Source organism: Acipenser ruthenus, chromosome 5 (assembly GCF_902713425.1).
Source record: "Acipenser ruthenus chromosome 5, fAciRut3.2 maternal haplotype, whole genome shotgun sequence".
Lineage (NCBI taxonomy): Eukaryota > Metazoa > Chordata > Actinopteri > Acipenseriformes > Acipenseridae > Acipenser > Acipenser ruthenus.
This window is the reverse complement of record NC_081193.1, coordinates 50,128,600-50,272,778: the sequence shown is the minus strand read 5'-3', so window position 1 is coordinate 50,272,778 and position 144,179 is coordinate 50,128,600. Positions and strand designations below refer to the sequence as shown.

The window sequence follows — 144,179 nt, the reverse complement described above, 5'->3', positions numbered from 1 at the left end:
CAATTCTGACACCAAATGTGGCAGGATAGCACTATGGCCCAAGATGTTACTGGCAGGAATGAATGACTCAGAGACAGAAGCTGCAATTGAAAGCACAAAGCACACATTTATTAAACACACAACACAAATAAACAGGGAACAAGGGTCACACTTGTGATTATTGGCAGGGACAGATTTAACCCCATCCCTGCCAAACAGCCCAATTTACACTGGCAGGGCTTCCACCCTGCCACAAGTACATTATAACCATTATCTATTATTAATCTTCCAAAATGGCAAATGTTTATCTACTTGGGGTACTAGATTAATTTGTAGACTGGAGCCACTACCTCAAGCAGTGTAAATCCCTTGGCAGAATTTTGGCACCAATTTTATTAAGTATAACATAAATCATGAAACTAGAAATATGTAATTGCTTCCTGTGCATTCAGTAAACTCTGTAGGGGTAATCACAATGTGGCTACATTTCAGAAAAAAAAGCTTTTTTCCGCTTATAAATTATTCTCGGTTTATGCTAGGGACAGTCTAATATATTACAAAATAGCTTAAAGGTAAACGAGGTACTACAAGGGGTTTCTATATCTCCTAAATGATGCATTCATTTTAAAGATGAGGCCAAGCAGTTTATATTTTGGTAACTTGTGGTATTCATTGTGAAGTCATTTTAGAGAATGTGTTATGTAAGTAATACTGCAGTATCAGAGAATAGAATCAGATATGTCACTAAAGCAGCATTGCATTTAAAGAACCAAAACCCTAAATGTTTATTTCTTGTTATGAGTATAATAAGCTATGAAGGAGTTTCCATCGTAATTGCATGCAACTACAGTTTTTAAGCTAAGCTATTATAAGAGAATCTCTTACAGCGAAATTTTATAGAAGTTGCTTTGACCACTTACTCAAATGTTATTATTGTTATTTCATTGATAAATTGCTGTCTAATGTCTTGTTTGTCGTAATGTTGTTTAATGTAATATTGCCTGTGCCATTGTTTTAATGCATGTATTGCCTGCTTCATTATTTACTTTGAGATTCGGCATTGCTTGTTTTAGATTTTAGTGCAAGTTTAATAAATGCCCTTGTTTTTAAATAGATTCCTGGTACATCATTTGCCCATGTAACAACCTTGATTTATGAACTTTAAAATAAATAGAGTGTGGTATATTTTTAGTTTGTTGTAACATGTGCATCTGCTATTCTTTTCAGAGAGCGATATTGAGAACCGGTTTATACATTTACAATAAGGAAAAAGTCACGTACCCCAAAATGTCTTAAATTAGCATAATAATTGCTGCGGATTAGCATAATGAGAAATTTCTTGAACTTCTATGGACTACTGGTATACCAGATCCTCATTACTTTAATTAATCATTATTCATTACTCATTCAATATCTCATGTACACTTCGGTTTCCCAAAAGGACACCATCTACATAAATCTTGTCAGTCATGTTTATTGTGATAAATTCCAATATGTCTACCTTTTTCCCCCCAAAAATTCTAGTGGCGTATGGATATCTACCATTGAAAAGTGCCGACCCATGGCGATATGCTGTAATATCAACACCCCCGTGTGACCTGGTTCAACCAATCAGGATAGAGTATTTAAAATACCCGTGTATATATATATATATATATATATATATATATATATATATATATATATATATATATATATATATATATATACAGTGCCGTGAAAAAGTATTTGCCCCCTGTCTGATTTTCTGCATTTTTGCATATTTTTGACACTGAATGTTATGAGATCTTCAACCAAAACCTAATATTAGATTAAAGGGACCCTGCGTGAACAAATAACACAAACATTTGAAACATATTTCATTTATTTATTAAAGAAAGTTATGCAACACCCAATGCCCCTGTGTGAAAAAGTAATCGCTCCATAAGACTCAATAACTGGTTACACCACCTTTAGCAGCAATAACTGCAACCAAACGCTTCCTGTAGTTATTGATTAGTCTCTCACAGTGCCGTGGAGGAATTTTGGCTCACTCCTCCTTGCAGAACTGCTTCAACTCAGTGACATTTGTGGGTTTTCGAGCATGAATTGCTCATTTCAGGTCCTGCCACAACATCTCAATGGGGTTTAGGTCTGGACTTTGACTATGCCATTCCAAAATTTTAAATTTCTTGTTCTTCAACCATTCTGATGTAGACTTGCTTATGTGTTTCGGATCATTGTCTTGCTGCATGACCCAGCTGCGCTTCAGCTTCAGCTCACGGACGGATGGCCTGACATTCTCCTGTAGAATTCTCTGATACAGAGCAGAATTCATGGTTCCTTCACTGATGGCAAGGCATCCAGGTCCTGATGAAGCAAAGTATCCCCAAACCATGACACTACCACCACCATGCTTGACCATTGGTATGAGGTTCTTATTGTGGAATGCAGTGTTTGGTTTTCGCCAGACATAACGGGGCCCATGTCAGCCAAAAAGTTCCACTTTTGACTTATCTGTCCATAGAACATTGTTCCAGAACTCTTGAGGATCATCCAGGTGCTTTTTGGCAAACTTGAGACGAGCATTCATGTTCTTCTTAGTGAGCAATGGTTTCCACTTTGCTACTCTGCCATGAATCCCATTTTTGCCCAGTGTCTTTCTGATGGTGGAGTCATGAACACTGACCTTAGCCGAGGCGAGAGAGGCCTGCAGATCCCTGGATGTTGTTCTAGGGTTCTTTGTGACTTCCTGGGCGATTTTACACCTTGCTCTTGGAGAGATTTTGGCAGGACGGCCACTCCTGGGAAGATTCACTACTGTCCCAAACTTTCTCCATTTGGACAATATGGCTCTGACTGTGGTTCGGTGGAGCCCCAGAGCCTTAGAAATGGCTTTGTTACCCTTTCCAGACTGATAGGCATCAACAACTTTTTTCCGGAGGTCTTCAGGAATTTCTTTTGTTCGTGGCATGATGTGCCTCTAGAACCTGTGTGCTGACAACTTCACTCTGATGGTAAGGGCCAAAGTTAGTCAGATTTATATTGGGCAATGCTGGCCCAAATCAGGCCTGGTTGTTAACCAAAGTACTCAAACAGCTGACCCTAATTATTCCTTTAATTGGGTTGAGTTAACTTAGGGGGGCAATAACTTTTTCACACCTGAAGATGCATGTTTGATTACCTTGCACACCAAACAAATGAGAGAAGCACCAAACTTTGGTGTCATTTTTTCTGTCAGACTCCCACTATAACTACTACAACCCACAAAAAAATCTGAACAAATACAATGTGAAAAATGTGCAAAAATGCATAAAATCAGACAGGAGGCAAATACTTTTTCACGGCACTGTATATATATATATATATAGTTGTCGTCAAAAGTTTACATACCCCAATGGAAATGTATAATTTATAGAAATGTCTTGAAAACAAAGAATTATAGGAAAAAAATATGGATGAGGGAAAAAGTTACAAGAAATATATGTCTACAATTATTTATTTCAAATAGGATATTTGCCAATGAGCTTTTGGCATGATTCTTTAGATCATGATTCGGGACTTTGACTAGGTCATCCCAGAACCTTGATTTTATTCTTCTTTAACCATTCTGAAGTAGATTTTGATGTGTGCTTTGGATCATTGTCATGTTGGAACGACCAGTTGCACTTCAAACCAAGTTTTGTAGCGGAGGATTTCAAATGATTGGCCAATATCTTTTGGTAAGCTATGGAATTAATTTTACCATGTATTGGAACTACATTTCCTGTGCCATTAGAGGGAAAACAGCCCCACAGAAAGATATTACCAATACACATTGCTGTGTATTGCCAGCTCATTATTGTTTTCTGGCTGGTCATCAGACAGTTGGATTTATAATCATTAAAACCCTCATTTCACCCGTACTTTGTTGTCTGTTTGTTATTGGAATTACTGCATCCGCACTGCACCTGATATACACCTGCTACTAATCTACCACTTTTCGACAAACCCTTTCCAGCACGAGTAGGAATTGTATTTTAATTTTTCTCTTCTCCTCTTTCCTGTGACTCTTTTAAAGCAGCTGTGCGGGACTTGATTGCTCATCATTCAATCTGGCCCTGGCACAGTCTGCATGTGAAGTGATTGTGACTTCCCCGTGCCCACATACCAACATACATTTTAAGTCACCCGTGCTACATAACCCAAACTGTCCCAACTAAACCAAAGACTCCCAGGGGCGGGGGTTACCCCATCTGTGACAGGCTGGCTCCCAGTGGTGAGGTGTGATGACGTCACGGACCAGGAAGTAACTGAAACCAAAACAATGGATGGGCGGGTGAAGCTGAATGCAACTGCATTCAGCGTATTTAATAAATAAACAAACTAATGATTTAAACAAAACAGAAAACAGAAACCAAAGGGCACGAGGGCCAAACAAATAAACAGACAAACAAGTAAGTGTCGTGCTGGCTAATCCAGCACGTTTTAGCAATTGTATTGTCTCCTTGCTCTCTCCTCTCTCCATACTCTGCTCTGTACACTCAACCCAACACGGACAGCTGCAGGTTCTTATACTGTGGCCGAGGGGTTAACTAGTTGTTAATTATGTTATTACCCCTCGGCCACAGTCTGTACGCGTTTGGTAAGGATGCATGACTGTCAGCTAGTTAAATAATCAGTAGCTGATCAGTCATGCATCCTCACAAGGTTTTTAAATATAAATAAGAAATACGTGGCGCTGTTATCCTTTGAGACCTGAGGATATATGCAGACTTGTGACTGTCATACTCAAACTTGTAGCAAGAAATACAGCTGCATGCTTTGGAAGAATATATTGTCAATTCTACCAAGTAGTGGTTCATCATTTTGCTTCATTAGCACCCCATACATTTTCTGGTAATATATAACTCCATCAATTTTTACAAATTGGCACCGATGAAGAGGTTCAATACCAGATGCTCAACTTGAACTAACAAGTTCTAGCTGCATTCTGTTTTACTGTGTCCCCAAATCTCTCAGCTATTTTCACAGGTTTGTCAAGATTATCAAGGAGATATGGATATGAATGCTTTTAGCACTAGTGCCATTTCATATGGGACAACACCTTTCAATAAATCATGCATGATATCAGGAGGCAAACCATTCACCACATGAAAACTCCCTGAGTTGCAAGGGGAATTGAAGTGGATTCCATATGTTGACTGGGATGGATCTTGCTCTACTACAGCTGCACTGTGATTGTACCCATCTTTAGTCCTTATGTGTAGCTCATCTGCATCAAAAACAGTTTGCTTTTCTTCTCTGGTGGAGGAACAAGACCTGCATGGCCCAAGTACATTAGGACCAAAAGATGAATTGAAACCACCAATCTGATGGCTGTTCAGATTGTCACCACATATGTAAACTAAAGCACCTTTTCTGGAAAAAGAGGAATATTTATGCCCTCAGATTGAAGTACTGCCAAATCTGCATTAATCACTTCAGCAATCCACTAAAAGCCAAATTCCCTAACATCTTCTGATTTGCAAAGGCAAGAAGTTGTATTACTGGCTTCCTAGCTCTGCTTTTTCGATGCAGGTTTCCCAAAATGTACTATAAGTCTAACATTTTATGTTTTGTTTTTTTTGTGAGGGCCCAGAGGGTTGACAACCTAACATTCACATGAGTATGCAACAATCTGAATGGAGTATTCATGCTTGAAAAGACAGGGTGATCTTGAAAAAGTTGGAAATCGGACAAGATACCTTCCACATGATTTGGAGGATTTAAAAGCTGAGTTTGCACATCTACATTCTGCAGTATGCCTTTGAGTGTGCCGAGTATTGGAACATATTGGAATGTCCTCTGTTTACCACCATAACTTTCTCCAAATGTACATTCAACAGGATGGACAAAAAGGAAGTTTGTTTGATAATACTTCTTTCATTTCCAAGGTATGACATGCTTTGTCTGAACAAATTATGCTTAAGGGTATAACAAATCTCTTCAGAAACAACATCATTTAGCTCATATTTCTTACAAATCTTCTGGACTTCATTCAAGGCGTGTTTCTCAGACACTTCAACAGAATTGGTGAAATATTCTGTTGTTGCTTGGACTGTGGATGAAAGTAGCATATATATTTCTTGCAATTTCAGAAATGTCATTGCCAGGTTTCTTGTTAAAATGTTACTGGTATTTTCATCTGTCACGCAAAGAGCTTAAAGTGGATTCTAATTGGATTTTTAAAAGCAATTGTAGTAAAAAGCATTAAGCATTAATCAAACTAACAATCTTCAATAAAAAAAGTATTGAGTTCAATAACAGAAAGATCAACAATTGAGAGTTCATCATCAAAAGATAGAGGGTACGTTTATTCTTTTACATGTTTTACAAACAGTCCACAAACCATTTTCACTTTTGTGTATGAGGTATTATTTAGGCTATTGGAAATACGCACAAACAGTCCTCTACAGGAATAATGAAGCCTGAAGGCTACCAGGCCATGGATGGAATTCTGAGCAAACAGCATTACTCATGGAATATTGAGGAAAATGTTTGTATTCATTAGTAGCAAAAACTAGTGCTGCTGAAGAAGGGCTTTTATCCGAAACATACTGAAATAAAATATTTTTTAATCATTTAAACTTTTTGTGTACATGCAAATAAAAAAAAAGACATTTAACTTTAATTTTTCTTTTTCATTCTTGTACACTGCAATTATACATTCTTTCAATCAGTGGAGGCTCCTTAGAGGAGGCAAGAAAGGCACACTGCCTCCTTAAAATGTCAAGGTGATATATTTTAATCTAAACCCTAGAGTTAACATTTCTGCAATTCTAGAGAGTTTTTTTCTTCAAGGAGGCATGACCATTATAAACTCCTTTCTGCTCTAAACCACAGTACTAGAAATAGCAGATGACGAAGTCTGATCCCTGGTTTTAATTGGAGGAGCCCTCCCGCCCCCTGCTAAGTGAAGTGTTGAATAATGTAAATTGCATCATTCGGTTTCACATCCAATTTTCTGAAGGAAATTTAAAAAAGTGACCAGATAAAAAAAGAAATCCATCATAACGGAAGGAACATTTTAAAAACACAATATATTTAGATGCAGCTGTTTTATCATTTTATCAGCCCATGGGGCTTATCTTGTGCAGGCATTTTTAAAGCTTGAATGGATGATTGCATTGTTGATTGGCTGATGAACTCTCCGTTTGCCATGCTAGACTTCTTATGAAATGGAAAATCTTAACAAGAACAGGTCATATCTAGCTCAGCAGGAACTAGCATTCTGTGGTCACCATGACACGCCAGATTCACTTAATAGGAGATACTGCAGGGAACTTACAGCAATAATTGCTCAAATTACTTCTCTCATTGAACAAGCAACCATATTTACTAGGATGTCAAAAACCATAAAGAATGACTTGATTACATCCATTCCATTTACTGTGCTGGAAGAGATCAAGAAAGAAATTAATAAAGCTCCTTTTTTTGCATGGCAGATTGATGAAACAATGGGGTTTGTAGTTGTGCCTCTTCTGGTACAGAATGGTATATAATTATCTTGTTGGTCATGTATTTAAGTTTAGCAAAAAGTCGATAGGATGTGCTTGATTTTTGTCTACCTTTCTCCTGCTTAACAACGTTCTTTAGAAAATATTTTATGTAAAGTACATTAGTGATGTGGTCTTGAAATCTAAATGCTGTATTATGTTGCCTACAGTGCATTTGTAAATGCTGGCAGTGTGTAACAGGTAAATGTATTTAATAAACTATGATGGGCTACTGTTTTCTTTTCTCTGTTGGCTTGTGGAGAAAATGCGTTTAACAGCCAATTTGGGGTAAAGCGTTAAGAAGTGATGAAAAGTGTCAGAATACAATAATAAGATTCTACTTCTGCTGGGGGCTTAAGTGGACCCCAGGCTCTATGCCTTTTATCTGCTTCCCCATTTCTTTTGGCCACCAGCCGCCACTCAATCTTATATATATATATATATATATAGGATACTGACTGATCGTTCATGGTATACAGTTGTTATTCACCACAGGAGGATGTCCCAGTAAATCACGAGCCCTGAACGATCATTCAGTATTCTGTTTATACCACAAGTATATATTTAAAATAAATAGCAATACAATGTGTACAAATCAATTGATTCAAGGATTATTTTACCTGCCGGATCTTTCCTTTCATTGTCAACAGACTATGGGCCGGACCAAATCAAAGTTAGCACTTAGCAAACGAGGACATGAAAGCATTTGCGGTAATAAAACACAGGAAAAATTCCAAATGAAATCTCGCTGAACCAAAACAAGCCCTTTTTGCCATTCAAAAAGCAACTATCGCTTGTTGACTGCAAGTGGGTTGAGAAGGGGGAGTGGTTTGCTATTGCCCGACCAAATCTACTCAATTCCAGCTATGAATCACATCGCAAGACTTTCACAGGACCGGATTTTATAGTCAACTTTGAAGATGTCTAAAGCTATCGCGTTTTAAGCAAATAGTAAAAAAATAACACTAAGCATCCTGATATTTGAAAAAAAAACAGTACATGCCTCAAGACGCTCCACTGACCTCAAATATCGAACACTTGCACACAACACTAAATAATTTAAAATTAATAATTTACAGTATCAAATGTATTATATGTATTATTCCTAATTATTATCATAATATATGTTGTGTTGGTTGCACCCTGAAATGAAACACGCACAAGACCGTTTTCTACTTTTTTTTTGTTGACACCGTTAAATGTTCCAGTTTAAATGTTTAATAAAGCATTATATGTATTATTTCTTTAATGCATACAAACAATAAACTCTTTTCTACTCAAGGAGAGCTTTGCGTGGAGCAGTGTCGCTTTCAGTGATGGTAAAGCTTTCCAGATATATTTTCTTTTATTTCTTATCTTTGCAGTAAGCTACGACTACGGTACGTTTTTATTTTTAAGTCCATGGACATACTTGCATGTCATCTGTGACGTCACCTACCTCTGTTCAAATTATTCATTTCTTAAAGGCACAGTGCTCCATTACATTGAACTTTGATCAAACTCAAGGCTAGAAAATGTAAACAAACTAGAATACTAATAAAGAATGTATGAATGTTATAACCACTTTAAATGTATTAACTTTTAGTTTTTAACATTTGGTTACTCTCGTAAAGTACTTCAACATGTAGGACTACACAGAAACATTACATGAAGCCCAAATTCTCGGCATGTAAGAAAAAGCCCACTGTTCTAGTACAAGGGAGCACAAATTTTATTTTGGCTATAACATGTCAGCATGCCAAGCAGTCCCCTCGAAACCTATAAATCCGTGTAGATAACAACATTTTTTTTAATCAGCATTTTAATTTTATAATACTCGCATGGAGTTTCTTTGTTAACCGACATTTTATTTTTTTTAATCTTCGTTGTTGTGCAGTTATAGACTACTATACAGCACAACAGGGCTCTGGGCAGCACCGTGCCAGTTGGGTATGAGAATGCTGGCATTGCATGGTGCTGACTCAAGCCAGGGCACAGTATGGATTTTTACAAAAATCCTGAAAACAGTGTGGCACGCTTTCATAACAGTGACAGAACAATGCAGCACGATGCTGCAGACATCATGGAAACGAGTGTGTGTGTGTGTGTGACAGGGTAGCCAATGTGTGGTGACGTCAGGCCAGATGCAAGAACAAAAACAAACTCAGTACTGCAGGGTAAAAGACACTGCGGCGCCATTTATTTTTTAAAAATAACAAAAAAAGATTTAAACAAAAATAAACACACGGTTCTTCGCCGTCACATTTAATAAAACAATACGGCTACGCTGTCATATATACAAATAATAAATCACCACAATAATTTCCACAGTATTTCTTGCTGCAATGCAAGACTGGCAGCAACCCCATGCGAAGCAGAGCCGGCAGCGACCCCAGGTGAAGCAGAGCCGGCAGCGACCCCAGGCAAAGCAGAGCCGACAGCGACCCCAGGCAAAGCAGAGCCAGCAGCGACCCCAGGCAAAGCAGAGCCGGCAGTGACCCCAGGCAAAGCAGAGCCAGCAGCGACCCGAGGAAACATAAAAGAAACAGCTCTCCCAGGTGAAGCGGCACAGCAGGCAGCCTCAGGCAGCAGGCAACCCCAGGCGATGCGGACGTGGCATCCCTGAGCGGAGCAGGCATGGCTTCCATGGGCGGTGCAAGGCAGGCATCCCTGGGAGGCGACGCCCCGGCGTCCCCAGGTGAAGCAGAACCAGCGACCTTAGGCGACGGCGGCAGCGGACCCTCGGGAGGCGACAGCGGGAGGGGAACCCCTAGCGATGAAGCTCCACTTCTCCCTGTGATGGAGCCAGGACTATCGCTGGTGCTGGGGTTAGCCGTCTTCGTGCCCACTGCGGCCAGGCGACTTTCCCATATGCAGTGGCTGCTGAGTACCGCCAGCATCCTGTCCTGGTCCTTCTGGAGGTGGAGACAGAGGCAGCTCCTGCTCCTCTCCTTCAGGTGGTGAAGGCGGCAGGGGCTCCTCCCCTTCTGGCGACTAAGGCGGCAGGGGTTCCTCCCATTCTGGCGGCAAAGGTGGCAGGGGCTCCTCCCCCTCCGGCGGCGAATGCGGTAGGGACTCCTCCCTCTTGGGTGCTGGAGCCACTCTGCAGCATCCCCAACCAGACCTTGGTTCCACGCCTCTTCGTACTGGGGGTCCCCGTAAGGGCAGTCCTCCCGGACGTGCCCAAACTCTCCCAGGCGTCGCACATGGGGGCCCCTTCAGCCCTCCACCATCCCTGCTCGGCTGCCTAGTCCAGGAGCTCTTCCTCCCCATCCTCTTTTCTCTTTCTCTCTTAAATAAAAAAGTCACCTGCAGTACCCTTTCTGGCCTGAGTCCAGGAGGCACTGGTGATCCCACCCTGGACACCACGTGTGACAGGGTAGCCAATGTGTGGTGACGTCAGGCCAGATGCAGGAAGAAAAACAAACTCAGTACTGCAGGGCAAAAGATGCTGCGGCGCTGTTTATTTTTCAAAAATAACAAAAAAAAGGTTTAAACAAAAATAAACACACAAAGTAAAAATAAATAATCAAACAAAACAAAATCACGAACACTAAGGAATATACAGTAAGTCAGGCTGGGCAGTAGTCTTCACTGATCCTTGATTTCTTAGTTTGTTTTGTTTTCAGACGCCTTCTCTTTCTCTCGTTCTCTCCACTACTCTCCAACCCCAACTGAGAGCACTGCAGGATTATATACCGTGGCCGAGGGGTTTAACTAGCTAGTAATTATTCTATTACCCCTCGGCCACAATCTGCACGAATTTATTAATTACGTGTGGCTGCTGGCTAGTTTATCAACGCACTAGCCGACAGCCACACATTACCACAAGGTTTTAAAATTGTGGATGGGGCTTACCATCCACACTGCCAAACAAAACCTACGGCTCTTCGCCGTCACATTTAATAAAACAATACTGAGTGTAGTGTTGATATGCAGTGCCTTTTAAACCTGTTTTACTGTGAAAAACCCTTTGCGGTCCATTTATTCAGCACGTCTCAGGCGCGTCAGGTCCAATTTATTTTCACATGCGCAGTTTATTTTAGACAAAGTATTTTTTCACAGTAAAACAGGTTTAAAAGGCACTGCATATCAACAGGACACTCAGTACTGCATCTCCAGCCCCGCCCCACCCCTTGTTCGCTGTATATTTCACATACCTCTTCATAGTCGTACATACTGATAAATCATCTCCTGATCACTCGTTTTATCACCAAACTCCTCAATAATGCGATCCCAGTTATTATTTTATTACTGAAACATCTCAAAAAGCTCTTCAAATATCCATGATATTCTTTGAGCGCTGGATGCGGAAGCAGCTATCTTGTTTTTTTATGGCCATGTTACCTCTGTAGTGCCGGGGCTATGTGTATTGTTCAGATCCGCCCCTTTTTTTTCTCACTGGGCCATTGAATAGTTTTCTCTGCTTTTTCCGGAGAAAAAACGACTAGAGACCTGTGCTTTACGTCTTTTTGATGACGTCGGAAGGGAAAATTGTAATGTGCCCATTTTAAAGTTGATATAAAACACACATAGGTGGCACTTTTGTTTGAACTACAGCACACCACTGGATTGGAATGTAAGCAAAGACACATTCGAAACTAGTCCCGGTAAGCATGTTATCCCACTCATGTTATCCACTCCTGTTCACTTTCAATTCGAAGACGACAACCAAAGACATTACGTATGGGATATCTCTGCCCATTGGGTAGGTATCGCTGAGCTCTCTATACCAGAGCTGCCGATAGGCCCCTTCCTTGGATGAAGCACTCGGTCCCGCCCACCGAGGGTATAAAACTACTATCCAAAGGAAGCCATTTCTCTTTTTCCTTCTCAGGATGGTACAGTAAGGCCTCTGTGTTGAGCTGAACGTATTGATAGAAAAGAGCTTCTCGAGTGGAATCGAGTTGATTGTATTTCCCTGGCATTCGTGCTGAAAGCTGGCTTGCCGCTTTCCCGGAATCAACGACTTGAAAAAGACTAAGCCTTTTTTGCCTTTCTGTCTTTCAGTGGCCTCCTCGCTTGTGTGGTAGGCTGCTTTTTGTATCTGTCTGTCGTGTGAGTCATCCGCGAATGGTTGTCTACTCTTCCACACACACCCACACTCACACCACTCCTCCCACACAAAAACACACGTTTGCCTTAACAACAAATTTACGCCACCAGAATCCAGTAAATATATATATATATATATATATATTGCGACAAAGCTCTTGCTGGGTAAGCGAACTTCTACACAAATCGGTAGGTGAGACACACACAAGATGGTACAGTCACAAATAAAGTTCGTTCCAACAAGACGGTGCTTGTATGTTTAATACCTTGTGCCGTGTTGGACAAGGCCCACAGGGTCAGGGATATCAAGGGTCAGTTCACAAATCTGGTTCTCCGTACAAATCAAGTTCACAGCCAGTAGGGTTCTCAGTCGATCCAGTTCATACAGAGTAAATCAATTCAAAAATCCATAAAACAGTAATAGCACACTCCCCAATGCCTCACCACCTTCTACTCCTCTCTCTCCTCATTTCCTGGTCTGTGTTGACCCTTTTTATATTGGCCGGCCACACCTCATGACTGTTGTGGGTGTGGCTGCCACGCCTCGGCACATTGCTCTGGTTGTTGGGGCTTGTAGTCTTTTTGGGGCGGCCATTTTGCGAATTGTAGTCCCCCCTCTGGTCGCAATCCAGTGAGAGGACAGAGCCCTGTTAGCAGTTCCGCCCTCACATACTTGCCATTTATAACACTGCCCCTTGGTTTGTCACTATATATATATATATATATATATATATATATATATATATATATATATATATATATATATATACATACACTGTATATATATATATATATATATATATATATATATATATATATATATATATATATATATATATATATATACAGTGCCTTGCAAAAGTATTCAGACCCCTGACCAATTCTCTCATTTATTTTAAAACACTGAAACTCAAAATCAATTATTGTAAGGTGACATCGGTTTTATGTTGGAAAATATTTTTAAGAAAAATAAAAAACTGAAATATCTTGCTTGCATAAGTATTCTACCCCCACACATTAATATTTGGTAGAGCCACCTTTCGCTGCAATAACAGCTTTAAGTCTTTTGGGTAAGTATGTACCAGCTTTGCACACAGTGTCGGAGTGATTTTGGTCCATTCTTCTTGGCAGATTTGCTCCAGGTTGTTCAGGTTGGTTGGACGGCGCTTGTGGACCGCAATTTTCAAATAGTGCCACAGATTCTCGATGGGATTGAGATCAGGACTTTGACTGGGCCACTGTAGGACATTCACCTTTTTGTTCTTGAGCCACTCCAGTGTTGCTTTGGCCTTGTGTTTGGGATCATTGTCCTGCTGAAAGGTGAATTTCCTCCCAAGCTTCAGTTTTTTAGCGGACTGAAGCAAGTTCTCTTGCAGTATTTCCCTGTATTTTGCTCCATCCATTCTTCCTTCAATTTTAACAAGATGCCCAGTCCCTGCTGATGAGAAGCATCCCCACAGCATGATGCTGCCACCACCATACTTCACTGTAGGGATGGTGTATCTTGAGGCATGGGCAGTGTTAGGTTTGCGCCACACATAGCGCTTTGAGTTTTGGCCAAAAAGCTCTATCTTGGTCTCATCTGACCACAAAACCTTTTCCCACATCGCAGCTGGGTCACTCTCATGCTTTCTGGCAAACTCCAGACGTGCTTTCAGATGGTACTTTTTGAATAACGGCTTCTTTCTTGCCACCCTCCCATACAGGCCAGTGTTATGCAGAGCTCTTGATATGGTTGACTGGTGCACCATTACTCCACTCCCAGCCACTGAACTCTGTAGCTCCTTCAAAGTGATTGTTGGCCTCTCTGTGGCTTCTCAAACAAGTCTCCTTCTTGTTTGAGCGCTGAGTTTTGAGGGACGGCCTTTTCTTGGCAGTGCCTGGGTGGTGTGATATAGCTTCCACTTCCTGATTATTGATCCAACTGTGCTCACTGGGATATCCAAACACTTGGACATTATTTTGTACCCTTTCCCTAATCTATGCATTTGTATTACTTTATCTCTAACTTCTGTAGAATGCTCTTTGGTCTTCATTTTCCTTCAGATTCACAGCCTGACCAATGATCCTTCAACAGTGGGGTTTTTATCCAGAAAATGTGACAGCAACTTCAATGGTTCACAGGTGGAGGCCAATGGTAAGGTAATTGTGTCCTCGTTAGGGCAATTTCTTTCATCGGTGTAAACTGGGAGCTTCCACAGCGCAGGGGTTGAATACTTATGCAAGCAAGCTATTTCAGTTTTTTATTTTTCTTAAAAATATTTCCCAACATAAAACCAATGTCACCTTACAATAATTGATTTTGAGTTTCAGTGTTTTAAAATAAAATATCAAACAGAATGAAATTTCAATGTACCATTTGTAATTCAGAAATATGAGAGAATTGGTCAGGGGTCTGAATACTTTTGCAAGGCACTGTGTATACTCTATATATATCTATATCTATATCTATATATATATATATATATACGTCACACATGTTGGCTTTGATTGATTAAAAAAGAATTGATCGATCACTCTTTTCTACCTGAGTGTGGAATCAACAAACAGCAAGGAAAAAAGACCTTGGCAAAAGGGCAGCTGGAATATATCACAATATCTCAAAATGAAGAAAAAAGACTGCAACTTGCAACTTTTGCTCATCGCAGTACTACAAGTGTATCACACCATCTTAGTCTCAAGAAAGCTGATTTTCTTTTTATTCAACATATTTCTTTCAGACGGTATCAGAAAATTAACAGCTATATCACACTTTTTCTTCAGCTATCTAAAATAAAATAGCACTTAAAAAATTACATTTCTAGTAAGCTAACCTAAATAAAATAGCACTCAGTAAGTTACCTTTTTTTTTACTGAAACTTGAAAACTCACGGTATACCAAAAACAAATCTTTTGTATACAGTATTCTAGGTTGTAGTGTAACCGGTAATTTACAGTAATATATACGCTCTTGATGTATTTTATTTATTTATTTTATTTTTTTATTTATTTCTTAGCAGACGCCCTTATCCAGGGCGACTTACAGTCGTAAACAAAAATACATTTCAAGAATCACAGTACAAGTAATAATACAATTAAGAGCAAGATAAATACAATGACTTTGGTTCTAGCAAGTACAAGTATGACAAAATACGATTCAATAACAGAGCAGATAACAGTGTTAGTGATAGTTACATCAGGATATAATTAAATACAAAGTACTACAGATTAAATAACACTTGACAGATTACAGTACTCTAAAGTACAGGATTAAATGCAGTAAAATATGGGGCAGATAAGAGCAAGTAAAGTGCATTTAAGGAAGAAAAATCTTTTTCTTTTAGACATGGTATTTGGCTAAAGGAAATGCAAATGGACAGTACAGCTCAAAAGAAAATGGCAGATTACGTCACTAAAATTGTATTTGTCTTTCAATACAATTTAATATCACTAGCAAAAAGGTGTGATTAATCGATTATAATTTGAGTGTAATATATAAGTGCTAATATGACCTTTTGTGAAACATCTGGCTTGATTTATTTCAGTGTGTGCATGTATATCCAGGTTCTTTACAATCTGTAAGGACAATTGGAAGTCATAAAGCAGTTAAATATTCCTTGGCAGCGACTATTGACTTCGCAAATGTGCTGTAATGAGAAATCCAGAGTTACTAGTATCATTTGTAATGTGAGTGCCCAGCACTTAATCTGGTGCCATGTGTTTTTGTATTGAATAGCAATGCCTTTGCAGCAGTCGTTAGTAGTGGCTTTTAACTGAACCAATTGCTGTTATGCTTTGGGAACACTGCTTTTACATTTATATAAAGCATTAGCAAACCATTTATATTTTATTGTACACAACTATTGCTACTATGAAATGTATTATTTGTGAACTTCATTGCGTAAACAGAATAGCACCTCTCAAAAACAAAAATGGTTTACTTTGTAAACATGAAGCTCTATTCATAAAACTGTAAGGATTGTTTTTCATTGTCATACAGAAAGCATGGTCAACCAACTAAAGCTAGTTAAAACAAAGGTAAGTGTGGTAGCATACTGTAAGAACCATTATTATTGTGGTGTGTTTTTTGGAATGTGTGCATATGTTTCAAACCTGACACAAAAGGAAAGATTATTTAAAAAAAGACATGATCGGGAATACATTATTTCTCACAGGTATGACGTATTAGCTTTATATTATTTAGTGATACTGTTAAAAGTTAAACAAGCTAACCAGCTGAAACAAAGTAGTCTTTGGAATTAGCCCTTGGTCACAAGAACACAAAAATGGAACACACAAAAAATACAAAATAAACAACACAAAAACAGTACTATACCTATGCTATAGGCTTTTCCTTATGAAGTCAGCAAGTTTGGCAAACATGCCAGCATAGTATGACAAAATTAACAAAATTGACCAATTTTGGTCAGATGTGTTCTACCAAATTTCTAATATAGTTGGTCTTTCCATTCCCAAAACCTTAGAATTAGCTCTGTTAGGAAACACAAATAATGGTAATTGGACAAAAAAGAAAAACAAAATGATTTTTGTCATTGCTGCTTGTGGCAAAAAGAGCTAGAATGACTGTATGGAAATGTACAGATCCACCACATACAGCGTTATGGAAGAACCTTGTATTAGAGGTGATAACTTTAGAAAAGTACAGCTTTCCACAGTTTAAAAAAGACTATTATATACACCTTTGGCAAAGAACAATTGATTATCTTAACAATTTGTAAATACAGTAGAACCAAGGGATTGCTTTATTATTTATGAATTTACATTTGTCCAGCAATAATACTTTCTCATGAATAATTTACAGGGTTACTTTTTTAAATATATTAATTTATGGGGTAGACATCTAATTGTGTATTTATTGATGAACTTATTGAATATTTTATTGTTTTTATGTGTATTATTTATTGTTAACAATGATTATTTTATTTGAGGATTGTATGTTCTGTAAATAATTGCATACAATACTGTCATTAATATCTTTGGTTTTGTTTTGTTGAAAATTAATAAAATGTTGTTTCAGGGAAGGGCTTTAAGTGGACTGCCAACTTAACAGCTCAGCCCACCTGCCAGTGTGCCAGTCAGATAGTCTTGAGTGTGACCCGGTCAGGAGAAGGTCAGGCCATGCCCTTCTCTCCACAGACCACTCAACGACTCACAGCACCACCACCTCCCCTACCTGTATGGCTGTCAATTCACCATCCGCACGACCACTCTTCAGCACGGTGGTTCCTCTGTTGCAAAGAAATCCACAGCTCCATTGAGCGGGTAAGTTTGGCCACTGTCAGTTCAAGGACCTTGTCTGAGGTACTGAAGCGGTACTTCGCCCAGAAGCAAGTTGCTGATGCAGAGTTGGAGTTGGTGACCACCCAGCTCACGGGGGGGTCACCTCCACCCTGGAACAAGATATCAGCACTCTCTCTGGCCGATGGGAGGGGCCTTGCGAGGTCCTTCTCAAACTATCGGACGTCATCTACCAGATCAAGTTGCGGACCCGGAGACTGAAAGTTTTTCTCCACTGTGACCGACTTGCCCCCTACCACCAGGGGGTTTACATGAACAGGACAGCTAATACCGAGGGTGAGGGGCCTACTGGTGTGGGCAACTCGGGCGCTCACCCAGCGCATATTCCATACCATTGTGAAGTAATTTAATTCAAATCATTCAATTTTTTCAAGTTCACCTTTTGTTTTGTGTGTGGTTTAAAACATATACGGCAATATTCAGAACAACAGCAAAATAATAAGTGCATATTAAAACTTAAAACATTTTTAACTACATTTCTTCCAAAAATTATTAAGTATGAAGTGTATGCCTATATATTTTTTTAAAATATATTTCACAGCTCCCATATAAATTGTAACGAAGCTCTATATTGCAAAGGCTGGAATATAACAAAACACTGCAATTACATCTGCAAAAACTGTTCAATGAATGAAAGTATTTAATACTGCAACAGAAAAAAAACATGTTTGGCCATCTACAAAATGACAGAAAATTGTTAAAATAAATACTGAAAAACAGAAATCCTATTTATTGTCTATTTTAGGTATATTGTATCTGTATTGTTCAGTGATTTGTAATTTGTAGCCCAATTTCTCTTGTAATTTTACTATTAAGCCTCTCATCTTTTTAGTTCTTTCTGTTTTTAAGTGTAATCTACTTAACAAATACCTCTTTCCTTATTATTTTACAGATACAGTGCCTTGCATAAGTATTCACCCCCCTTGGACTTCACCCCCCTTGGACTTTTCCACATTTTGTAGTGTTACAACCTGGAATTAAAATGGATTTAATTAGGATTTTTTGTCAGTGATCTACACAAAATAGTCCATCATGTCGAAGTGGGGAAAAAAATCTACATATTTTTCAATTTTTCAATTTTTCACAAATAAAAAACTGAAAAGTCTTGATTGCATAAGTATTCACCCCTTTTGCTGTGACACCCCTAAATAAGCTCTGGTGCAACCAATTGCCTTCAGAAGTCACATAATTAGTTGAATGGAGTACACCTGTGTGCTATTAAAGTGTCACATGATCTCAGATTAAATACACCTGTTTCTGGAAGGCCCCAGAGTTTGTTAGAGAGCATATCTAAACAAACAGCATCATGAAGACCAAGGAGCTATCAAAACAAGTCTGGGATAAAGTTCTGGAGAAGCACCAATCAGGGTTGGGTTACAAAAAAATATCCCAAACTTTGAACATTCCCCGGAGCACCGTTAAATCCATTATTAAAAAATGGAAAGAATATGGCACAACCGCGACTCTGCCTAGAGAAGGCCGTCCACCAAAACTCAGTGACCAGGTAAGGAGGGCATTAGTCAGAGAAGCAACCAAGAGGCCAATGGTAACTCTGAAGGAGCTGGAGAGATCCACAGCTGAGATGGGAGAAACCGTCCATGGGACAACTATAACCCAGACGCTCCACAAAGCTGGGCTTTATGGAAGAGTTGCGAGAAGAAAGCCATTGCTGAAAAAAAACCCACATCAAATCCCGTTTGGATTTTGCCAAAAGGCATGTGGGAGACACAGCAAACATGTGGAAAAAGGTTCTCTGGTCTGATGAGACCAAAATTGAACTTTTTGGCCTTAGCGCAAAATGCTATATGTGGCGCAAAGACAACACTGTTCATCACCCTGAGAACACAATCCCCACGGTGAAGCATGTTGGTGGCAGCATCATGTTATGGGGATGCTTTTCATCGGCAGGGACTGGGAAACTGGTCAGGATTGAGGGCAAGATGTATGGAGCCAAGTACAGGGAAATTCTAGAGGAAAACCTGTTTCAGTCAGCAAGAGACCTGGGACTGGGGCGGAGGTTCACCTTCCAGCAGGACAATGACCCTAAACACACAGCCAAAAGCTACACAGGAGTGGTTTAAAAACAAGAACCTGAATGTCTTAGAATGGCCCAGTCAAAGCCCACACTTCAATCCGATTGAGAGTCTGTGGCAAGACTAGAAAATTGCTCTTCACCAACGGTCCCCATCCAACTTGACAGAGCTTGAGCAATTTTGCCAAGAAGAATGGGCAAAAATTGCAGGATCCAGATGTGCAAAGCTGGTAGAGACTTACCCAAAAAGACTCATAGCTGTAATTGCTGCCAAAGGTGCCTCTACCAAGTATTGACTCGGGGGTGAATACTTATGCAACCAACAAATGTCTTTTTTGTTTAATTAACTTTTGTGTTACAATAAAAAAATATTTTGCATCTTCAAAGTGTTAAGTATGTTGTGTAAATCAAATGGTAAAAATCCCAATTAAATCCATTTTAATTCCAGGTTGTAACACTTGTGAATACTTATGCAAGGCACTGTATGATACACTTGTCAGCTTCATCCTGTCAGCAAACTTAATTCAAGAAAATTGCCACGTTTAGTCTTCAAGGTTCAAGGTCATGGTTCCATACTTACATTTGTTGGGGTATTTATACTTTCCAACAAATTTTAATGGCCTGTTTACTCAAATCAGAATACTGTGTTTACACCTTAATATATACAGTAACATATTTTGTAAACCACTGTTCAAACAGAATACCATTTCAAAGCCAGTGTCTCCTGTGAAAGGTTGCAACAGTTTGCCCCTTACATATTACCTGGTGGTACTTGATGGGGTGCTGTAGCAATGGAAGATAAATGTGAAAAAAACAGGTTATTACAGTAACTGGTATAAATATTAGCTTGGCCAGAATCTTGTGAGTTCAAACACTGATCCCTTGTACATGGGAGCAGTAAAGCTTAAGCCGTTGGACCTTGAAGACCAGCTCTGGTTTAAGTATGTGAAGATGAGTTAATTTGCACTGCTCTTTATCTTAGCAGTAAGGTGCATCCATGAAAATAGATAATATACATACCTTGGCTAGTACTGCAGAAACTGAAGCAGGTACTAGGTATCCATCTCTCCAACCCCAGCCACTCTGCTGGATTCCTCTCTCTCCTTCACTCCTTTGACTTATGTCTCTCTCCATCCCCCCTACCCACAAAGCTGGCTGTCAACTGGACCTCACCTTCTCCAGGGCCTGCTGCCCATCCACCCTCTCTGTCACCCCCCTGGACCTCTCTGATCACTATTTCATCTCTTTTTCTCTCCCTTCTCCTGTCACTGTCACCACTGTCACCTCTTGCCATAACCTCCGCTCTCTCTCCCCCTCTGTCCTTGCCTCCACCGCTCTCTCTCACCTCCCTCCTATCGACTTCTTCTCCCAACTCTCTGTAGACTCTGCTACCTCCACCCTCTTCTCCTCCCTCACCTCCTCCCTCGACCCTCTGTCCCCTCCCAACCTGCTCGCCCTTCCCCTCCACAACCCTGACTCTCCTCTGTGCTCCACTCAGCAAGAACCACACTGCGATCTGCTGAAAAGAAATGGAAGCGAACCAAACTCCCTGCTGCCCTAGACCTCTACCGCTCTCTCCTCTCCTCCTTCTCCTCTACTCTCTTCTCTGCTAAATGTTCTTATTTCCAATCTATAATCTAAGCCTCCACTCACAACCCACGTAAACTATTCTCTACCTTCTCCTCCCTCCTAACCCCCCCTCCTCCTCCCTCCTCTATCTCCTCTGATGACTTTGCCTCTTTCTTCTCTTCTAAAATCTCAGATATCTGCAAACTCTTTAGCAACCTCCACACCTTGCCCTCTCTCAACAGGAGTCCCCCAAGGGTCAGTCTTGGGTCCTCTCCTGTTCTCTCTCTACACCTGCTCCCTGTGCCCCCTCATCACATCCTTTGGTTTCTCATACCATTTCTATGCTGATGATGCTCAGATTTTCCTCTCCTTCCCCACCTCTGACTCCACCATCCCCTCCCATATCTCTACCTGTCTGTCTGCTATCTCCTCCTGGATGCACTTGCATCACCTCAAACTCAACCTCTCTAAATCTGACCTCCTTTTCTTTCCCTCCTCCCCCTCCTCTGATCTCCATTCCTCTGGAATCTACCACACTCTCTCCCTCCTCCTCAGCTAAGAACTTCGGAGTCACCCTGGACCCCTGCCTCTCTTATTCCCAGCACATCTCCACTCTGGCATGCACTTGCCGATTCTTCCTGAGCAACATATGAAGAATCCAACCCTTCCTCACCAACTACGCCACCCAGCTCATGGTCCAGGCCCTGGTACTCTCCCGTCTAGACTACTGCAACTCCCTCCTGGCTGGCCTCCCTGCGTCCGCCACCCGTCCGCTCCAGCTCATCCAGAACTCTGCTGCTCGCCTGGTGTTCTCTCTGACTCGCTTCTCCCACGCAACTCCACTGCTCTGCTCACTCCACTGGCTCCCGATCACCGCTCGCATCCAGTTCAAGACTCTTGTACTCGCCTACAGATGCCTTGACCAGACTGCACCCAGCTACCTCCAGATCCTCATCTCTCCCTATACCCCCATTCGACCTCTCCGCTCCTCCTGCACTAGAAGACTGGCTGTACCTCCTCTACGCTCCCCTGCCTCCAGAGCCCGATCCTTCTCCAACCTCGCCCCGCAGTGGTGGAATGACCTTCCTACAGATGTCAGGACTGCCCAGTCCCTGACCACCTTCCGGCGCCTCCTCAAGACTCACCTCTTCAGACAGCACCTGCAGAACTCCTCTTTTCCCTCTGGACATTTTATCACTCTTCCTTAATGCGCTTTACTTGCTGTTATCTGCTCACTATTTTACTGCATTTAATCTTGTACTTTAGAGTACTGTAATCTGTTACAAGTATTATTTAATCTATAGTATTTTGTATTTAATTATATCCCGATGTAACTATCACTGACACTGTTATCTGCTCTGTTATTGAATCGTGTGTTGTCATATACTTGTACTTGCTAGAACCAAAGTCATTGTATTTTATCTTACTCTTAACTGTATTAATACTTATACTGTGATTCTTGAAATGTATTTTTGTTTACGACTATAAGTCACCCTGGATAAGGGCGTCTGCTAAGAAATAAATAATAATAATAATAATAATAATAATAATAATAATAATAATAATAATAATAAATGTTTGTCTATTTGAGTGTCTCACTTGAGTGTTTTACCTCAGAATATTAATGTAACTGCATATCTAATGCAAACACCATCTCTTCATTTTAAAAATAACTAATCAGTTCTACATTCAGTCTTACAAGTCCTATTTTCTCAGGGGATTACTATTCCATACATATCACACACACACCAGCAGCTGAAACATTCCATCTATTGTAACTTTGTTTGGAAATTATAAATCTGTCATTCTATCCAGATTTTAAAAATATGTCCTAAATACCAACTTACTGCTGGGTCTCTTGGTTATTTTTTATTCTTTTTGTTGCTGTTTTTTTTTTTCTTTCTTTTAAAGCAAGCTTGATTTAACATGTTGTTCAACCTTCACATAATCCTCAAGGACATCAATGTATTTATAGGTGGCCCTGGAAATGTGAATCTGGGCTTTATCTATCACATATATCATTCTTATGATTGTCTGTGCCTCATTGTTAATACAGAGGTATGCATTTCACCTCCAGTATGGAGGTTGTTTTATAAATACTGAAGTTATGTAATGGAATGCTATAAATCCAAAGACTGTTCTTCTATATGTGCAAAACAAAATGGTTTACAGTTAAATACATTTTTATTTAATTTAACTTTCGGGAGCCTATGTTCACTCTTCTTTTATGTAGAATGTACAACTACACAAAATATTGTAACCACATCCCCATAATTGTAATTCGGTAGAAGGAATAGGGAAAAGAGTAAGCCTGAAGGTATAGCATTCTTTATTGCTTGATGTGTTTTGGAATGAGAAATTTGTAGTTGAACTTTGGCCCCCAAAATATGTTATTTTCTTCACTCTGTGAATAGAATGGATATCTTAGGCAAAAAAAAAAAATTGCATGAAAGACGTTAACATGATGGCTTATGGCAACCTGGAACTGTACTCTTTTTTTTTTAAATGCTGGCAATGAAATATAGACATTCCTTAATTGATAGTCTTTCTCTTAATTATCTGTTACTTGAGTCTAGTTCTTTTCTGCATTAACACTGCAGTTACTAATCCAGTTCACAAAAGAGTCAGAGCTGGCTTGATAATCATGCCAGTATATATATATATATATATATATATATATATATATATATATATATATATATATATATATATATATATATATACTTAAAAGCAGCTCTGACTCTGATTCTGTTAAAAGCAGGCATGACAGGCTACAGTATTATGTTCCCTACTTTATCACCATAGTGCCATAATTTCTTTTCATCCATGCATTTTCAGATATGTCATCTGAACTGCCCTTGGGTCAGGACTGTGTAGAAACAGTGAGCTGCATGCCTGGGGCACCTTGAAACTGACTTGGTGAAACAAATCGATTCAATGTACATTAAAGCTATAACCCTACTTTTACTTCTTTAGATCAAAATCACTGTCATTATTATTATACATGGTGAAAAATCATTTTTTCTATAAACTTCAAAGTTTTACAATTTTATTATACATGGTGGTTGTGCGAGACCGGTGTATATTAAGATATAATACTGTTAACCTCAATTTTAAAAAACAAATTCTACCACCAGTACAAAACATTGTAAATACCAAAACAAACAACAATAGCCTGCAGATTTAACTTTTATCCGCAGAAGACACAGAGAAATTTGGGAAAGAGCAGAATAACACAGATACTCTTGGAAAAACAATAAGTGACATACCTTTAGTAAGAAATGACCTCAGCCACATGCACTCTGTGGGATGTTAGGCAGTCTAGACTGATGGCCCTCAGAAAGCAGGCTCTTGAATGATGAAGAAATCATCCAACTCCATCCTCCAAAAAAGTCAAGTGAATTCTCTACTCTAATTCTCAGTAATAATGCATGTAGTTTTCCCACCCCAAAAATACCCCGAAAGAATGACAGCCTCATTATGACCAGTTGTGTGTACATTATTCCTTGTATTATTATTATTAGTCGTAGTCGTAGTAGTCTTAGTTGTAGCAGTCATAGTACATAAACTGTGTTAATTTAACTTGTTTTATCTGAGTTGTTTCAAGTGCTCTACAAATCGGAGTGCTGGCAGTTGTGGAAAAAAAATTGTACTCTTGTAAAAACTGTTTTATATTTCACGGCTGCATCCCTGTACATTTTCCTGTGTGGCTGCAGATTTTTTTTCCCAGACCTAAACAAACGAATGCAAGGTACAGTGGCACTTCAGATTGCCACAGTGAGAAGCCAGCTGCCAGGTGCAAAGACTAGATCAGGTGCCTTTTACACATTTAAGATGAGAGAGACCAGGGTTGATAAAAGGCTACAATAATAAATCAATTTGTTTCAGTTTTCATTAATTTCCCATTGTGTATTTTAGGGTGAATGTGCATATACCTGTTAATGAAATAACACTCCTGAACAGAGCATATTTGTTCCTCTGTAGATGCAATTACATTGCATGTATTTTAATCATATTAAAACATACTGATCACACATGGAAGACTGTTGATGTCGATTTAAATAGCAAAACAAAGGTCATTTCAACAAACCTGAAATAAACCTGGTTAACAACGTACATGTTTTAAACATACATTACTATTATTTTATATAATGTTTGTCTATGTGTGTGTATGTGTAAAGAGAGGTAACTTAGTGAGTTCTGCTATTTTTATTAGTAAAATATCAAAAAAGGAATCATGCAGCCTAATTGTTTTGGAGAAACTAATCACATTGAAAACGGGAACCTCAGCCAGCTACTTTAGACTTGTGGGTGGCCAAGTCTACTCTTACAGGACTTAGAGATCTGGACTGGATAAGGAATTGGAATGGCTTCAAAAATATGTTTAAAGTTAGACTGATCCAAATAAGACTTAAACAGAACTTTGAGAATTGCTCCCTTTGTATTAAATTTAAAAATAAAATGTAGTTGTCATTATATTTACAGTATATTTTATAAATAATATTTGATTACTTGAATTATACTTTTGGAACCAATATTGCTAATATATCATAAACAATTAGTGATCTTTTCCCCTCCATATCTGTATCCTCGTCTTACTCTAAGAATTTGCTCAGGCTGTGTTCCAAATGGCAAACGTCCTGTACACAAGGCTTTTTCAAGATATGCTTGTAAAGATGAACTACCAAAAGCAACTCAATTATCGTACAAATGAAAGATTATGTCGTAAATAGGACTAGAGTATATCCTGGATACACTTATTGCAACGGTTAAAGCCGATTCCAAGATGGGTTGTTGTTAATTATCCTTGAATTGCCATTTTTATGTTGAAATATGTTCAAAATGTTGTTTTTACCACTCTTAAAAAATCCAAGCTCTTTCTCTCCAGAATTTGCCCCATACAAAAAATATATAGAATCATATTATTTTCACCAGCGTCTATATGTGAGGGTTTCAAACTAAAATGTCAAAAACTGAGACACATATATTGTATGTGTAAATTAAAAGGGTCAGACATGTCTAGCTGTTTCACAAGTAATCACTGTCTCCTAGAAATTCATGAGTGTTTGTAAAGTGAATGTAGGTTTCCTGTACCCCGACACAAAAAGGCTATGAGGATATTCAGCCTTGACTCACACTCATCTGACTTGTTCATACATCACAGCTATAACTTCCTGCAATATAAATGTATCATTGCTGAACAAACAGAATCCAACCCTTCTATGCTTGCGGGCTGGTTTTAGGCCACACTGTTAAAATGAACAACATTGTATGTCTTGCATCGCAGTAATAAGGTTGGAGAGCCCACTTACTTTGGGGATTGAATTCTGTCTGGATTAAGAGTTCCATATCTGACAACACCCAAGTTCACACACAGCCCTGCTGGACTTTCGAAGGTGCCATTCTTCAGATCAGGGCTCTCAAACTTGACAGCCTTTGGGAGGGCCAGTTAAATACATAGCAGTGGCTGATGATTTTAAAATAAATAAAAGATAAGACTATGGGGCCGATGTAAGGATACATGCAAAGGTATTTGTGGCTGCAAAACACTGATATTTCTGCCAAAAACCGTGTTTAGCTGACGTAAAGTGGGACTTTGGCGGTCACTAAAAATGCAGCATATGTAAAGAATGAGCTGCATTTCGTCCCAAAAAGTTGACGGGGTAGAATACCCTATCAGTTATTTGAGCAAAGAAATGGCTCCTAGGGAGAAGTAACTACTCCATCATTGAGAAGGAGTGTTTAGCCATCAAATGGGCTACTCACGTTCTTCGCTATTACTTGTTGGGACGCTTTTTCTCTCTTGTCACTGATCGTACTCCTTTAAGGTGGTTACACATGGTGAAGGACAACAACGCCCAGATAACTCAGTGGTACCTGGCGTGGCAACCCTTCCACTACACTGTGAAACATCATCGGGTCGACTCGGCAATGGGTGGAAACCGGAAGTCGGCCATCTTGGGGAAGTACGTAACTGCAAGTACTCTAAACAACTCCATTTCGATTAGATACGGGTCAGGCAACGATTGGATAAACTATGGCAACCAGCTGGTTGCAGGGAGGAGTTTGGTGGTACAAAGGGGATGCTGTTGCGTGAGTACAGTCCTTACGTTGAAACAAGCTATATGGCTGGAGCCTGTATTTGTTGTTTTTGATTTGTTTGTTGTTGCAGAGGAGTGAGAACGGGAGCTGCAGCACGGAGCCAGCTCACAACCGCACTTCAACACATCACTGCACAGCACTGCACAGAACAGCAGAGCACGGACACTTGGACCAGATCCAGCATGACCACAGAGCACAATTTTGTGCACAGAGTGTTATTGTTTGGGACTGCAACTCGCCGTGTTGTGCTTCCCCTATACCATTGCTGGTATAGGGGCAAACTGCTTTAGTTTGATAATAATTACTTTAATTGTTTTTGTGAGTAAACCCTTGTTGTTAGTGTTCATTTCACCACACCCCACTCACCATCCTTGTCACACACTGGTACAGAATGTTAATTAACTATTTTGTTGGTCATTTATTTAAGTTTAGCAAATTAAGGATGTGGTTGATTTTTGTCTGCCTTTCTCCAGCTTTAACAACTTTGCTTAGAAAATATTTTATGCAAAGTATGTTAGTGACATGGTCTTGAAATCTTAATGCTATATTAATGTTGTATACAGTGCATTTTTAAACATGCTGGCAATGTGTAACAGTTAAGTTTATTAGAATAAACTATGGTGGGCTACTGTTTTCTCTGATGGCTAGTGGAGAAAATGCAATTAACAACCTTGAATTGGGGTAAAACTTAAAAAAGATATGAAAAGTGGTGTCAGCCAGAATACAATAATAAGATTCTACTGCTGCTGGGGACTTAAGGGGACCCTAAGCCATCTACCTTTTTTCTGCCTCCCCATTTTTTTTTCCACCAGTCACCACTGGTATATTCCTAAATCATTCCTAAATCTGCATGTTTCAAAAGTACCTCTCATTTTTGTTTTAGCTACACTAGGACCTTAGTTTTCGCGTATCATCTGAAAGACTGAGCACGAGCAGGAAAGCAAGTGTCTGTCAGGATTTGAACAAGGAACATCCTGGGTGCAGCCCTTTTCTTAACCACTGGACCACACAGTCTCATTGTTTATCATTTTAAAAATGCACTAGTATGGCACTGTCAATCTCAGCACTAGATGTTATATGTTTAAATTAATTCTATAAAAACATAAGGAATTATTAACCCTTTGTGGTCCATAGAATAATGCGCCTGTCAGGCTTCTCAGGTCCAATTGATTTTACGTGCGATGTTTACTTTACTCACGCTGTTTAAAAGTAATTTTATTCAAAGTAAAACAGGTTTAAAATGCACTGCATATCAACATGGCACTCAGTACTGCCATCTCCAGCCCTGCCGCACCACGTGTTCGCTGTATTTATCACATACCTCTTCTGAGTCGTACGGTACATATTGATAAATCATCTCCTGATCACTCGATGTATCACCAAACTCCTTAATAATGCAATTCAAGTCATTATTTTATTAATAAGACATCTTTGCAAATGTCCGCAATTTTCTTTTCAAGTGCTGGATGCGGAAGCAGCCATCTTGGTTGTTTTTGTCTGTGGTGAAGGGACGATGCGTTTTGCTCAGATCTGCCTCCTTTCCCCGACTTCTCTCAGCTGCTCATGCTTTTCTCTGCTTTTTTCGGAGAAAAATGACTAGGGACCTATGAATGATGCCATTTTGATGATGTCGGACAGGGTCCAACATTGGACAGGAACATGAACATGATAATGTTCACACAAAATTGAAATCTGTTGTTTTTGAAACACTGATTCTGTACATCCGACTTTATAAATACTGACCATATTATAAATAATTGGGATGATATAAATACTATATTTGCCACCAGCGACATGCAAGCTTACTACTGTAGTATTAAAGGATCGGACACATTCCGACTCTGAGTCTAATTTGATTTTAAAAGCGCAGCCCCTCCTCGTAATATAATGACTAGACAAAATAAATAAATACAGAACATAAATCCACAACATTGCAATCAATCTATAGCATCGGCAGCACAGCACAACAGGCATATGAAACAGACAATTACCTTTACTTTTTACATGAGCAGCAGCATTTATAAAAAAAAAACGAGTTGGATGCAGTTGCCTTTAACTGGAGCTCGGCATTTTTTAAATATTTTAAATGGTGGACATAAAATAAATTGTACTGTATACTGTATACATTATAAGCTAAACGTGTGTGTGTGTGGCTTAATGAACACACAATGTTATTAGAAAGTGAGCACACATGAGTGTTTTCCAAAGGTCAGATGTTGTTTGCTTACAGTACCTCCTCAAAATTACACTAGGAGATTTGAAAACTCTGCTTACTGTTCGCCACCCTTGGACTACTTCCCAACCCGAACGTGAAAATATTGCATAATCCTGAATGAGAGAGGGGAGAGGGGGATTTTTATCCCACAGAATTGCACTTTGGCCATAACCTCTTCCCACATTGTACAATTTGTTATTTGAGTGTGAATCTGACACCGCTGGCTTACAGAGTGTTAGACAATCTGCAAACATGAGATCATCGCTCTGCGTGTAAGGAAAAAGGATGATGCAAAAAACGCTGCAATGCACATGTGGGCCAAGTCATTTAAAATCCAAAGCAAAGTGATTCTTCAACTCCTTCAACCTCTAGGAATGATTGATGCAAATTATTCGGCTCATAAATGTTCCATGCAAGAGTTTTGTGTGCCAAAGCATATTCTCTTCATTTCCTTGTTATCATAATTATCTAACTACTTATTGCAGCTTCTATTTATATAAGCCAGCATTATAATTGAGAAACATGGAGCAAGCTAACCAGAACACCCCATGACGGGCCCTGGGCCATTATTCAACTACGTGACTGCCCCAAATTGTAATTTACCCAGTCAATCTTTCCCCTTCCTGTACTTATCTCATCATTGGTTTGATCCAGTTACTTAGGAACATAAGAAAATTTACGAATGAGAGAAGGCCATTCAGCCCATCAATGTTTGTACAATTCCTAGTATCTGATTGATCTCAAAACTGTCAAGTTGGATTTTAAAAGATCCTAATGATTCAGCATCAACAACATTACTCTGTTTAAATAAGCAACTCTTACACTGTGTCCTAATTCTATCTCCACTATATTTGGAACTGTACCCTCTGGTCCTGGTTTCTGTTATGCGCTTAAAATATTGGTTAAGGTTGATGTGACTGGTGTGGAAATGTACATCCGTTCCTTTGTATGACACCCCGGTCCTTAGGGAGACCATTAAAAAGGTACATCCCTGATTACAGAGACAATAAAGAAAAGCAGTTGTGTTAGTCATCTGTTTGGGAATCCTGCGTGTGCTCTCCTCAGCCTTTTACTGAGCTAGCTTTACTGGGCTAGCACAGCTCCCTATATACTCCAGGTTCAGCCAATCGTTTATTTGATTAACCTATTGTTAAATGGTGGAGCTGATGGAGAGGAACCTGAAACACCTGTGCAGCCTTCCTCATTAGGATGTCTGCCACAACCCGGCTATAAACCTAATGTCCAAGGCAGGAAAGCTAGCTTCAATAGCACCTCCGTCTGTTGGGAGGCCAAACCACCATTTCTAAATCCCCTCACCCTGCCACAGTTGACTTTGTCGATTTTTAAGACTTGAAATCAAGCTCCCCTCTAATTATTCTTTGTTCTAGGCTATATAATTCAGTTCCTTTAACCTATCGTTATAGCTTATTAAGACCTGGGATTAGTCTGTTTTTTTTTGTTATTTTTTGGACTATGTCCGGGGGCCACAATGTCCTCTTGGTAAGATTGAATACTTAAAGAGGTTGTAGTTAACACAGTCGTTCCATAAGTCTTACCAGCTGTTCACTTCCATTCATTATACACGTCTTCAGTGTGCAGTTTTGAAAGAAACACATGATATCCCCTACAGTCACTGTGTGCACAATTGTACAATGTAAAGTTCCCTATAATACATTTATGTTTTTGTTTTTTTTTCAAAGTTCTGGCAAGGCAACTTCTCGATGTTTATGGAGTTCACACAAACTTTTAAAATTCCTAAAAATGTAATAAAAAGATTGCGAAGAAAGGGATATAGTAAACACACTATCTGTTACTAGACCAGGTCTGTTAGCAAACCGTGCTTCAAATAATGTTGCACTTGGTTATTTTAAACAGAGGGTGAAATTGTCACCACCCATTCAATAGCTTCTTTCCTGTCATTATCCAACAACAGCTCCCCCTGTTAGCTGACATGCTTTCAGCCACTAACATAATGCAGTGAAATAACCACAGAAGTGCAAGTGTAACAGATTTCCTGAGAGCAAGGCAAGAAAACTGAGAAATGAACCTAACCTAATGTACCAGGTATCATGATTTAAAATAAAAATGTTTGCTCTAACATGTCTCTTTCAAAAAACAGTTGAGCCCTCTGTGCAAAACAGGTACGATTTTAATTTTTTTTATTAGCTACAATCACTTTAAATACAAGCTTAACTTGTCTTGAAGTGTCGTTGTTCTCCACAGCCCAACTGCTTCCTTGGTCAGTGGTTTCCACCACTTTTCAGAAATCTTGCCTCAATTGAGGATGGCTCCTATCAGACAAAAGAGCAATAGGAAACTGAAACATTTTATAATAGTTTCTGATTAGTAATTGTTTCTGTGGAAGGACGAAAGCCCTGCATGTGTAAATAGTGTATGGGGAATGTAAGGTTGGCAGGAATGGGGTTAAATCCGTCCTTGCCAACAATCACAGGTGGAATGTGGCCATTCCCTATTTAGATAATTAGGTGCTGGTTGGGGAATGGCCACATGTATATAAGGGAGAGAAAATCATTTGTTTGGTGGAGGGAGTTTAGGTGTGTGTGTGTGTGTGCGTGCGTGCGTGTGTGGGTGTGTGCTGTTTAGTGAAGGCAAAGGTCCAGCCTAAACAGTAGTGTTTTTGTCCAGTTATTTTGTTTGAACTGTTTATTTTGGCCCTTGTGCCTTGTTTCTTTGTTCTTGTTTTTGTATTTAATAAACATGCACAACCAGCAATTTCACTGCAGCTTTCCAGACTCTGTGGCTCATTACTGACATTATCTTGCTACAGTCTCTAACAGTCTACAGTGCATTAGTACCTCTTCAGCAATGGCAGAATTGACAATGCTGCATCCCCAGTAAAATTATATTTTTGGCATTGACAACTATGTAGGTTATAAATGTAACAAATACAATCCAAGTCTTGTAACACATACCAGTTAAATATAAAATAGAGAGTGTATTTTATTGGCACTACTAGCAATGGGTAAGGTGCCTGTTGACAGGAGAAATATTGGTTTTTATCAAAGGGGAGAGCAACAAAGTCGGTCCCAGTGTCTGTAAGGCACTGTAGTGAAGATTGCTGTTATTTGTTTATACATTTGAGTTTTTGTAGACAGATGGTTATTTTTTTTAACTTTCGTTGCCTGCCCAGTCTAAACTCTGTGGCCTTTTGAGCACACTGGAAGAAGACAAGACAGTTTAGTCTTTCACACAACCTACTCAGACAGGCAGACTTACAGCCTTTTCCAGTGGTATTCATCCACTGCTATTGACCAATCAAGGAAGCAGGTGAAATTCGTTAAATTTTGGTTAAATTAAATCTTTGTGCTCACTTCCTGAGGCTGGGACCCAGTGTGTTGCGCCGAGTCATATCCCTGTGTCAGCACCTGTTCTTTGGCTAGCCGGATCTGGCACACATAATTAAACCCATTTAAATATCTATGACCAAGCTGTGGCCAAAAAAATGGTCCAGTGTAGGCTGGCGTTCCAGTCGAGGGTTTTGGAGAATAGAGGCATACTTCATTATACCCACAAAAATAGTCTTTTTGATCAGGGGAAGCTGAGTCATTCATCACATGAGTCCTGCTACTTTTATTAGTGCAAGGGGTGAATGTTGATGCCTGACCTTTACCAACCTTTTTCTTTAGTGGAAACCCTGCTCCAATTGTTTAGTTTTCAAACTGGCCCACAGACGCGTGCATTCATACAGCCTTCCTCCCTGACCTTTATGCTGTTGAGTTTAATCTTCGTGTACTTCCAACAATAACAGCCTTACTTTCAGAAGATACCCCACATTTAAGTGAGTGCAAACATAATGCTAATAAAGCAGTCATTCAGCAAGTGCAAACAATAACAAATAAGACCTAATTGAATTCTATAGTTAGTAGGGTTTTATTTGTCTTAATGAGGTGTACTCTTCACTCTTCACTACAGCTGAGTTGAATTAAACATAAATGGCTGGTTTCTTAGTTAGCACTAATCTTGGACTACCTAATGTTACTTTAGGTATGATAGTTCAAGACAAGTGTTGTTCTCTGTTGCAATGTAAGTGAACACATATATTTATTCTTCTAATATTCTTCTAATATTGCCTCTAGTTGGCACGACTCCTAAATAATACTGCTCATTTTGGTACCATTGTATGTCTGTGTGGCAAAGTGGCTGCTGAGTAGAAACAGGTGTAGCGGTGATGCAGTGCAGAAATAATCACACAGAGAAAACGGTAATCCGGTTTGAAAAGGGGTTTGTTTTATTTTTAAACTCCCGGTCTGGCGACCAAACAATAACCCCCCGGCAATACACACCAATGTGTAGTGCACAGCAGGAACCAATAATAACTGGTTTTGCAAACCAAATAATAGTACACGTTATCCGCCCCACAATACAATACACGGTCACCAGTCCGGGTGCGTGCAGTAGTGTTGGTGGTGGGTGATAACAATTTAAACAATGACTGTAGTGCAGTGTTGCTCTGGAGACGTGTTAGCCATCTAATGAATTTACAAACAAAAGACAATTACTAACAGCGACAAAAACAAACAAAACACTCACAAACACTTTTCACAATAATTCAACGGGGATCTCTCCTGGTCCTTCCAGTTCTGAATCTGGCTCTGAAACCACAGGTTGGGAGGGAGATTTACAACCAAAACTCATGATATTTCTGTCACAGTCTGCCTTTCCTTGTTCAGTTTTATTGCAGGCTGTTTTTACCTTATGTCATACTTACCTTCCTTACAGTCCTTTTTATCTCTTCATAATGTATAACATTTTGACAGGTCACACATTTTTGTGTTGGTCACTGATCACTGTTTTTCTCCACCTAGGTTAGACCACATTCAGTTGTTTATTACCCCAAGGATATGCTCATGTTCAACTTATTTGTATGTGACTATTGTGTATTAGTTTAAAAGGAGTTCATTGGCTGGAGAGACTCTCTACCCCATACAGGGAAAAAATCAGGGCTAGTAATCTTTGAATAGTTGAGCTAAGCACACCTTTTAAAACAGGCCTTGACAGGCAATGTTGGTGCTTTGGCTACCACTTAAGCTGGATTTAAAGGACTGTATATGACAAAAAAGTAATTAAAAATAGATTTGTTGGCTTTTTGTACAAATTGCCTGTGATGTCACCTGTCTAACATTTCTCAATGTCAAATAGCGTTCTTTGGTGACATTTTTAATCTCCATAAGCCTTTCTTTAAAAGAATGCTTTTTCGCATTTACCCTAATTAAACAGTTTAACTGAGTTCAGAATGCACACATTATAGGTTTATCATCCCAAAATGTAGTTTGTGGGAGTCTTGTTGGCGTAAGAGGCTAATTTACTAGCCTCTTATACCATTTGCCTTTGAATTAAAAACTCTGGTCAAAAGCAAAATTTAATGAAGAGGGGGTGTTGTCATGGTGTCTGTAGCCAATGTCATTGTTCAAATGTTGTCTAAATTCACATGCACCAAAAACTTAAAAGGAAAAAAAATGTCTACATCATAGTTGTGCAGATTATCTCAACTGTTTCTTTAAAAAAATGTAGGCCCCTTTCTGGATACTTTTTGTAACACAAAATCCCTCTTCCCCTAATTAAGTTGTGGGTTGCCATCAGCAATTCCTTTTGGAAAGCCAAGATATGCATTGAAAAGGAGATAGTTTCCAAGAAAGAAACATTAAGCCACATTGCATTTTCCTTTTTCTCACTATTATAAATGTTTGATAAACTGCCAACTTGAAGGCTCAAATAAGGGCTGAAGGCCTCTTTAATGTATTCATTTTGCAGTCGACCAAATTAGAAAGGCTTATGTTTGGCACAAACATTCACCAGTGGATATTTCTTTCCTGTAGAGATTAATTTCTTCCAGGGGTTCACAAATCATCTTATCCACACAGGACCAAAGTCTTTGTTTCCTCATGCTCTAAAGAGAATTTGGAGCCATCAATAAATTTAACAGCTTCCGGTAGTTCCAAAAACAGAGTGTTCCAGTTGAGCTCCAAATTAAATTAGTAAATATTGTAATGTGAACTACTCTGCTTGAGTAAGACTTAGAAATATTGCCCTAATCCAAATCAAAGAAAACAAAATGAACAATTAACTTAATCAAACAGAACATAAAATGGATGTAAAAAAAATCATGTTTGATTTGGTGTCAACCTTTACCCTTATTGTATAATACACAATGCAGAATTTAAATAAATCAAGGACTGGCAGTCTTCTTAGTTCATTTATTTAATGGCTTGTAAAAAGTTGTGTATGTGCTTTCATCAAAATCTATAATTAATGTTAGTATTAGGATTAAGTATGAATTGTTATTTAATTCACTTTTTATAAAGTGTTACCCATTTTTGTAAGTTAACCATAAGGACTGGATGGTACACTTCATAACTGCTACGTTTATTTGTTTGACTATTTAATCGGCATGCTTGTGGGTGAACAGCAACTCCTAAATGCTCCAGACAATCTTGATAATAAATCTGCAGGTGTGTTGAATGCACTGATGATCTAGCCGTGTTATTTCAGGTCACAGGCATGCTTGCATTTTTGTATGGTTACTGGTATCTTTAAGGAATGGCACATTCCCCAGAATAGGCTTCAGTCTGATGACAGCAGAAAGGCAAGGTATGTAAGATTTTGTTGTGTGTACAATATATGTAAAGCAATCAGAATAAAAAACAAAGTTTTATAAAGTAATGTTAACCCTTCGTTAGCAGCATATAATTAAGCCCACAAGAAAGGTGGAAAAGGGTTCAACATTACTTTGAAGTTATGAGTACTTTCAACAATTACTGTACAATAACTTATAGGGTATTGTGGCAAAGTGGCTTGCTGTGCGCAGGTGTAGTTGGTGCAGTGCTCAGGAATAACACACACAAGACAGTGAAAGTTGAATAAAACAGCTGTCAACAAGCTGTTGCGTGTCAACAACACTTAAATAATAGGCACGGGCTCTACACAGCCATGTGTATCGCTCCGTGCAAAACAAGGGTTTCAGTTCCGAAATAATACAACACTTTATAACAACACCAAACACAGGCACGGTCACTTCTCCAGACAGTGAGTGCTCATGTGCAGGTGGGGTGAAAGACAACCGTTCATGAAACAGTGGTGCAGTGTAGTCTGGGTTTTGGTGCTGGCTAGTAGCGACAGCTCCTGGTTTGTGTTAGCCGTTTAACAGTGACAAAAGATAAACAATTAGCACAAACAAAACAAAAAACACTCACGATAATTAATTACTTCCGTTTCCTAAACGGGTCCTTTCAGTAACCACAACGAAGGAACAGATAGCTCAGCCACTTCCCCTAAATACCCTCATTCACATCCTCTTTCGGTGGCACGGCCAATCACGTATCCTCCAATCCGTGACTGACACATCGCCTACTGTATTAAGGCGATGACTTCTGGTATTGTGGCTCCACCCCCTTCCTGGATGGCCAGCTTCCAACTGGCCCAGGAATGAACTGTCAAACCATCCAGTACAGGGCACACTGTTCCTGTTATAGCCTGCCCTCACAGGTCGGGAGGGAGATTGTTGACTCGGTTTCATTTGCTCTCTGTCACAGGGATGCATTAACTACAGTCTTACATTTTAACTATAATGTTACTTTGAACTACTGTGTAAAAACTTGGTCTTAAAATAAAAAACAAAAACAATAGTTATTCTTATTTGCTTTATTGATATAAAAAATATGTCTGTGAAGCAAATAAACAGAGAAACAGAACATAAATATTTTTTTAATTCCAACGCTTCAGATGGAATATACGAAAGGCCTGCATGCATATACTTTACCAGTACTGCACTAATGCAAACAAAGAAACGATAATATTATATGCTTTATTGATTGCCTTGCCATAGCAATATAAAGAATCCCAAACACTGAATATTGTTATTTATTATATAGATTTACATTACAAAAATTCGGTTGACAGAAAGGTAAATTGGTAGGTCTGGTTCGAAGTGGACTAAGACGGGCCGAAAAATCCTAAGGATTAATGAATCCAGTTGCTCATTCACCAGTCACAAACAAGCATTGCAAGTGAGTGGATTCAACCAAAGGTTGTTTTTTTTTTTTAATTAACAACCCAGACTTATTAGTCGCATGTTTCTGGCAATTCCAAGGCAGGCTGCAATTAGCTGTCCCGACATTTGTGTGATCCATTCTCTACAGTAACTACCGCATGCAGTATATTCACAATTGACCATTGAGATGTTGGGAACCAACGAAGTACAAGAAGCTTGATAACATGTGAACTCAAGCTGTGCAGCAGAATTTCTATGCATATTCATTACGCTTTAAAGTTAAATATCATATGTTATTCATATGTTTTCAAGGCATAAAACACCCAGTATGCAGCTTAGTATTTGCAATATGTCTTTTGCAACTAGTGGAATAAAATCATTTTTTTTCAATATACTATAGGATGGAATATGCAGTAATCAAATACACACAAAGACACTTATTCTAAGATAGGCTTCTAGACTTATTATAAGAAATTGACTCTGTAGGGCTAAATCAATGATTTTAGAAACAGTACATATTTTCTACATCTATCCCAGCTCCCCAGCAACTCTCAGCAGGAACTGTGTGTGGTAGCATATGAAAGTATATGAAAGACATGGGTTTTTTGCTCCCTAAAGACAGAAAAAATGATAAAATCATATTTTTTCAATACAATACTGCATCAGGTAATAATCAGAGTACTGTAAGGAATGCAGTTATCAAATACAGTCCTGGAATCTAATGTATTATACACACATAGACACACAGTTTAATGAAAATGACTATTGGCTAACAAATAAATATTTAGCGTTAAACCAATCATTTTAAAAACGATACAAAATAAAGGTAAGCAAATCAAGTTTAATCACGTGTAGGACAGCCTGCGATCTTCAAAGAGTTATGAAATATGTTCATTTTAAACATGCTGTGGTGCATTTGTACCATTGTCCCTGACAAACAGTTAATTATATATAAAAACAAGTAAATTTGTACATATGTAAAATTATACGTGCTGAGAGTTCTAACGCTACATCCATCTTTCGTAATCAACACTTCTGAGTGTATTTATTTTTTGCTCTCATTTTGGAACCTTGCATTCATTTAGATTGATGACAGAATGAAAGGGCAAACTGTACTGTTCTGAATTACACCGAGTTGCTAAGCATGAGATTGACCTGAAAAATAATTCAGCTGTTTAAGCATTCAATTGTCCATACATTGTATTTGTTATAGAAACAGAATACTCAGTGGACATTCATGGAGTGCTAAGGTTATTTCGCTCATAAATGTTATTTCACTTGTAAACCTTCAGCCATGCTCATTCAAGAAATAACTGTAGTACCCCATGAAGGTTCATCCTTTATATCCAGGTTACAGTAAAGTGTTACAGAACCTCCCTGCAGTGTTTACAAAAAATGCATTACTTTACATTTTCCGTACTCCATGTTGTCCATAAAGCTTTGATATTTTTTATTCACACATCATAAGTAAATAAACCAGCAAATGACTTTTTTCAACTTTTGCGCAGGAACGTTTGCCAAGAGGACTAGATGTTTTCTTCTAAACATTGCAGTTTATCCAGTTAGGTTTGATTTTGTTCTTTTGTTTTATTTTAATTAGTATATAACTGCTTGCTAAATATCACAGTGGCCACTATTGTATTTGAGGATACTGAGGCTTTATTTTATGTCCGGATAAAGAAACTGCACCTTTAAAATAATAGTAAGTAAACCATTACATAACAGTTCAGTTATAATAAAGTAAGATTCCAAATCAAATAAGTCTTTCCAGACTGTAAAAAGTGACTCACCAGCAGCTCTATAAACACACAAAAAAATACTTGACAAGGAAGTCTCTGATAATTTTTGTAGTAATTAGGCCGCTGCATTGTTCTTTGCTGACATCATTCCGTGGAATGTTTTCCCATAATTTGCGATTGTCTCTGGCCATCTGCTCATTAATCACTGAACCTCTGAATGTTATAGCTCACTGAGCACTCAATGCTTCAGTGGCTGAACAGTATTAGATTATGAAGTTGTTTCTTCGGGATATACAGTATATGGGCCAGATTTATTTATCAACATTCATCAACATGGGGTAAGATATACAGTTCTAGTCAAAAGTTTATATACCCTAATGGAAATTTATAATTTCTAGAAATTTCTCGACAACAAATAATTATAGGAAAAATGTTTTGTATCAAAACTTTTGCTTTTGAGGATGTGGGGAAAAAAAGTTACAAAAAATCAATGTCTACAATTATTTATTTCAGCAAAACTCAAAAATGCTAATTCAAAAGTCTTCATATCCTGACAAGGAAAATGAATGAATAGCTAGGAACCTTTAGCAATAATAACCTCTTTTAAATGGTTAGGATATTTGTCAATGAGCTTTTGGCATGATTCTTTCGTGTTTTTTGACCATTCTTCAACGCAAAATTGTTCCAGTTCATTCAAATTCCAAGGTCTTCTCTTGTGCACAGCCTTCTTCAACTCATACCAAAGATTTCCTAAGAGTGGCTTTTTCCTTGGCCTACGACCATTGAGACCTCCACCATGCAATACTTGACCTGTGGTTGAAATGGAAACCCCAGTCTCACTTGCAGCCAGTTCACTTTGAATATCTTTGGCAGTCAATCTCGGATTGTTATTAACCTTCCTCACAATTCTTTTACTTGTTCTTGCTGAAAGAACCTTCTTTCTTCCGTGTTGTGACAGTACCTTCTTCATAATAGAAACAATATTTGAAATTGGGATACTCAAATGCTTGGAAATCTTTTTGTTCCTTTATGACAATAAATCATTTTCTGCCTAAGGTCTTCAGCTAGCTCTTTACTTTTTCTCATATTGACTTATTGGTAATGACAGCAATCATCCTATGCCTAACCCTTATATACTCCAAGATGTTCACCTACATTTTCAGCACTTTCTAGACTTTTCTAGAATTAGGTTCTGCATTATCATATTGAAATTTCTAGCACAATACTATCATAGCATCAAAGGGTATGAATACTTTTGAATTAGCATTTTTTGAGTTTTGCTGAAATAAATAATTGAAGATATCTATTTCTTGTAAGTTTTTTTCCTCATCCACAAAAGCAAAACTTTTGCTACAAAAGATTTTTCCTAAAATTCTTTGTTTTCGAGAAATTGCTAGAAATTATAAATTTATATTGGGTATGTAAATGTTTGACTCCAACTTGTATCTTTAGACCAAAATTCAACCAAAACTATTAATGTTACTAAACTGGTAACAACCACCTCATCCAGACTGCTTCCTTACAAAATATTTTGGTACCCCAATGTAATCAAATCCTCTTCAAAATTAGACAAAAACTAAATAATAAATTGACATAAATGTACTTCCTATGCAAAATTGAGTGGATGGGATATTTGTTCTTCACTTTACCCAAAAATAATTCTGCAGCATTAAATGCCAAGACTAATACAAAGTTCAATGTATACCTGTTTTACCATTGCAAGAACCTATTTTTGAGGTAAAATAAAGAAAAAATATCTCACCCTGTCATTTTGCATTGAAAGTAGATATAAGTAGATATAATACTTGGGACACTATTGCTTTTGTGGAACATTTTATTTATGTCACTGGGCTGCTGTACCATGTCTGTTGCCTACATTACACAGCCACTGCTTTACGAGACAAGTCACTATCATGTCCCTAGTGAAGTCACAGAGATCACACACCTTATACACAACTTACATACTGTAGGTGTAGTGGATCACATGACATATCATGTGTACACATACATTTGCATACATTTCAGACTAGGATATGTTCTCATTTATTCTTTTATTTTACTTAGTACTCATTTTGTTTGGCTAGTCGGTGTATTAAAAATGCAATTGAAATGTTATCCATGTTACAATTCCAGTTTGTCTGACTCAAATGTATTAGTGAACATGCGCTCCGTTTTAATACATAATGCTTTTCTAAATACTTTTTTATGAAATATACTTACTGTCTTCCTAACAAGGTTAGCAGAAGCCACGGCCTCTTCACAGTGATGACTCAGTCACCTTGTTGCTCTGCATGTATGTGTTAAGACTACCATCTGGTATAACAATCTGCGTCTCAAGACTCCACATTTCCTGTTACCCGGGGTAAGTAAATTTCAAATGCGAGGGAAAAACTTAGCAAGTTTCCCCAAGTACCTTTTGTACAAGGATGTGGTTTACTCAGACAAGGAGGAGTAAATTATAAGGCAAATACGTTTCTCGCCATCTTCCCAGAAAGCTGCATTAACTTAATAAAGGACTGGGAGCAGACAGGAAAACACACAAGTAAAAGTGATTCTTAATGCATTTGCCTGCTAAGCATTTGAAGAATGTCCATTGTTTTCTTGTGGTATACTCATGGATGGGACAGAACTGTGTAGGCTTAAAAAGGTGGCTCTGTAATATGTATTTTCCTGTCTGTCCTTAGGAGACAGTTTGGAATGATATTCATTAAGGACAGATTGACACTGTACTCTACACAGTGTTTAGACAGTGGATACCTAATGAGTTTTAACAGTCAATCTTTTTTTTTTTTGTATTTTATGTTTTAAATTATGGTAGCGTTAGAAGGATGGAAAATAATATAGAAATAAGATAATTTTAGAGGTTATTATGATTAATCGTGGCCCATTAGTGTCCAATACCAGTAACTCAGGGGATAGTTAAATAACATCAGGGCTGTTGTAGCATTTTCTTTTTTTTCTTACTGCCCTACTTTATCCAGTCTCAAAGTCACCTGCATTATTATAGCATTGCAGTTACAACAAACATTGTTGTATGAGTTGTAACTCTGGTTCCCTTAGTCATTGTGAATGTTAAATGCAAGCTTTCAGACTCTTGACTGACCTCCTCTCAAAAATGTCACAGCTATACTGCTTCACTTAGTGTTAACACAATACCTGTCAGTCTCCATGGATGACCTTATTCCCACCCTCTCGAGCCACTGATTTGTCAACATTCAAACTGAACCCGCTCCAGGGATCCGTACCAAAAAGCTATTTGTTAGAAATCAGAGTTTTAAACTTTTCAAGTCTTCCTTTCAATCTCAAAATGTCAACCATTATGAGTTGGGAAATGACCATCGTGTCACATGACCTGAGCACCTATTTAAGAAGCTGCCTGATAGGCCGACTGTGACCACATATCTGTTGCATTCTGGTGACAAACCTTCGCCATTTGATTCCAAAATTTAGTGACCTCGCAAAATTAATGGTTGACATTTATTTTTCAGGGAACCAGGGTTACAACTCGTAACCCAACATTGCCTTTCAATCTAGAAATGTCAACCGTTGGGAAATGTATACCCAAGCTGTCACAGTGAGCCAAAGCAGCCACAAGCCTTGCCCTGGCGCTAGCCTAACTGTCAGGCTTCCATGCAAAAGGGCAAGCTGCCTCAAGGATTCTAAACCCCACAGAATGTGCCACTGAACCAGCAACATTAGGTCGGTAAAACCTTATAAATGTATGTGGTGTGGCTCACGCCGCAGCATTACATATGTCTGGCAGGGATGCCTCATGAAACTCTGCCCAAGACGTCATAGTCCCTCTAGTCGAGTGAGTGGTAACATTACCTGGAGAGCGTAGGTTAGCCAGCTCATTAGCCAACTCGATTGTATCCACTATCCAATGCGACAACCGTTGCTTGGAAAGTGCCTGACCCATAACATACTAGTAACTGGGCTGTTTGTCACCATGATTTAGGCCTATCCATGTAACAATTCAGCGCCCTGACAGGGCAGAGTGTGTTAAGTCTTTGATCTTCTTCAGAAGCGAAAGGGGGCGGATAGAACGCCTCCAATTCTGCCGACTGGTTCAGGTGAAACTGCGAAACAACCTTAGGCAGAAAAGCTGGGTTAGTGCGCAAAGTAACCTATCACCACCTCTGGCAAAGCGCAAACAGGAACCCTCTATCGGGAGGGCCTGTAGCTCACTCACACGTTTTGCTGACATGAGCCAGGAGAAATGCAGTCTTTAAGGACAAGAATTTAGGGTCCACTGACTGCAGAGGTTTAAAGGGAGCCTTCATGAGAGCCTCTAGGACCAAATTCAGACACCAGGATGGAACCATCGGTTTAAGGGGAGGGCAGAGCATCCTAGCCCCTTTCATGAACTGTACTGCCAAAAAATGAGCTCCGGGAGACACAGAGTTAATTTTGACGTGGCATACGGATATAGCAGCCAGGTACACCTTCAACGTAGAGGGGGACTTACCCTCCTCTAGGAGGTCCTGTAAAAACTGCAAAATAACCGGCATGGCGCAGGAAGTGGGGTCATGGTCTCTCTCTGAGCACCACTCCTGGGAAACCTTCCATTTATATGAATACTGAGACATTGTTAATGCGGCTCTAGTATTCTGAAGTGTGGCGATAACGGAGTCTGAGCGGACGAGGGCACTCAGATGCTCCTGTTCATCTGACAGGGAAGCGAGCATGGAGCGAGAATCCAGCCGGATACCTAAGAAGACTGTCACTTGGGCCGGCTGTAGAGAGCTCTTCTCCAAATTAAGCGTGAGCTCTCTCGACATGCCACAAATTAGCCAATTGTCCAAGTAATTGAGGACCTGCAGCCGCAGGGGTATCAAGACTGTATCCATGCACTAGGAGAAGGTCCTGGGAACCCTCGGCCTCTCAGACGCTCCTGTTCAGGGGCCATACCCACAGCTTGAGTGATCCGGGGTCCGGGTGCCACAAGTGACCCCATGCCTGACTGAAGGTGCCTGCGTAGTGGGATCTACGAAGAGGACCCTCGCGCCTTTGTTCCGTACATTTTCCAGGAAGGACCGGGATCAGCCCCAGGGGAGGGAAGGCATAAAGAAGGCCCTGAGGCCAGCTATGGGCTAGGGCATCGATTCCCAGGAGGCCCCTGCCTCTCTGAATCGAGAATCACAGAGGGCAATGAGTGGACTTAGGCAAAAAGGTCAACTGCTCCCCTGCCGAACCTGTGCCAAATCCTGGCTACCACCTGGGGATGCAGGCGCCACTCGGCGTGTCAAGGAGCCCCCCTTGACAGCAGATCTGCCGCCTGGTTCGATACCACTGGCAGATGGACCACCCTGAGGGAGAGAAAAAGCAGCTGTGCCCAGGTGAGCAACTGGAATGCTGCTTGGTGCAACCCTGGGACTGCAGCCCCCCCTGGCGATTGACATATGACACAACGGTGGTATTGTCTGCACACTAGCACATGCCTGCCCTTCAGTACCAATTGAAACTGGTGCAGGGCCAGTTGCACTGCCCTCAGTTCCAGCGCATTGATGTGGGCGGACTGCCACTTGCCAGTCCAGACCCCACGGATCCCTCTGCCGTTCCACACCGCCTCCCAACCGAGGTTGGAGGCGTCCGTGGTTAGCACTTCCCTCTGCTACACAACACCCATGGCCACTCCTCCGCGGAGGTGGTGAGGGTTCTTCCACCAATGCAGGGCCCGCCACCATGACCAAGACACCATCAGCCAGCGATGTCTGTCTTGGGATGAGTGAACCACTTGGGCATTGAACCACGCCTGCAAGCGACGCATATGGAGGAGAGTGAGAGGGAAGACAGAAGAGGCTGGGGCCAACAGGCCTAGCAACCGTTGGCACAGCAACATCTACACTGACTGTCCGATATGGAACAGATAGACAGGCTTGCAATGCGCTTACCCTGTCATCCAACAGGGAAGCGAGCATGGAGTGGGAATCCAGCCGGATACCCAGGAAGACCGTCACTTGCGCCGGCTGCAGAGAGCCGGCTAAGATGTTCAGTCACCAGAGCCTTGTGAGACATAGCTTGCTCCCTCAACTGGCCACAAATGAGAAAGTTGTCCAAGTAATTGAGGACCCTGACCCCCTGCAGCCACAGGGGTGCCAAGACTGCGTCCATGCACTTGGAGAAGGTCCTGGGAGCCAGAGATAGACCGAAGGGCAGAACACAGAACTCGAACACTCTCCCCTGAAAGGCAAAGCGAAGGTGCTTTCTGTGGCCCAGACATATTGGGACACGGAAGTACGCCTTCCGAAGGTCCACGGTCGCGAACCAGGGCCTATAGCAGGAGCCCGTCAGGTGGGCTGCATTCAGCTGGCGTTGCCTTTGTTGAGGGCGTTGCTGGGGTCTCTGCCGGGCACTGCCCGCCGCTGCCGAGGGTCGGTTGCGGGGGTACTGCCTACCTGGCCCAGGTGGAGCAGCAACTGGGACAGTGAGCAGACAGGTCCCGCAGCAGATGTGTCTTGTACACGGTCAGCAGACTAGTGGTGTTTGGTAGTTTTGCTGCCAGTGCCCCGGTGCTGTATGCCTTCTTAAATGTGTCTCCATGACCCTGCACTGTTTATTTGAGCAGGAAAAGTCATAGGACAGCGTTGATATTGTCGGTGTCTGTACCAAGGCACCCACCGAGTAATCAGCGGACGGGAAATGCTGGAGCCCCTGCTTCTCCAGGCCCTGGAGGGCATATTAAGCTTCAACCTGCTTGGAGAAAGTGGGCGCCAATGCTGGGCTGCCCCACGAGGACTGCACCTCCTCCAAAAAGTCTGGGAGGACCGGGAAGGGCTTACAGTATTGTCCAGCTGATGTCGAGGTCTCGAAAACCAATCGGCAGACCTGGGTCTCCTCAGTCCATGGAATCTGGACTTGGGCAGCGCTCTGCCCACGAGGGTTGCTAACTCGTCCACCAGCAGACCTCTATAAGCCAGATAACCCTCCAACGGGGAGTCCTCCATGATGGAGCGTTCCTCTGTTCTCCCTTCAAATTCACCTTCCTCCATGGAGGCAACCAGGGACACTACGTCCTCCTGCCCCTCCTCAGTCACCTCAGACTGTGGGAGAGGAGAGACTAGTACCAGGGCCGAGGGTGTAGGTAGTAGCCCAAAGGCCGGAGTGGGTGCAGGGGGAGCTGCCAGATTAACAAGGCCCTCTAGCAATGATTATTGCTAGAGCAGACTGGCTAGCTGAGACATTTGAGCCCATAGGGCTAACACGTCTTCATTTGGTGAGTGCCTACGCTTTTTAGACTTCTTGGTCTTGGGCTCGGGGGAGCGGGACATGACCGGGCACTAAAGCCCCCAGAAGGATCATGAGAGAGGCTCCTTGAGAGCGTCAACAAAGTCCTCGGAGAGCCAGAAGAGGTGGAATGACCTTCAGCACCTCTTAGCACAGGTCCTTTTTTGGAAACTGGCGCACACCTTGCAAAAGGTGTGATCTGCCAGCGCCGGCTGGGCATGTACAGAACCCAGGCATTGGACACACATATTGTGACCATCCTCCGGAGGGAGGCAGGCCACGCACCTCACACAGTCGTGAAATGCCATATCTACCAGATTAAATGAACCACCGCTATACACCGAAGTGTTATGTACCGGGCTAATGCACGGAAGTGCTCCCGAGTAAAAGCACTGGTGCTATGTGCCAGGTAAACACACGGGTGAATAAGTGCACGGGGTGCTCTGCACGGGAGTGCTATGCACCTGCACTGAGCACAGAGTAATACACCAGTGCTATGCACGGAAGTGCTATGCACCAAGGTGTACCGAGCATGGGGACACCGGGTGAGTGCACGGGGTGCTATGCACTGAAGTGATATGTACCCACACTGAGCACCAAGTAATGCACCAGAGCTATGCACGGTAGTGCTATGCACCGGGTTAATGCATGGGGCACCAATGCGCACCAAGCACGGGGGCACCGGGTGAGTGTACGGGGTACTATGCATGGAAGTGCTTAAGTGTTTTTTTCTGTCACAGTATGTATAGTAACTCGATAGTATTTGCACTCTTCAGTTGCATGTTCTTTCCATTGCTGTCTTCCACAATAAAATTGTTATGGTCACAGACATATTCTTTTGGGGTTTTTGTGTGCTTAGGCATTTTTTTCACCATAATTTGCAAATCTGTGTTAAATTCCACAAGCGTGTAAATACTCCCTCTTGAACAGTTAATCTTGTGAGCAAGAACAATTCTCTGTGTCTAATTGCAATCTCATTTTAAATCTTGCACGCGTGTTACAATCTTCCAATAGAAATATAGGAATTTGCTGTCACTCAGTAGTTGAGGTGGGTTTAAAGTATTCAGAACGAATCACTGTGAGATGCAAGTCAGGAAGGAGGGACATTGGCCAACTGGGAAAGTTTTTTTTTTTTTTTTGTAGGTTATTTTATTTCTCTTTTCATGGGGAAATGGGTCAAGTCAATGTGAAATGATTTCATTTTTTTTCATCAGGGGTGTTTTATCGGTTTTTATCAGTTAAACCCAAAACTGTATGCCATTCATTATGCTGAAGAAAGCTGACAATCCTTTCATGACACTCTGTCAGGATGTGAGTGGTGTTGGAAGAGAATGTCCAATCAGGAGGTATATTTACAATAAAAGGTCTGTTTTTAATAATTACAATCCACCCCCTATACCAGCAATGTTATGGGGGTTAAAATGGCAGGGTTACAGTCCCAAACAAAAAGGTATAAAAATAAACAACAATGCTGTAATCCATATGTGCACGGGTTGAAGGGGTGTACAAGGGAAGGTGCTCCGATGGAAGTGGCAGTGCAGATGCTTCGGTGTACTCCCGTAGTCGTCTCCATCTGCCAACAACATAACCAAACACACAGTACTCTGGCTGCATTTACGATTCAGCACAAGGGGCCGTAGCTGCGTCCTCTTTATACTGCCAAACTCCTCCCCGTGACCAGCACGGCGTAACGCTCTCTCCAATTGTCATGCACACCACAGCTGACCACCATGGAGTTGTTTAGCAGTCCTGCAGCTACATCCTTTCACCAAGATGGCCGACTTCTGGTTCCGTCCTACAATCGAGTCAGCCCATCCCTGCGAAGGTGTACCACCAATCTGTAGATTTGCAGATCAGATTCCTTCACTCCCGTTCACACACTCCTATTGAGCTTTCAGGTTTCCAAGCAATAGTACTAAAAGAATGTGCTGCTAATTTGGGGAAATAAAACTGGCATTCACAACCTGCCTGTAGTCAAAAGACAGGGCAGATATTTGGATATTAAGGATCTAAACTAATGAGGTTCTCCCTAAGGGGCACCAGGGAATGTGTGGGGAATGCATGATAATGGCATTTACCTCATTTCACATCAGAAGCAATTAGTGGCTGGCTTTAAAATGGCATTTCCAGTTCGAAGTACAGTACCTTGAGAGAAAACTGAAAATTGAGTCTTTGGATTGACTTAAAACGTACATATGTGACCTGTGCTGACTAATGAGTTTTACAGCAAAAGGACCAAATTTGGGAAAAAAGTATGGTCCTCTAAAGGGTCACTTTTGAAATCACCCGCTGACCTACTCTGAAGCAAACTATGAGTGGAATGATTTCTGTCTGCTGGTATGAAACATGTTCCCCTGAGACATGAACTAAAAGAAGCTATGAAGAGAAGTGCCTGCAAGCAAAAGCAAAGTAAACAGAAAATAATTGTTATACCATACTGTGACTCACCTGAGAGAACATGTCCTCTGTCTCTTATGTGACGCTACACTTCACACAAAAATTAAAAGAGAGACTTTATACTCCTGGAAAACTGTTCTGGAATGAGACTCCACTTACTTTCCATCTGTGCCCTTTAGTCCTGTTTTTTGTGCAGCTCTTAAAATATTGATTCACGTTAACTATGTCAACTGCTTTAAAGATTTTAAAGATTTCAATCATACCCCCCCCCCCCCCTTAATTCTTCTTTGTTCTAGGCTAAATGTGGTTGCTCTTGTTTTGACTCTTTATAGGACCACAAAGTCTCCTTTGTGCTGTGGTGACCACATTTGGTCACACTACTGTTAAATGCAGTCTCACCAGTGCATTATACAACCTCATCATACCTCCTTGAATTTGTACTCTACACTTTTGCCTATATACCCAAGCATTCTGTTTTCCTTTTCGATTGCTTCCCCACACTGTGTGGTTGCTGACATTGATGAGTCTATTTCAACACCTTTCTCTTGAGCTTGTTCTTGTTCTATCACCCATTTGGTATTTGTATCTTACATTTTACCCCCAATTCCCCACACAGCTCAAGAGATCCAAAGGTTCAGTGGGCATCCTCTGATCCCACAAACAAGCCAGCTTCCTCTTTTACACCCAGGAACTGGAGAGCGGATGTCAGCGGGCTATGAGCCTCTGGAGGACAAAGGTCAGCCCTGCAGGTGTCCGCTTTTGAGCTCACTGTGCGTCTGGCAAGCAGGGTTCGCTGTGGTGTGATCAAGAGAAACAGTCCCTGTTCCTACCCAATGTGCATAGACTCATACCAGTCAACTGTATATATTAGCTTACACATTATCACGTAGCCATCTTAGTAATTAGCTGTCTTAACACACCTATGTCCAAATTGCTCAGTCATGGGGAAAAAAAAAAAAAAAACTTGGTATCCCAGTAACTGGTAAGAGATATTGTGTGGCCTGCTTCAGATTTAAATCATCAATGCCTCAGCCTGAAGTGTGCATTTCCTTCCCACATATGGCAATGTTTATCTGCAGACTTTTTTCCTCCTTGGCTCATATATGGGGTTGTAACCAGATGGTTTTGTGTGGCCTAATCGTAAGATGATTTGTTGTGTAATACAGTAGCATTGTTTATTTGTGTAGCGGTTAGATGGAATTCGAAAACTGGATAATATTTCTCCCCAACTGTGTTCTGATACAGTGGAGACATATTTGCCCTTTTGTTAGTGGTTTCTAGTGTAATAAAAGTCAGTGTTAATCTTGCTTTGATCTATGCGTTGGGTAATGGTAGGAAAATTATTTTTCACTACAGGAATCACATTGATGAGGGTTCTCGTCCCACCACTCTGACTTAACTTCTGAATGTAAAATAGACCATTTAATAAAGTCATTCAATCAAGCAAAAGCACAAAGGACACGCATATTTTGGAATCTTAGACTGTAAAAACTGAAATAGCTGTGAGAAGAATTTTAGTGCCACAAGCAGAGACAGTCTTTATTGAAGACTAGCTGTTACTGTATTGGAGAACTGTTCCTGTGGACTATTGTAACCAAACTATTCTTTTATTTGGCCAGTCTGGTTTGGATCTTTCTAAGACAGCTATTATAACAAGTAACATTACAGCCAGGGAGGGATTTACCCATCATCGGGCCCTACACTTCTGGGCCCCTACCTTCCTATATGAATAACAACAAATAGACGATTATTTTATATATATATATATATATATATATATATATATATATATATATATATATATATATATACATATATATATATATATATATATATATATATATATATATAATCTCACTGGTTGGAAATTCTGGCCTGTGATGGTTAAAGCCTCATCATAGGAAAAAAATAGATTGAACTATTGCCCTAACATCCTTACACCACCGGGCAATAGTCTCCATCTGTCATGTGATTGGTTCATATCACTGTCAGTCCTGTCCCTTTTCAAAGGAACGCCCTCCACTTAAAATGGCTGAATGAAAAAAACATAATACAAAAAACTTGTGGTATGAACTTCAAAAACATGTTCTGTTATTTATTTATTTACATTGTTTAGTTATTTACTTATGCTGTATCAGCTCTATTTAAACAAAATACTGTAAAGCCATAAATATTTGCAAATATTTGGCAAATCACACCCATAAAACCTATTTTGCCCCAGAAATGTTGGCGACCTGTTGTATTGGTAGTAGTATATTACATCATTATATGTACAGCAAGCACTAAGATGTTGCGCTCTACTATGTTACTCTATTGCTGAAACACTCCAAGTTTTTTTTTTTTTTAAACACTCAAACATTGTTTGCATTATGCAATTATCCGAATTAAAATGCAATGTACAAAGGACTTCGGGACCGCACAGCTTTGTGCAATTAAGGAAATTATGCATTTAGCCGATATGCATTTAACCGTATCATACAATCATAGAAAATGATGCACTAAAAAACTATACCAGCTGCATCCTGTGCAGTTTAGCGATTTATGCAATTATAAAATATGCAAATAAGTGGAATCGACTGTATCTATTAGCTTCTATAACTCATCCTCCACCAATCCACCAATTTGTAAAATGTACCATTTTCGGTTTTCAGTAATTATTTATGGTTTTGATCAGAAACGGTAAATTATGCCAAATTCTTGTTATTAATTATGACGAAAGTTTCATGCACACTTCTGAACTGAATGATTGACCGAATCTGACAGAAACAGTTTAATTAAAGCCGGTGTGCTAAATAAATAAATTCGGAAAAACCTGAAGCCTACGTCAAATCCCATAGCGGAGCTTGATAATAACCTTTCCTGATTTACTGAATAAAAATACAACAGTTCGAATACGAACAATAACACCATATGTTGATTGTTATTCAATTTAACAAACTTTTGTCCACTAACTGTTGGTCCCCTATAGTCCACACAAATCTGTATTAAAAACAAAAACCAAAAAAAATACCTATACATTGTTGTGTAGTCAAATCAGGGTTGCCAACCTTACAATTGTGTTTTTACTGGCGTACAGATTTACAGTGACCTTTTTTTTACTGACACTATTTTTTTTTACTGATTTAAAACATATCAGAAACAGTTTTGTGTATTTACATTTCTTTAGGTCTTATTTACTTTTTATGGTCTACACATTTGCAGAATGGATCATTTGCTTCATTGGTCTGAAGCTGGTTCTGTTTTTACGAGCAGTCTTAATTCCTTATGCCTGTTTTTTTAAGGTTTACTTGGCAAATGTTGGAAAATGTGGCTCTCTGCTAGGTGTAGACAAGAGAGCAATTTTGTGCCAGTTTTCATCAGCTGCCAGATCCCGTCAGTCAGTTGTTACTGCATAAATTCCATCTTGGCTATCCAGCATATTTCCAAGAACAATGTGTGGTAAAAGCATTGCAAGCTGGACGATGTCTCCCAAGCTCGCTGAGCTTTGGCGACTTGGTTGCATAATGCGTATGCTAATTTCGGCACAGTATTGTTAATTGGTATTCTTGTTTGATACTTTTCACTGCCATCACAAACGGTGTAGGTATGTGTCATTCAAGCCGATTGGGAAAGCCGCAAAGCAGTACGAAAATGATACCATATTTATTTATCTTTGTTTTTTTTTTTACTGACTGACCTTAAATGTATGGACCTTAAGTCAAATGCAGTTTAACATGGCTTACTTCTTTCTTAATCGCCAATACAGCAAAGATAGTTAGTTTTCCTTGCTTTACTGTTGATCGGAGGTGGTATTTGACACACTTCGTTAAAGAAAATGCTCTTTCTCCAGGGTCGGGGATATGGTTTTCAGCAGTTTATTTCTAATGCCCCCCTTTGCCACTTGCATTCTTCTTCCCATTTCTTGTGTTTATGCCTTGCTGCCCCTGAAAGAGGCATCGTTTGCTGTATTCAAGCAAAATCAAACCGACTGGCCTGGAATTTACTTTGTGTCACCGCATGAAAGTGAGAGAGAGTAAGTTCTGGGTCAGCCAGTTTGATTTTGTGTGAACACCAGTGAGATACACTGCCTTGTTTGGAATGTCAGTAAGTGAAACCTTTTAATTTTGCCCACCCCCCCCCCCCATGACTTAGAGCCTTAGGCAGCTGCATAGTTTGCCTATGCGTTAATCCGGACATGATTACAGCCCTCTGAGTTCAGTCGATTATTCACTGTGTATCCTCTGATTGCAGATAATGTATTTAATAGTTACATTTTGCTTCAAAGCTTATTGTCTCATACAGTTGTTTTTAACATTTTAGAAGGATGATAAGCTTTGGCCCTTAGTCCACATCACAAAACAATCCCTCAGCATTCAGATCAATTCGGCAACATTTTCAGTTTAAGTGGCACAGCACTGAATAGCAGGGTGTTTAGGTTCGGACTGATGAGAAGCTCCCATGGAGCCTGTCAGAACCTGTCTGACTAGCCAAGCCATTGAAACACTGAAACACTATTGGAGTAAAAAAAAAAACCTTGCCTTTTGGAGGAGGAACAACTGTTTTGTACAAGAATTGTGCAAATTACCACTTAAGGCTGCCATGTTTAAAAAAATTGTAATTGTAAAAGTGTAAACTACCTACAGTCAACTGAATTACACTGTTTAAACAATGGACGGAAGGCCTTTTCAAGAAAACAAATGCTGGTATATAAAATGTATAAACAATCTAAAAAAAACCCTGGAAAACCACATTTATTAATAATAACCAGTACATAATTAGGCTAGGAAGGATTAGATTTTTATCGGTAAACATCAATTTAACTGTACATACACACCCGACTTTAATAGCTATTTACAGCTCTGCAAAAAGTTATAGCTCTGGCGTTAGCAAACTGCGAAAAATAATTCTCGGCAATTACTTTGTTAAACCCATTGACAATTTTAAATACCTCTATTACATTGCTGCAAAGTTTGTAAAACGGAAATCACTCAGGCACACACACACACACACACACACACACACACACAATTCCGCACAACTATGAAAATTAAAATCGATAAAAAGAGCTTAAAATAAACATCAATATTATCTGTCAAATTATTTTAAAAAATACAAATCAAATTATGCCAAGCCTATACATAATAAACTTTTCTGATAAAGTAGAAAATGTAAAGTTATTTGCTCACATGTGCTTCTGTGTTGTACAGAGTATTCAGAAACCTCATGGTTAATTAACATACAGTAGGATCTTAAACACACACCAACTGCCAAAGTTTCACTTTTATCAAACATGCTTCAAATCTAAGCAAAACTAAGAAAAAGAAACTTAATTTGTCAGTACAATTGCTTTACATCAACAAAAATGGGCTTTCAATGCAATGCAGTGGGAAGAAAACAACTCTCAATTGAACTTGGCCAACTTTTTTCCTATACCGTCTGTTTTTCCAAAAAGAGAGGAAACATTAATTATTTTAAAATGTTGACTCTTCATAATGATATACACAAAGTAATTTACATTCCACACGCCAGCCTCTGTGTATTCAGTTGGCAGAAAGTTGAGTCCAGCCAGGTGCATTGTGAACTCTGTTATTTAACATGCACTTGTATTCTGCTGATGGCACGTGAGGTGGAGGTTGTTTAATAATAAACCGGAAAGCCATTGAGTCAGTATGCGATTGCCATGTAATGCAAAAAATCTACCGTGGATAACTTGGACTACCTAATGTTACCTAGGTACGGTAAATAAAGTTGAGTGCTAATCAGGATCTGTGAAACAACTCTGTTATGTGATATTTGGTGTACTCATGAATAATATACAGTACATTGAATAATTTGTGCCCTATACATAAGCAATACCTGATTACACTATGTAACACAATTTTTGTTCCTGGGTAGTAAGTGTTATTTCCTAATTGCTTATGCCTCAAAAGTATAGAAAATGGCTATTATTCCCCACAAACTTTGCTTTTGTGACCAGGACAGTGATATTTTGAAATTTACCTATTTCCAATGAGAAAACGGGTGAATTTGTGTCTTTTCGTTCACATAAAGTCAGAAAAAAACAACATATGAATCCAAATTAACATGTATTTATACTAAAGTAATACAAAAATGACTACAAAAGATTTAGAAGCGAGTAGTTTTTCGAGATTTACGATTATACTGTAAATCACTTTCACGAATCAGCCCCCAAATGTAGTTTCCCATCATGTTCTTGTTATACTGTCCTTGGTAGCGGCGTTCAAAGTCGAGTATATCCTGGTGGAAGCGCTCGCCTTGCTCCTCCGAGTACGCTCCCATGTTCTCCTTGAATTTATCAAGATGAGCATCAAGGATATGGACTTTGAGGGACATCCTACAGCCCATTGTGCCGTAGTTCTTCACCAGAGTCTCAACCAGCTCCACATAGTTTTCGGCCTTGTGATTGCCCAGGAAGCCCCGAACCACTGCGACAAAGCTGTTCCAAGCCGCTTTCTCCTTACTAGTGAGCTTCTTGGGGAATTCATTGCACTCCAGGATCTTCTTTATCTGTGGTCCGACGAAGACACCGGCTTTGACCTTTGCCTCAGACAGCTTAGGGAAGAAGTCTTGAAGGTACTTGAAGGCTGCCGACTCCTTATCTAGAGCTCTGACAAATTGTTTCATAAGGCCCAATTTGATGTGCAGTGGTGGCATCAGTACCTTCCGGGGGTCCACCAGTGGCTCCCACTTGACATTGTTCCTCCCCACAGAGAACTCAGTCCGCTGTGGCCAGTCCCGCCTGTGGTAGTGCGCCTTGGTGTCCCTGCTGTCCCAAAGGCAAAGATAGCAGGGAAACTTGGTAAAACCGCCTTGGAGACCCATCAGGAATGCCACCATTTTGAAGTCTCCTATGACCTTGATGCCATCTCAGAAAAATGCAGATATGTATCCACTTAGGCAGCTGGAACTAAACTGAACTGGTGGGCTTAAGGCCCCTGTATTTATACTACTATTTATATTACTGGAAAGTTCTAGAAGTTACTCCAAGTTTACTCAGCACTGAATCTATCTGGAATGTTCTGGAAAATAAGTAAATTTCAAAATATCACTGTCCTGGTCACAAAAGCAAAGTTTGTGGGGAATAATAGCCATTTTCTATACTTTTGAGGCATAAGCAATTAGAAAATAACACTTACTACCCAGGAACAAAAAAAATAAATAATTGTTACACGGTGTTATTTCCACTTACAGTAGGTCTGAAATACTCTATGTATCACATTTTATGGCACCACCATAGCTATACTATATGGCTTTGGCACTGCCCTAAAATTGAATTAATCTAGGCTTTAGTTGTACTGTATTAATAAACATGATGCAGAGCCAGCAGTATGTTTATTTAGAGGTCATTTTTTTCCTTTCTTTACAAAGCATAGATTGACTTTCCCATGTTCCCAAAGTGAGTCACTACGTGTTTTGCTGTTCTGGCCTAGTCTTGAGCTCTAGCAGTTAACCTGGGGCTCTACCTCCAATGTTGTTTTGAACCACACTGCTTTTATTTGTGTGAATGATTGCCCAGACATTTGCAATAAGACAGGAGCTTCTTTCATTGTACATGTAGGAGGAATGATTAGCTCTGAACTTATACATTTTGAAGTATCATTGCTGTGTAATTCTTAGGTTTCTTTCTGGTTCCAATGAACACACATAAACCACATGGACCTCCATTGTCATTGCTAGCCCTGGAGAAAGAATCCAAGCTTCCCGGAAGCGCAACCTCTTGTGGAGCATTGCATCCAGGTTGCATTCAAATAAGGATAAAAAAAAACTGAGAACAGCTTGCCAAAACGACATTGAGTATTTACTGAACTTTTCTAAAAAAAACTTTCAGACACTTTATAGACATATTTTTTCCAGAGAAAAATAGAAAAACAGTCATTTTCACTCCTCTTTTAAACAGTTTTAATGTTTTATTATTTGTGACATTTCTTTTTTTTTATTCTTTCTGAACACTCCAAAGGGAGCACTCATGTGTTTTTTTTGGCATGCAGTTGCAGCGCCATCTCTGTTCTTCCGTTCTTTACATGTTCTTTGGTTTCCTCTGCATCGGTGAATCATTCAGTTTATTTTTCTGTTGTGATCTTTAATATTGCTGGGTACAGAGTAGCATATTTCAAGTTTCTTTCTCTGCAAAGTCTCCGTGCTTCATCAAATGTTCTCCTTTTTTCTGCAAACTCCCATATAGGTCCTGAAAGAGCATGATTTTGTGTCCTTGCCACTGTAAGTTCCCCTTCTCCCTGGACATTTGCATTATTTTTTCTTTATCAGGAAATCTCAGAAATCTTGCAATCAGAAGTTGTGGTCTTTGTCCTGCCTGTGGTCTCGATGTTAGTGAGCAATGTGCTCTCTATTCATATCCGGTTCCCCCTTGCATGTCGAAAATATCTTTTAACATTTTCACTATGAAGGTCGATGTGTTCTTATTTCCCTCCTCTGCTCTCTCAGGTACACCGATAATCCTTATATTTTGACGGCGACTGAAATTTTCTAGGTCCTGCAACTTGTCTCATAGCTTTTTCTGCTGTTTTTCTGTCATTGTGACGGTACTTTCTATGGCCTCCATTTTGTCTTCAATACTTGATATGCGGTCCTCCGCCGTTACCATTCTTCAACACAGGTCAGAAATGTTATTTTGTACAGTTTCTACACTAGTTTTTATGGCAGTGACGTCTTCAGCCACCACCTGTATCATAGCCTGCAACAAAACCTGTACCTTCTTTAATTCTTGACTATTACCGAGTCTGTCTCCGCTCTGATTTCTGTCAAGATGTCGGCCATTTTTTTACCTTTAAGAATGCACAAGCCTTTATTTCAGCTCGGAGAATCCGCAATGAATGAATGATTGCAATTACAGACAACTTAATGAACTATGATGGGCGCTCAGTGCCCGTGAAAGATAAATTTGGCCGGAGGCCTCGTCCGTGGGTGCTAAACGGCTACCTGCGCGAGGCCGGCTGGAAAAAAATGAACAGTTACATGCATCCGAGTGCCGCAGATAGGAAGTGGCTATGGGCCACCTCCCCCCAAAAAGACGAGGGCCGCCAAACCATGAATGAAAAATAATAATAAATGATTAATGCATCCCACAGTGGGGCACTGCCACCTACCCCCCAAATATTGAAAAAAATAATGAAAATGAGCAGCTGAGACACAGCCCAGCCTCTCCGGCCTGACCACTCACCCCGCAGAACTAAATACAAACTGCTCAGCACTCAGGTAAGGAAAAATCCCCTACTCACATATTTTTTATTTTTTAGGAGGAAACCTCAGGGAATCCATGGCTGAGGGTAGCCCTTCCTCCAGGCTCTAAGTGGTCGACTCCCGCTTCCCAGCGCTTGACTGAGTGGCCGAAACAAAAGAAGTGACATGGGAGAATAACACACAGAGCCTTTATGCGCTTGCTGATGACGTGTTGGTTAGGGGTGGATTCTCCTTGCAGAAAAGCAACCAAGTTTACAAGTCTTCTCATAGCAGATCCCGGGTGACAGAAAAAGACTGTGAAGAATCGCTGAGGTTGAGAGAATTAAACAGAGATGGATCCTGGAGCTTCAGTTATGTTATGGCGAAGGAAGATGGCAGAGGAAGGACTGGTTCTTGAAGCTCTAGGAAGAATGAAGGAGACCGTTCTTCAGGAGCGCTGGGCCAGGAGTGGGGATAGAAGGGGGGGGGGGGGGGGGTGCAGGTTCCAACAAATGCGTATAAGAATCCAAGGAGTCATTTGTGGTGGAGAAGCAATGTTGAGGGGCTGAAAATTTTGCTGTATTTTTTTGGGCTCTGTGCACGAAGCATAATGAAATGCCAAGACCAAATGAAAAAGCAAGACAAAATAGGGGCATAACTTGAGGTTTAAACAGGGAGATTGACAGATATTTTGGTGGGATGGAATGTTACAAAAGAAAAAAAAGGGGGAGGGGGTGGTACCTGGATGCGATACTACACAAGAGCTTCTGCTTCCAGGAAGCTCAGGTTCTTTCTCCTGGGCTAGCAATGAGATTGGAGCTTCATGTGAGGAGTTTATCTAGAACTGGAAGAAATCCAATTATAGGTAATTATGACATTCCATCAGCACCTGGTTGTAAAAGCAGCTCACTTTGTTACAAAATCACAATGGGCCTGCGACCGTTTCAATTTGCACTCTATAATCTTACATATGAAGATTACTGTCTTCTACCATGTAAAAAGAGCAGCAATGTGCAGTAAAAACAGTAAAAAAATAGTAATTCACAGAAAAGTATGATTAAGCATGATAAGAAACAAAACATGGTAACTCTAGTCTTTTTTTTAACAAAGGAACACACACACAAAAATGTTTTACTTACTAAATGAAAGAATTGCCTGAAAATTAAATATAATTTATTTTAATTTTATTAAATTACTTTTAATTTGCTAAAAAAAAAAAAATTTAATTGTTACTGTTGTTATTAACACAACCGCTATTTCAAACAGCATACAGAGCCTTACATAAGTATTCACCCCCCTTGGACTTTTCCACATTTTGTAGTGTTACAACCTGGAATTAAAATGGATTTAATTGGGATTTTTACCATTTGATTTACACAACATACTTAACACTTTGAAGGTGCAACATATTTTTTATTGTGACACAAAAGTTAATTAAACAAAAAAAAGACATTTGTTGGTTGCATAAGTATTCACCCCCCTGAGTCAATACTTGGTAGAAGCACCTTTGGCAGCAATTACAGCTATGAGTCTTTTGGGGTAAGTATCTACCAGCTTTGCATATCTGGATCCTGCAATTTTTGCCCATTCTTCTTGGCAAAATTGCTCAAGTTCTGTCAAGTTGGATGGGGACCGTTGGTGAAGAGCAATTTTCTAGTCTTGCCACAGATTCTCAATTGGATTGAAGTGTGGGCTTTGACTGGGCCATTCTAAGACATTCAGGTTCTTGTTTTTAAACCACTCCAGTGTAGCTTTGGCTGTGTGTTTAGGGTCATTGTCCTGCTGGAAGGTGAACCTCCGCCCCAGTCCCAGGTCTCTTGCAGACTGAAACAGGTTTTCCTCTAGAATTTCCCTGTATTTGGCTCCATCAATTTTCCCTCAATCCTGACCAGTTTCCCAGTCCCTGCCGATGAAAAGCATCCCCATAACATGATGCTGCCACCACCATGCTTCACCGTGGGGATGGTGTTCTCAGGGTGATGAACAGTGTTGGCTTTGCGCCACACATAGCATTTTGCGCTAAGGCCAAAAAGTTCAATTTTGGTCTCATCAGACCAGAGAACCTTTTTCCACATGTTTGATGTGTCTCCCACATGCCTTTTGGCAAAATCCAAATGGGATTTGATATGGGTTTTTTTCAGCAATGGCTTTCTTTTCGCCACTCTTCCATAAAGCCCAGCTTTGTGTAGCGTCCGGGTTATAGTTATCCCATGGACGGTTTCTCCCATCTCAGCTGTGGATCTCTCTAGCTCCTTCAGAGTTACCATTGGCCTCTTGGTTGCTTCTCTGACTAATGCCCTCCTTACCTGGTCACTGAGTTTTGGTGGACGGCCTTCTCTAGGCAGAGTCACAGTTGTGCCATATTCTTTCCATTTTTTAATAATGGATTTAACAGTGCTCCGGGGGATGTTCAAAGTTTGGGATATTTTTTTATAACCCAACCATGATTGGTGCTTCTCCAGAACTTTATCCTGGACTTGTTTTGATAGCTTTGGTCTTCACGATGCTGTTTGTTTAGCTATGCTCTCTAACAAACTCTGGGGCCTTCCAGAAACAGGTGTATTTAATCTGAGATCATGTGACACTTTAATTGCACACAGGTGGACTCCATTCAACTAATTATATGACTTCTGAAGGCAATTGGTTGCACCAGAGCTTATTTAGGGGTGTCACAGGAAAGGGGGTGAATACTTATGCAATGAAGACTTTTCAGTTTTTTATTTGTGAAAAATTGAAAAATATGCAGATTTTTTTCCTCACTTCGACATGATGGACTATTTTGTGTAGATCACTAACAAAAAATCCTAATTAAATCCATTTTAATTCCAGGTTGTAACACTACAAAATGTGGAAAAGTCCAAGGGGGGTGAGTACTTATGCAAGGCACTGTATGTATATCAGTTATATCAGTCTTGCATGCAGCCAAAATGCTGCAAGAATAAAATACAAGGGAGAAACAAACAATAGCACAACTAAAAACAGATACAGGTAACAGTAACAGATTTGGAATTAACATCACTATACAAGAAAATATTTCCCACTTAAGATATTACTAGATATTTTATTATTTTTCTATCTTTACCTTCTTAAAAATGTCTTAACAAAATCAAAACTGTTAACATTCAATATATTGCGATAGAGGGGGTTGAGATTAAGGGGAGGTTTTTGACTGTAATGAGCCGAGCCGAAAGCAATCAGTAATATCTTGCAACGTCCTTTGTGCAAGGGCATTACTGTGATTATAAGTAGACTAATCCGTCTGCAGTGGGACCAGAGTAAGAGCGGATATGTAAAAAGTCAGATGAATGAATGCTGCTTAAATACCATTATACACAGCTGTAACAATTACTATATTCACACAATTATTGTTTTGAGATTCAGCTTTTATTAGGGAGCTCCCCTAAATCCGTTGTTTAGAAAGGTACAGGGTATTAATGCTTATGACAGAGTAGCCGTCTGCCATGTGTGTGCGTGCATTCGCTGCTGAGTGACAGGCAGGAGAATGAGAGAGGTTGACATTGATACACCCAGCAGGCGAGCAGGATTTATTTACATATCAACACATTGAACAGCTCACGTGACACTACCAGCAATGGCGGAGCACGGAGCACATACAACACAGTGTACGAAAACTGGTAGGATCTACAATATCTGATCTAATCTTCTCTGTTCAATAATAGACTAATGTTGCTGAAGAGGTTGATCATGGCGGATACACGACAGATTACTGTAATGGAAATGTAGATCATGATCTTTGTGTACTACACTGTATGTAATCATTATATTTGGCAGTGATACAATTTACGACAGGTTGCCAGAGAATTTGACCAATAGGGTTGCAAGTTTCTCGTCCATTGACTACTGTATTTTTAAGTGAAACAAAAAGCAAAATACCAATGTATCTGAACCTGCAAGAAACTAGATACATGTAGGGGCTATTAAATGAGCCTCCTGGGTTATTTATTTGAATATTTATAATGTCAACTGGTGTTAACTAAGCACAGTGGCAAATGCTTTGTGAATATGGGCAATAGACTATAAATAAAATATGACCCATGGACTTTGTAAACAAAACTGATACCTATTTTTCTATTCACTTCCTTTTATATATTATTCCAATTGCTTATATTGCAAGACACTGCTGTCTGTTTTATGTGTATTTATGGTGAAAAGGTACATTATGTAACCTTGGTTGATGAGAACAGCAACTTAATTATGAACATCTGCAGTTGTATTTTATTTTAACATTTTTTTTTTTTACCATCAAGATGTGATTATTTTGAAATGGGATGTCATTAGTGTACTATTATAATAGTATAACCCTAGAAGAACCCTTAACAGACCACAGCATTATCAGCAAAGGTAACACTAGATTTGGAACAGTTATTGCTCAAATGGTCCTGATACAGTAGCACACTGGTACTGATATGGTGCCATGGTACTTCAATTAATCTTCAATGTATATTGGTTGATACCATTAAGATACATTGTCAACATTTTAAAATGTTACCAAGGGGGTGCCATTCTACCCAATGGCTCGTAGCTTTGTAGCTGCACTTGTACTATTGCCTGTTAGAAATCAACCATGGTGCTGTCCTGCATTGCACTTAAATACTTTTGGTACTGATAATTATACCAACACAGAAAATGAGCATTTTTATATTCAAATAAGATGATTGATGCAGTCATTGTAATTTAAATAATTTATTTACCACTAGAGCACCACAACAAACATACCATGTGTTAAAATACATTGCAATGGGTCAACAAAACATAACAATGCTGTTTTCATTTAACGGTTCAATTCCATGCTGCCCATATGACTTTATTGTTGATAGAAGGAAATAATGTTACCCCCAACCCTCCCTTCTAAGTGCTGTATTTCTCCATGTCCATTGTTTACTAAGGGAAAATAATAAATGCCTATTAATAAAAAACAAAACAAAAACAAGTTTTTTTTAAACTTACGGAGGAAAAAAGCATTACAATACTATCAGTGCAATTCTGTGAAAGAAAGTACGTTATCCTAATGAGGAAGAACAATGACAAAGGAAGGCACTCAAACAAACAAAGAGAAGCACTATACAAAGAGAAGCACTATACAAAGAGAAAGCAATCAAAGTGTACAACAGTTGGCTGCGTCCAGCGCAATCAAGTATAGTTCTACAAGTGTGGCATCCATCTCAATCTAAACAAGAGACCAGATCAAAGAAATGTCCTTTTAGTGCCATTTGTCAGGTTTCTAACCCTTTATGATTCTATACACAAAGGTATTACATAATGAAACGTGAAGGTGTTGCATTCCAGGACCCCGATAGACAAGAAGTAAAACAAAACAAAAAAAGCCTGTGTGACATGTTGAAAAGTATAGGAGATGCAAAAAGGAGTTTTCTTTAGGGGTTTATAGAAACATTTCCTCCGAGTCTGCTATTCTTTTGGAGTTATTTGTTTAACACATACAGCCTAAATGATCCCTCGGATAGTTGGAACTGCATATACTGACAGGCTTTGTCCACACTGAACATCAACCAACCTTCAATATTATGGGGTCAGGTTTATGCCCTTTAGTACTAAAGTAGTACGTTGGCCTTTTCTTTGTTTTATAACAATTAGTTCTGGATATTTATATCAACCGTTGCTTCCTTCTTAAAATATTTCTCAATTGGATCTTTGTATCAGCATTTATATTCAGATCACAATTTGTAAATAGCTGTTTCACAATCACAGCAGAATATATATACTTCTACAATACTATACCGCATCCACTTACAAGTTACACCGCTGCTTTTAAAACTACTAAAGGTTGTTAAACTTCCTGGGTCAATTGCAGCGTACAAGTGATTTAGTCCACATCAAGTGGACTAAAAGCAGACAAGAAAATACTGCAAATCTGTATTAACTTAATCCTGATTTCAGCGTACTAAACATATATCCCGTAATTGGTTTAACTGATCGGAACAGGTTAGACCGATAATGAGGACTAACCTACAACTGTGGCCAAAAGTTTTGCAGCACTCTATAGAATTATCTAATTTTGCTTCATAGTCGAATGAAACCTGCTGAATAATGTTACATTCATATATTAAATTACATACAGCTTTGTAGTTTTTTATATACTTCATGAAAATCTGACAAAAATAAATAAAATATGACATTTCGAAAGCTAGCATGAAATACTGTACTACTATTAAGGCTTATTAAAATATCTAAATTATGTCTAAATCCTAAAATCCTAGGTTATGCAAAACTTTTGGCCATAGTTGTATAAACCCTTCTCTACTAATCTGATATGCAGAATTCAATGTCATAAATATATAAAGGGATCCCTGTACAAAAAGAAAGACACATTTTTATTACACCAGTGTGATTCACGCAAACATATTTAAGTAAAAATAAATCTAATGTCTTTTTGTGCACATTTCAAACTGGCAGGTCATTTTAAGCTGCCAACATTGCTGCATAGGCACAGAACAGTTTAATTGCGTGATAATGGACAATTTGTTGTTTATAGTTAAAGCATATTAACTGACATTTGATTGTATAAAACTGAAAACGGTATCAAAGGTACATGCACAATAAGTGTATTTTAAATGTAGGGTCTATATATATATATTGACTTATTGTTCGATACTTTGTTCTCACGGATCTGACAACCTGAATGTAACGGGCATAAGAAATGTGCGGAAAAAAGTTTTCAGATGTACTAGTCATTTCAAGTGAAAATGCAGCTGTCTGGAAATGCTTAGGGTGAGCAAGCATACTAACTTAGTCTTATCGTTCACAGTACTAAATTAATCCACTTGAACAGGATCATCAGGAATCTGATTTGGTACGCTGCAATAAGGATCTTGTTTAGTCTGATTTAGCAGATGATCAATCTATGATGATTAATTTCTGGTACGCTGCAATCAGGACTACAAGGTGTACTAACTTTAGTCCAATCAAGTGTACTAAACCTGCATAATCCACTAGTTAGATACATTAAGTGGACTAAATTTGGTACGCTGCAATTGACCCCCTTTGTTTAATCCAATTTTGCCTCTCTCAACTACCAAACACCCCCTAGCCTTTAAATAGGACCTGCTGTCATGCTGCAGTTTTTCAGCATAATAATGATCCAGTCCACTTAGCTGCATGTGTGAATGGCTGGTTTGAAGAGCATGGTACTGTGTCCTTGTACCTGAACGGGCCATTCAGTCTCCTGCCCTGAACTCCACTGTCGATTTAAGGCATGTTACTCTGTTGCATTCATAATGATTTGAAACAAGCCCTTCAGGAATGGCCACAGATTCCAGCATTTACAGTCTATGCAGTTTTGACTATAATATGTTTTTCCACAGAGATCTTACAGAACATCTATGATAAAGGTGTCCAATCCTGCTCCTGGAGGGCCGGTGTCCCTCCTGGTTTTTGTTCCAACTGTACTAAATTACTTATTTGGACCAATTATTACCGATTATTGTTCTAATTAAGTAATTTAGGGCACAGTTAGAACAAAAACCAGGAGGGACCGGCCCTCCAGGACCAGGATTGCCCACCCCTGATCTACGAGGCGTGTAATAGGGGTAGTTGCAGTAGTAAGTTTTTGATTTACACAATGACATTCATACAGAGGGGACATAAACATTAAGTACTTTTAAAGTTTGAAGCTCTGCTCCACAGTGTAACAAATAACATGGGGGATAACTGGAGTCCACAAATACAAGAAAAGTTAAAATTCTACACATTTATTATAATAAAAATCTAAATTCCTGGTATAGCGGACTGTTTTCTAGACCAAACAATTTGCCTTATTTTTATTATTATCTTATCATCAACCATAATGTACTATAAGAGAAGTTGGACTTTTAAACAGATGTAGTTCAGTATATTACATGTTTCACTGCATTTTAAAAAGACAGCTTGGAAACACTTGGGAACTGGCATTAGGGTCAATAGCCAAGCATTTTAGTAACCCATTCAGTCATTCAAATCCTAAAGTGAATGTATTACATAAAAATAACAAATACAAATGGCTTGTGTTGTAAGGAGTTCCTAGGATGCCAATTGCATAACAATACAGAGAGAGATTAGATTAGGTGTGACACCTACACAGCGCTTTTCAGGAACATGGGATTCTTCCATTTATTTCACATATTAACACTTACAAATTCTTCCAGTGTTTACAAGGTTCTGTTTCTCCTCTATCTCACTAACATAGTAGGTGAAGCATAGGAATTAATGCCTTCGAAATGCTTTGCTCCTGTTGATTGTAAAGATTCTTCCAAACAGACTAGTACCATGTGTTGTGATTTTTTTCTTTTTTAACATTGATGTACCCAGGATTTTCAAAAGTTTTAACTGCACTTGCAAGACTTGACGATCATATTTGACAACTGTTCGATTTTGGGAGTTTTTCCGATATAATACAGGATAGTAAGAGGTTCTAAATCTTGAGATACACAGCATGGAGAGGCAGAGGCTTCAGGATTTATCGTGTTATACAAACTGAGCACCTGAAAAACAAACAAACCAAAAACAGAAATTAAAACTCATCTGAAATAATAATAATATATCATCACTGTTACAGAATTCAGTAGCACTGGTTAGTAAATGTGCATGTTGACATACTGTGTGTGCTGGCAAATGCATGTAAAAAGCATTATTTGATTTAGCTATTTTACCAAGGAACTGTGTGCTAATGTTTTGAGGCGCAGGGGGATATATTAGTACATTATGTCATTACCACAAAGTAATTAATGCAACTATTAGGTAATTGTTTTAGCACTACTTAGGAACTACTTTGGAATTAATGTTACCAAAGTAAACGGCACATACATACCCATTGAAATAGTGATTACAAACTATGAATTATACCAGATTGTGAGTTCAATTTCAATTTTAAGGAGGTATAAATAAGATATAAACACAACTATGTGCTCTTTATAAGCGTAATGTGTAACAAACATACGTTTTCAAATATGAATGACAGTAATTACTAAAGAGGATATTTGATGATTATTAATAATAATAATAATAATAATAATAATAATAATAATAATAATAATAATAATAATAATAATAATAATAAATGGCACCTGTTTTATTTCCTGGTTCTATGACACAGTATGTGTTTTAAATAAGGTATTTGACCATTTTACTAATGTAGCAGGGGTGTGTACCCCTATGCCTTGGAAATTAAATAGTGTCATAAATCAGGGAAAAACAACATAAAAATGGCATAGGTTTTTTTGGTTAAATCCACCTTAATGCATCTTGCAAACACGTTATGACATTCACCTTCTGTTCCCTGAGCTTCATGTCTGCTTATGTTTTCAATAATAAGTTTCAACTGCTCCATTCAACTGAAGCCTAATTTGCACCACATAATATATACTATACATAAAAAGACTTTGCAAAAAAGGTTACTGCCCCATCTTTTTTTAAACAATTTAATGAGTAAGACATTGATGACTTACTTGTGGAGATAATCATTTCTTAAAAGGTGTTCCTAACAATCCAATGGTTTTGTTTTCCCCCTAACAAACGATTTTCACATTTATAACTACAGTTAACTGCCAACTGTTCCATTTTACCCTGAATGCAAGAAATAACAGTACATTTCTGTGGAAAATGATTAGGCATTCTATGGCCTTAAGGCTGCTACTCACTAGACGCGATGCGACAAGCAAAACTGTGCAGCGATGCGACAAAATGAATAGAATCTATACTTCTGATAAGTACCACAGGTGACACGACAGGCGACGCCGACACCAGCATGACACTGGAGCGAATATAAGTAATAGTAGGTAGTAAATGTCCAACATTTACACTGAAGACCTAGTATTTTCGGCCCTGTTCCTTTACCTCACATTATCAGTGTAGCACTAAAACCTTGCCAATTAAACCATTAGGCACATCCATAACTTCAAACAAGGAGAAGCAGCCCCCACCCAGTGTAGTCTTCATTCTCATACCCATTGTGAAGAGTCAAAGGGTTTCGGTTTGCAATTCAGCCTCCCAACAGCAGAAGACATCGAATCAACCCAGGGCTTCCCTCACCAAGATCACGTGACCGGGACGTAAGTCACCTTTGTGGGTGCGCCATCTTGGTGAGGGGTGGAAGTGCAAGTATGTAAATTCCTGCCACTCGAGTCATGTGACTGTTTTGTTTTTGTTCCTATTCTTTTTACTCGGTACAACCTGACCTGTGGCAGAGTAAAGGACATACGAGCCTACCGTTCACTGGACAGAGAAGGCAGCACCAGAACAATCCAGTGTTCAACTTTTTGTTTATAGTTTATCCCTCAGTGCAATCCCCTCACGGTTTCCTTTTATTTTTATAAATAAACCTTCTTTGTTTTGCCACATTCAGTACTCTCTGGACTGTCTGTGCTGTATATACACCTCATCGTTCACACCCCTCTACTGACATATGTTTTACTGACCTTGCTATGTTGAGTATCTGCACTCCATAAATATGGACAGGCCCCTGCACAGAAATTGGCATTATATCCTTTGGGTTCGTGAATCCATTTCCAACCAAGATCCCTCTTAAAGTCGATATATAATGGGCGTAAGCAGCAGTTGTCCTGTACATTCCTGTTTATAAAAAAAGAGTAAAGTTTGAGAAATAGGGAATCTGCTATAGGCAAGGTGTTTCAAATGAGGTTGTGAAACCCCCTTAGCTTTTTGTGATAAAGTTGGTCCTGTAATTAGCAGAGAGATCAACGGCAGAGTGCAGCAGCATTATTTTATTCAGAGAACATAATGTGTTCGAAGACAGCGCCCAATGTTTTATTTTTTATTTATTTTTTAATATATATATATTTTAACATGTGTTTCATACATTGTTTCTTGGGTTATTTATTGTACAGAAAAAATATCAGTTATGATTTCATCTGCGATAATTCTGTTGTCATCAAGCTGACTGCTACCACTAGTGAGTGTTATTTTGCTATAACTAATTTGGGCAAAGCAACATTTCTTTAATTTAGTCTCCCCTCTCTTTTGATAGACAGCAGTGGTATTTAAAAAAAATTGAACCACTAGCTAGGGAGAAAGTTGCAATTAATGACAGTTAAAACTGATAACTAATACCTGAGAATGTTGTCCAAAATCAATATATACACATACACATATCTATTTGCAGTAGATATTATTTAAAAAGACTGATGTTTATGAGAACATTCCTCATCCATACCTAGAACAATATGCAGCATCTAAGGCACGTTTCTTCCTTCGGCCACTTTGCTGAGACTCAAGTCTATAGGATGGCAGCAGCATCAGTAAGAGATGAGGAGTTTTCCCATTGAATTTCCTCTTCTTACTGCTATAGTTATCGTCAATTCCTTAAAGTGATATATTAAAATAGGAGTTAGCATTCTAATGCTTTATAACATTTAGTAGGATTCAGGGGCATCATCAATCATATAGTTCTACAGCCTTAATATACTGAAGGGTTCCGAATGAGAATAAAATGAGACACAGAGTGCAACATAACAATGAATGATACATACTTTAACAGCTGTGCCAGAAATTGAGTATATGAAACGTTTGTATTTGCTCTGCAAATGATTAATCTGCCAGCTAAGCCTCTACATTTTCTAAACTACAAGTCCTTCTGCCCCCTGGTAAGACCAATCTCACGCTTCAATTAAAGTGGTCAATCCCTAAATCACATCTACAGAAACACCCCACGTGGATTCTGAATCCTGCTGGAAAGCCATTTCTTTTCAAAATAAATGTTTGTAAATGTTATCAATTCAAAACATATTTAAAATCATATTAATTACGTTACTTGAATTTTTGCATATGCTGACAGTTTGTACTTTACAATACTTGCACAATGCTTTACTAGACATTTACAATGCTGTTTTTTTACTGTAATACACCACAATTTATTTATTAAGATACGCTGATGAGGTTATGCCATTATTCATCTTTCAATATTAAAATTCATGATGTTGCTTTAAATGCTGTATTTACTGAAAACTTTATTTTTACTGAAAATTAAACAAGTGATGGGGATATTTATAGCAAAGCTGTTATTGGAGACTTCCAATAAAACTAAATGCAATTGCATAAATTCACTGTGGTGTGTCTTTAAGCCCCAAATAATGCATATGATTGAGATAATTACCTGCAAATCTTGCCTCTAGTTCTTCACTCTTATTTGGTATGATGTAATTGTTTGAAGGTACAAATGTACAACACGGGCAGTGCAAGCTTATCTTGAATCCATTGTTTCTATCTGAAAAAATACAAATTGTTTTAAAATAATCGTGTTTTTTTTTTGTTTTTTTTTTTAACAACCCTTAATTTGTTCATGGTGCATGTGTTGCTGATGCTTATTATTATGACAAATACAAATTACCACATCAACACACCAGATCCTGATAAGGTCATTTATTTACAGGTGATACTAAAGTAAACTGAAATTCAGTGACAAACATTTGTAGTCTTTTTCAATGTCTTCAAATGTTGTAACGATATTCACGATATATATTATTTTGGATTGAGGACTCCACCCCTGATTGATAGAGGAAAAGACCATTACTTGGCAGCTATGGCAGCTGTTGACCTTGAGAAGTACTGTCAATCCCCAGCATAGTAAGCAGGCTAGGAGCTCTGGTTTCAGGGTTACCATTATGAAAAATGTATGTGTGTGGATAGGGATCTGTGTCTGCTCGGAGTTGTTTTTCTTTTCCAATGTACACGTGTAACGTCATGAGTTGAGCATTACAAAAGCCCAACATTTAGGGGAAAGGTCATCTCTACAGCAAACTCAATTCAAATAATTTTCATTAGTTCTCACCTCTGTGAAGAAGCCATTCACTCACAGCTTCTGTAACATCAAAAGACAGCCATTCCCCTTCCGCTCTTGTTCTCACTACCTTACTGTCAATATAGCGCTGGGTCGGTGACGTTAGCTCTTTGTGGCCAACAATCTGCAATGGAAAAAGAGGGGGTGTTTAACAGTGGTTTACAATCCTGCTGTTAGTAGCCAAAGGGCAAGGTGTTTGAAAATATTTTGCTTTCGAAACCAATGCATTGATCAACTTCAGTGATATTATTATTTATTTCTTAGCAGACACCCTTATCCAGAGTGACTTACAATTTTTACAAGATATCACATTGTTTTTACATACAATTACCCATTTATACAATTGGGTTTTTACTGGAGCAATCTAGGTAAAGTACCTTGCTCAAGGGTACAGCAGCAGTGTCCCCAGCTGGGATTGAACCCACGACCCTCTGGTCAAGAGTCCAGAGCCCTAACCACTACTCCACACTGCTGCCCTGATTATACAAGTAGTAATCACTAGGGATGTGCTTATTCTTACACTATAGACCTGCTTTTGCCACCATGGTCAAACTGGTTCTATATAATGGTTCTACATTGTCAACAGCAGTGGCATACAACAGGGGGCACTGAACTTTGGTCCCTGTTTTTAAAGAATGAATAATAAACTAGCAAGAAACAACTCAGAACAATAATTTACCTGTTATTTTTTTCAAACAAGCCCTAGCTATATGTCAATGTACTATGTGACTATTAGAATTTAAGAACATTTGCTTAAAGCACTTATTCACAAGTAAAAAAAAATATTTTGAAAAATCAAACCAAAAGGCAAACAGAATTGTTTATTCCCATTTTAACAGGACGTCACCTCAATAGCACAGCAACCAAACACCTAGGAAACAACTCGCATTTCAGTTCAGCGTAAATTAAACTGGTGCAATAATAAGCTACTCCAAAACATACATATGTGTCTTCCAGATAACAATCCAATTCATTACAAATATGAAGAATACAACAAGACTTGGGTTCTTTATGCAGTGTTTCATAAGAAAAGGCATTGGAAATGCATATTACATAGATGGTGGACATAGGAATACTGCCCTATTTGTATTACTTGGGAATATACACCTGGAAGCATATTTAAGTATCAGGAAACCAGTGGGTACAGAACTTATGGTATTCAGGCACTAAAGGACAACAACTTGAACAGATTTTGGACTCAATCCAGCTTCTGCAAAAACGATCTTGAAGCCTATGTGTTGGTATGCAAGAAAAACACTGCTTCAGTCTGTAATTACCCTGTGTTCCTGACCAGGTCTTACTCACTTCTATGCCTTACATTTGGCTACAGACATAAGTCATTGAGCATTCATTCTCCAGTAAATATATGCACCAGAGATCCCTTAGTAACCAGAAACCTAATCACACATTGCATATTCCTATATGCTCTGACAGGTCACCCTTTATGGAGCCAGTTATTTCTGTTGTGTTGCTAACTTGCTTGCTAGCTCATACAGTTAGAGTAACTGTAATAGTAGTAGTAACCAAAACAGCTATGCCTGTCATAATCTATAATGCAAGTGAAGCAGGAGAAAAACTTGTTGATAAAACAATGAATTCATTTATACCTTTGGGGTTGATGCCACCCTTTTTTGTCACGCCTACACCAAGTTGCTCTTTAAGATTAAACTGAATTGGGAGAATGTAACTGTGGTCTTTTTTTCAGACAATTCATTTATGTTAAATATTCTACATATATACCGAATTATACGCTAAATGTGGTATTTGGTACAGATTGTGCTAATTAGGAAAACATGTTAAACATGTGTGGTTTAATAAGCCATGAGGGGAACAGATGTACAGCATTGTGCGGTATAATTAAGTAAACGAGGCAAAGCAGATTCAATGTGTGAAAAACATTGGAAATGGATGCTTAACAAACCTTCTAAAATTGGGTGGAAATGGCCATTGTGTAAATATGCACTTTGACATAGATTTTTTTTTTACAGCTGCATACTGCAAGCAAAATTGTCAGGTTTTAAAGGCAGCACTAATATCTTATTTTAGACTGATTCATGGGATTTAAAAAGTTAGTTTTTAAAACTTTATGCATGCAAAACCTAAAAAATCACCAATTTTAGAAACCTGCATCGGTTGTAACTGTCAATTTTAAAAGGGTGGCCAAAACAATGTTTTTGTTTAATGTCTTCAGCACTTCAAAGGAATAAACTAACTGTACGGTTTAAAAACTAACAGGAAAAAAACTTCCAGGAACAGACAGTTCATATATTGTTCTAATTGGTCTTTTTTTCATTTTATACCATTGAAATTATTGAGTTCTCGCTAAAAATGTACATTTTCCTTTGCAAAACAGAGCCTTTTTTGACTAAATGTTTCTACTTGACTTGACCTCAAAAGCCATCATGAGATAAATGGGTTAATATATCAGCAGTGAAGTGCAGTACACCAGGGCAATTCTACAGATACTACACAGAGACCTTTCTGTTAAAGAAATTGTGAATGCTGACCTGGTCTCGAATGATGGCTAATATGTATATTAGTGTAGGGAGTTCTACATTTAGTTGGGAATGTAGAATGTTCTAAGACTGCTGTGATTAAATCAGCTTCGCTTTGCCATTACAAATAAGCTGCTTTTCTTTTCAATAAATTGCAGGGAAACAGGAAGGTATTCATAATTTAAGGAGACCACATAAAAGACCAGTGTGTGAATTGATGGTTTTTCCTTTCATTAAAATAACTATTATGAGGAGCCTGTTCTCTTTGACAAGGATGGCCAGCTAGTTAAGAAAAAAAAGCATTCCTGCACAATACCTCTGAAATTCCATACACTGTTGACTAATCATTAACAAAGTAGCACCTCCATGAACCTTGTAATTATTACATCTGCTGCCAATGCTTTTAAAAACAATTTCAGGTTCTTAGTTCTTACTGGAATGACTGTTAAAAACATTCAATCTTTTTCACTGGACAAATTGTTCTAAATGATTTTGAAGTCTCGGAAAAGCGAAACTAGTGTACAAAATAGCAGCGATGGGATATCATTGCAGTGCAAAGCTATGTTATTTGCGTTCTAAAAAGGCCTTTATGGTAATGTGTTATATTGGCAAAGTGTGTTGTGTTGTACCTCCTAATGCATAAAACTTTTCAAACTTGGTACAAGTTCATTAATCAGTAAAAACCTTTTACCAAAAGACTTTTAGGATTGTTCATTCACAGCTAATTGTGAACTGAATGAGATTGTGGCCATTAACTGGCACGAGCCATTTGATTCAAGCCAATTTGGGCCAAAACAAAAACTGAAAGTTGTTTTATGTAAAATATGTATTCTGCTTTTTAAAAGTTTCATAACTATGATTTCAACTATGAGAAACAATATTTGCTTCCTAAAAAAGTTTTCTGAAACACTACTACCTTCTGTAGGTAGCAGTTTAACAGGATTCTATAAAAAGGGAGGAGATGTGGACAAATAGGGCCTCGATTCATCAAGCATAATTTTGCAACTGCCATACTATGGCTGGAAATCAACTCATTTTACAGTGTTTTAAATTAAAATTCAAAATGCTCTAACCGAGACACTGACTTTTATTATTATTATTATTTATTTCTTAGCAGACGCCCTTATCCAGGGCGACTTACAACTGTTACAAGATATCACATTATACATTATTTCACATTATACAGATATCACATTATTTTTACATACAATTACCCATTTATACAGTTGGGTTTTTACTGGAGCAATCTAGGTAAAGTACCTTGCTCAAGGGTACAACAGCAGTGTCCCCCACTGGGGATTGAACCCACAACACTCCGGTCAAGAGTCCAGAGCCCTAACCACTCCTCCACACTGCTGCCCTTGTAGAAAATTAGTAGATACTAAATCTTACCTTTGGGAGGATGATTACAGCACCAAAGCTCTGAAAATCATGTCAAAATCTAATTCTAATATTTCATGGAATAGACCTCTAAGTGCACAATAAGGAAACTTGTACATCTAAAACATGATTTGTAGGCTTCTGCAAACTGTTACAAGGGACTTTGAAACAATTGTCGTTGAAACATCCTTGGCAATTAAAAAAAAACAGGTCTACAGGAGCCCAGTCTAAAAATAAATGTACATTTAGATATCTAATAGAAATGTAGACACCTTTTGAAATATGGCCCATCGTGTCTAAACACTTACTAAAGATGGATAATGCATCACTCGGAGTACCTGATTCCTCATTAAATATTCTTCTCCAGGTGATTAAAGTCTAGGATGGTAAAGGCAGCCAGCATGTCAGCGACTGCAGCCAAAATCATAAAAGCGGTGTCTTAGCTTAGTCTAATAGTTTAATTGGAATAAAGATATACTTCGAAATATACGTTATGCTGCTAGACTCTTTAAATATGCTGTAGACATGCTAAATGACTGAAGTAAATACATTATAGAGTATATTTAGGTTTCTGGCCTTTAAAAGTATTAGTCAAACATGGAAGCAAAGTTTACACTAAAATATCTTACACAAAAAACAAAACAACAACAAAAAAACGGTTACCTGATAAAGTTCAATTCGCTGTTCAGAAACTCTTGCCTTTGGATTTTGTAATCGAAAAACTCTAAGTTCTGCCTTCACCAAATTTGATGCGTTTTTCTCCATTGATGAAACATCAAACTTGAGGCGCCTGAAGTAAGGATTGTAATAATTTGCAGAGATGTAATCTGAAAATAAATAATAAAGAAAAAACATAATTAAATATTAAAACCTCTAAGCACTTCAGTTTAGCTTTTTGCATGTTCTGTGTGGTAGTGTCTGCAATGGATCTTATATATGAATTAAGAAGATTTTACTAGGTTGGCACTGTTACCCTTAACCCAGGGACTGCCCAGATTTGATACATCCTCTCCTGGGTCTCTTTTGATTCCTATAGTGTATGTAATTTTAAGCAACCATGGAGACTACCACAAATGACAGCAAAGTAAACAGGACAAATGTCTAGATTTACTCAAGTATCCGAGAATAAAAAGCAAAAGAAAGAGGGGAAGAAAACCTTTTTACGGTATTGTTCAATAAAGTAAAGGTATATACTAGCGATGATTTGTTTTTAAGAGTTGTGAACTCTGAGGTAAACATTCCTGGCAGGCCTCAACGTTTATTTTGAATTGACCTCCCTGTACACTACACATAAAAACAAATGACCATGCAAATATAAAAAATACTATTAATAGACAGTGCTCTCTTGTTATTTCACAATGTTACAGTAAATTGTATAAACTATAATTGTGTTAAAATTGCAAATATGCTATTTAAAGTCTTCATTGGACAATGTGTTGGTTTGATGTGGTTAGATATATTTGAAAGATGTTTGTACCCAACTAACCTCACCAACAAAACTGTTGCCAAAAAATACATTTGTGATTAATTAAAATTTTATTAAACAAATTATGTCCCAGAGTTTAAACCGGCACACCACAATATCTAATTTTCAAACCCAGAACTGTGTAATTGTACTTATTTATAGCTACATCATTTCAACACAGTTTTCAGCACCCTTTCTGGTTTGTTTACATTCCTCACAAAGTTCACAGGCCATGTGCATTAATCTATACATGTATGCTGAGTGGGAGGAAACTTGCCATAAGATACTGTCTACTTGACTTATTTGCTTCACCTTAAAATTTTGATTGAGTGATTTGAAGAAAAGGTCCATTAATGGAACTTACCAAGCAATATTATTTAATTTCCTCCCTATAAAAGCAGTACAACATTCCAGAATGATGCAACTGATTACAAACATTTAATCAACCATGAGCAACTGGACAACTTCAATAATATTATCCAAATTTTTTATTTTTTTTTAGCATGGACCACTAGCATCCATACTCGTGGTCTTTAATATAAAAACAGCAGTTTCCTGTTGATTTGACCAGGCTCAGTTTAGGACAGGTTGATAAATGGCCAATGTGTTTTTAAAGAACTTGCCTTAACAAAACACATAAACACAATTTAAGAAAGGTCAAGCCACGGTTATCAGTAGACACTAGTCTTCATTCTTGCATTTTTAATAACGTTCATTGTATTTAGGTGTACAAATTGTCAAGTTTACATTTAAATTAAATATATGAATTTCAGTCCCCTGAATGAATTGTGCATAAAATATAATCAGTAGTGCCAAACAGTAAAAGGAAATTAACCAACGGTCCCGTGCTGGGTTTATTATGGGTGGTAAAACTGTAACAGTTTAACAAATCACTGTTTTCAAATATTTAATGTAAAAAAGTAAACCTGTATATCTGCCAAGACTAGTAAATCATTTAATTCAGGAAAAAAGGCCATACAATAATGAAATGAATGTTGATCATAAGATTAAGCAAATGCAAACAGGACTGCAAAGTACTTTGCTCTGCACAGTTTAGTAAATCAATGCAAAAAGGTGAAAAGTTATTAATATGCTTAAACAAGAGGCTTTATCCAGCCATACAGCTGATGAAAAACATTAACCTTGAGATAAACTGCAGTGTCCCACTATTATGTTCAAATTTATATCAAAACACAATTCCTCTTTGTCTGTTTACTTACTCTATAGTTTATCTTTCTTTATCTAAAATTGTATCAGACCTTCTTGATAGTCCAAATACATCTTTTTGCAGCAATCTAAAGTCAAAAACATATCCTATCTCCTAAATTGGCTAATATTTTCAAAATTAAAATAAACACACATTTAGATGCACTAGTAATTCGAAAACACTGTAAAATACACACATTTGTGCGCATATTCTTTACACTTTGTCCCCCAAAAATGATAGCTAGTGGAATACACAGTGCCGTGCCATGGGTGCTCCAGGACTGGTTCAAGTACTCAAACCCCGGCTCCTCACCCCACAAAAAAAAAAGAAAACAACCTTTTAAAAAGGGTCCTTCCTAGCCTTCTCTGAAGTAATGTCATTAATTCACTCATAATTTGCAAGTACAGTGGAATGTCGCATATCTGACCGTCACATAACAGCCCTGATCAATTAACCTCCTCGCTAAATAAATAAATAATATTAAAAGTAGGCTATGAGAGTAATGGCATTGGCAGCAAATGCAGCTTCTGCGATGGAAACAGAAAGAAAACATGGTGCGTTTCCCTTTAAGAGAGGCTGGCTGTGTGCGTGTGTCAGTCAGCTGCGTGTAGCAGTGACGTTTCAATACACCAGTCAAGAAAGCTTTTTTTGAGCAATGTGTTTATATGATGGAGCGCACACTTGCAGCTATTGGCAGCGTGTTGTAGCTTTTAAATGCATTTGAATTAAACAAAGCAAGCTTCATAAACGCAATGCTTACCGGCTATTTGTTTAAAATAATCGAAGCAATATTCAAACCGAGCTGCTTATCGGCTGTTGGAAATATCAAGAAAGAGCGCAAAGTACCATGACAGAGATATTAAGAAAGCATAACCAGGGAGGCAGGGAAGCCATCAGTTGCAGGTTACTGTACATTTACCGTTATTTTTGTATTTTTTTTTTCAAAAAGCTTTGCGTGAAGATGTCTTATAGCAAACCTGCAACACTGTGTATTTGTAGCCTAATTAATCTTGTTTACGTTTGCTTACTTTTAAAGCAAAAAATGTTCCCATGTTTAAAGCAGTTTGTGTGTTGTTTTTGTTCACTAACCTATTCATGGATTTGTAAATGCTTTTTATATAGATGTTCGCAAATCCAACTTTTTCACATATCCGCCTATACCCCAGTCCACAGGGGGTCAGATATGCGATGTTGTACTATATGACATTGGTTTAAAAGTCCGCTGGTATAAATCTTCACAATTACACATTGGATATTTTCATTTAATTTATACAACATTTGATTATACAATATCATTTGATCATCATGGTATAAACCTGGGTTGGTTATGATATTGTATAAGCAAATAATTACTTTTGTAAATAGTGACCCAGGTCTTGTCTGTGCAAAAAAATGGAACATGTCCATTTAGAACTCATTTTTGACTGGTATTATCAGTGTTGCTCAGGAGCCCTATATGCCCCTCTAACAATTCAGATACTTCACTACATAAATCCATTTAATTTGTATTACACCTTGTTCTGCAATGAGCTCAAGATCCAATAGTTGTTTTGCTCTATCACTGTGCATTTGATTAGCTTTTTGTAACTCCGATCTTTTCATCTGGGTTGGTGTGGTAAACTTATAGAAATGTTATGGATACTGTCCTAATTGTTCTGCACTATGGCACTGGTTCCCAGTTGCAACTCCTGATTTAATTGTGTGCAGTGTAAAATGCAAATTCCATAATCCCAAGCAAGGATGTTTCTGTCAATGCTCTAAATCAAACATTACATTACCCATTTCCAAGCAAAGAGAAAACATGTACTTGATTATTCTAGAGTTTAAGAGAGGAACCACCTGTAAAGCTCAGATCACCGCCTTCTGGGTATACAGGCCATCCTGAGTAAATTACCACCCTATCTCAATAAGGGTTATTTTTAAAACATGTTAGTAACTCATGTTGCGTAAACTACTTTCAATAAAGTTCCGGAGCTGAAAAAAATAACTATATTCTGTGTAAGATTAGTTACACCATTGTAACCATGATGTGTGGTTCAGGGTCCAAGAGCTAGGTCCCCCCCCCCCCCCCCCCCCGCCCCTCGCTCTGCCCCACCAAAATATATGTCAATCACCCTATTTAAACCCTAGGTCACACCCTTATTCTATCTTGCTTTTTAGTTCCCTCTATTCTCCCTTCCTCCTCCACTATGCTGAGCCACATCTGCAACAGTATATTGCAACTAAAGCTGATTTTCCAACTTTAGAGTCCTGTCCTCAAGCCAGAGGAGACCCCCGGCCAAACCTTAACTCTTTTTCCTCGGCTCGCTCTTTGCTTTTCACCGGTGCCAGCCTACATCATTGGAGAACAAAGCCACGCTGCATCTACTCCTGGCCCCCTTTGCATGTTTATGTCTTTTTTTTCTTTCCAGCATTCCAGTCTCCCCATCAAGGGAAGTGAAGCTACTATCATGAAGTGTTAATCTCACCAAAAATGTATTAAAATCTGTGTTTTAGTTTACTACAGGAAAATTGTAATGTGTGTGTGCATTGAAATAACAATGGCTACTGCCCCAGTATGCGCATGTGAACAGAATATAATCAGCCAACAGTAATTGCATTCGTCTTCCTTCCATTCAATCTAGCCAGCTAACAAGATATTAAAACTACACTTTGTCTCCACCTACAAATACAATTTTAATATATTAAGAACTTCCATAAAATGTCAGTATTGTTCTGACCAAAACACAATGCATCATTTATGGTACAGTATGTTAAAATAGTCTTCATAAACCAAATTCTTTATGACTTGAAGTTTCAGAGATGATGCAAGTCTGATGTGGGTGAACTTACTTCATCAACTCCCTTGTAAACCTTTTAGTGACCATTGTACACAACTGTGTTTTAATATAAAATTATATTTATTCTGATAATTGCTGCTGTACACATGCACCCACTTCATCAGAAAAGAGTAGGCCATTAGTGAAAACATACTCACTAGCTCATGTCAGACTTGTACAACAATTCAGTGTTGTGCCTTTTTCCTAATTGCTTCCTGACAAGACAATGTGGATTTGCGAAACAGGATTTGAGTTTAGATTGGTATTTAGCTTGCCCTCAGGTTGTTAAACCCACACACAGAGAGCTGATAACCTGAGAAGTGTTTTTGTTTTTCATCTGATGACTCTCCAAACTGTGCTTCCAATCTCTTTTGAACAAATGGAATATACCACAAGATATGGCCTTTTCCCAGTGCTGACAGTTGCAATAAATGAGAGCTAACAAGGAGTTGAAAATGCTGCAGGGAATACGTGTCTTTCCTGTCCTGTGTTTTATGTGGCACAGATGGACTAGAAATGTGTGTTTTTTGTTAACAAACAACCACAAAAAACAGTATTCCCTTTCACAGCAAAGTACATTCACTGTGCCACATGGTAGGATTTACACTTCGGCTTGTGAAACATTCATTAAGTTAAGATCACATGCAAGGTGTAAAAATAACCTTTCTGTGCAGTACGTGCTTATGGTTACATACAAAATGCTTGAAAAATCCAATTAGAAACACCTGCCATAACACATTAGTTTCTGGCGCCAACATGGGCAGCCAGATTTGGATTTGCTCTGATCCAAAATAAGTCAGAGATGTTGTAAATGTTCTGGGGAGTAGGTGACAATTCCTTAATGTTTACCACCTAACGTTCCTTCAGGGAAGTTATGGGTGGAAGTCTGTGGTAAAAAAATATCCATAAAGTCATCACTTTTGAGACTGTTCCTTGTAAAACAACATTTGTGTCTCTGACAACCAAGAAGCTACTATCAGCCCTCAAAGCCTGTCAGATATGCTGTCTTGCACATTGTGATTGACGCTGAAAGCATAACAAATGAATCAACCTCAGAATGTTGCCATTTTAAATCAACTGGAACCCCACTGGAATCTGAATAGAACTAGGAACTTCTGAATAAACTTTTTCACTAACTATAGCAGGGTTCTTCAACTAGTTTTTTAAGGAGGCCAGATTGGAAAAAAGTTAGGAGTAAGCCGTCCAGGAGTAATTTACTCTGCACGTTTTTAAGCAATATAATAAAAATTATATAATGTAATGTTTTACTTTTCATTGTATTCCTTAACTACTGACACACATTCATTGCACAATAAACACATTGCCTTTGCGTTCGGTACAGTTGGTGAAATAAATAAGTATGTATTGGTCCACTCAATCTTGAATCTATGATTTTCACCATTGAGTGTTCTCTTCTTACAAGCTAGAGTAGAGACAGCCATGTTTATATCACTTTCATAAGAACATAAGAAAGTTTACAAACGAGAGGAGGCCATTTGGCCCATCTTGCTGGTTTGGTTGTTAGTAGCTTATTGATCCCAGAATCTCATCAAGCAGCTTCTTGAAGGATCCCAGGGTGTCAGCTTCAACAACATTACTGGGGAGTTGGTTCCAGACCCTCACAATTCTCTGTGTAAAAAAGTGCCTCCTATTTTCTGTTCTGAATGCCCCTTTATCTAATCTCCATTTGTGACCCCTGGTCCTTGTTTCTTTTTTTAGGTCGAAAAAGTCCCTTGGGTCAACATTGTCAATACCTTTTAGAATTTTGAATGCTTGAATCTATTCAGTCTTCTTTGTTCAAGACTGAATAGATTCAATTATTTTAGCCTGTCTGCATACGACATGCCTTTTAAACCCGGGATAATTCTGGTTGCTCTTCTTTGCACTCTTTCTAGAGCAGCAATATCCTTTTTGTAGCGAGGTGACCAGAACTGAACACAGTATTCTAGATGAGGTCCTACTAATGCATTGTAAAGTTTTAACATTACTTCCTTTGATTTAAATTCAAAACTTTTTACTTTATATTCGAGCATCTTGTTGGTCTTTTTTATATCTTCCCCACATTGTCTAGATGAAGATATTTCTGAGTCAACATAAACTCCTAGGTCTTTTTCATAGAATTTCAGTATCTCCCATATGATATTTATAATGTACATTTTTATTGCCTGCGTGCAGTACCTTACACTTTTCTCTATTAAATGTCATTTGCCATATGTCTGCCCAGTTCTGAATGCTGTCTAGATCATTGTTTGCCACTCCTCCTATTTTTGTGTCATCTGCAAATTTAACAAGTTTGCTTACTATACCAGAATCTAAGTAATTAATGTAGATTCGGAATAGCAGAGGACTTAATACTGATCCCTGTGGTACTCCACTGGTTACCTCGCTCCATTTTGAGGTTTCTCCTCTAATCAGTACTTTCTGCTTTCTACATGTTAACCACTCCCTAATCCATGTGCATGCATTTCCTTGAATCCCTACTGCGTTCAGTTTGAGAATTAATCTTTTATGCTGGACTTTGTCAAAAGCTTTCTGGAAATCTGAATAAACCATGTCATATGCTTTGCAGTTAACCATTGTCAATGTTGCATTCTCAAAAAAGTTAAGCAGGTTAGTTAGACACAATCTCCCTTTCCTAAAACCATGCTGACTGTCTCCCAGGATACTGTTACCATATAGGTGATTTTCCATTTATTATAGTTTCCATAAGTTTACATATAATAGAAGTCAGGCTTATTGGTCTGTAGTTAGACAGAAAAAAAACTTTTAATAGCAACACGAGTGAAAAACTAAAATCTCCCACAGAGTTCACAAAGCAGAACTCAATGGAACTGGCTTGCCTGAGTCGTGCTGACTGGCTTAGTGACTGGAAAGGGCCAGTGTGACGCTGCTTTGCCAGATACAAAAATAAAACATGCCTGAATCTCTGTTTTCATTGTTTCTTTTCCATAATTATTTCAGTTAATTTTTATAATTTTTGTTGACTGTCGGCAGGCCACTTGGTTGTCCCTTGAGGGCCGGATGAGGCCCGCGGGCCGTCAGTTGGAGCCCTGAACTACAGTATCTTCTTCAGACTTGTATTTCATGCCTAGTAGGGAGAGATGGTGAATAGCTCAAAAAGCCTCCATAATAGAACAAATATTGGTTTCCAACATATTGTAACAGGACAAAACCACTGTAACCACCTTATTCTGCAATTCAATTGCATTACTATACTACTTGCAATGATTTAAAGGGGTTAGTGGTGATATCACACCCTAATTACCATATTGTGCCCAGGAAGAGGGGTGTGCAATTAATAGAATTGCCATTATACTTTGCCCATTGGACACATTGTTTTTATTTATTTATTTTTCCTATGTTAGTTCTGTTGCTAGAAAAACAGAGAGCCACGCAAGTTTCTGAAAACTGAAATGCTGAAGTCTAGCACCTACACACAAACATTTTAAAATGTGTTTATGTCCCACCCCTATCACTTCTGATTGGCTAGCTGTGAAGTCTATTTTGTGGTCAATTGTGTACTTGTTGGGATGTTTAAAAAAACATGACATGTTTACTGTTTAGAAGCATTTCAAGACAAAATTTCCATGGCAAAAAATGTAATGATTTTTTTTCTTTAAATTTTAGTGTTGCTAACCTAGTTTGCCATTTATCATATTTACATATTTTTTTAGATTTTAACTCTATATTATAAAAATGTACTTTTTTTTTTTACTAGATTTGAACAGAAGCGATATTAGTTATATATTTGACATGCACAATCCATTGATTTGTGAAAAGATTAAAACATTAAGTTTTGTTAATGTTAATGATAGAATTGAAATGCTTATAGATGAGATTATCTGTACAATATGTTATTATTATTTTAAAATAAAATACAGACTGTAAATCTCATGGAAATGTGTTTATATATTAATTCATGTACGTACTTATTTTTCAGTGAGAGTAGTGCAGGGAAATAATAAAGATCAGGGTATGAAACCAGGATCACCCTGCTGCAGCAGTGTTCCAGGTAGCCATCATGGGACAAGATGTTAGATGAGGAGAAATAGCTGTAAAATGGTGTACGCTGTTTAAAAAAAATAAGTATATACAGAAATAAACAAAAGAAAAAAAAATATTTCGTCTTTGCAGAATTTGATGGAGCCTACTTTAAATATTGCGGGCATTTTAGTAGAAAAACAGTAAAAAATGCATTGAAACTTCTGGGGTTCACAGTTACAAAACTAAAAGAACGTCAAGAAAAATCTGAATTCCACAAAGCATTAGTAATAGTTGGCAGACATTGTATCTGTGATGCAACACCTGTACACCAGGAGTTGAATTCAGCTTATAGAGAAAGTGTGGAAAAAAACAGGCAAAAGCTAGTTTTATATTTTAATAACTCTCAAGTATTGCTTATTTGTACTCTAGTATGTTACTTTAGTATTTACTAGCAAGTGTGTTCCAAACTGCACTGAAAGAAACATTTCCTTAAAGTATGTTATACATTTGTTGAGGTGAGGTGGGGTCACAGGGAACATTGTGTATCTTAAAGAATTTATTGAACCAGTCAAGCTACAAGGCTAGATTTGCCCGTTAATCACAAATGTATTAATTGTGTTCACTGTTAAATACTGTAAAACCAAAAACACCCCTGCAGGAACGATAATTTATAATTGACTCCATGTCTCAATGGAGGTATTTAAGGATTTAGTAACAGGAAAGTCCAAAGGACAAAGAGTGTAACAAATGAACTATGCTTCATGCTGTTAGGGAAAAGTAAACATTTTGGTATGGCTGTAAAAGATGACTTCTTCATACAGTGGGAGTCCCTGTGACTGCAGCCTTCACCCTAATGGCAGGGATTAAAATAATTGCTGCCATGCTTTGTTTATTTAATTTATTCATTATTCTTCTCTGTTTGTTACACTTAACCCCTTTTGGTAGCATGTCGGCTGCTATGGCTCCAACATACATTTAGAAACCAGCAAGCCCTCAACAATTGTAGCAGTAACAGGCAGTGTTCTTTAATTTTATATAAGAAAGAGTTTATTTTAGTTTTTTTTTTTCTCTGCCATATTGCACTGTACATTTGCTTTTAGTTTTTTTTTTTTTTTGTTGTCAAACTTCATTAGGGTTTACATTGCATGTTATTGTTTGCTCCAGTAACAGGAGTTTTAAAAAGTTACAATTCAGATTTTTTTTATTCCAACACAAAAAAGTTGAACTCTAAAAACAGCAGAAAATTCTGTTATTCACTACTTGATGCGTGAAACCTGCTTTAATATACTGTAACTAACATCTGAGACCAGACCCTGTGTGTTCAATCCTCATCAATTACGTTGAACCTTATGTAATAGTTTCCATACTATATTCCCCAACATTTTTGTTTTAGTACGATATCGTCATGGAGTCCAGGAAACGAACAAGGCTAAAACACTGGGGGAACTGAAAACAGGTCACTGACCCTGAACTTTATCTGACAGTATTGTGGGGTCCATACAATGAAGCTGCAACCCCATACAGTCAATGTATTTCAGCTCTGTGCAACTTGGGCGGCACTTAATGGCATGTTTTATAAACAGGGCTCTCTACTGCTAAACTTGTATTTCTTCTTAACTCTATAGGCCTGTATTGAGAATTTTACAGGACAATGTTGAAAAAATGTTGAAGACAGTAAGTATAAAAATATCCAATTAATACTACACATTGGTGTTGTGTTTGTTGCACCAAGGTAATTCTGACTGAAGGTGCAACAGAATTTAAGGAATATGCTCCAGATAAGAAGCTACTTTTTCTGATATATCTTCAGAAGTTCTAGATCTCCATGCAAACCTGAAATAATAGAAAATAATTACTTTGTATTTAAATCACAATTAATTTACAGGCAATAAACAACTAAAACTAATGAGTCTGCTTTTTTAATCTTTGTTACACTACATGCCTAATACAAAATGTACATAATGCCATTGATACTGTAACAATGATTTTATTGTATTTCTCTCTGTTAAGCATGGAGAAATATGCATCAAAACCTGTATTAACAGTCACCTGGTCTTAATGACTTAAGAATGACCAGCAACCTGTCTTAAGAAGATACAATTGTTCAGTTGCATTGATGACCAGTTTGATCAGGTTTTATTGTATCTATAACACTTCAACACCACAACAGCTGCTTTCAGGCACCCTGCGCTAACATCTCTTCCAGATGAAATAAAAAGTAATACAGAGTGGTGACCTCTAGTGGTAAAATGTTGACATTATTTAACCCTTTCTCTTTAAATCTGATCGAACAATCAATCCTCTTAAAACGAGTGAAACTGTGTGGGGAGCTGCTTGAGGCTTCTAAACTAGCCTTCACCAAGGCCATCTTTAAATGTAATGTGTTTTGCTTCTACTTCACTACTTCACTATATTGTGTATTTCCATATTCTAGGCACCAAAATGTAGTAAATGTTCTTGGAAAGAAATACAATTAACAATAGCGTGATATCCTGTCCCAGGAGGTTTCCATGAAAATGTTCCAAAAAAAAAGGAAGGGAGATACTGGAAAATAAAGATTGGTGGGTGTGCTTGGTTGTTACTGCCCGACTAATATGTTGTTTTACAAGTCTATGGAAGGATGAAATAGGTCTGCCTGAACAGTTAAAGGCATAGCTTTACAAATAAAATACAAACATACCTAAAAAAAAGGATTTACCTGATGAAATCAAAAGCCCTACCAAAATTCCTGAGCTATGGAAATAACAAAAGGGTTTGCAATCCTTTCTCCTGGTTTTGACAGTGTTATTAGGACTAATGCTATCCTCTATCTATTTCAGTTATAAATACACACCTTGAACAAACACTATGCCTACCTATGTGTTTATCAAATGTAGACATGTTTGATGATTTAATGTAGTGCACTACAGGCATTCCTATTATCTCAACAATATGCTGACAATTAACATGCTTATCTTATACTGACCGTAAACTGTAGATATGTCATCGGTGTTTACAGCTATATCTTTCACTAAACCTGTTTCTAACACAACTTTTGTGCCTGTTCTGTATCAGCTAGTCCATTTTTCATTTATAAATCGGCAAACCAGATGTGTGGCAAAAACCACTTGATACATGAGAAACTGTGTCATAAAGGAAGCAATTAGTTATAGTAAATGGCACCTGTTATTTTAGGATTTATTGGCCCTGATCTGTCATTACTGCTATGGGTAAGGTCAACGGGGGGCATGCAGCAACTTTGGTGTACAGGAGGCTAGACTACATATAAATACTGTAAACAGGCACCAATGAACAACATTTTATGTCAAACTTGATTATGGGCTACTTCATATTTTAAATACATTTTAAATAATAAACTCTGTGATTAAAAGGTCTAAATCTGAATGGATATTGTTTTAGTGACAGATGGCTGTTTGGCATTGTTACTGACTGGGACTGACACCGGAACTCTCTCTAGCAAGACTCTGGCTTGTGTTTCTTTTAAACATTGGCTTTCAAATACATTTGGACCAGCTTTCTATGGTGTTCAACTTATAACAAAGGTAGTGTGGTCTGGAACTAACAACTGGGATCCAAAGGATTTACAAGGTATGAGTAACACATTGCATGTGTCAGTATCATGACAACAACCAACATATAAAATAACAAATAGTTTCTCGTAACAAATTACCATATGGTTTACCTCAGCTCTGCATTAACACTATGTAGAATAACTTGCTGGGTCAAATATCTAAGTAAAGTTTCAATAAATTCAGGAAAGGTTTGCGGCGATTGCCTTCAATATCTCAACTTAACAAGTGTCAGGTCTGTGGAACAATTATGCTGTAATGTACATTAAAAAATTCCATTTTGGTGGGCAGTTCTTAAAATAATCTTTTGTTAGCCTTAGCAATAAAATGACACAACCCCTACATAAACAGACCGTCATAACCTTGATTCTAATACCCTCAAGAACCTCTGCTATGGATTGTCCATACCAAGTTTCATCACAAATGGACGAGTAGATCTCAGGATATAACAAAAATCTAAGTGTAAGATATTGGACCTGCTTATACAGAAGCTGGAAACTGTGAACGCAAAATAAAAATGACCTTAAATTCAAGTTACAGTTTCCATATCTACACACTGAGCAAAGAGGAAAGTAAACCCTTGGGACCCTTCACTCACTTCAAGGGCTCACTTCCAAAAACCTGAAGAGGAAATATCTTGAGAAATGAGAAACTATATATCATGGTGTATATAACAACCGGAATCTGTTATCTCATGTATTTGAACTTGTTAGACATTATGGGCCCGATTTTGATAACGTGTGTGTCCCTGATTTTAATGAAAAAACTTGCCACAAACAGGACCATACTGCCTTTGCCCTCCAATGCAATTTTGGTGACATGCTTTGACCTGTCCTTTACCATCATTACAAAAAGGCAACAGCAAGCGGTGAAAGAGGTGAGTGAGCGAGAGAGAGAACACATTTTTTCCAAACAAAGTTCTAGATTATGTATTTCTTATATTTTAAAATAAAAAAATACATAATATAGCTGAGCAAACGGTGATGTGAAATGTGCCTTCATTAACTTAAGGGCTGCTCTTAAAATTATAGATTTATATGGAAAAAAAATGCATGTGGAGATATATATTATATATATATATATATATATATATATATATATATATATATATATATATATATATACAGTATATATATATATATATATATATATATAGTGTGCTCCCTCGCTATAAGGCTCTCGATTATAACGCGCCTCGGATATAACGCTCCTAAAGCAGGTCCCCCAATTCACTATACTAGTGATTCATGCAATATTTCTACAGTACCGGTGTTTTTCTAAAAAATATAGCGTTTATGCATGGTTAATTCATGGAAAGTTACATTTTTGCTTCACTATATGTGCATTATAGAGAGGGGGCTGTTTTTTTGTATTTTAGTCAGATGTGAGTTATGTGTCCCCCGGCGCCCCCACCCCCTTCCACCGTTTATAACGCTCTTCAGTTATAATGCTCATATTGTGTGTCACTGTGGGAGCACTGTATGTATGTGTATATATATATATATATATATATATATATATATATATATATATATATATATATATATATACACACACGTTAAGGGTTTAACGTTTGAATAATCGTTTTTCTGTGTGGGGTCTTTCAGAATTTGTGTATGTTTCAAACGCCACACAAGAAGTAAATGTTCTCTTAAAAAGATAAATCATTTGGAACACATTATTTTACACAGGTGTGAAGTATGGGCTTTGTATTACTTAAATCTAAAGACAAATGATGTATTGAGTTAGCAGATAACTGCATTTATAATGATGTATGAAGTACACAAAGTTACGGATTCATTGCACCCTCATCTGTCATATAGACAACAATGTATGAAGTGCAGTTGGCAAATGGGGGGACTCTGGTTAGATGTTACTGTCGTTTTGTAAAACTACTGTAAACAAATAATATCCACGTTTTTCAAATCTAAAGACTCCACTCTTCCGAAGGATGTACTAGATTAGCACATAACTGAATTAGTAACGATGTATGCAGTACATAAAATTACTATTGTATGACCTAACTCCAGCATGCTATGTCAAAAGCAGTGTTAGAAGTAGCTCCAAATGAATGTAAATGACTGATTAGATTCACTCTCATGGCACACCTGGGCATTGTTGCAGTGCCGCGATATTGCTTAGTCCCCAACCGGGCACACATGAGCGGTGTGCACTAAGAGACTGACTTTCTGCTACAATAGGGTAGAAAAACGGAATGGTAGTTGGCAGTACCGCACAGTAGGCTATGTACTTGAATATAATGCAATGCCCCCCATATAATCTACTAAATAAAAACACTGGTTTGTTTATCTAAGTTGTTTTTCTGTCGTCTATATGCAGGTGTGTGAAATGAGCGATCAACTTGGCAAAGAAACATACAATGCAGGAGCGATGTATAATAGTAAATACTGACCTGCATGTCCAATTGTTGCTCCAAATGGTCTCCCATGTGTTTGCCTTCATCTCAGCATTCTTGTGGGAGATATGGGAAGGACCAAACATTTCAGGGTGCTTGGACACCTCTGTAGACAACACTTTGTCATCCATGATTATTTCTGTCAAGCACATGATGTCACCGCTTGGCTGTGAGTGGTTAATTCACCGACGGTACCGTGCGGCAGCTGGAAAAAATCTCTCTGGAATTGATTTGAGCGGCACCACTCAGTGACACTGCGATACTGCGGTATTACCACTCTGGTCTGTGCAGCACCATTAAAAAACATTGCCAGTGATATTGCCGGTAAAATGCTGCCTGATAACCAATGGTATCGCACCCCGTATGTGTGTCCCAGCCATAACACATCCTTAATGACCCTGCTGTCCCCCCTCCCCAAACTTCACTCCTTCTAAACACTTTCACCCTGTCACACAAGACAATCACTAGGGCTATCATCTCTTAAAGGGAATGTCAGTTGCTCCTGATTTAAGAGCAGCTTCTGATTCCCACTTTTTATTCATTGGTGAGCACTTACAGAATTCTACCGGGCCCAGCTCAAACTCCCTTCAAAACCACAACATGAAGGGGACAGCACAACCCAGCACAAATGTAAAGCACTTTGCCCATACGTTTGCATTTTAACGCGTTTCCTCAAAATAGGGCCCTACTGTATGTCTGTGTAGTAACTGTGTAGTAACTGACCAGCAAAGTCAATGACAGGACAGTACAGTTAACTAATCTAAGAATATACTGACATTTGTTTTCTGTGTATTGCACAGCATTATGCAATGTCTATGCAACACTTAAAAAAAACAGATGCATTGGATTCATTTCAGAACCCATTTTGCTAGATTAGTTACTAAGGGTATCCCGTAAGGGACTATAGGATTTCTGGCAGTAAATTTTGGTAATCTATTATGTTCTAATTCATTTTCTAACATACATCATACTGTGTGTGTAAAGCCTACTTTGAAAGACTAGGCAACGTTTTCCTTCAATAAAAGGTCAAAATCTTCCCAGAATCTTCAAGAACCTTTGCCAGCCTAGTAAATTGTATGGCAATACGGCCTACACAAATGTATTATGGTTGGCCCTCTGTGTTAACCCCTGTTAATTTAGTAAAAAGGGAGCGTTTTCAGTATCTTATCTAAAGTAGGATTGGAACAGCATTTATCTTCTAGCTAGCTCTTGGCTCCTGGAACCTGTCTCACCAACTGCATTTCACAGAGATATCCCAGAAGGGATTTGGATATACAGCTGCAGGCTGATTAACCCTTGAGTTCTCTGTCTACAATAACAAGATTCATAGAAAGGAAACAAAAAATACTGCTTTAGGCATCTGTAGTATCCACATACATAATTAAGTATAACAACTATAAGGTTCTAGTCATACAATCTTGAGGTGTTCCACTACCCAGCCATTCAGGACATACCATGTTAAAACCACTGGGAAGTGTTGTAAAGTATAGCCAAATACAGTAAATCACAATGAACTGAATAATTATATGAAAAGCATAATAAAGGCACATTTTCTATGCAAATGTACCTTTGTAAAAATGTTCTTTCTTTCTATTGAGGATGTTTTATTTTGTAATTGTTCAATCATTTTAAAAGCAAAAGCATTGTTGTAACAGTATCTAAAAGGCCAGACATGAATAATAATGGTTAGAATGTATAGTCTAACAACACTTACTGTGGTCCCACCACAGTCAGATATGTGACGGACTACTGTATGTCATTTTACTGTTTAGGGGAGGATACAAACTAAGTAGCCCCTTACACCTGTATCACAGAAACACTCATGAAGCTGTAAAGAAATAGCCACCTAAACCTGTCATTCAAAGATACTATAATTTTAGATTGTGGTTATAATGTCAAAGTATTTGGAGAATAATGCTTTCGTTTTTCTAAAGCTCAGTACGTTTAAGCACTGACAATTCTTTTTTATGTACAAAATGAAGCAAATAAAGGTGTTATTCCTTTTTTTGTAAAATGGTCATGGGAAAGCACAATTAAGAATCAAGAAGCATGGTTGTGTGCGCATAAAGCTCTGCCTGTTTTGAACTTCTACCCCATTCCTGATACAGTAGTCTCTGGCTAACAGAACACCCCTCAGGAAGCAAGTGAAGTGTTCTTAATAGCCAAAGTGTTCTCTAAGACAGAGTTAGCCACCAGACACAATATGAATCAATAAATAAATAAATACATATGTATTACTTGTCGACGCACATGCATCAACATATAAAAATGAACTGAATAAGTAAAAGCAAAGCAAAAGGCAAGTGTATGTTAATAAACTATAATAATAAAGTAACAGACAAACTAACGTTAATAAACCAAAAGCAAAACAACACGGTCAAAAAGCTTAATCACTATGTACTATGAAATTAGCTGGCAGGTGTGTTTCGGTCTATCACAGTGGCAGAGGCAAAAATAATGGGCATTACTTAGGATTAACTTAATGTTAATAAACTAAATTAACACAGCAACCTTACACACGTTACAAAATGCAGCAGCACTATACAAGACATGCACATTATTTAATAAAATGGTGAAGCAACTCACCAGAACGGGAAACACCAAATTGCTCAGCGACTTGTGTCTGATTCAGGTTTTTTTCCAGAGCTCAAACAATTTCCAAATTTGTGTAGCAAGAGAAACAGCGACGCATTTTGCTGTTTGTTTACATGCCATTTTGTAGCGATGAGGGGCACTCGTGGAAATCAGAATACAAAACAATTCAATGATATGACGGCGGTCCTAGAAAGATTTAATAAACCAATCAGTGTCCCTCAAGACACTCTCGTAATAACATTTTTTTTTTACAAAACAGTACTACCCCATGCATTATTCTCTCTCTCTCTCTGATGGCTCTCGTAGTAGTGTTGCTGTACTGTCAAGTTCAATCCTAATAGTAATGCTGAATTACTGAAGCAGACTTTTATGCAGCCTGTAGGAAATAGGGATTAGACTGGCTTCCTCCTAAAAGTTCAAAATAGATGTTCCATGCTAAGGACAATTTGTTGTCTGGATGCCAAATACGAAAGCCTTTTCAAAAGTGACACTACCGAGTTACATGTTTATGCAGAAGATAGTTCCCAAAAGTAATGTTTTATAGGATATGGAACCCTTTCTCTGTTATGGTTTTGTTATGATCTTCTGACAATCAGGTACTGCAGCAACAGAAATGGCTATTTTCCATCAAGGAATCAGCATGCAATAGGGATTGCTAACATCCCACAGAAATGGCTGTTGACAGCTCTTGGCAGAACAATATGTGTAAACAGATGTAATGTTTTGCGAGAGCACATTCTACGGGAGAAGGGGTTAAATAAGGTGAGTGATACTTATTGCTGACAAAAGCTATTCATCTGTAGACCATATAACATTACAATGCTGCTATACACTTGTGAGTCCATGTTAAAAAATAGATAACAAAGCAATACTTTTTTTAATTTCTGCTCCAGACCTTGAAGATGTCTGAAATGGCCTTGTATTGCGGCATGCAGCACAGTAACAGAAACATGTCTGTTTAGCTCACAAGGCGGTGTTGTGGCAAGCTGGTATCAAGGGGTTTTGAGGCTTATGTTCCTACAGTTTAAACAACCTTTTGGAAATATAAACTTCTCTGTGATATAGTCAACGGGAGGATACACTATGGAAGAATGTAGTGAATAGACACCAGGACATTACTGATAGTGTAAAACTTAACACGTTGCAAACTTTGCACAGTGGTGAAGATATCTGGTTAAGCTACATCTCCCCTTCATCACAAGTCTAGATACCATGAAAAAGCAGGTCCCCACCTTATAGATTCAGAGCATGTAAAATACAATTTTGTAATTAATTCCTATGCTTAATAAATCAGAAACGGACACGGGTGTGACAAGATACAGTGTTCATATGCTTAGCTAATTAGGTTGTGAAAAAGTAGGTAAACCTTATAGCCACAACAACAATTCAATTAGCAGATTGGAAGATATAGTAACTGTAACTTTGACATATGTATTAATAGGTTACTTCCATATCTCCCCATCACAGGGGATTTTCATCCAGCACAGGGGATAATGGCAAATATCAGTAAAAAGGTGTTACTTAACTTAATTTGACACATTTTAGCATATGGCAAAAACATACATCAAGACACCACACCCAAGTCCATACTGGCCAACTACAAATTGAAAACAAATATGGTTCTAATCCCCAGAACTAAAAATACAACCAGCTTTGAAGTATCTTCCATGAAATGTTGACAGCCTACAAGCCTTCGTCTTCTAACAGCAGAGGTTACCACAAGAAAGCCTTAAAGATCTGGCAGGAGGAGACTAATACTTCAAGGCTCGTGTAGAGAAAGTCAAAAATATAAAGAATATGTCATTCAAATGAAGCTATAACTGCAGTGAAAGAAAAACACAGAGGGCTGTGACAGTTTGTTATGTACATAAATTGTTAGATCATACTGGCTATAAAAGAGAAAACAACATATTTGGAACAACAAATTTCATTTGTTAACTAAAGACATTTTGAATTAAATCCAAACATGTCGTAAACCACGAGAGTTTGAAACATACAGCAGCTCAAAATAAAAAAAGACAAAGGGGAGCCAGATTTTCTCAGAAAAATAAACTACATAGCGATGACTTAACAACATCAAGGGTATGTCCTTATTATTTATAATCTATTCAAATACATATGAATATATAGTAAGCCTCATTCCCTACCGAGCAATCTCACAATGGATTGTGAGTAAAAGTACGAATACAATCTGGCAAAGTGGTTTCTGCATACAAAAGTTAATGTAACAGTTGATGCTAGGTTTGAACCCCATCATGCCGCAGTCTTATTCCCTTGTGCTTCCTCTCACAACCATATCAATATGTTTTGAGGGGCTCTAACTTGTTTAGACAGGTATAAAATGTTGTGTGTGCTTGAGTGGATGAAGTCTAGTTCCTAACCCCTGTTCAAAACTTAATGGGCCATTTCAAGACAGAGATGTGAACAACCCAAATTGAGTTTGTGTAACGAGAATATTTATTAGGCCACGCCTCAGTGAAAAAACATCCTGCATCTTCATGTCTGGTCCATCCAGTTTGCTACCTACATTCTGTAGTTGGGTTATTGTGCTTATTGATTGTAAATATCACAATCCTTTGCATTCATAATCCTCCCCTATCAGTCACCAGTCATTTGCCTTAAAGATGTGTGACAAAGTGGTCTACGTTCATTGCTGCTTCATTACATTATCAGCTGTAATATCTTCAAATGTTCAGTTAGTGTTACTATATTGCTATACATGGCTTACAGATGTAAAAAGCTAGTGATTGAGTTTGGATTGAAATCCAGAAATTCTGTTTCTTCCTTTACCAAACCACCATTTTTTTTATACATCCAAAACTGACAATAACAGCCACTGCTGGACACCTAACAAATAACTGCTCAATGAAATAAAAACAACTACTTGATTGTGGTGGCCTACCAAACTAAACACTTTGGTTACATGTAGAAGACAATAGACTATACTGCTTTGTCCATATTCACCTCTTACTACCAACACTGTCCTTGAAATTTACCTTAATTTGTGACAAACAAGAAAGGAAAGTGAGATGACAAGTTTTTAGTAGGGACCTGTGTTGAATTAAAGATTTGTGTTCATGATGTATATTTGAATGTTAAATGCTTATTATGTTGACACCTATGATTGAGTGAACTGAAATACTCATTCTAGAAGTAACAAATGAGCAGCCTGTCACTTTCTACAGACAGATGTCACTTCGAATCAAGGCCTTAAAAAAAAGACTTAATCACAGAATCTAATAATAAAAATAAAAGCAGCTATGTTTAGTTAAGCTCCCCTGCTGCCAGGGAAACACACTTGTGTCATGTTTCAGCTCACTCGTCTATCCAGTAGCAGCAGGTTCCGAAAAAACTAGAGCAACCAAAGTAATGCTCTTGCTATGTGGAGAATGCTAACACATAAATGTAATCATTTTTAATCAGTGCATTTTTTAGCGGATACACTACAGCGATGATATTTTCTTGGACACATTTCACATTTACATTCCCTACACTTCCACACGATTCTTTACCTGGGGCTATTTGGCTATAAAACTGAATTGCAATGTGAAATATGTATATATATATATATATATAAAGGCCGGGACACACATAAGCAGCGCGATGCCATCGGCTATCAGGCAGCATTTTACTGCCAAAACCGCTGGCAATGTTACTGAATGGTGCACAGGCCAAAGCGATATAATGTTGTATTATTGCAGTGTCGCACAAATCAAATCCAGAGTGTTTTTCTTCTATCTGCTGCGTGGTACCATCAGTGAATTAACCAATCACAGCCAAGTGGTGACAACACATGCTTGACAGGAAAAATCATGAATGACAAACTTGTCTACGGAGGTGTCCAAGCACCCTGAAGTGTTTGATATTCCCATATTTCCTGCAAGGATGCTGAGATGAAGGCAAACATCTGGAAAGCCAGAGGAGCGACAATTGGACAGGCAGGTCGATATTTTATACATAACTCCTAATAAGCATCTTCCCTGTAGCCTATTTAGAAAACAGTAAATGTAAATCGCTATTCCCTACTCGCTATGATACTGTCATGACTTAGCCTTTTTTATCATTTCTGTAGTTTACTACTTTTTTTACTAAACTGGCTGAGACGGTAAAAATATATATTTTGTTTCACTTCAGTGATAGTAGGCTACTTGCTGTCAGCAACATATTGCTCGCTCATTTCAAACACCTGCATATAAATGACAGAAAAACATGTGTTTTTATTTAGTAGATTATATGAGGGGCATTACAGCTATGGCCACAAGTTTGCATCACCCTATAGAATTAACTAATTTTTATGTCTCAATCCTATCATTCTAGCCAGTAATGCAAAACATTTGGCCATATCTGTACATTATATTCAAGTACATAGCCCACTGTGTGGTACTGACAACTACCGTTCAATTTTTCTACAATATTCTAGCAGAAAGTCAGTCACGTAGAGCAGACCACTCTTATGTGCCCGGTTGGGGACTAGCGGTATCACACTGAAGTTCTGCTACAAATATTGTAGAAAAATGGAATGGTAGTTGTCAGTACCACACAGTAGGTTATGTACTCGAATATAATGCACAGCTATGGCCCGTAAATTAAGTCAATTAAATCAATTTTACTATTCACGCATTTCTCAGTTGTGATTGAGATACAGGAAGGGCTAAGATTTTTCCTGTCAAGCACGTCACCACTTGGCTGTGATTGGTTAATCCACCAACGGTACTGTGCTGCAGCTAGAAAAAATCGCTCCAGATTAGATTTGAGCGGCCCCGCTCAGCAACAATGCAGTATTATATCGCTCTATTCTGTGCAGCACCATTCAGTAACATTGCCAACGTTATTGGCAGTAAAATACTGCCCGATAGCCAACGGCATCGCGCTGCTTATGTGTGTCCCAGCCTTTATTGAGTAGAATTTTGGAGTAATGTTGCATTGAGTGTGACGCATCTCGAAATGTGTTCAAAATAAAAAATAAAATAAAAAAAACAGACCTGATTACTGTTAAAGTTTGCATACTCTTGTATGTTTGCTTTGCAATTACTATGTATTTAAATAGTTTGTTAAACATGTATCTACAAGATGTTTCTTTAGTTTTACTCTGATTTTATGACTGAATTTTTTTAAGTTATAGGGAGTGCTGTCCACCAGAAGATATTAGCCTAAAACTTTTATGATACAATACTTCTCGCACATGAACAGTAGATTAGAATGACAAGCAGCCTGCAGTCAGATTGCTTCCTTGTTTTTTTTTTTTTTTAGGCATTCTATCCTATATCTGATGTAACTAGTTGGACTGAAGCATTTTCAAATATAAAAAAAATGTTTTTATCTTTCACAACAGCTGATACAAAATAATCTGATTCTTTTTCCCCCACACATGGCATGTTCTTTGTCGAACTGCTGTTAAAGAGAAAACAAAAGACGGGAGAGTTAAAAAACAAGGCCGCAGTGCAGAGAGTAAAGTGGAAACAATGACTGATTTACTGCTTCATTTGGTGGACATACAACAATTACAGAGTGGCTTCCCCAGGAAGTGTTGAAATTACTATTGCTGAAATAGACCCAGCATTTGAAAATCAAATGATCTTTCCCAGAACATTCCAAGACAAGTTCTGGCGCCTTTAAATGCATATATGTTGTAGCATTAACTTTCATGTGGACCATCCTGTTGGTTTTAGAGATTGAAAGCCATTTTATTCCACACATCTTGTTATCCCCTTGTAAACCAGTTAGAAGTTTTGAGGAGCTTTGCTTGAAAAGCGAGGCTGACAGAATAATGATATAAGGAATATGAATGATCTGCCTATTGTGTAATTTTACCATAGAAAGATATGAAATATGGTTCAAAACTGATAGGCATAACCTGTCCAAATCTAAGGAGAACTCAAAAGATAAATAAGATGTTTAGAATATAGCTGCAGTACACATAGTTATAACTTATTAGTTTTCAAGGAGTATGTTTTGACTCTTTTTGGCTTGATTTCTATAGTTATTTTAAAATAATGAACATTCTGGCTAATGCCTTTATCAGTGTTCTAGTACACTGTAGCTCCATCTCAATTATAGGGGTTTGTAAAGGATTGTTCTAATAGAACATTCTTTACTTGGAAGAGAGAATTGTAAATTCACTATCAGTTTAAATACAATTTAATTAACAATTAAGGACATTTCTACTGTAAAGTTCCTGAATAAAATACAGACTGATAAATACAACTAACCTCAAATTAAACTGCAGTAACCAAGCAGCGAAATAATTTTTTTCACAGCAGGTGACTCATGATGGAATAACAAGATTCCCTGATGATCGCCCCTTGTTGAGGTTGCACTTGTGTTTAGGAAGTGTCATAAAACTAAGTGCAAACAAACATACTTTAACCCTGTGAGCCTCATGGCTATTTAAACTGCCAAGTAGAAATCCCTATTGACAATTCTGAGATTCTCTTTAATTCAGCAGTTTATATGGCAGACTGGAAGGTACAAAACATCAGCCTTGGATGTTAAAAAGAAACATCTATTTATTTTAAGGTTTACATTTCCAAAGGTTTTCTTGCCATTAAACAAAAAGATGCCGACAAAAAAATTCAGAGTATGTTTTTGTATTTTATAACTTGCTTCAAACTAGTTTTCTCATTCATTATAGTCTTGAATTGGTGCTGTTTTAGAGTCCTCATTGTCCATTCAGTTTACATATTTCTCTACATGGGGGACCTGACTAAGCAAACTATCATTTATGTATGTGTCTTCATAATCTTGCCTTGCTGTTTTTTTTCCCCATTTCTGATTCCCTTTTTGTAGTTCTGCACAACAAAAGATGACGTTTGTTTTGTATCTTGGCTACAACAGTTCCAACTATATGTGTGTTCAGTATAAAAATGTTCAAAATAAATATTCTCAGATGGTTCTGAGAAGTGTCTCTATAGAAGAGCCAGAGCCATCTAATCCACAGCTGTATGTTGCCAGCAATACAAAAGATGTCTGTGCACTAGATGGTGCTGCCTCTTCTACTCTTACTTAAATCACTGAGAATGAAAGGCAATAAAAGATCAAGGGGACAGTGAAAAAACAACACAAAGCTACTAACTCTTAAATGTTTGAATGGTGACATTTGACTTTAAAAAAAAAAAAAAAAAAAATCTTATCTCTGTAGTGACAGACAGGTTAATATACTTCCATTCAAAATTGCCTTGAAAAGTAGGACCCCCCCCCCCCCCCCCCCCACCAAAGAAAAAAAAAAATACTGTTTTAGAGCCATGTTGATGTTAGAAATGAGAGTCAGAAAATGTTGCATTTCCTCTTTTGTATCCATTTAAGCAATATCCATAAAAGAAAAGCGCTGCTGACTGGCTACTGTTATCTGTTTCTGCTTACTGTTTCTTTGATACATGCTGGGAAGCAGCTGAGCTTGGCTTGCTTTACAGGAGTCGCCCAGTTACAGTGCATTGTGCTGTGTGAATACCATGGAGAAGGTGGAGCAAACAGTCCTGCCAACACAATGCTCCCTTTGGACAGAACAGCAGTGCGGTCAAAACAGCTTCTATGAAAAGTAATTTGGCCGCACAGAAGGTAGAAAATGTCAACTAAGACTAAAGGAAGTATAACAAGTTACAGTAGAATAGTATAGCAAAAAATGTAATTATGTCCAAAACTAAAAGCTCATGTTAGTCTTACAATGAGAAAGTCTAGCACACTGAATAAAAAGTAAACACCCAAACTTTGAAAAATCGGTAAAATGGTGTTCAGCAATGTGTTAAAATTGTTCTGGATGAATAAGTGACCATTTCTAAGTTATTGTCGCCTAATTCTTTCACAGAAGGTGTTAGTGGAAATGACTTGGCAAGTCAACCAGAGTGGTCCATCAAATCATTACTTTTTACACTGTTCCTTTTGAAACATCAGTTATTTTTTCAGACTTAAATACGGTAGCAGCCCTTACAATGAGCCCTTGCTCAAGGTCTTTCAGATGTGCTGTCTTGCCCATCGTGACTATTCAGATTTTATATAATACTGAATACATGTCAGGAAAGCCATGTGCATAACGAGTAAGGAATAACCTATTCTCTACACATGCCAGATGTTCTTGCTGATTGTAAGTGTGTGGGATCTTTATTTGGTCTTTGTGACTTCTGGATCCAAAGCTGATTATTTTTGTATTTAAAAATACAATGTTGTTGTTTTTAAATATATGTTTTTTTGACACAACTATTTAGCCTACTGTATATATGGCACCATTGGTTAGCTCACATAGGTAAATCCAGCACTGCTAAATACAGTAAAGGCCACACCAAATTGTAAAATTGTTCCTTTTTTAACTAGAGGCATAAGGAAATATTAATATGAATAAATTCAAAGATAATCAGATCCTTTTAATACATGTTGACACAGTATTATTTATATCCCATAAATACCTTCTTGACTGAAATATATCCCTGGAGTTTGGCTCTCAGCCAGGTCTATTCATATGTACAGTATGTATATAGCAGACTTAGCCAAGGATAATATTTAACAAATACAATACCATATTAATTTTTACTCAAATCCGTATACTCACTTTTGAAATCAGAAAAGCAAATTAAGAATTATTTTGTGAAATAACTCCATATCATTCTATTTGTAAGGCTTTAAAAATGCATGTTTGTGTGGATGCATAGAAGAAATTATATTTGAAGAACTAAGTACTTGAAACCAATAAATAATCAAAAACATAACATTTCTATATTCTTTAATCTCAATTTGTGCAATTCATTAACAAACACCATAAATATTACACCTTTTTTTGTGTGTGAAACCTGCAACAGGACAGAACCTTTGTTGGCTTGCTATAAACTATTCATTTACTATTACTCCATTAGAATAGGTTTGATTTTCAAAGCATTTACTGCAGTTTGTAATGTATGTCCCCACCCCCACCCCCACCCCCAAAGGACAGCACATGCTAATTTGAAATAACAAGGAGGACAAAAATAATGTAGAATACCTTAGAATAAATTACAGACTGGAGCATATGCTTTGGAAATATGCTCTTTGCCTACTTTTTCATATGAGTGAAACTAGTAACACTGTTATTATTATTATTACTAATTAGTCACTTAGCAGACGCTGTTATCCAAAGCGACTTAGAGACTTGGGGGTGAACTATACATCACAACTGCTGCTGCCGAGTCACTTACAATAGGACCTCGGTTTTACATCTCGTCTGAAGGATGGAGCACTTGCTCAGGGTCACACACAGTGAGCCAATGGCTTAGCTGGGATTGAACCAGGAACCTCCTGGTAACAAGTCCCCCTTTTTTTAACTATGAATTGTCTGATTATATATCTACAGCGTGGCTAATGTAAATAAATAAGACACCTTAGGTCATTGAAGATACACAAACATCTAGTTAAATATTGATGTAACAGTAATTTACAACCACCATAGAAAAAGTGGTCCTGTTTTGCCCTTCTTTTACTAAATGTTCAAAAATCTGCACCTCAATAACAGTTTTCTCCACCACTATTTCAGAATCTATTTAAATATTTTGGAAAATTACCTTGTGGCAAAGCCAAAAGTGTCCGAACAAGACTGCAATAAAATACCATCAGGCACACTGTAAATATCATCTAATTCAAAACACCTGCAGGGGATGGTATTAGTATTGATACTGTCTTAAGAAAATATTTGACTACCTGCCCTCATATGTATAGCCTATTGATTTATGGGTATTCTGCCAGGTTTGTTTCCAACCTGCCACTTATCTGAAAAAGTATATGCTGGTGTATGTGTACACTATTGCACTTTATCAGATAAAAAGCATACGAAAGACACAACAATCGTTCCTATCAAAACAATAAAATAAAATAATAATAAAGTAGCTGGAAAACACAACCGTGTGGGACAGTCGCAGCTGCATACAGTAAGAGCCAGCGGCACCAGTCACAACTGCTTGCCCTAAAAATAACATTTGTAATAAGACACTTGAGTGTATAGTTACGGAATTCATACTGATCACATTAGTTTTGTCTAGATACAGTATCTAGAGCCTTTTTAAAAAGTTTTAGGGGGAAAAAAGATAACGGTAATTAACAGTTCAACAGTAGAAATTCATATGTAGAAGTACTGTATTGTATTATTTACTGTCAAATGGTCAATAATTCGGATGAAGTCCTTACATTAACTAAAATGCTGTATATCCCAAAACATTACACGCAGTTAATTTTTTCTCACGAACCCGATTTGTCAATGTAACTACTGAAAATGCAGTAAAAAGGCAACATGGTAATTTGTTAGAAAGATGTGCTTAATAAACCACATTTGTAGGCAAACCCTAAGTCCAAAACTAGTAAAACTCTTCATTACTCTGTTGTGGGCTTCCACGTCCATGTAGGACTGTGTTACAGGTCGGTTTACCAACATAACTGCGGGCTGGTCTTACAAAAAAGAGAAAAAAAAAGTCACTACTGTAAACGCTATTTGGAATGTTGCATAGAAAAGTCTACAATTACTTTTTTTGTACTGCGATAGAATTTTAGGCATTGGAATTTCAAATGTAATTTGTCAAGGTATTGTACCTTATACGTGACTATTAATATGCATTGTAAAACTATTAATTTGCAAGACAAAAAAAGAAACGAGACGAGTAAGAAACAAAATACATTACAGCAGCAAGAACCAAACAGTTTATACGACCATAATCGGTTTGTGGTTCAAGCGCTGGCAAACTATGCGTCACTGTCAACTTACTTTCAGATGAATAAAGGGGAAACATGTCTATCTTGTAAACCTCCTTAGCATAATACTCCTCCTCGCTCCTTTCCCTTTCGCAAGTCGCAGCCCTCTCGTTGGCTTTCTCCAGCAGCAGGTCTCTGGTGCTGTTATAGATGGCGACAACCTCCTGAGACACTTCCTCGGGATCAGGGTAGTGTTCAGGTGGGCTAGTGAGCTTCAATTTGCTCAGGATCTGCCCCCTTATTGCCTCGATCCGCTTCTTCATGAACTGGTCCATGTCCAGGGTACTGCAGGTAGACAGGCTGATAGCCACCGTGGCTAAATCCAGCGTTAGGAAAATGCTCAAAATATAGTAGTTCATCCTTAAATCTAACGTTTAACCCTTGTGCTTTCAAAAGGCGACCGAAGCGTCTGTATATCAGTAAAATTATGAAAAAAATATATAACGTATGTCAACCGCTACATAAATATATATACATGGGTTATAAAGAGATCAATGTGCTACCTTTTCCATCAGTTTAAAAGATCGTTGTTTATTTATATTCCATTGAATTAATGCATTTACAAAACAGCTTCCTAAAATCGTAGTCCAAATAGTTTGACAAATTTGCTGTCAGCGCTCAAAAAAGAAATGCCAAAATAAAAGTCGCCGTAAAATAAATACTAAAAAAAGCAATATTGCAAGTAGGTGCTGTACAGTTTTCAACAGCAAATGTAAACGTAGTCCTCTGTGGCAGAACCGACTGGTACCCTGCAGGCTGCACACACCTCCACTGCATCAAGTTTTGTCAAAAAAATTGAAATCGTTTCAGTCTCGGTGCTCCACCTCTCACGATTCCGTCTTTCAAACTTTGCAGTCAGATTGTTTCCATTTGCTATACATGGAGACAATGTATTGACACTTTGGTACGTTAATTTTCTTCAGAATTGTTGAAAATGTATAAACCTGCCCCTTTTCTTCAGCTCAACTTCAGACCGTTATTACTCTCATCTATCCCCTCTGCTCCTCTCTGAGATTATTTCTAGATCCAAAGAAACTTTGCTAGCAGATAACATCACGGTCTAGCAAGGGCAGGGGAGTGAGATTTATAAAGACTCCTTTTACCACGTGCTTGCCTCCAACCAAGTGACGTTGCGTTCCACATTCAGATTGAGGATTCCTCAGTTTGTTACCGGACTGTTTATTAATATTACAGGGTGCCAGGGAAAACTAAGGATAAAAAGGGAGCTGTAACCGGGTCCTAGTGCCTGAAACGTATTCCCATTTCATACAAAGTTTTGTGTCTCTTGTTTGAACATGCGAAATCCTACCAGTAAACTGATGATAGGACATATGGAAATATGTATTAAACAGTGCAATGCATAGTATAGACAAACTGTTTTATTTTTTTAATTTACTGCATGTAATCCTTATTACCCCACAATCTGATAAAAAAATAATTTGGAGATACTTATAAGTACATGGCCAGTAATTATGCCAATAGTTTATTACACACCTAGAACAATACTATTTTGGCTATGTGTATTCCGAACAGGGACAGATACAGTACATTCAACTGTGTATATCTCTATTTGTGGAGTTGCAGCCTGGCTCTGGTGGGGGTGTGAGATGATGAAGTATCAACACAGCATGATACGACTCAAACAAGACTTAAATATGCATATCTGGGGTGAGATCTACCAGCATTGGTGTAATGAGAAAGCGGATATCGTGGTGAGAGATATATCTTGCCCCTCTCCCCTTTATACAAAATAAATAAATAAATACATAAACATACAACATAATAAATAATATATAAAAAAAAACATTACACAACTCTCTTTTTTTCTCCTTTTCATGATGTAAAAATAACTTACTGGAGCCAATTATGGTTCGATATACCTTAGAATGCAGCTTATAAGAGCACAAAAAGGGAGTTTACTGTAAACTAAATACAAAATAAATAACATCTGTTTTCAACAACAGCATAACTTGTTCTGAAACATGTCACATCATTAAACAGTTAAGCAATCCCTTCTCTGGGAACTTCTTCACTACTGGCAACACTTAAGAACTAAAGGACTTGGACAGAAAGCTGTAAATAATACTTTACCCACGAGTGAACTTGAGCCCACAACTTTTCAGATGGTAAAAGTATAAATTATAGTTCATAATATTTTGGAAAACAAAAATAGGAATGTTACTGCGATGTGTAATGTGTAATGAATGGTATTCCAATTAAAGTTCACAAAATTATTTGAATTACCGATCCGAGTTTTCATCCCCTCATGATTTATTCTCATGACTTATTCTCGGGGGGGGGTAATAAATATATTGCATGCCTATGCTTTTAAATAACATTATCAAACCATATGAAACTGAAAAAGATCCTGTATGCAGATAAATGAAAGCTAACTTACTTTAAGAAAGGAATGTGCTGTATTGTATTTAGCGTATGTTCATCCACAACTTTAAACACTCAATTATAAATCGTACATAAAACTATATACGGCATATAAAAAATTCTCCAGGGTAGTCCCAACTGTGTCAAACTATTTGAAAAAATAAAATAAAATGAATACCATTGATGCAGCAGCCTAATAAATACATCGCAGACCTATGCTTTTAAATAAAATGATCAAAATATCCGATTTATTGAGCTCACGTACAAAAGCGGAACTTCTTCAGATCGGCTTCGGGTAAAGTGAATTGTCTGCATCATGATGGGGTCATACGCAAGACAACCCCAAGCCGAACACGACAAGATTTCACGGTCTAAAAATGCCAATTAACTCCAAGCCGACACTCACATCCATCAATCTATCTATATTGATGTAAAAGGGAAATACATATATAAGTGAACTTATGAATATTACATACATACATAAATAAATAAATAAAAATATAGTTGCCATGGTTCTTGGAAAACACAGTTACCGATGTATGACTGAACTTTAAAAACAATACCAATATATGCATAATAAATCAGGGATGAAAGTAGTGGTTTACATAACAAGCTGATTGTACTGAGAATCTGGCACACACAGGTTCCAAATATGACACACATCCGGAAGTACAATGGATCTAATCAAGGACTTAAAAAAAGTGTAATTTTGTACTTTTTTTTTTAAAGGAAAACCAGACTTATTATGAAGGGGAAAAAAGCAAATTATAAGGCTCATTAGACGAATTAAAGGTTTGTCATGAGTTTTGTGACATTAACAATTTGATGTTCTGATCACACATTTTTAGGACAAGAGAAAGCCTAAATTTAGAGAAAAAAAAATACTAAATCAATATCAAATTAACTGAAGTATGAAATGACCAGGTAGCTGAAAACTTTCATCCCAGATAATTTAAGAAAACAGCTATTGTACTGTGCTATAACAACTTCTATCTAAGCACATTGCACAGAGGGCCTGAAAATGGTCCTAGACTCTCTGGGCTTGTATTACTACTTATTTATACATCTATTCTTAAGCCTTTCAAAAGCTTAGAAATAACAGTTTTGTGCACGAAGTTAATACATTTTAGTACTAACGTAGCAAGAGAATGAATCCACAAATCAGGAGAGTCATAAATAACCTTCTTCAAACTCAAGCCTCATTTCTGGATGGTATTCGCCATTTAAACTTTCAAGCCAATCTGTGGAACAGCCATATCATTCACAATGTATCTGAGTAATGTGTAAAGGAGTTGAGGACAAACGTTTTATTTATTTTACCACAGCAGTCTGTTAAAGGTGCCCACACTGACTGACAGCTTGAAATGAGTGTGCACTCACCAGAAATTCAAAAATGTCTCATTCGTTGCCAACAGTTTAACTACCATTCATCACCTGTGACAGACTCAAAACCCCCAACTCTGAAACACTCATCACCATTTTACTATTATAAGCATACGTTTTCAGTAAATCAATATTAACACTGACAGATTTAAAAAATATAACACATATACTATTACCGGTACCTTAAGATCAATGAGATGACATTATTTGAACTTCTAAAGAATGACGTTGCAACAATTATTTTATAGGAGTTCACAAGGATGAGTGACAAAACTAGTTTATATAGGAATTACATTTTTGGTTTCATAAAGCAAACATTAGCGCTGTGTCACAACAAAGTTCCATTTATATTCCATAAAATTATTATTCGTAATATATGGGGGGGGGGGGGGGGGGAGTCTAAGTACATAACATTACATTTAAAACGTACTGAAGAGCTTAAGACCATATTAAGCGTCTGAAAATATTTTACTGACTAAATGCATCAGAATCCTTAAAGCACTATTTATCTATGGGACGGCAGAGCTGTGGACAGTTTTTAAGAAAGTTAACACTGATGATCTAACATTCTTTCATGACAGGATGTGTTTATCACTTGAGAAATAGTTCATTTACGTGATAGAGAGAAGCTAGCAGAGATAAACATGCTTTACAGCTTGAGCCTTTTTCAAATGATAAGGTATTTGGCAAATATTTCCACAAAGCAAAATGTGGTTCAATGCAAGAGCCTCTCTGTAAAAGAGCTACAGGCATTCTTTCTTGCAACTGTGGACTTAAGAAAACCTGCAGGTCACTCCAAACAAAACGGCAGTCTCTAAGGCAATATTTTTTTAGATGGGAGAGGTCACTTACTTGAGCACGTCAGCTGCCTTCTTAAGATATATTTTATTACATTAGATGTATATTTTACAAGAGCTATTATGAATGATCTAATTACTAATTTGTAAAACAGCTGTGATTTCAAGTTGAGCTTTATGTACATAAATTATCTACACAAGATGAACTTTTTCTAAAAGAACATATTCAAGCACCTTCTTAAAAATAGTGATTTCTTTTTCAGACCATGCCTGTACAATGCTCTTTTAATTCTCTCTCCCAGAAACAGTGAACATTTAGTTCTTACTACTTTTTTTTTCTTCTAAAAATAAGTCAAACATTGTAATTCTTGTGAAAAAAAACAAAAAACATTCAATGGTAACGTTCCTTAGTATACTAAACGGCAAGTTTACATGCACCCACAAACTGTACACAAATGTCTTTAAAAACTTGTGTTAGCAATATTAACACAATAAATGTGTGCCATTTTACTTTCAATGTGAAGCAAATTGGAACTCGAAAGCTCAAATTTGATGATCTCTGCACAATTAAGCTTGTTACAGTCTACACATTCATAGAATGATAAGCTTTTTCACATACAAGACAAATGATCTTTATTTATCAGGATGCACAACTCAGTCAGAAAAGCTGTTGTCTTCTTCCCCATGAGCCTCTCCTGCCTGCCCTTCATCGCTTTCTTTATCCCAGTCTTTCATGGTAGCTCCCATCATGAAATCATCACGTAGAATGTTCCAGGAAGTCTTGTCTTCTGATTTTACTTCAACCTAAAAACAAATAAACACATGGCAGTCGGTTAGGGAATAAAACAAACCCTTGTGCACAGGATATTTAGAAGACTCAAAAGAACAAAACTGGGGGATCACTATATGATCAAAAATCCTGTGCACAAGGGATAACAAAAAATCAAGGCACCTAAAATTAAACTTATTTTCAATAAGGTAGGCCATGATGCCAGTATTAATAACCTTCAACGGGTGCTGTTCATTAAAACAACTTTTGGTTCTGTACAAAATATGGATTTAATAAATTACTGGAAGTCAGTTTAGTATTTCTACTTGTTCATCAAAATCCCTTGATTTGGCTGATAGCTTTGATCTGACTGAGGGACGCAGTGCACACATCTTGGGCACAAGGAGTCAAACTTGGCTGTGACCGACTAGTTATGGAGGAAGCAATCTTGAATAACATTTTGTGTTAATAACTACAGGCATCCGGCAACAGAGAATGAAATCAGCCACGTTCTCCCTGGTCATTAAATTGTTCCCAAAGACATTCTGTTTAAACAAGGCTGAATGCCACTGTTGTGGGGATTCAACAAACCTGTAGCTCTACTAAACTACTATACACAGGGCAGCAGCACCCCCTAGTGGCTTAGCACTTAAACTGCAATTCAGAAATCCTACTTTTCAATTCTGGAGGAAATTAGAAAAATGTGAAAGGTGGGCATGACATTTAGAAAGAAAAAAGTCAAAATCACATATGCCTTGCAGCTTGTGATGGGTGACAGGTATTCACTTTTACTTTTGTAGTCCAACCACTATTTTACCAAGTTTAATAATGCTGTATCAATTATTAAATTGTTAATTCCCTGCACTGTATCCATTTTATGTAGTTGAAAAAAGGAAGGAAACCGCTGAGGAAGCAATGGAGAAAAGCAAAACAAAGTCAGAAGGAGGGACTCAATCTGTTACAAAGGGTCATAAAAGACAAGCTTGCAACATTGCGCAGAGCTGAGCACCTAAGGAAATGCTACAAAAAGAAGGAGAGTGTGAGAACTAACTTTTATAAAGACCCATTCAAATTTGTAAAGAAGTTATTCATCAGTGAGAAGAATGGCACACTAAAAGCATCTAAGTTTGAATTGGAGAGACATTTGGAGGAAGCACATACAGATTCAAAAAGGCAGGAGCCTATGTCAATTCCTTCAGACATCCCACCTATCAATCCACCAGAATACCAAATGGAGGACTGTGCACCTAAGTGGAAAGAAGTAGAGCAAGCTGTGAAAAAAGCAAGGGCATCATCATCTCCAGGGCCTAATGGAGTTCCATACAGAGTGTACAAGAGTGCTTCAGGAGTTATACGAATCCTGTGGAAATTGATGAAAGGGCATGGAAAAAACAGGTTGTACCAAGAGCATGGCACCGAGCAGGTGGAGTCTTTACACCTAAAGGAAAAGATTCTACAAGCATCAGTCAGTTTCGCCCTATTTCCCTATCAAACGTAGAAGGCAAGATTTTCTTCAGCATTATTGCTCAGAGATTGTCAACTTACCTATTAAAGAACTGCTTTATTGACACTTCAATACAAAAAGCGGGCATTCCAGGTTTCCCAGGATGCTTAGAACACATCAATGTGATCTGGCAACAAATTCAATCAGCTAAAAAGGAGAGGAAGGAACTCCATGTGACATTCCTGGATTTGGCTAATGCATATGGTTCAGTGCCACGTGGACTTCTTTGGGCAGCATTTGATTTTTGCAGTGTACCGATGACAATAACAAATTTAGTGAAAGCCTACTTTGGAGATTTTCAATTTAGTTTTTCAACTTCAGAATTCAGTACTACATGGCAATGCCTAGAAGTTGGAATAATGGCAGGATGCACCATTTCTCCACTGGCTTTCACCGTGGCAATGAAAGTAATTATTGGTGCATCAAAATAGGTAGTGGGAGGAGAGCGCTTGGCTTTTGGAATGCGACTACCACCAATTTGAGCATACATGGATGACATGACAACCATGACTACAACAGTAGCCTGCACTAATCGGTTATTGGGCAAATTAACCAATAACATTGAATGGGCACGAATGCAATTCAAGCCCACTAAATCAAGGAGCATCTCTATAATTAAAGGTAAAGTAGTAGATAAAATGTTCTACATTAATGGTGAGGCAACACCAAGAGTGTCTGAGAAGCCAGTGAAGAGTCTTGGGAGATGGTACGACGGGGATCTAAAGGACACAATTCGTGTGGGAGAAGTTAGACAACAAGCAGTGGAAGGGTTGAAGAGCATAGACAGCTGCGCTCTACCAGGCAAACTAAAACTCTGGTGCTTTCAGTTTGGTCTACTGCCAAGGTTGCTGTGGCCACTGACTGTACGAGGTTTCTTTGACAACAGTAGAGAAGCTGGAAGCTTTAATCAGTTTATACATCAGGAAATGGTTGGGAGTTCCATGCTGCCTCAGCAGAGTGGGACTTTATGGTAAAGGAATACTGCAGTTACCAGTCTCCGCTCTAACTGAGGAGTTTAAGTGCGCCAAGGTCCGACTGGAAATGACATTAGTAGAGTCATGTGACAAATGCATAAGGGAGGCAGCACCTGTGTTGAAAACTGGAAGAAAGTGGGCGGCAAAGAAAGCTGTGGAGGATGCAAAGGCTCCCCTTTGAATTGGTGATATCATAGGGCAAGTTCAGCATAGAAAAGGCGGTCTTGGTCTCAGTTCAGCTCCTCCTACGTGGCACAAGGCAGCCCCAGCTGAACAGAGGAAAAGAGGTGCAAAAGCAGGAGGAGAGGATGGAGGTGCGTAAAGGCCGTTTCCAAGGCCAAGCAGGGAGAATGTATGAGATAGGAGAGTGTGAAACAACACAAGATCGGCTGGCAAGACTTATGGACAATGGAACAGAGCAGGATCAGTTTCCTTATCAGGTCAACATATGATGTTCTCCCATCACCACAGAACCTAAACCTCTGGGTTGGAGAGGATCCCTCATGTCCTTTGTGTTCATCACCTGCAACATTAAGGCACATTTTGACAGGATGTAAGGTGGCTCTTAGCCAAGGACGGTTTACTTGGCGCCATGACCAGGTGCTGCGATGTTTGGCCTTAGCATTGGAAGACAAGCGTAACATGACCAATAAGTTGCCACCTGTTCCAATAAAACATTACACACAAAAGACAACATTCCTCCGTCCAGGAGAGCAACCACCAAGGAAAGGTGTTAAAACCAATCCTCGCCCAGGACAACTGGAAGCTGCTCAAGACTGGAAAATGCTGGCAGATGTTGGTCAACGGCTTATTTTTCCACCGGAGATTGCCACCACTAACCTTCGACCAGATATTGTCTTGTGGTCTGGATCAGCACGCCTTGTTCACCTGGTAGTTAACAGTGCCATGGGAGGATGCTGTAGATGAGGCGTATGAGAGGAAGAAACTGCGGTATGCTCAACTAGCCGCTGAAGCGGAACAGCGAGGATGGAGAGTCCGGGTTTACCCAGTGGAGGTGGGTTGTCGAGGATTTGTGGCACACTCTACAACACGGTTTCTCAAAGATGTCGAATTCAGTGGCCAAGAGTTGAGTTGCACAGTGAAGAAATTATCTGAAGCATCAGAGAGAAGCAGCAACTGGCTGTGGTTGAGACGGAAAGATTCTGGTTGGGGATCTCAAGCACAATAGAAAGAAAGAAACACTGATGAACAGGTAAGTAAGCTGGGCTGAGTTGAGCGGGGGACAGAGGGGGGTGATGCTGAGACACCAGAATCACCGTCGAGCCCTCTTGAGGTGTGGTGGGCTAGTCGACGAAACACAGAGGATGGAAGGTGTCCACTTGAAGACCCCAGGAGATGTACCCTACTTAGTTCAATCCAGATGGTTGTCTTGCTGATGCGCTGGGGAGACCGCACTGTGGTTGATCCCTGGAGCCAGCATTACACTTCAGCCATCAACACTAGGCAGAAGGATATCTGCATCATCATATGGAAGGAAACACAAATGGATGGAGAGACAGATGGATCACATTAGTTTACTGTAAAGCTACGTCTTAGTTGGTGATTATCTTGGCGAGAGCCGAGTTCAAATCAGCATGAAGTTTTAACATCTTCTCTCATGTAGTGGAAATCAGTCACGTGAAGTAATCCATTAGACCTACATAGAGTAAGCAGTGTACGTTTTTACAACTATTCAGCAGCAAAAGTAGTAGAAACGTCACAAAGGGTACGATAGTGGGTGCCCATGCAACCAGCTGATCCCTTATCCATCAAGTCTTCCGGGAGTTCCTGGAATGGAAAGAGTTGCAGAAAGCCTTTCCAGACTTGAGCAACGCATTGCAACAAGCAAGACACGTGCTAAAATGGACCAAATTTAAAAAGAAACCTTGGACGAGGCACAGCTGTTTACAATATGTCGGGAGCTACGCATTGTTGGATTTGGGTCACTATAAAATCACTGTATAAAAAGCAAGTCCTGTTTTATTTAATCAATATGTACTGCACTAACTAGTAGTCAGGTCTACTTCCTATGGTTACACATTTATATTGAAAATGACTTGAAGCAATCTCTACAATACCAAGTATTTTTGTTACACTCATTCTTTGTACTCAGCCAGGCTGTATTTCTACAACCTGCGTCCAATTTGAAATCATTTGCAAACATTTGGGGATCCCTACCCTGTTAATACCAGGAGAGACTGTTTCATAAACATAAATCACAAAACTCATGACGTCTTTTGTTTTATTTCCCTTTAAAAAACGCCATTTTAGAAAATATCTGAAGCATTTTGAAACTACATTGAGTCGATGGTTTTAAGTGGTACTGCATCAGGAGGACCAAGATTTAAGCAAGGTAAAGTCCACGAGAAATCTGTTTTAAAAAAAAAACTGGCAAGGACAATTATAAATTATATATATATTTTTTTTTTAAAACCCACACATAGAAATGTATCTGTGAAAATAAAAATAAATAAATAAATAAATAAATAAATAAATAAATAAATAAATAAAAACTAAAAGACCCTGTACTGATACTATTACTAATTTCTATACTTCAAACTGGACGTTGGTTTAGGTTGATTCTGTCTTCTCACTGCCTGAATTTAGGGCTCGAGTTATTATGCTTATAGATTTCAGATGTTCTGTTGTTTTGACAAGGTGGTCCTGGTTTCCCTGGCACTGTAGTAGTTGTAGTCTGGCATACCAATGCTCAGTCATTTATATATCAAACTTCAATAAAAATCAATGCTTCTACCATTTTACAGCCAACTAACTTACAGCTTAATGCTCTAGTCATGTGTTTCATATATCATTGCCTCATGATGTGCCTACAGTAGTTTGTTTCCAAATAAAGTGGCTACACTCAAAGTTTTCCATGCCTGTATCTCTGGGTGGGAATAATGTTGGAAAGACTAACTACTGGCCTCCATCACACACCAAGTGATTTGCTAAAATACAAACTGATTTTCCTGCATCTTTCTAACAAACCAAATATAAGAGATACAGGGCCTTGGTTTCTTACTTTGCAATTACAGTATTTTGAGATAAAGTGAGCTAATTTTAGTAAATACATTATTTTAGATGATGGATTGATCTTGAAAGACCATCAGGAAAGTGTTAGCAAGAGACAGGGTGCAGTTCAACTTACAGAACTTTTTATTATGAAATCTGTCTCATGCTAAAATGTGAAAATGCTCCCTCATGCCGCTAGCTGTTTTAACTTGTCCCCCAAAATACACAAACATAACCACATGACCGAATCAGTCTAATTGATTCAAGCACTACTTGCGGGCAAACAAAACACAGTGCGATACCCTAAACCTTCAGGGACCTTGGCCAGCTTTTGCATCCAGAGCTTGCCACTTCCAAATTGAAATGAGCCCATTTTAAAAGTAGAACATAAAATTCCTAACTTGTTTGTGTTGTAACTTCTGGGTGTGAGTTCACTGAATCTATTGCTTTTCCGACTGAATTACAAATTCAAAAATATATAGGAAAAAAAACTAAATACGGATGTTTCTATTTTACAGTTTTGCTGGGACAGAAGAACAGCTTATCAGTCCCAAAAACAGTACCTAACCAGGCCAAATGGTGAAACTAACTATTACCATACCTCGGAGACTCTTAAGCAAGCAATAACAACAACTAAAACAACATGGACCACTGGATAAATTACAAGCCTCATTGCTACAAAGTTCCCCCCCTGGGATGTGTCACTCAGGAGAATATTAACAGTTAAAATTGACCAAACTTAGGGGCACTGCCTAACCCAACCAATTCACATTTTGATAAAAGTTGGCATGCTAGGTCACACTCTCATAACACTATTTTCGCTTTGGCTGCCCACAGACACATATCTGGTGTAGCTATACGGTTTTCAAGCACTATGAGTGGTTCTCATGTTTTTTTTGTAGTTACTCCAATACTGTGTTTTTTTTATTTTGAAGGTTCTGCAGTTGCTCTTGTGTTCCAGCTGTCTGCCATACATACGTATACATTGCAATAGAACAGCAAATGTGTCTTTATAAAAATAAGAGCCAGTAATCTGCCACTTTGGGTTAAGTTTCCTTTGTTGCATATCTCTCTGGCACACAGATTATTTCAGCAACAGCAATGAGAACCACTCAATTATTGCAAACATCATACACATGCAAGGGGACAGTAAAAAAAAAGTGTTACTTCAAGCTACCATCTTTTACATTTTCACCCCAGGATGATAAATGAACCTTAAAAAGGCTGCAGAATCAGCCCTGGTACTATACCTCAGGACAAGGGATGAGAAATTGTTCTCAGCATGGGCATTTACAGCATTCATGCTGAACAAGTTACCCCTGCATGTTCCACTGTACAAAGAGCAGCGGTCTTGTAAGAAATGTGGGTACAGAGAAGAGCCTTACCTGTTTGCCTTTCTCTGCCTTGGACTGCTTCTCACTCTTGTTTCCTCGAAGCACATCAATAAAGTCTTTCTTGGACACGGAAGACAGCAGCTTGGCCCGTTTTCTTTCCGATCCCCCAGTTTCCTTCACTTTCTCATCAATGTTTGTCTGGTGCTTCCGAACAGCATTGAACAGCTGAACTACACCTCTAAAAGGGCAAAGGAGAAATCAAGGATCAAAAAAGTTATTAAAAACCTTTTCACAGATTAACTTAAGGGCTCGCCAGTAGTCTTATGTACTGTCTGAAACCAAGTACTGAAAACAAACATTCTTTATGATGAAACAAAAGGCAAGCATTTTTGTATTTTATTACATTATATTTCAATAGTTTCATTGTACTTGCTATGTAAAAAGAATACTTCATGAATTCTGTGGTTATTCTACTCATGAGAATAGCCATAAACAATCCGAGAACTACAGTACTCTGAACGTTCACAGTGTATCCTTTATATACCAACCATAAATCACATTGTTTTCATCTCTTGACAGACTAGACATAGCCACAAAGTGCTATCAAGCAAGGATGGATCACAATAAAATCACTGTATATTTATCATTCAGGTTATAATTTTTAAATCTACACACAGTAAAAGACAAGTCCCCTCATTGGTAACAAAAATATAAAAGTCTTGTAGACGGACATTAATTTCCTGCTTTAAAAAAGGAATACCTTGTGGCTATCCTCTGAAAATTCCTCTCAGTCTCTCGATCTGTAACAACATCTGGCTTCACTCTGCACATCATTTCCCATTGCCGTTTCTTATCCACCTACAGGTACAACACAAAATATCATCAATTAATCTACAGCAACCAGTGAGGCCAGATACCAATAATGCAAGTGTAAGGCTGCCACATTTAAATGTATATACACCTCAACTGAGATGAACCATAAATAAACATTAAGTAGCAGACAAGTCTACCATTTTATCCTTAATGTGTTTTTGTATTATTGTACATTATAATTGCATACTGACTGAATGCTTGTTTAATAATGAATTGGGATGCCAATGTCCTGGTCGGACTATGTTTCACTGTAGCACTTCGGATGAAATTGTTATCTAGGTGGCTATTTTATTTTTATTTTTTTTTATAGCGCAACCCGGTATAGATCTCCACATTTTTATAAAATGACTTCACACTTACTTCAAAGATGCAACGTGTTTCAGTAAAATCAAACGCCCAATACACTTCGCATCCAGCAGGAGAACACAAACGTACAACGTCATTAAGTGGGTTTGGCATTGCAGAGGAGATAAAGTGACGTTTCAGTTCCGAGTGACCGTTTTGTAAGCATTATGAATGCTTATTCACCACTGCTACACTCCATTACAAAATGTACTTTTCCTGCATTTTTTTCACGCAAGACTGTGAACGTGACAGTATGTGTGTACATTTGTTTTAAGTACTCACCCAGAGGACTACTGAGACACAGACATCAACTAGTCCTCATCAGGTTTAATTCGCCTTGGGCGACAAGGCCCCGTTAATTGTTTAAGCAGTCTGTTCAGTTTACTGCAGGTAGTTTACACCTTTACTAAAAAAACGTGGCCACCTTATGCAAGTGTAATTCTTTTTGTGAAGTAGAATTTAGAAACAATTTGCAACACAGACAGGGTTTACCGAATAAAGTTTTAAATACAGCAAAGTTAATAAGGGAAGGACTTTGCTGCGTTCATACCTGTTTTCTTCTCTCCAGTCGCTCCTGCTTTTCTTTTGCTTTCACTTTTTCCAGTTCTTTATTTTTGAGCAGTATAGCTGTTTTGCTTTCTGGCGTTTTCTTGAGGAGAATTCTTGCCATGGCCTCGGCCCAGCCAGCGTTTGGGTTTTCACTCTCTTTCTCTGCATTCCCATTCTCACCCGGCCCCTCTCCTGAGGACTCGTTGGGACTGTCATTGTCATCATCTGCATCGCCTTCCGAAGAAACGTTATCTGAATCCTCTCGATCTCCTTCAGACCCTGCAAAAGCTCCAACATTGGAGACATCTATTAGAGACTACTTGTATTTGTTGAACAATTACATTTACTGTATACTGAACCAAATGTTCAATAAATGATAGGTTGCCTTCAATGTGATCATAATGACTTACTTGTGCAGTAAGCATACATTCAAACAGACAACATTGGGGAGCTATTCTTTCATGAGTTTATTATTAAAGACATGCCTTTTTGTAAAAATCCCTACAGTAAAAGCCTTGAAAAATAAGTATTGTGTTACGGTGTAGTACAAAAAAAAAAAAAAATCACGGATGTTTAATTATTATTATTATTTCTTAGCAGACGCCCTTATCCAGGGCGACTTACAATCGTAAGCAAATACATTTCAAGTGTTACAATACAAGTAATACAATAAGAACAAGAAATACAATAACTTTTGTTCAAGTGTGACAAACCACAATTCAATAATACAGCCGAAAATAGTGATATTATCAGGATATGATTAAATACAAAATACTACAGGTTAAACACTTGGCAGATTACAGTATTCTGAAGTACAGGATTAAATGTAGTAAAATAGGGGGCAGATAAGAGCAAAATAAAGCACATTTAAATGAAGGGTGATAGTGTCCCAGGATACAACAGAGGAGTTCTACAGGTGCTGTTTGAAGAGGTGAGTCTTAAGGAGGCGCCGAAATGTGGTCAGGGACTGGGCAGTCCTGACATCTGTAGGAAGGTCATTCCACCACTGCGGAGCAAGGGTGGAGAAGGAGCGGGCTCTGGAGGCAGGGGAGCGTAGCGGAGGTACAGCCAGTCTTCTAGTGCAGGCAGAGCAGAGAGGTCGAATGGGGGTGTAGGGAGAGATGAGGGTCTGGAGGTAGCTGGGTGCAGTCTGGTCAAGGCATCTGTAGGCTAGTACAAGAGTCTTGAACTGGATGCGAGCGGTGATCGGGAGCCAGTGGAGCGAGCGGAGTAGTGGAGTAGCGTGGGCGAAGCGAGGCAGAGAGAACACCAGGCGGGCAGCAGAGTTCTGGATGAGCTGGAGCGGACGGGTGGCGGATGCAGGGAGGCCAGCCAGGAGGGAGTTGCAGTAGTCTAGGCGGGAGAGTACCAGGGCCTGGACCAGGAGCTGGGTAGCGTAGTTGGTGAGGAAGGGTCGGATTCTTCGGATGTTGCTCAGGAAGAATCGGCAAGTGAGTGCCAGAGTGGAGATGTGCTGGGAATAAGAGAGGCAGGGGTGATGGATTCCGTTTAACGAGTTGGAGAGGTGGGATCTGGCTTAGACTGTTTCTCTTCACCGCTCTGCGGCAACCCCTACAGGCCAGGTGCCCTGTGAGCTTGGGGTGGAGATTTGCTGGGCTGGTCTGGTCTGTCCTCCAGAGGCAGGTAGCCTAAAAAGACATCCGCTCTCGAGTTCCTAGGTGTAAAAAGACACTGATTGGCCTGTGGGATCGGAGGACACATACTGAGCATTGGGTCCCTGAACTGTGTGGGGAAATGCCGCGGTGAAGGAGAAATAATAATTTTAATAATAAGGCATTCCAAATTGGGTGTAAAATAAATGGAGATTATAAATTTATTTAAATTAAAAAAAACTTGTAATTGATACCTGTTAAGCCATTTGTGAATCTCAATCACAGCTGAGAAGCGCGTTAACCCCATTGCTGCTAGGGTTTTTGGAACCCTCAGTGCTAGAGGTGTTTCTTGAATTTGGGACTGAATCATTTCAAACTCAAATCTCACAAGTCTCTGTAGGAAACAGGATATTTTTTTTTTTAATCTTTTCAGTGATGTTACATTTTTAGGCATATCTGGCCAGCTGATTGAGAAATTGCAGGTTAAATGTAAAACAAAATGAAAAAATACATTTTCTATGCAACTTTTAATCCCTGGAAAAGTTATTTTTTAACATGGTAATGAAACACATTGCGTATGTCTCACATTGCCAATATGTTCACTATATATATGGAGAAAAACAAATTTCCCTAGAAGCTTTTCATAGTGTGAACTTTGGGGCATATGACAACTATATATATTTTGCCCTTCACATTACGCAAAAATACTTAGTGGTGAAAATTACAAAAGTTCATATTTAGTCCCACAATCATGCCTCATTCATGCATATATTAACCCTTTGCGGTCCATTTATTCAGCACGTCTCAGGCGCGTCAGGTCCAATTTATTTTCACACACGCAGTTTATTTTAGACGCGCTGTTTAAAGGTATTTTTCACAGTAAAACAGGTTAAAAGGCACTGCATATCAACAGGACACTCAGTACTGCATCTCCAGCCTGGCAAATATTGTAAATAAACGCCGGGTCTCTGTCATTGCCATTGAATGAAGCTGAGGAAGATGGAGGAGCTGGAGCATAATGAACTGCTAATACAGTGGTTTGCAGAAGTATTCACCCCCTAACAATAATGTCACATTTTTGTTGAATTACAAATAATTTATTTTTTTTATTCAAAGCTGTAGTGGTTAAACTGAACACTGTTATATGAGGAGGAGGTTAAATGTCAGCAAAACTTGCAGAGAAAATGTACAAAATGAAATTTACTGGTTGCATAAGTATTCAGCCACATAAGTCAGTACTTGGTAGAAGCACCTTTTGCAGCAATTACTTTTACATCTTTTTGGATAGGTCTCCACTAGCTTTGCACAGTAGGATGGTGACATTTTTGCCCATTCTTCACAGGAAAATTGTTCCAGTTCTTAGTTTATTGGGGATCATCGATGGAATGCAATCTTCAAGTCTTGCCATAAATTTTTGATTGGATTCAAGTCAGGACTTTGACTGGGCCACTCAAGAACATGAATTCTCTTCTTGTTCAACCACTCCAGTGTGGCTTTCTGCTTCGGGTCACTGTCGTGCTGGAATGTGAATTTCCTCCCCAGTTTCAGAGTCTTGGCTGACTCAAACGGGTTTTCCTCAATGATTCACCCCTCTATCCTGACAAGCTTCCCAGTCCCTGCTGAAAAGAAGCAGCCCCATAACCTGATGCTGCCACCACCATGCTTGACAGTTGGGATGGTGTTGACTGGGTGATGTGCAGTGTTGGGCTTGCGCCAGATGTAACGCTTGGAATTTAGACCAATTTTTGTCTCGTCTGACCACAAAACCTCTTTCCACATTTCTGCAGTATCATCTACATGCTTTAAGATGAGGCTTTTTGAGTAATGGCTTATTTCTTGCCACCCCCATACAGACCAGCTTTGTGTAGGGACCGGCTTATTGTTGATGTATGAACACTGACTCCCATCTCAAACACAGAACTTTGCAGATCTCTCAAGGTCATTGTTGGCTTCAGAGGGACATACCAAACCAGTTTCCTGCTTGCCCGGCTGCTCAGTTTGGGACGGCGACCTGATCTGGGTAGTGTCTGGGTTGTATGATGCATCTTCCACTTCTTAATGATGGGCTTCACTGTGCCGAGGGATAATCAGCGCCTCTGAAATTTTCTTGTACCCTTCTCCTGCTCTGTGCCTTTCTACCACTTTATCCCTGACTTGTTTCGAAAGCTCCATGGTCTTCACGGTTGCTTTGTTGGATCACTATGTGAGTTGCAGCTTGAAAGTCTTTATTATTATTATTATTATTATTATTATTTATTTCTTAGCAGACGCCCTTATCCAGAGCGACTTACAATTGTTACAAGATATCACATTATACATTATTTCACATACAATTACCCATTTATACAGTTGGGTTTTTACTGGAGCAATCGAGGTAAAGTACCTTGCTCAAGGGTACAACAGCAGTGTCCCCGACTGGGGATTGAACCCACAACCCTCCGGTCAAGAGTCCAGAGCCCTAACCACTACTCCACACTGCTGGTCATTTATATACCTAAGGGAAATTATCTTCAAGTTAAACCACTTTGAGTACACACAGGATGAAACCATTTCACTAATTTTGTGACCTTTCAAACAAATCATTTGCACCTGAGCTGATTTAGGGCTGCAGTAGCAAAGGGGTTTAATACTTATGTAACTGAGATTAATCTGTTTTTCTCTGTAAATCTTACTTACATTCTATATGCATTTAACTTTATCAATGTGTAGTAGTTTGTGTAGATTCTACATGTAAAGTCTAATTTGAAAGCGTCATGGAGTATGCTCAGGTGCCAACAAAATGTGAAAACTTTGTAGGGGGGTGAATACGTCTGCAAACCACTGTAATTATATATATATATATATATATATATATATATATATATATATATATATAAATAAGACAGGCTTCAAAGGTAAATATATTCTTCACAATTCTATATTATACATAATCAGAGGATGATTGAGAATCAGAGGCAGAACCAGAATAAATGCCTTGTATGTTTAAATTTAAAGCAAACTCAAATTGTTGAGATACTTGTTTTGGAATAGTGTTTCAAAATTGTATAATGCAACAAAAATAAATTAAACAGTTGATGCGAGGCTGGAGGTTTCTCACCGATAATTGACCCTTTCTCAGTCAAAACGGCAAGTTTCTCAGTAACTAAAAAGCTGAGAGGGAATGCTGCCTATCGGTAACGGCCGACATGGGTACATAACCGTCGGCTATCGGTATCTGCCAACAAAATCTTTATCAGTGCACCCATAAATAATAATAATAATAATAATAATCTTAAAACAATGTTATTTAGGATTCAACCTATTTTTTTTTTGTTAAAGCATCAGAATATTCTACTCGCAGTTCATTGTTGGATTTAATGTAGCATCAAGTCTGTTCTGCTGCACACAGCTTGGCTATCCTATTGTCTTCAGTAATTACAAAAAAAAACAAAAAACACAACAGCAGCATTGCTCTTTTGAGACATTAACTACAGGTTGATTGCTCATTACACAACACTGCAAAGAAAATTACTGTCAGTGTGCTTGCATCATTAGTAAGCGTGCCTTACCAAACATTAAAATCTTTGCTGGAAGAAATTCAAGCATGAATATCGGTGTACATTATCGGCTAAAATAACAAAAATTGCAGACAGACAATTGTGGTTTTTTTCCTCATATCGGTGCCATGTCGATAGTCTACAGATTATCGGTGCACCCCTACTACTGAGCACGCATTTCATTCTGAAGCAAAATGTAAAGACTTTTTTTTTTGTTTTTTTGCTGAATAAAACAATTAACAGTATATATTTAACAGTATAAACTTAGTTGCAGGAAGGTCCAGTCAAGAGCTGTTTATTGTTTTGTACCATTAAAATGGTCCTATTCCTCTAAGACAGTAGTTACCAAACTGTGGTCCGGGAGTAAATGCCAGGTGGTCCGCAAACAACTCCCAAAATTCGGCGACACAGTTCTTGCGAAAACCGATTTCTACACAATCACACGTCATGCTACTACTATTACTAAGCAAAACAACAAACAGTTTTAACCTCGTGATATATAATTATAAGATATGTATGTAGTCTGCATGTTTCCCCTTATCTGTTTTATTTTGGGTGTGTTTATAAATATTACAGCTCCCTTTGATGCAATACCAAGCATTGCCTTCAAAGCCGCCATTAAATAAAACAGCTTTCTTATGTGAAAAATACTAACTAAATAACTGTTACAGATTGTAACACACATTTGTCCTGTCAATTAGACTATTAGCAAGTATTAAAAAAAAAATTATATAATTATATATATATATATATATATATATATATATACACACATATAATATATATTTATATATATACACACACACATATATCTAGGATTTATGTAAATGCACATCTTTTTAATCTGTGCTCATTCTACCGTTTGTATCTACTGACAAATCAATGTTTTATATCAACCTGTAATCAGTTTGTAGGTAGGAGCATTTAATGTTTTAATATAATTTAAATCACGTTAAGGCGCACTGCACTGCATTGAATATTCCTAACTCGGTTGGAATGATTATATTTAAAAAAAATGAAAGCCAGTTTTAGTGCTTTTCATTTTCAACAATATAAAAAATATGTGCTACAGTGTTGTCAGGGATATAAGAGTATACATATTATTTCCATGTGTTTTTGGAGAGGTTAGCTGCATATAGTAACAGAAGTTAATGTGAAACAAAAAGGCTATATTTGTTGCTTGACTTGTCCTAATGTGAATGCTCGATTTCAGCTCCATGTTATTATATGGGTTTACTGAGCCAAGTTTAATATCTCACTATATGACTATATGCCAAAAGGAAATTCTATTAACACTACTTCTGGAAATAATGCACACTCTGTTCTTGATGCTGTCATATTTAACAAAAATGCTGTACATCCTATCGACTGTGTGCCACCAATCTCGTTTAATTTACACATCACAGCCCACTAGAAGTGGCAAGTAACATCATGTACACTCTCCAATCATTTTTAAATTCTTCAAATTGCTTCCCACCCACACCATGTTTGTGTTCCGGTGTTTTTATATGTGCATTGAGTGAAGTTGGCAAATAAGTTGCGTTAGAAATGGATAGATTAATTTGCTATATGAGGTAATGGTTGCAGGGCCAGCACTGATATTACACTTACTGGCTCCGAGGACTACCCAAGCCCCAGTGCATTATTTGTCAGGAGGTTAAACCTGCAGAATTGAGATGCCATTTATCTACAAAGCTCTTCGAATGTGAAAAAAGTAAAAAATGTTAAACAAAAGAAACAGGAACTTTGCCATCAGCAACTTTCAAGGCACAAAATGACAACATTCCTTGCTGAACTAGTAGCAAACATTCAGGCCCAGGAATCTCATTAAGTTAGGTAGGTTATAAAAATACTTTACTTTCTACTTATACTATATACACACAAATTACTTTAAAAATCCTGTTGCGAAAGGCAAGTGGTCCTTGGGGAAAATTCAAACACCAAGGTGGTCGCTACATGGAAAAAGGCTGTGAACTACTGCGCTAAGAAATTGTGTCTTTGCTTTTGTGCTTACTTCTAAATATGGTCCATTGAATTAGAGGGCAAGGTTTGTCAGTGACTTAAAACAATAATACTTAAAACAATAAATAAAACTGCTTGCAACCAAATGATTTCTGGCTAGTTTAAAAATATTTATTTTTACGTTAAATATTGGGGCAAGTTTTGCACTTGCTTCGGATCGGGTACATTACTTTATATCTTTAATAATGACCGACAGTGCGCAGAACGAGGGGGAGATACAATATTTTTGCTTATAATTACCTTACGAATTCAGGTATGTGCCTTTAAAGCAAGAGGGCACTGGCTGTGTAAAAAGGACTGCGACTATTGTGTTTTATACACACATACGCTTACTTGAAAAACAACTTAAACGATGCAAGCAAATTCTTACTTGGTTTGATTGAATGAGTAACACAACAAGCTTCAATATGAAAGCTGAAAATGTATTTCAATAACCACCACGTTTTACAAAAAATAAAAACATTCTAGCCTACTTCACTAAAGTACAAACAGGCTTCTGTTAATAACTGTAACATTATTTAGAAATGGTGTTGAACTTAAACCTGTTCATGGCTCTGCAGCAACATAAACATATATATATATATATATATATATATATATATATATATATACACACACACACACATATACATACACACATATATATACATATATATATATATATACATATATATATATACATATATATATATACATATATATATATATATATATATATATATATATATATATATATATATATATATAACCCCCCACCCCCATACATAGAATTTAACTTAGAGAATAAAAACAAATTAAACTAACAACTACCTAAACTATATTTAATTAATCTTTTTTTGTAGTCTCCACAAACTGACCAGCATCTTCTGCTGCAGTCACACTGCTGTCAATGTAAGCTGTTGTAAACAGTGCAGTGCGGACTATGGATCAAACCAATGTACATGTAGGGTGTGTTTTAGGCCAATTAGTTTTTATTATGTGGAAAAAAATAAGAAACGGATATGTGAACTATCTATCACTGATATGGACATAAGTTAAAACAATGTGTCAGGAAAGTGTTTTATTTTATTTTTTACTGGAAAAATCAAAACATAGCTGTGTACCAAGCATAAACAATAACTCAAAATGTACGGTCTCTATACAGTAGAAACTTCAAAAGTCACACTACTTTAATATGGCAGTTACAGTAGATTACTGTTAGATCAGTGAAGAGTGGTGTTAGATTTAGCCCAAGCAGCTCCCGTAACACAGAATAGGAGGCGAAAGCTTAAATGGTTCATGATAGGTGCAGTTAACAGTTGTAGTGGCAGAAGCAGATTTTCAAATACATACAGCACAAGCTCCTTTTATGGGAATGCTTAAAATCAAATTAATGTCTGCAAAAGAAAAGTAGGTGTTATACTGAATCAATTAGTCAAAGCATTACAAGACCAATAAGAGCTAATGCTTGGCAACATAATTGTTTAGTGTAGAGACTTACAAAGTGATATGTAAATAGGTCCCTTTCAATTACTATACAAACAGATTCATTGATTCTAGGTTTTCAAAAGCCTCTAAAAATTCAGACTGCATGAAAGCAATGGACACAGCCACCCCACATAAGCTTACTTTTGTTGCATTAGAAACACAGAGCTCCCAGTTCAAACTGGATTAATTAGTACAGGCTTACAACACAAACATCTACAAATAGTACTTTCCTTAACCTATTACTGCACCACCCTTGCAATACAACATTGACTTCAAAAAGCTGTTCAAAATACAGAAATCTGAATTCTCAGCCAAATAGCTAATAGCACAAACAAAAACCGGAAAGTATGTATCTAATGTAGCATTGCCACCTTGTGTTTGCTGATGGTACTGTGTTTGGAAGATAGATACTCAAGACGTGTGGCCATTTAAGCCTACTTATTCAGAAACAGTAACAGAACTGTACAGTTTCAACATATTAAATGTCTGTTGACACGGAGTGGTTCTTTTCGTTTCCACTTTCAATTTTTAAAGTGACTATCTTGTTTATGTGCGTTTGACAGACAGAAAAAATACACTTTTTAGACTAATAGATTTGACACTGTTTGCCAAAACATTATAAAACTTAAAATTATTATTTATTTTTTATTTATTATTTTTTTACGATCCTCTTACCGTTTTAGAAGCTTGTAATCACTCTCAAATACGTTTCATCAATATACCATATAGTCTGAGTAGGCCTAGCTTAGGTGAATGTAGCTATGGCTAACGTTAACATGTTTAAAGCATTAAATCGCGTAAGATGCATAGGCTTATATTTGTGATGTTTTATTTTATTATTTTTGTTATTGTGATTATATAATTAGCTTGAGAACCACTTACACTTCCCTTTTTGTTTAGTTGCATTTTTCATTGCAAATGTTCTACACTGTTAACACTATTGAACCGGCCCCCCATTCATAAACAGTCTGTAGTGTAGGGATCGTATCCAAAGCTATTTGTGTCTTTTCAGAAGGTCCTTTCAGCGAGAATGACACAAAACATGTTAAATAGAATTCCAACTGTACCAATTGTGCATCAGTATAACTGTTAAACACAGTTGTTCTCCACCCTAATAAAATAAACAAAATCATCTGAATATTATATTAACGAAATATGTGAAGCCTCATCTACGCAGCTGATTTGTATGCAGCACACACACACACACACACACACACACACACACACACACACACACACACACACACACACAGTATTCTACGTGGATCTTCAGCGATACAGGGTGGGTTTTTTTTTTTTTTAACTGTTTCGCCCCTCCTGAGGCAAAACAGGATTCAACTAGTTACATGATTACCACGAGACAAAATACACACCATCTAACCAAATGCTGTCAAGAAAATTCGGATTGTTTACTAGTATTATACTAGTCTGCCTAGCTACTACATCGCTAATGCGGTCACATTATTTGCACTGTAAAAGCTAACTTAACACAAGAAAAAAAAAAAAGATATATAACCAATCGTTGCACAAAAGTTAACGAATCCCAATCACACATTGTTACATCGGTTTTGAATATGAGGAAGACTAAATTTCTCTACAGTACGTATTCACAGTAAATGCCTCTCATTTTTCCTGTATCGTAATAATGTAATATATTCATGTTACAGATTAATTAAATATTATAAAATAAAGCTTTTTACCACAACATTCCTCCTCAGTAATCACACGTGATAGTTCAACTAAAGCTGCCATCTTTAACAGGATGTTTGAAGACAATGTGTTACATCGAAAAAGTTCCGTGCAGAATTCTATGTCTGGAAAGCCAGCATTCACGTGTATCAGCAATTGAGGTTTTTCATGTGACGTCATCACAGCACGGCGCGGCCATACTGGCGGTCAAAAAGCATTGGCGGGCAAATACAATTAAGCGAAGTCTTGCAGGATCTTTATTATTATTATTTTTCTTCCTAAAATAATAATAATTTACTACGTACTCAGTGATGGACCAGACACATTAAAGGCAACGTTGGAGAACAAAATGAAATGAGGAACTCCATGGAGCAAGGGAAGAGCTACATTTAAAAAAATTATGGATTGGTACCACCAAATGCTCTTAATAAACCCCAAATCCACTTACGTGGGGATACCTTGATCTTCACAACTTCTGAAGTCAAGGTATCAGAAGATGTGGCTACCAAAGGCCAGCTGGAAATTGAGCCCTTCAGCCAGGAGTTGGAGAGATTGGCTCAAGCCAGACAGGAACACAACTGGTGTCCCTCACTGGGAAGATGATAACGGTAAGCCATTTACATTCAAATTCCTCACAATTGTACCAATAGCTTGCTAGCTAAATAAGTCAACAAGAATGATCCCTAGACTTTTACTATAGCCATCTTAAGCCAGTTAGCTAGCTATATATTATCATTACCATATATCTAGCTAGCTTAGCTATGATAACTGCATACACAGTACCGTGAATTATACAGTAATCAAGGTAGGCTTGCCAAGTCTATTTCCTTTTTTTTATACAGGATATGGTAGGTGACTGCAAAAGCCAACATTCTACCATTCAAGTCAATGGAGGAAGAAATATATCTCTAAGTCCTGTTGCTCTTAAGTGGTGGGGTGATCCAAAAAATGGTTCAAATGTTTTACCATACTGCTCAGCAGGAATGCAGATTTATACCTGGCTAGCTATCATATCTATGTTGTTGTTTAAGAACAAGGGGGCTTAACTAGCTAGCTACCAAATTATTCAGATCCAACATTAACCTTCATCTAAAGTTATATTTACATTTAGCTAAATTCAGGGGGTTTACACTAATGTAAGTGTTGCAATTTGCTAAATTATATTTATATATGATTATTAGTTACCAGTGACCATTATTATCATTACCAAAAGCGCAATCATTTGTTGCCTCAAAAATGTGTGTTGAGAGGATATGGCAAAAAATTCCTGTAAAACAAAATCCTGTTTTGCAGCCACCAAGTGCTACAACAATGCAGAATACAGTAATAACTTGCATAAGATGGGTATTTTACTGGAGCAGTCCATGTAAAGTATCTTGCTAAATGGTACAACAGCAGTCCACCGCCCCACCCGAGATTCGAACCCACAACCTTCCAGTCCCGAGTCCAGAGCCCTAAGTACTACTCCACACTACTGCTCAACATAAAATATAGCTATTTTAATAAAACCACATTCTATTTTTGCTATGATTATGATGAGCTGCTAGCTACCCATCATTCAAATATTTACAAAAATAATTAGTATTTTTTTTATGATGGCAACACGCTAACTAGCTATTAGAAATATATATATATATCCACATGTATTGCTAAAAATGTAAAGATGCATCAATTAATTCTGATTTAACTCTCATACAGGGGTCAACATCAATGTCTGAAAACAAAATTGAAGACACCATCTTGGGAATCTGTGAAACTGAAGACAGTTTCCTAGTTTTTACAGAGGAAGCTGATGAGCTAAGTGTGCCGCTGGAAGACCTGCTGAAGTGGATGGGTGTGAAGGCAGTGGAGGATGTGGAAATGCTCCTCCCTCTGGCTGTCGAAGTCACATTGACCAACCATAAAATCACAGATCTCTCTGTTCTTGGGTTTAACGAAGAGTAGTAACTTATTTCCCTTACATTATTATTATTATTATTATTATTATTATTAGTATTATTATTATTATTATTATTATTATTATTATTATTATTATTATTATTATTATTATTAATAATCAAATTAACATTAAAATAGTTTTGGAACATCATTTGTGTCTGTTTGATTCTTTTAACACAGAGTAATAATAATATGTACACATTGTCTTATTATGATTTACTAGTCTAATTATTAATAACATCAAAAAGAACGTGTTAATACATTTAAACCTACCTCTGTCCATTTCCTATACTTATCATTGGAAGCTCGTGTGTCGTTTGACCTCCTTCTATACTCTGTAAGTACTGACACTACGTGTTAATATATTTAAACTGACCTCTCTCCATTCCTTATACTCATTATTGTAAGCTTACGTGTAATTCAGAGCCATTGTTGCTATTATTAACGTAGTGACTGAGTTCGTACACAACTATTAGTACTATTAGGCTTTGCTGCTGTATACTGTAATTTACTGCTTACCAAAAAAATTATATATATACTGTCACATGCAGACAAAGTTTCTCCAGGAACTTTAGCATTCTAATTATTATTATTATTATTATTATTATTATTATTATTATTATTATTATTATTTGATTTAATGAACATGTTGGACAATATTCAAAAGTCTTCTTCTCATGAACGGTAAATAGTACAGCTGTGAAAAATGTTGTACATAGTACGCTCATGTCCACGATTGATTCTACTTAAGGAAAAATTGATCGGTCACCTGGTGTGGCAGCTATGTGGGATTTTGCATAAAACGCTTAAACGACAACTCATGAACCCTATGGCCGATTATTATATATATATATATATATATATATATATATATATATATATATATATATATATATATATGCGTGTGTATATATATATATATATATATATATATATATAATTTCCATTACACGAGAGTAGATGTTAAAACTTCATGCTGATCTGAACTCAGCTCTCACCAAGATAAGCACCAACTAAGACGTAGATTTACAGTAAACTAATGTGATCCATCTGTGTCTCTATCCATTTGCGTTTCCTTCCATATGATGATGTAGATATCCTTCTGCCTGGTGTTCAAGTGGGTACCTTCCATCCTCTGTGTTTTGTCGACTAGCCCACGACACATCAAGAGGGCTCAACGGTGATTCTGGCGTCCCAGCATCACCCCCCTCCGTCCCCTACTCAACTCAGCCCAGCTTACTTACCCGTACATCAGCGTTTCTTTCTTCCTATTGTGCTTGAGATCCCCAACCAGACTCTTTCCGTCTCAACCACAGCCAGTTGCTGCTCCTCTCTGCTGCTTCAGATAAGTTCTTTACTGTGCGATGCAACTCTTGGCCACTGAATCCGACGTTTCTGAGAAACTGTGTTGCAGTGTGCCACAAATCCTCAACAACCCACCTCCACTGGGTAAACCCGGACTCTCCATCCTCGCTGTTCCGCTTCAGCGGCTAGTTGAGCATACCTCAGTTTCATCCTCTCATATGCCTCATCTGCAGCATCCTCCCATGGCACTGTTAACTCTACCAGGTGAACAAGGCGTGCTGATCCAGACCACAAGACAATATCTGGTCGAAGGTTAGTGGTGGCAATCTCCGGTGGAAAAATAAGCCGTTGACCAACATCTGCCAGCATTTTCCAGTCTCTAGCAGCATCCAGTTGTCCTGGGCGAGGCTTGGTTTTAACACCTTTTCTTGGTGGTTGCTCTCCTGGGCGGAGGAATGTTGTCTTTTGTGTGTAATGTTTTGATGGAACTGGTGGCAACTTATTGGTCATGTTACGCTTGTCTTCCAATGCTAAGGCCAAACATCGCAGCACACAGCCAAAAGTCATTTCTTATTACAAGAGTTTTTTTTCTTCTGTTAAGACAAAATTTCTTCCCTGAAGATCCATGGGCCAAGAAATTTTTTCTTGGTGAATTTCTCTTGCCTCAAGAAATGTATTCTCATCCCATGGTTATGTCAATTCAAGACAAAATTTACTTGAAACAAGAAGTTATTTCTTGTGTTAAGTAATTATTCTAATGAAACAAAGTACCTGATTTCTTGAAACAAGAGATTGTTTTCTTCTCTCAAGAGAACAATTTCTTGAAAAAAGGTTTTTTTCTGAAAAAGAATGCCCTCTTAACTCAAGAATGTATTCTTATTTTAAAAAAGACTTTCTTAATAAATGGAAAAGACTAAAATCAAAGGAAGATATTTATTAAGATGGATAAAAGCAAAACAAAATAAACAAAAAATAACAACAATGGGGTATTGTATTAAATTTAAGTTTCCATTTATTGATCCATCAAAATAAACATTTTGGATAATGTATTTAATAAATATAAACATTATAAAACAAAATACATTTTGCATTAAACAACTATTTTTTTACTAATTTTAAAATACACATTTTGTTTTAATAACTTTAATAAACAAACAAATCAAGCAAAATACAAAACCTGCATAAATATTTTGTACCTTACACATACTTAATTTAAAACCTCATTTGTAAAAATACTAAAATACTTAATCTGCATACTAATATATTATAATCAAACTGATTTAACATATTTTTCTACTCTTTTAAACCCAATATAAAAATAATACATTTGAACATACAGTAAAAAACATGCAGTAAAACATGCAATTATGTTGGACAGATATGTTTTTGTGATGTCCATTAGCCATTGTCTGAAAATCTTAATCTTTTACAGTATAATTTCTAATTATACTTAAGCAATAGAGCCCTCTCTATGCGGGCTCTTACATTTGACAGATGACCTTGACTTTCGTTAGTGCCCTCGCCTTTGGATCAGGACACATAACTCCAGTCGTGGTCATCTATCAAACGTTAAAGACTGCATCAGAGGGCTGTATTGCTTAAGTACAATTATAAATGATACTGTATAACCCCCCTTACCAGAAACTGCAACATGGACTTGTGAGCTTTTTCTTGAAATCTAAATAACTTTGAATTGGCTTCTTGCATGAGGTCATGTCCTTGGTGTTTACCCTCTCATCTCCAAGGAATGCTGACTCCAACCACATCATTGCTGGTCCTACACACTCATGGTAGCAGACTGAAAATGTGTAGCTGGCACTAAGCAAAGTGAAAAATGCCTCTACCATTGAATTTAGTTCACAAAGAGGCTGCCCTTTAATTAAAACATTTTCTGTGTGATGGCACACCCAACAGCCAGACTTCCCTCTTTTTGCTTTTCTGCATGGCCTCTTCCTTTTTTTCCAGGTCCTAAATAAATAAATAATAATTCACCATATTAAAACAACAACAAAACACAAGTTGGACTCATGATTAATAAGGCTTTCAATAAAGAAATATCAGCAGCACCCAGCTCACGTTTAGCAGGTTGCCACAAGTGGAAAGTGACGCGTTTTAAACTAATTTCAGCCTAACTCTATACTCTGTATAGAATGTGGGTCCTAAAATGTTAGTATTGCTCTAAGAACCTTAGGGACCAGTCTTCTATTCTGTGAAGCACTAACAGGTGCTGATGGTCTCTGGTGATTTCTTCTATATAAGACTCAAAACTTTTCAAACTACTTTTGTAGTTTACTTTCTGGAAGTGGTTTAATTGGATAAACAATTATTCTGCATTATGACACAATACTTTCTTCCACGTGTAATATAAGGAACCTGTATGTACATACGTCCACAAACTGCAGTAGCATCTCACTCTTTTTTAAGTCAGTTGGTGCAGCTTTTCCTGCAGCAAAGAGATCTGGCAGGATCTGTAGAGCCTCACTTGTCTTCTTCTCTAAAGTAAAGAACAAAAATATCTTTATTGAAATAACCTAAGTTAATATTTTATATTTGGGGTGTACAGTATAAGATATGTCTTCTCATGCAGTTTGTGTGAGCAGACCGCAAAGTTAAATCATCTTAAGGCTTATTTTATGCAATAAGAGACGCAACATATTATCTATATCCTTAATACTATTGAATCTATAATAGGACTAATAACAATACGTTTTAAATGTGTTATTAATTTTTCTCCAAGAATGTATAGTAATGTATATAGTAATGTATAGTATAGTAAAGTGCTTAATGCACTCACCAATTGACCATGCAAGGTTATTGTTCAAAAGCTTTTTCTCTTCTCCGTACTTCAAGATAATGTTGACCTCAAGTTCCCATTTTGCTTTTAACCCTTCCAATGATTTTTGCAGATGTCTGCTCATCTCATCCTGCAACTGGAAGAATGCATATTGATTTTATTACATATTTTAACCATTTATTAAGTTAACCAGCTGTTATACATTTCCAAGTAACTCTTAAAAAAGCATTATTGCCTAAATATTGTTATGTCCCTATCTAGGGCACCTTACTGTTACAGTCACAAGATGTATATCTTACAATAAGCATAGTACAATAAAAGCAAGTACAATATACAATACCTTTAGTCCTATAAGAGCAAATTTAACTAAAATCAAGTGCAATATATATATATATATATACTATGAATCTTTTAAAATGCAATCTTGTTGTGTTTTCATACTTACATGATTAGGCTGACGAAAGCAGCTGTACTTTTCCACTATGAGCATAACATCTCCTTTGACAGTCTTTATAAAGTGTTTACATTCAGGAAAGTCAAGGTCTAGAAGTTGCTTAACAACCTCATAATGGGGACTTTTCCTTAACAGCTCATCTTTAAGCTTTTTCTGAAGCTGTGCTGCAGTTGTTTGTGTTACTGGTAAGACAAATACAGTTGCAAACAAAATATAATCAACAATATTAACATGCAACAACAGTATATGCAGAGTTAAAACACATCAATATCAGTACAAACTACTCTATATAAATTATGCAATAATTTTAATAATAGTTTGCATAGGACATATATCCTAAGTACACTTGCTGAGATGTTTTGAATAACCTTTGTATAGAAACATTATCTATGTTTACTATTGTAAGTCATGCTTTATACTACATGGTACCTTTACGGATGTATTTCACAAATATATTTTATATTAAGCAATTTGTTCTTACATAAATTCAAGTGTATCATTTTCAGTTGCTAGCCCTTATAATTTTCGATTGCTGCCGCAACATACAGCCTCTTATTTACCGTAATCTTCGTCATTTTCTTCTGTACTTTGTGGTTGTATTTCCACAAAAACATCTTCATGCAAAGTATGCTATGTTTTCCAAATAAAAATATATATAAAAAAGTGGAAAATGTAATTACATCATTGAGGTAAAGAAAAACAGTACAGATCATACATTGTTTTAATGTAGAACATTGTTTCAGAATCTCAAAAAAGAAAAGAAAATGCTACTTCCATTGTCACTCTAGATGTAAATTTCTACCATAAAAAATTGTGATATGTTTTATCATTTTATTTGCAGTTAGAATGCTTTGTAAATCTTCATGTATGTATTTTTTTATTTTCTTGCTGATGTTCTTTATATTTTTACCTTTTCTGGCCTGGTTTGGTTGTTTGAGCCTTTTTGTTTTCATACCTCATGTTGTAGACCTTTCTTCGCATTTTGTCCAAGACACTGTACTATTAAAAATAATAATAATAATAATAATAATAATAATAATAATAATAACCCGCAGAGTCAGCCTGCTCTCTAGCAAAACATTACAACAGCAACATCTTTAAAGGTGATTTAAAATGTTACTCAGCATGTTTTTGTAGTTTCAAAAAAAAAAAAAATACTAACATCAAAATAACATTCTTTACCATTCTTAACTTAGAGTTGACCATATTACTTAAGTGTGATGAAAACTATAAGCAGACCCAACTATTTAAGTGGAGTTTGGAGGTTACAAGTCAGAAAATGTTACCACAGTTATACACTGTTGTATAAAACACTTTTGAAGAAATTTCAGATTTATGGTCATTTTGATCTGTTGGCAGAACAAAATGACCATAAATCATCTGAAGGCAAGGCAAAATACAACTGATTTAAACAAGGTGACAATACACTGTTTTACAGTACATGGATATTTTTCCATAAAGCGCTTGGCCATTGGCAATTTCTTAAACGTCGTGTAATGATGGGGTATTCTTCAGATTGATGGCTCTTGCAATGTGAAACATGTTGCAACTTGTTGCACACACCCATAAACAATGTCATTTTCTCTTATTTGTTCCCTTTGCTTTTCTTCCAGTGCAGGTAACCATAGAACAGGATAATAAGGTTGAACTGCAGTCTGTGCAAAACACTGTGGCTTCTTAACTTTTTCAGCCTCTGTGATTTCAGTCAAGGTGTACGCAGCTGAAGATAAGCAGGGCCCATCTTTGGTTATTTCTTGTTTCTTTGATGTTGATCCTAAAGGTGTGTTATTTTGAGTGGGATTCTTAAAAAAACAAAAACAAACAAACAAAAAAAAACACTTATAAACATAATGAACATACCTTTAATTTATTGTATGATGTGAAACTAAGAAAGAAAGAAAAGTACAGTACTTAATCACAACTGCAGAAGTTCCTTACAAAGTGTACATACAGTGCAATATCACTGCTTAACACCATCCTTATTGGACACATTTTTCTAATATACAGAATATACCTATTTCCAGTCTACACAGTACTTGCATAACAAATAAGTACAGTATATACTAAACATGTAACGATATAGCAATTAAATCTAAGCATATACACACATCAATCCCAGTTCGTATATCATATAACACTAAGCCATACTTATAATTAAACAAACATAAAATACTGCTGGCTATCAATCCGCTAATGCTGTTTATTTACACAGCCTCTGGAAACTAACAGAACTTGGAAATAGCGAAATAAAGCACATCATCAATATAATAATCATGTCAAAATCACAATTAATATATTTATTCAACAGATACTTACAAACAATACTTTCCAAGGCAGCAACTATTACAGATGCAAACAGATTGAGTACTGAACAGTGTACTACAATGTGCTGAGGCAATGGAGACTTTTACTTCTGGTCATGTGATGCCTCCAAACCAATCGAGAAATAAGAGAAGAACATAACACTAAGGAAATATATAAAAGGTGACCACAAGGGGGCAACACAAAACTAAACTAACCAGTCACAGAACACTCACCGTCTGGTATCAAAGATACCACTATGGTAATTTACATATCAGAAAAACAATAAACTTAATGTCCATGTAAGAATTCTGAGTTCGTCTGTCTAGTCATCCGGAGAAACTAGAAGGATTGTCTCGGAGAGAGATCTCAAGAAAATCTTCACCGTCCCTTGTTTGGTAACCTTGATTTCAACTTTGCGAACCATTCCATCATTGCTGGGGACGGGCTTAGTGATTAGTCCCATTGGCCACTCATTCCTCTTGACTTGACTGTCTTTTAAGAGGACAAGGTCTCCTACTTTAAGGTTAGGCCTCTCAGATTGCCATTTACGACGGCTCTGAAGCGTGGCAAGGTACTCGCGTCGCCAGCGGTCCCAAAAGGTGTTGGCAAGGCTTTGTACTTGTCTCCACTGCCATTTGAAGAGGTCTTTTGTGTTGAATTCTTCTGGGGGAGCCGGTGAAGTGCCCAGCTATTGTGAACAAGTGGCCTTGCGTTCACAATAGCTGAAACCTCAGCCTTGAGAGTAGTGAGGACTTCATGTGTGATTCGAGAGGGGCCTATTTGAAGTAGCATTGAGTCCAAGATATGACGAGCAACTCCGATCATGCGCTTCCAGGCTTCACCCATGTGTGAAGAGTGAGGAGGGTTAAAGACCCAAGTACAACCTTGGTCACTCAGGAAGTTCTTCACACTGGTGCTGTCGGTGTTAGTTGACTCAAACTTCAGTTCCTTGCAGGCTCCGATGAAATTGGTTCCACAGTCAGAACGCAGTTGTTTTGCAGGTCCTCAAATTGAGAAGAATCTCCTGAGAGCATTGATGAAGCAAGAAGAGTCCATAGACTCGATGACTTCGATGTGAATAGCTCTGGTAGTCGTACATGTAAACAACACTGCCCACCGTTTGCTGTTTGATTGAGACCCTCTTGTGCGACAAAAGGCAACATTCCAAGGTCCAAAGACGTCTAGTCCGACATAAGTGAAGGGCGGTTCAGTGCTGAGCCGATCAACTGGTAGGTCTTCTGCTCCTCCTGTCTGCCTCAGAGCTTACGGCAAGTGGGGCACTTGTAGATGACACGGTTGATACATCTTTTTGCCCCGACAATCCATAATCCTGCTGTGCGGATTGCTCACTCTGTGAAGAGATGACCCTGGTGTCTGATTAGCTCATGATAATGGCATACGAGTAGAGTTGCAACGTAATTATGACCAGGAATTATTAGAGGGTTTTTTTCATCTCTGTCCAGGTTTGCAAGTATTATTCGGCCTCCAATTCTCATGTGGCCAACCTCATTAATGAAAGGATTCAACTTCCTAAGTGAGCTGTTCTTAGGCAATTCTTCTTTGTTGATGAGGCACTTGAGCTCCTCTGAGTAGACCTCACTCTGTACACTACGAATGATGACGTTCTTGGCCTTGACAAGTTCAGTCACGGAGTAGGGTTTCTTACAATGATGCCAGCCGCTACACCCACCTGCCTCTTCACAAGAAGCTTTAATGTGGGAGCGAGCGATGTGAATGAGGCAAGCAGTAGCCCGTTTGAGTGACTTCCAGTTGGAGAAACGTTCAAAGCGTCGAGACCCAAGCTGTTTGTCAGTGGTGCTGGTGATGAAGGTTGTTACTTGAGGGGGGATCTCCAAGTCAGAAACATGGTCTACAAGCTCAAAAAATGCCTCATTTGATGAGTCATCTTCTTCAGGTTGAGACAGGAATGTAGGTCCTGTTAGCCAAGTTGTCTGCATGAGTCGAACTGCTGGAACTGATCTCGTAGCAAGATCAGCTGTGTTGAGGTCGGTGCGAACGTAGTGCCATTGTTCTGGTCGCGATGACCTCCTGATGTGTTGCACCCTGTTGTAAACATAAACATAAAACCTTCTGGTTTGGTTGTGTATAAAACCCAATACTACCTTGCTGTCGGTGTAGAATCTAATTGCGTCTGTCTTGATGTCTAGTTCATTGACAACCAGGTCTGCAAGCTCTACTGCCAGCACAGCAGCACAGAGTTCCAATCTAGGAATGGTGTGTTCAGGCTGTGGCGCTAGCTTCGCTTTACCTAAGATGAAACCAACGAGACACTCTCCCTCAACATCAATGACTTTGAAGTAGGTTACTGCAGCTATGGCTTTAACTGAAGCGTCTGAGAAGATGTAGATCACTCTGCGCTGAGCTCTTGAAATAGACTTGGGAATGTAGGGCCGTGAAATCTGGAGCTGACAGAGATCCTGAAGGGAATATTTCCAGTTTCCCACTCTTTCTCCTTTTCTCGAGGGAGTGGTAAGTCCCAGTTACTCGTCCCAGCGATGAGTTCTCTGAGTAAGGCCTTCCCTTGGATGGTAACTGGAGCTACAAACCCAAGAGGATCAAACAGGCTATTTACCGTAAACAGGACACCTCGGCGAGTGAAAGGCTTGTCACTGATAGACGTCTGGAACCTGAAGGTGTCTGAGGTCCCAGCTTAATCCGAGACTGCGCTGTATGGGAAGCATGTCGTCACTAAGGTTCACGTCTTTTAGATCCTTAGCGAGATCTTCTGGGGAAAATGCCTTCATTACCTTTTCGCTATTAGAAGCTATCTTATGCAGTCTCAGGTTGGAGCTAGCCAACATGTCTTGGGTCCTTCTGAGCAGATCAATGGCTTCCGCATCTGTGGGCAGTGACTTCAGTCCATCATCCACATAGAAATCTCTCTCTACAAAATATTTGGCATCAGTGCCGTGGTCTCTTTCACCATCTTCTGCTGCCTGTCTAAGTCTGTAGGTAGCCACCGCTGGAGATGGGCTGTTACCAAAGACATGCACCTTCATCCTGTATTCAACAATGTCCTTGTTGAGGTCGTTGTCACGGTACCACAGAAATCTCAGAAAGTTTCTGTTGTCTTCTTTGACAATGAAACAATGGAACATCTGTTGAATGTCAGCCGTAATTGCAACAGGTTCTTTTCTGAAACGAATGAGAACTCCAAGGAGACTATTGTTCAGGTCTGGTCCTGTGAGGAGAACATCATTTAGAGAGATGCCATTGTACTGTGCGCTGGAGTCGAACACCACTCGGATTTGATCTGGCTTCCGAGGATGATACACACCAAAGGTTGGTAAGTACCAGCATTCTTTTCCATCTTTCAGAGGGGGCGCCAACTCTGCTTGATCATTTTCAAATGTCTTCTGCATAAAGGTCACAAAATGATTTTTCATCTCAGATTTCTTCTCCAGTGTGTGGCGCAGAGACATGAGACGACTGAGTGCTTGTTCTTTGTTATTAGGAAGACGGCATCTGGGTGTTCTGAATGGGAGTGGTGCAACCCAGCTGTTGGCATCATCCTTGAAAAACTCTTTGTCCATAGTTTTTAAAAAGACTTGGTCCTCAATTGAGGGAGCTGGCTTGTCATCATCCCTCGTTCTGTGGAAGATGGTGCTTCCGAGGTCATCTTCAACTGCTCCAAGAGTGAGGCTGTCTCTAAAGGTGAAGGGACAACGACTTGGTCGCTGGCCTTTGCTGTTGAAACTCTCCTTCATAAGAACGTGACTAGGACATGGACTGAAGAGGGATGGACGTCCATTCACTAACACACTTGTGTTAAAGGTACTTACAGTTGAAGGTTTGTGAGCGTTCCCAAGGCATACTTCACCCACAATGACCCATCCAAGGTCGTGCCTCTGTGCGAAGGGAGCATTGTGAAGGCCATTGAGCTGTTCATTTGAATTTGAGCTTGGGGATCTAGTTCTGGGATCTGAGCCGCTAAAGACTTCATGTGGGGGTGATGAAGTGCTACTGCAGATGTAGGAATCTCTGACCTGTCGTTTGGCATTTGGTTACACTCATTGAGGATAGGAAGAGTCAGGATTGTCTTTCCATAAATAGCTTCTACTTGGTAGCCATTTGCTCTTCTCCCTGCTGTCTCCATTACTCCAGCGCACGTGTTGAGGGTGTATGGAGACGTGTTTCCTTTGATGTTGAACAAATCAAAAAACTCTGACCTCGCTAATGATCTGTTGCTCTGAGACGGCATACATCTTCGTAGCCCTTTCTGAGTGTCCTTTGGGATAAACTTTCACCAAACATATCTTGGAGCAGGACCTTGCACTCAGGCCTTCACCGCAAACCTCAGTGCACTTGGAGGTAACTGCGGGAACTGTAATACTTGCTTCTTCCTCCCCGCCAAGGTCTGCGGCAGGGGCAGACGCATTGGAGATCCAGGGGGCAGGACCTGGATGAAGTGCTGTGTCATGGCTGTCACTTTTGCATTCTCCGCATTTCACAGCTGTCTTACAATTCCTTGCAAGGTGAGTAGTAGAACCGCAACATCTAAAGCAGATTCCATTCTCTCTGAGGTAGACTTTGCGCTCTTCAAGAGGTTTTTCTCTGAAGCCACGACATTTCCTGAGTGGATGAGGTTTGTTGTGGATGGGACATTTCTTGTTGGGATCCTCCACCTTCTTAATTATGTTGTTTGAACGAGTAGGTGCAGAGGTAGACACTTCAGTCATGTGCACAGAGATAGGAGTTTTTGAGTTGCCATACCTTACAATAGACCTATCTGTCTTCAAGATGTCAGAAATGGACGCGCCAAAAGTAAAGCTTGGGTCATGCCTTATCTTTGCTTGACTGCAGATGAAGCTTGTGAAGAAAGAGAAAGGAGGAAAGGTGATGCGGTGATCCTTTTTGTACGTTGAGCCCTGCGACATCCACTTCTCTTGCAGACTGTAAGGTAGTTTCTCCACAACAGGATTTATGCCACCTGTATCCAGGTAACTGAGACCAGGTAGGTATCCCTCTGCCTTGGCATACTCCAGCTCTAGCAGCAGGTCTCCCAGGTCTCTTAATTTCAGGTTGTCTTAGTTGGAAATCTTAGGGAAGTTTTTGAGCTTTTTGAAACGTGCGCTTTCAATGACCTCTGGGGATCCATAGCGTTCTTCTAACCTTTCCCAGACCATTTTCAGTCCTTCAGTGAGGTGACTGGCGTGTAGAAGGAGGTAGCATGTTGGAGGTTGAAAGGGTGAGGGTGGTTTTGGTCAGCTACCGCTGATCTCCTTGACCGGCGAGATTCAGGCCGTTCATCTTTAATGCGGGAAACCTGTGTGGCAGAGATTTCTGACTGTCGCAGATAAGGTGGCTCACGATCAGACAATAGAGCGTTCCTCTGAGTATGCCAGCGTGGTTCTGAAGTCTGGTACGGCTCGACTGTGGGTATGTTGCTGTTTGTATCACTTTGCCGCTAAGCGTGATGTGCTGCAGAAGCATCGATCACCTGATGTGGAAGCTGCGACGTAACGGTTCCGTAGTCGTTAGTGACTGTTGACTGCTGTGTAGTCTGGAGTGACTCTCCACGTAGTCGTTGGTGCGCTGTGCAGGGTTTTGAGGGGCCATTTGCAAATCGATCCGACTGTGGTGCTCCCCGTCGTCCATTTCCAGGGCTGCCTCCCAGGTCTCTCGGCTTGGGCCAGGGCAGCGGCAGCTTCCTTTTCATGTTGTAGGGCATGTAAGCTTGCTTGCAATTCTGCATTCCTGTGTGTGGCTGCAGCTACAGAATTCTTTTCTTCTTCCTCAGTGCATGCTTTCTCCACCATCATGTCTGCTTCCTTTGTTGCGTAGGAAGCACGAGTATGTGCCGCCTCTGCTTTGGCACGTGATCTGGCAGCCTCCATGCTAGCCATTGATCTGGACTGTAACCAGTCACAGAACACCGATTGATCTGAAACTTCGTGTCATCAGCAACTAAACCCGCTTCAAGTTGCGAAGCATAAGTTGCAGCAATAAATTTTAATATGAAAATGGCTGCCAGCAAATTCACTGACACGCACCCCAAACATCAAACTGCTTCTGTTTGAAAACTGTTTAACCAACTAACTCTGAACTCAGTAGGCATCATCCTGGGGACAATGCAATTCAGGGAAAAATGTTGTTCTTTTGTAAAACAAGATGGCCGCCATGTTTATTTGATTAATTCCAGAGTTGACAAGCATCATCCCTATGTCAATACGACTGACTTTTTCAAAAATTGTATTTTGTGCGTAAATCAATATGGCCACCTAATGCATTTCTTTAAAAACCTTTCAAAATCTTCGGTCAAATGTAAAACTAGCTTATAATTTCTTGGTTTACGCACAAACACCATTTTTGAAAAAGTCAATTATATTGACTTGATCCAATATAATATTGTATTATATTGTATTATATTGTATTGTATTGTATTATGACCAATTATATTGACTTGATCCAAAAATGCCTGCGACCTTTGACCTCTCCTTAAGTTAAAATGTAAAACTAGCTTATAACTCCTTACAGAGTGTATATAGGTTAATGGTTACTTCAGAACACAGATAGGAACCCATATATGCTCTATCCAAAAATCACCTTGCCTGTGACCATTGACCTCTCTAAGGTCAAATGTAAAACTAGCTCATAACTCCTTACAATGCACATAGGGTTATGGTTTCTATGCAACACATTTAGGAACCCATATACCGTAAAACTTCAAATAATTGCTGGGTCTCAAATAATCGCTTGTCTCCAATATGCGCCGGGTCTGCTGGCAAATATTGTAAATAAACGCCTTGAAGCTGCGGAAGATGAGGAGGAGCTTGAGCATAATGAACTGCTTATAAGTGATAGTAATGAAGTGCCTCTCAGGATTAATAAATAATAATAATAATAATAATAGAAAATCTAATTTAAGGTATGCCTACATGTAGTGCATATATGTAATAATGCAGTTATTACATTATTAAACGTTTTGATCATTTTAAGCGGGTGCTGAAAGTCGGCCAGATACAAACCTCTTGGTGTATTTTAATGTGTTTTGTTGTATTAACAATGTACAAGTTTGAGATTAAATAATAAATTATTTTTGATAATGATACTTATTGCTTTTATTGTTCATTTTTAAGTCATTATTATTATTATTATTATTATTATTATTATTATTATTATTATTATTATTATTATTATTATTATTATTATTAACAATGGTAGATCTAATTCCATTTTTAAATACAAATTTCCAATGTTTTGCATACCATATCCTTGTTAACCAGTGCATATAAAAAGACTGTAATAATACTTTCGCTTATACTTGAGGGTGTATAATACAATGTTATTTTGTTATAAAACAAAACGTTAGGTTACTTACGATAACCCTGGTTCCCTGAAAGAGAAGACGACCACCAACAACATTACGTATGGGATATGCCTGCCTATTGGTAGGTATTTTCTGAGC

General features: G+C 38.3%; 2 protein-coding genes across 3 annotated transcripts; both read right to left on the bottom strand.

Annotated features, from left to right (window-relative positions):
• Positions 1-62,886: 62,886 nt before the first annotated feature.
• On the bottom strand, positions 62,887-108,184 carry LOC117402519 (transforming growth factor beta-2 proprotein-like). The gene is made up of 7 exons (XM_034003742.3): positions 103,720-108,184; positions 75,617-75,780; positions 71,070-71,202; positions 70,395-70,505; positions 69,456-69,603; positions 68,701-68,854; positions 62,887-66,768 (listed from the first exon to the last, which is right to left on the bottom strand). The coding sequence occupies exons 1-7, from the start codon at positions 104,063-104,065 to the stop codon at positions 66,610-66,612; spliced, it is 1,215 nt and encodes a 404-aa protein (XP_033859633.1). The 5' UTR covers positions 104,066-108,184; the 3' UTR covers positions 62,887-66,609.
• Positions 108,185-108,337: 153 nt separating this feature from the next.
• On the bottom strand, positions 108,338-128,083 carry LOC117402493 (RRP15-like protein). Of its 2 annotated transcripts, none has more exons than XM_034003692.3 (5): positions 127,967-128,083; positions 117,630-117,907; positions 116,622-116,719; positions 115,913-116,099; positions 108,338-109,072 (listed from the first exon to the last, which is right to left on the bottom strand). In XM_034003692.3, the coding sequence occupies exons 1-5, from the start codon at positions 128,016-128,018 to the stop codon at positions 108,923-108,925; spliced, it is 765 nt and encodes a 254-aa protein (XP_033859583.3). In that variant the 5' UTR covers positions 128,019-128,083; the 3' UTR covers positions 108,338-108,922. The 2 variants fall into 2 exon arrangements, with proteins under 2 accessions (XP_033859583.3, XP_058880292.1); XM_059024309.1 differs by having other exon boundaries at positions 117,630-117,916; positions 127,967-128,076.
• Positions 128,084-144,179: the final 16,096 nt, after the last annotated feature.

Bases quoted from the DNA above. Each gene is read 5' to 3' on its own strand.
- LOC117402519 (XM_034003742.3), bottom strand. From the start codon at position 104,065: ATGAACTACTATATTTTGAGCATTTTCCTAACGCTGGATTTAGCCACG. The intron at 71,203-75,616 runs GTAACCGTTTTT...TTTCCATTGCAG, and splicing joins AGCGAATTGAACTTTATCAG to ATTGTTGGCCACAAAGAGCT. The intron at 70,506-71,069 runs GTGAGAACTAAT...GTATTTTTTCAG, and splicing joins TGAATGGCTTCTTCACAGAG to ATAGAAACAATGGATTCAAG.
- LOC117402493 (XM_059024309.1), bottom strand. From the start codon at position 128,018: ATGGCAGCTTTAGTTGAACTATCACGTGTGATTACTGAGGAGGAATGT. The intron at 116,100-116,621 runs GTATTCCTTTTT...TTGCCCTTTTAG, and splicing joins TTTCAGAGGATAGCCACAAG to AGGTGTAGTTCAGCTGTTCA. The intron at 109,073-115,912 runs GTAAGGCTCTTC...ATTTGTTTTTAG, and splicing joins AGGCAGAGAAAGGCAAACAG to GTTGAAGTAAAATCAGAAGA.